This window comes from Denticeps clupeoides, chromosome 18, assembly GCF_900700375.1.
Source record: "Denticeps clupeoides chromosome 18, fDenClu1.1, whole genome shotgun sequence".
NCBI lineage: Eukaryota > Metazoa > Chordata > Actinopteri > Clupeiformes > Denticipitidae > Denticeps > Denticeps clupeoides.
Window position 1 is genome coordinate 7,607,055 of NC_041724.1, and position 144,179 is coordinate 7,751,233.

At 42.8% G+C, this 144,179-nt stretch overlaps 5 protein-coding genes, 1 long non-coding RNA gene and 1 other non-coding gene across 29 annotated transcripts; 4 read left to right on the forward strand and 3 right to left on the reverse strand.

The window, feature by feature from the left end:
• The first annotated feature begins 605 nt into the window (after positions 1–605).
• rxfp1 (relaxin family peptide receptor 1) lies at positions 606–32,336 on the forward strand. Its single transcript, XM_028960582.1, has 18 exons — positions 606–840; positions 11,095–11,247; positions 20,092–20,175; positions 21,476–21,581; positions 22,343–22,414; positions 22,557–22,628; positions 23,021–23,092; positions 23,274–23,345; positions 23,450–23,518; positions 24,020–24,091; positions 24,762–24,833; positions 25,145–25,216; positions 25,335–25,406; positions 27,820–27,891; positions 28,087–28,316; positions 29,908–30,318; positions 30,401–30,619; positions 31,205–32,336. Exons 1-18 carry the CDS (start codon positions 798–800, stop codon positions 31,513–31,515), a joined length of 2,274 nt encoding a protein of 757 aa, XP_028816415.1. The 5' UTR covers positions 606–797; the 3' UTR covers positions 31,516–32,336.
• LOC114768356 (uncharacterized) lies at positions 6,781–10,347 on the forward strand. Its single transcript, XR_003743039.1, has 3 exons — positions 6,781–6,844; positions 9,871–9,975; positions 10,055–10,347. It is a non-coding gene; the product is annotated as an uncharacterized LOC114768356 (long non-coding RNA).
• Positions 32,337–33,665: 1,329 nt separating the features above from the next.
• Positions 33,666–41,819, forward strand: etfdh (electron transfer flavoprotein dehydrogenase). Its single transcript, XM_028960076.1, has 13 exons — positions 33,666–33,859; positions 35,305–35,460; positions 35,591–35,820; positions 36,937–37,018; positions 37,228–37,346; positions 37,452–37,529; positions 37,908–38,054; positions 38,197–38,337; positions 38,999–39,142; positions 39,244–39,412; positions 40,381–40,563; positions 40,647–40,868; positions 41,255–41,819. Exons 1-13 carry the CDS (start codon positions 33,829–33,831, stop codon positions 41,416–41,418), a joined length of 1,866 nt encoding a protein of 621 aa, XP_028815909.1. The 5' UTR covers positions 33,666–33,828; the 3' UTR covers positions 41,419–41,819.
• Positions 41,820–41,971: 152 nt separating this feature from the next.
• Positions 41,972–45,415, reverse strand: ppid (peptidylprolyl isomerase D). The gene is made up of 10 exons (XM_028960077.1): positions 45,236–45,415; positions 44,762–44,902; positions 44,138–44,244; positions 43,846–44,034; positions 43,648–43,770; positions 43,460–43,566; positions 43,200–43,344; positions 42,884–42,970; positions 42,751–42,793; positions 41,972–42,675 (listed from the first exon to the last, which is right to left on the reverse strand). The coding sequence occupies exons 1-10, from the start codon at positions 45,318–45,320 to the stop codon at positions 42,587–42,589; spliced, it is 1,116 nt and encodes a 371-aa protein (XP_028815910.1). The 5' UTR covers positions 45,321–45,415; the 3' UTR covers positions 41,972–42,586.
• A 3,751-nt stretch (positions 45,416–49,166) lies between these two features.
• cenpu (centromere protein U) lies at positions 49,167–52,779 on the reverse strand. Its single transcript, XM_028960753.1, has 10 exons — positions 52,555–52,779; positions 51,809–51,914; positions 51,549–51,705; positions 51,340–51,460; positions 50,623–50,710; positions 50,433–50,541; positions 50,141–50,219; positions 50,014–50,061; positions 49,886–49,947; positions 49,167–49,650 (listed from the first exon to the last, which is right to left on the reverse strand). Exons 1-10 carry the CDS (start codon positions 52,591–52,593, stop codon positions 49,518–49,520), a joined length of 942 nt encoding a protein of 313 aa, XP_028816586.1. The 5' UTR covers positions 52,594–52,779; the 3' UTR covers positions 49,167–49,517.
• Positions 51,062–51,225, reverse strand: LOC114768657 (U1 spliceosomal RNA). Its single transcript, XR_003743101.1, has one exon. It is a non-coding gene; the product is annotated as a U1 spliceosomal RNA (small nuclear RNA).
• A 1,533-nt stretch (positions 52,780–54,312) lies between the features above and the next one.
• Positions 54,313–121,056, forward strand: rapgef2b (Rap guanine nucleotide exchange factor 2b). 23 transcript variants are annotated; one of them, XM_028959880.1, is made up of 31 exons: positions 54,313–55,043; positions 73,102–73,172; positions 73,890–73,946; positions 79,687–79,770; positions 85,715–85,790; positions 86,922–87,089; positions 90,426–90,446; positions 100,814–100,945; positions 105,144–105,336; positions 105,954–106,090; positions 106,913–107,071; positions 107,354–107,506; positions 108,412–108,576; positions 108,864–108,971; positions 109,059–109,262; positions 110,020–110,128; positions 110,447–110,723; positions 110,906–111,063; positions 111,778–112,018; positions 112,353–112,736; positions 112,824–113,035; positions 114,201–114,324; positions 114,942–114,965; positions 115,636–115,859; positions 115,952–116,122; positions 116,403–116,552; positions 116,956–117,024; positions 117,590–117,788; positions 117,874–118,322; positions 119,115–119,504; positions 120,707–121,056. In XM_028959880.1, exons 1-30 carry the CDS (start codon positions 54,975–54,977, stop codon positions 119,468–119,470), a joined length of 4,944 nt encoding a protein of 1,647 aa, XP_028815713.1. In that variant the 5' UTR covers positions 54,313–54,974; the 3' UTR covers positions 119,471–119,504; positions 120,707–121,056. The 23 variants fall into 23 exon arrangements, with proteins under 23 accessions (XP_028815713.1, XP_028815714.1, XP_028815715.1 ...); XM_028959881.1 differs by having other exon boundaries at positions 120,710–121,056; XM_028959882.1 differs by having other exon boundaries at positions 119,115–119,500.
• Positions 121,057–144,179: the final 23,123 nt, after the last annotated feature.

The window sequence follows — 144,179 nt, forward strand, 5'->3', positions numbered from 1 at the left end:
TTGCAGACTGCAGAGTGTCCTCTGCTTTTAACCATCACTCTTGGTGAGCAGTGGGCAGCCATGAAAGAGCAGTGTGTAGGGACAGTGTTTTGCTCGTCGGTGTGGGATTTGAACCGGCAACCTTCTGATGACGTTTTCTTACCCGCTAGGCCACCACTGCCTTAGGCCCCTTGTTCTAACAGGAGTCATGATCAATCAAAGTATTTTAGGTGAATTAAAAAGGAACCAATTGTAAAGGAAGTTGCACAGAATTGGTGTTCGATAACGAAGTGCTGCATATGGTGAAATATCCCTGGATGATTTAAAGAAAACTGTATTATGCCAGCTGCCTGCACGTTTACAGGAGGCCATTATTCCACACTTCAGTGTCCTGAGATTATCTCGAATAGCGTTTTCACGTCAGTGTCATCGTAGTTAGGAAGCGAAAGTTATAAAACAGTGTGCATGAAGTTATGGATAAAAGAAATAACTGTCACCCTGTAACCGGGAGGTTTAAAGAATCTCACCGCCCCCACCCCCTCTTCTAACCGGTGTCGCTTCAACGTCCCCAACATTTCACGCGCCGTCGTGACAGCCGGCGCGTCGTCCTGCCCCTGCGCGCCACGTTGGTGCCACGGCGGTCCTTCGTCTCCAAAAGACGCGTTCACGCGCGCGCCGGTTCCCTGACACGGAGGTGTCGGGCTCATCCTCCTCCCCTCCCCACGGACGCCGGGGAACTCCGGACCTCTTCTCCCGCGGTGAAGCGGCTCGGCTGGGCGGAAAGAGCGCACGGAGAACGTCTCCAGCGGCGGTGCGTCATGCGGCTCCACGTCGTCACCATTTTAACGTGCGCAGCGTCCGGTAAGTTCACGGGGCATTTCAATTCCGCCTTAAAAAAAAAAATTGCAAAGTACTACAGAATAGCAAATTGTAAAATGAGTTAAGAGTTTAAACTGATCGGCATTGCGATGACTTGATGCCACAGTTGCGTTGCATATTTTTTTTTTTAATGGGAAGGGTTGACAAATGATTAGTGTCATGGGGATGAACTGAAAAGTCACCAAATTCATCAGACATCACTATTCGTTTTTCTCCATGTACACTTGCTTCGATCTTGGTTCGAACATCGTCATGGACAAGCAAAATGAAGCAAGTCGCTGTCTGTGGTGCTGATCATTGGTGCTTAGGGAACTTGTGCTTGATAATTATTATCATAATAAAATTAACAATTAGATTTAAATATTGTCGTAATACTAGTGTGACACTGTGTGTGTGTGTGTGTTTATGTGTGTTTGTAAACCTACCAATATGTGGACATTGACCTGACTGCACACCAATAAGGTGGGGACGTGTGTCATCGTGGGGACCAAAAACCAAGTCCCCACAAAGTTAACTACGCTAGCATGTATATTTCATCAAAATAAGCCTACCCCTTTAATATCTCCAAAGTCCCCAAGATGGACATTTTCTTGAAAAACATTGTGTATGTGTGTGCCTGGAATTGCTCACAGTGTGTACACGCCAACTAGGGTTGAAGAGGGTAATTGCAATTGCAGATACACACAGTAACATGTGGTACAGCAATGCTGAACTCTTATTGGCTCGTCTTGATGACGTCACGGACCATCAGAAACCAATGAGAGAGCTAATTGTTAATAAGTGCCTCAGTTAGCAAGACTGAGTTTGCTGAGCTATAGCACCATCCAGATCTATGTAAGCTAACTTTAACTGCAAGAAAAAAATCATTTAAAGATTCATACTTTTATGATACACATTGTGTTAGGGGTAAATAATATTTCTTTCAATAGTAAAGTGTTTTAGTAAGAAAAGCTATGACAATGCTAGCTAGTTAAATGGTACTAGCTTAGTTAGCACATGCTAGTTTCTGTTATTTATGGATATTTAAAATTACAATTATTACTATATCTTCCATAGACGTTTTCACTAAGCAGTAAGAGAAATAATGTGCTAAGAAAAATGGCTCGGAGGCGACAAAGCCCAATAAACAATGCCATTTTTCACATCACCACCTGCCGTGATAAAGCAGGGCTTGATGTTAAATACATCAATTTCTATAAAGGTGAGCAAAGCAGATATATTATCTTAAACTAATTACTATGAGGGAAAGTAGGTATGAATGTGGGTTGTGATTCACAAATTAGGCAGGGGAGTGTTTGCCGAGTCAGATATTTTCAAAGGAGATTTCATACTGGAGTACAGAGGAGACCTTATCGATCCAGAAGAAAGTAAACGAAGACGGCGAATTTACCACAACTCCCTAAAAGGATTTATGTTCGATTTCATCTGGCATGGAAAATTCTGGACGTGAGTACAAATGGATTTATATATTTTCCTTTGTTTTGATGTATAACTGTATTAAATATTTAAAAAATATATTTGAAAACTCGCTGCTAAAACTAGTATTAGTTTTTTATTAGTATTCTAGTTTTGTTGCCACATGTGGGAACTCGTGTCTTGTGTGGAGTTGCACAGCATGGGGAGCATTTAGATCATTTATCATCGCTAAACCGCCCATAACAGCTTTAAATGTGTATTATTAATTTTTTCAAGTCAGATGTGGAGTCAAAATGGGTTACATAACGTCGCTCAGACACACAGGGATTGTGGGTAATATGGTTGTTTTCTTCTGATGGAACAGAATGATTTCATCATTTGTCTGTCAGCATTTAAGGTACTTATTGTAAACATGCCATACTATATTGACTTATTTACAGTTGGCTTCTAATAGTTAAGATAGCAGCTCATGCATGGTTCCTGCTCAGGTCTGAATATTTTCCAGAAATACAAAAAAAAAATGTTTATTTGTTCAGCTATTTGAAGTAGATTTATAATGTCTGCATATATCAGTTGTGTCATCACAAGATCACAAAAAATTGTTTAACAATTTATATATTATATTGTTAATATAAAATTAAGTAATACAAACTAACAATAGTATAATTTTGCATTTAATAACTATTCTCTTTATTCAAATTCAGTATTGATGCTGCAAGGGATGATGGCACCCTTGGAAGACTGGTTAATGATGATCACATTAACCCCAACTGCAAAATGAAAAGAATCATGGTGGAAGGAAAGCCTCATTTGTGCCTTTTTGCCTTAAAAGACATAACACCTGGAGACGAGATTAGATATAATTATGGCGATGCTGATTGTCCTTGGAGGAATCAGGTAAGAATTGTAAAAGATATTTTGAAATCTGATATTTATATAAATTAAGATTTTAGTATTAATTAATTGTAATATTATGTTTGTTCATAAAGTTTTAACAATCAGAATAATTCACACATGCTCGCATCCATTTTACTGTTATTGGTTTACTGGGCTTTTCATATGTTTGCAGCCCTGGTCCTGCATTCGAATTCTGTAACAAATATTGAATCTAGAGAATTGTGGTTGTTTTGTTTATTTCACTGAAGATGCATCATCACTATACCTACTTAAGCATATTCTCTGCATCTGTATTTATTTAAAAATGCTTTTGCAACCTGACACTGTTCAGCTTTTTTATCTTTTACCAGTATTTGGGGACTTATTGGGGATTCCTTTGATAATTTCAGGAAGAAAGAAGTGGAATGGAAGGAGCCAGTAACTGTCCCAGGTCAGAAAACGCCTCTGAAAAGGATCTACATTACACCCAAAGTTCATTGGATAACTGCACCCTCAACAATCAGGTATAAAACTGCTGTTTAATTACCCGATATTATCCATACTTTTAGAATGAGAGTGTGCATTTTAAAGTTATGCAAACATAACTTTCATATTTGGTCTAATTGTTGGCTGTTTTGTTCATTCCAGGAGACAATAAGTGGTGTAGACAGAGCTAATATCTTCCCCAAATCAGATGGTACCTCTGAAGACATTCAGCATTCCACAGACTGTTCACAGGTTGAGACTTTCCACATTCAGGTATGATACTTCTTTTTAAAATGTAATTTTAATATAATATACGTTAAGTCCCCACACTGTGCAATGTGCATGATATATGTGAAGTCCCCATGAACTATTGTGTATCACAAATCTTTTTGAAAGATTCACAAGACTCAGGATGAGAAGTGCTGCACCTCCCCCACTATGTCCCCACATTGTCTTCTAAAATTAAATCTCTATACTAAGTCCACACACTACACCTATTTTGATCTATTAGGATTTTGTAACACATGTACAACTCTTAGTACATTTAAACATTGAAAATATGTAGTGTGATTGTAGAATGGCAACGTATCTTTTATGTTTGGTTTAATGGCTGACTGTTTTGTTCATTTTAGGAGACAATAAGTGGTACGAACCAAGCCAGTAACTGCCCCAAATCAGATGGTGCCTCTGAAGACAATCAGCATTGCACAGACAGTTCACAGCATGACAGTATCTTCCACATTCAGGTATGAAACTGCTCTTTTTTTATGTATTTTAATTACCATATACGTTAAGTCCCCACAATGTGCAATGTGCATGATATATGTGAAGTCCCCATGACGTATTGTGTATCACAAATGTTTATGAAAGATTCACAAGACTCAGGATGAGAAGTGCTGCACCTCCCCACTATGTCCCCACATTGTCTTCTAAAAAAAAATTTCTACACTAAGTCCACACACTACACCTATTTTGATCTATTAGGATTTTGTAACAAAATTAATTATTTTAATGACATGTATAACTGTTAGTACATTTAAACATTGAACATATGTAGTGTGGTTGTAGAATGGCAACATATCTTTTATGTTTGGTCTAATGGCTGACTGTTTTGTTCATTATAGGAGACAATAAAGGGTATGAACCAAGCCAGTAACTGCCCCAAATCAGATGGTGCCTCTGAAGACAATCAGCATTGCACAGACAGTCCACAGCATGACAGTATCTTCCACATTCAGGTATGAAACTGCTCTTTTTTATGTATTTTAATTACAATATACGTTAAGTCCCCACAATGTGCAATGTGCATGATATATGTGAAGTCCCCATAAAGTATTGTGTATCACAAATGTTTATGAAAGATTCACAAGACTCAGGATGAGAAGTGCTGCACCTCCCCCACAATGTCCCCACATTGTCTTCTAAAAAAAAATCTCTACACTAAGTCCACACACTACACCTATTTTGATCTATTAGGATTTTGTAACAAAATTAATTATTTTAATGACATGTATAACTGTTAGTACATTTAAAACATTGAAAATATGTAGTGTGGTTGTAGAATGGCAACATATCTTTTATGTTTGGTCTAATGGCTGACTGTTTTGTTCATTATAGGAGACAATAAAGGGTATGAACCAAGCCAGTAACTGCCCCAAATCAGATGGTGCCTCTGAAGACAATCAGCATTGCACAGACAGTCCACAGCATGACAGTATCTTCCACATTCAGGTATGAAACTGCTCTTTTTTATGTATTTTAATTACAATATACGTTAAGTCCCCACAATGTGCAATGTGCAAGATATATGTGAAGTCCCCATAAAGTATTGTGTATCACAAATGTTTATGAAAGATTCACAAGACTCAGGATGAGAAGTGCTGCACCTCCCCCACAATGTCCCCACATTGTCTTCTAAAAAAAAATCTCTACACTAAGTCCACACACTACACCTATTTTGATCTATTAGGATTTTGTAACAAAATAAATTATTTTAATGACATGTATAACTGTTAGTACATTTAAAACATTGAAAATATGTAGTGTGGTTGTAGAATGGCAACATATCTTTTATGTTTGGTCTAATGGCTGACTGTTTTGTTCATTATAGGAGACAATAAAGGGTATGAACCAAGCCAGTAACTGCCCCAAATCAGATGGTGCCTCTGAAGACAATCAGCATTGCACAGACAGTTCACAGCATGACAGTATCTTCCACATTCAGGTATGAAACTGCTCTTTTTTATGTATTTTAATTACAATATACGTTAAGTCCCCACAATGTGCAATGTGCATGATATATGTGAAGTCCCCATAAAGTATTGTGTATCACAAATGTTTATGAAAGATTCACAAGACTCAGGATGAGAGTGCTGCACCTCCCCCACTATGTCCCCGCATTGTCTTCTAAAAAAAAATCTCTACACTAAGTCCACACACTACACCTATTTTGATCTATTAGGATTTTGTAACAAAATTAATTATTTTAATGACATGTATAACTGTTAGTACGTTTAAACATTGAAAATATGTAGTGTGGTTGTAGAATGGCAACGTATCTTTTATGTTTGGTCTAATGGCTGACTGTTTTGTTCATTATAGGAGACAATAAAGGGTACGAACCAAGCCAGTAACTGCCCCAAATCAGATGGTGCCTCTGAAGACAATCAGCATTGCACAGACAGTTCACAGCATGACAGTATCTTCCACATTCAGGTATGAAACTGCTCTTTTTTTATGTATTTTAATTACCATATACGTTAAGTCCCCACAATGTGCACTGTGCATGATATATGTGAAGTCCCCATGACGTATTGTGTATCACAAATGTTTATGAAAGATTCACAAGACTCAGGATGAGAAGTGCTGCACCTCCCCCACTATGTCCCCACATTGTCTTCTAAAAAAACATTTCTACACTAAGTCCACACACTACACCTATTTTGATCTATTAGGATTTTGTAACAAAATTAATTATTTTAATGACATGTATAACTGTTAGTACATTTAAACATTGAAAATATGTAGTGTGGTTGTAGAATGGCAACATATCTTTTATGTTTGGTCTAATGGCTGACTGTTTTGTTCATTATAGGAGACAATAAAGGGTATGAACCAAGCCAGTAACTGCCCCAAATCAGATGGTGCCTCTGAAGACAATCAGCATTGCACAGACCGTCCACAGCATGACAGTATCTTCCACATTCAGGTATGAAACTGCTCTTTTTTATGTATTTTAATTACAATATACGTTAAGTCCCCACAATGTGCAATGTGCATGATATATGTGAAGTCCCCATAAAGTATTGTGTATCACAAATGTTTATGAAAGATTCACAAGACTCAGGATGAGAGTGCTGCACCTCCCCCACTATGTCCCCACATTGTCTTCTAAAAAAATCTCTACACTAAGTCCACACACTACACCTATTTTGATCTATTAGGATTTTGTAGCAAAATTAATTATTTTAATGACATGTATAACTGTTAGTACGTTTAAACATTGAAAATATGTAGTGTGGTTGTAGAATGGCAACGTATCTTTTATGTTTGGTCTAATGGCTGACTGTTTTGTTCATTATAGGAGACAATAAAGGGTACGAACCAAGCCAGTAACTGCCCCAAATCAGATGGTGCCTCTGAAGACAATCAGCATTGCACAGACAGTTCACAGCATGACAGTATCTTCCACATTCAGGTATGAAACTGCTCTTTTTTTATGTATTTTAATTACCATATACGTTAAGTCCCCACAATGTGCACTGTGCATGATATATGTGAAGTCCCCATGACGTATTGTGTATCACAAATGTTTATGAAAGATTCACAAGACTCAGGATGAGAAGTGCTGCACCTCCCCCACTATGTCCCCACATTGTCTTCTAAAAAAACATTTCTACACTAAGTCCACACACTACACCTATTTTGATCTATTAGGATTTTGTAACAAAATTAATTATTTTAATGACATGTATAACTGTTAGTACATTTAAACATTGAAAATATGTAGTGTGGTTGTAGAATGGCAACATATCTTTTATGTTTGGTCTAATGGCTGACTGTTTTGTTCATTATAGGAGACAATAAAGGGTACGAACCAAGCCAGTAACTGCCCCAAATCAGATGGTGCCTCTGAAGACAATCAGCATTGCACAGACCGTCCACAGCATGACAGTATCTTCCACATTCAGGTATGAAACTGCTCTTTTTTATGTATTTTAATTACAATATACGTTAAGTCCCCACAATGTGCAATGTGCATGATATATGTGAAGTCCCCATAAAGTATTGTGTATCACAAATGTTTATGAAAGATTCACAAGACTCAGGATGAGAGTGCTGCACCTCCCCCACTATGTCCCCACATTGTCTTCTAAAAAAATCTCTACACTAAGTCCACACACTACACCTATTTTGATAATGACATGTATAACTGTTAGTACATTTAAATTTTGAAATTATGTAGTGTGCTTGCAGAATGCAAACATTACTTTTACATTTGGTCAAATTGCAATCAGACAGTCAGAATTGCACTGCCAGTTCACAGGTTGAGAGTATCTTCCACATTCAGGTATGAAACTGTTCTTTTCAATGTATTTTTATCATAATATCGAATCTCGAATTCCGATCCGCCAAGGTGCAACTGAGCAAAGCACTGTCCCCACACACTTCTCCCCAGGCGCCTTTCATGGCTGCCTACTGCTCACCAAGGGTGATGGGTTAAAAGCAAAGGACACATTTAGTTGTGTGCACATGTGCTGTGTTGCAGTGTATCACAATGACAATCACTTCTCTTTTACTTAATAAACATTAAGTCCCTTCAATGTAAATATATGTGACATCCCTACAAAGTAGAATGTGCTTCACCACTATTGTTGAAAGGTTAATAAGACTCAACAAGTTTTGTGTACGTGCCTCAGCAGGTACCCATGTTGTCTTCTAAAATGAAGGCTTTAGTGAAATAGCTAAGAGACTCCATGGTAGCATGAAATGGAGTCTACAACTGACATAAGTGGCTCAGGTAGTGCAGCTCGTTCAGGATCAAATTCAAATTTTATTTGTCACATACACAGTCATACATGATATGATATGCAGTTTTAACAAAAGTGTTTAAGTGTTAGGATATGTTAGGAAGTGTTCAAGTGTTAGGTATATCAATGCAAGCTATGGCAAGAAGGTTTGTGTAGAGTCCAGAACATGAAGGCACTACCAGGAAACAGGCCAGTACATCAGAAGACATGGAGGAGGCAGTAGAAGGGCAACCCAGCAGCAGGACCGCTACCTCCACCTTTGTGCAAGGAGGAACAGGAGGACCTCTGCCAGAGCCCTGCAAAATGACCTCCAGCAGGCCTCTCTGCTCTGCTCAAATGGTCATAAACAGACTCCACAAGGGTGGTATGAGGGCCCGATGTCCATAGATTGGGGTTTTGCTTACAGCCCAACACTGTGCAGCATGTTTGGCATTTGCCAAAGAACAACAAGATTGGCAAATTCGCCACTGGCGCCCTGTGCTCTTCACAGATGAAACCAGGTTCACACAGAGCATATGTGACATGTGACAGTCTGGAGACGCCATGGAGAACATTCTGATGCCTGCAACATCCTCCAGCATGACCAGTGTGGCAGTGGGTCAGTAGTGGTGTGGGGTGGCATTTCTTTAGGGGGGCGCACAACCCTCCATGTTCTCGCCAGATGTAGCTTGACTGCCATTAACTACCGAGATGAGATCTTCAGACCCCATGTGCACATCTGGGACATCATATCTCGCTTCATCTACCAACACCACGTTGCATCACAGACTGTGCAGGAGTTGGCGGATTCTTTAGACCAGGTCTGGGAGGAGATCCCTCAGGAGACCATCCGTCACCTAAACAGGAGCATGTCCAGTCATTGTAGGGAGGTCATAGAGGCACGTGAAGGCCTCATTACTGGGCCTCATTTTTACTTATTTTAAGGACATTACATCAGCCCATAGTTTGTTTTGCCACTTTAATTTTGAGTGTGACTCCAAATCCAGAGCTTCATGGGTTGATAAATTTGATTTTCATCGATAATTTTTGTGTGATTTTGTAGTTAGCACATTCAACTATGTAAAGAAGTATTTAATAAGAATATTTCATTCATTCAGATGTAGGATGTCTTATTTCTGTGTTCCCTTAATTTGTGAGCAGTGTATTTTCTCCAAGAAAGAATCAAATCCTTAACAATTTTGAATGCATTTGTTTTGTGTTTAAGTGGCTCTTGATGTAGAACCACCCATAGATCCTTCTGCAAAAGAAGTCCAGAAATCTTCAATTGAACAAGCAACAGAAATAACAAGTACCACAACTACCATGAAAGGTACTGTTTGTTAAACTTCATAGAAAGCCTTTATGAACTTAAAAATCTCTGTTTTTTCTGATGTGCTTTGTTCATTCAGGTCGAAAGGTGGTAAAGAAAAAGAAATGGGACAGTGATGAAATGAATGCAGTTGAAAAGCATCTAAACAGGTTCATCAAAACTTGTACAGTGCCAGGAAAACAACAATGTGAGGCCTGTATAAATGCTGAACCTGTTGCCTTGAAAGACAGGGATTGGTTGTCTGTAAAGTTCTTTGTGAAGAACAAAATCACTACCCTTAAAAGAAGAATGTAAAGTCAGTTATTTTATTTTGTTTGGTATCTTATTTTCTGGTATTTTAGATTTCTGGTTATTACATTTGTTTTAAAAGGATCTTAGAATCTCTTTTTTTTTTTTTTTTGGAAATGGGTGCAATTCAGTAAAGTGTCTTTGAATCGAATGTAAATATGTACAGAATACTGTTCAGAATGCTACATAAAAATAGCAAAAAAAAAAAAATATTTTATTCATGTTATTAAATTTTGATCTTTTCATTCATTATAGCTGCATCCCAGCTGTTTCGTCCCCATGTTGTTCACAAGTACCTACATCTTACAGTTAACCAGACAGTTCACTATGTGTGTCTGCTGGTCCTCACAAGTGATGTCTACCAGACAAGGTCCCCAGTTTGTAGGAAAATGTCACATTGCTTTATTAATGTATTTTCTATATTTTAAAGTGACAGTCATTTTTAAAGCCTCAAATGAAACATAAATCTATCTTTAGATTTTTCATAAAGCCTTTAGAAATGCACGTCCCCACGATGTGGCATCGTGCATGTAGTCCCCAAATTGCGGCTACACAAGTATGTGTGTGTGTACATGCAGTGTAGATTTTGCACTGTATGTATTATACTGTCATTCTGAAATTAAGGGTGGCACTGCTGTACTCTCCCTTGTGGCAAAACCTGTTACTCTAAATCTTAATGTTAGGAGAGTGTGTGTCTTTAATAAAAAAAATCCATTGGTTATTTGAGTAAGTAGCATCCCTGGTGGTCTTTATGGATAAAAAAAAAAGCCATTCAGGCATTTTGTCCTTCTGAACACAGGTAGAGTGTGATTTGCATTTTGCTGTCTGCAGCTGCCCTGACTTCAGCGTTCAATGTCTCCGAGGTGAGGTCCCACTGCCCACTCGGATATTTTCCCTGCGGCAACCTGAGCACGTGCCTCCCGCAGCTTCTTCACTGCAACGGAGTGGACGACTGTGGAAACCAGGCGGACGAGGAAAACTGCGGTGAGTGTGGAGATAATGGCTTCTGAGTACTACTCTATCCGATCCAGCACTTCCTCTAATACCCAATTACTCAGAAACACGTGAACACGCATGCCTGTACAAATAAGGCTCAGTGATTGGACAAAATGCACACTTTCTACTGTAATTGCATGTGCCTCCCTTTTCACCATCCAAAAATTGACTGTTCCTAATACTTAAAGTAATTGCAGTGTTGAATGTATTGGGTAAACTTCTTGTTTTCTTGTTTGTATACTGCCAACAAATATGTAGAGGAAAGGAATGTCCTGCTGAGAATTAATGAAGATGACTGAAGAAGACATTTCCCCAGCTGAATTTGATGAAAGATTATTGACAATTTTTTTTTTAGCCTGATTAGCATGAAGAGCCCAGATTCAATAAACTGGAATAACTGAGAGCTTATGGCTTTATTTCAGTGCTTGTGCCTTGGGGTTGAGAATGAAGGGATGTTCGGGGTATCAGTCACCAGATCCTTTCTCCAGTTTGAAGAATTGTGGTTCTCTGAGCTCACATTCATCATTGTGTCACGGCAGGGATATGGAAAACAAGCACACCGTATGGCTACAGAAGAGCCGAGATAATACTGCTGCAGGTTTATTCTCTGATGAGATATGTATTCGTTTTAGTTGTTGTGGGTGTTCTAGGATTTCTGGAATATATTTAGAAACAAACTTGGTCTTGAAATCATTGACCTCTGCAAACTCATAGTGCCAAAAGCTCTGTGACTCCCACGGAGTGCAGCTCTCCCTGATGTGCTGGGTTGTGTGCATCGCTATCACGCCACTTTCACTTTCAATTAAACATTGCTTGACCATTTAAAAGCGGAGCATAGTGTGGTAAGTTAGTTGTCTGGGTGTTGTGTTGTGTTGGTGTACAGCAATGTCAAGTTCAACAAAAATTGCTAAGAGATTAATAAATGTTTTTCTTTAATTTAAAGGAAATGTTTGGTTTTTTTGGTATGGTGCTAAGGGTACGCCAGGGGAGCCAGGAGCATTAGTCACTCTGACGTTCATGGGGAAAATGATGTGGTCATTTGTGACTGTGTGTAGCAGGTTGGTGAATATTAGCAGTAGATTGGTGTAACACCCCTTCCCAGAATTGTGAATTCATGCCGGTGTTCGAATGCCCTCACCACAGCATGTGCCTGCCAAAACGAAGCCTATGTAGACAGCTTTCTGAAACATCTTGAATAACGTCAGTCTCCACTGGTGGACCTGGATGGTGTCTGTTGGCAGCTGTCCAAATGATTTATACATGAAAGCCATGGATCCCGAATTCCTCTCGATGTTTTTTGAGCACCGCGGTTCGGTAATTTTTCATGATATTGACACTATGGAAACATTGGTTTTATACCAAATAGAATATTTGTAGAGGGGATTCCGATGTGACAAATTTCTAGTTAAACATGAACTCGAATTGCTCTGTAGCAATTTTGTTCAGAACACCTTTTCTCTCTCTCTTTCTCTGTCTCCCACTCTTACTCTCCCTCTTTTTTTTTTCTTTTGTGATGCTGATGAAAGAACATGTGAGCCACTCATTGGCTTTGGTTGATGTTATGGAGGTAGCCTCTTGTCATTTTCAAGGTAACCTCTTTGAACATCAAGAGCTCGGCCAGACTTTTGTACTTGAGGTATGCTGGGCATGCTGGGTTCTGCGTGTTGCTCACCTCGCTGATCCTGTCACACTGCATTCTGCTAATTTTCAGCGTATTGGGCAGTTCCTCCACTGCAGCTAAAAAGGAATCAGACAGGAACCAGCAGGGGTGTTTTGGCTTCCATGTTGTCTCTGTAGCCCTGTGTTGAAGTTTGTGTAAATCATTAATCACTGTGGGGATTTGGACATTTGTACCATCTGCAGATGGCTGTGGAGACCATTTGTTGACATAGCTGTGCCCCAAATGGTGACAATCACAGGATTTGTCCTTTTTTATATTTGTTTATTTTTTATAGGTAATGTAGGTAAACCAAGATTAAAAAGCAGAATTTTACTTTTCTCCATTGTGCGCCATATTGAACCAAGGTCAGCAAGGTTTGTGCGAGAAAAGTTTTTGGTCATTCCTTTTCTGTCTGGTTTTTGCACAGCAGGAGAACGAAAATTGCAATCATTTTAAACAGATCAATATCATTTCATCCTTCTGCTGTGAAAGCATAAACCATTGTTGCTCTTAAATCAATAGGATGTCAGTTTAACCAATGGGCATCTCTGTATTTCTTATAGATATTCTTAGAAAGAGTTTCATGGTCCTCACTTGTAACAGAGACTTTACATTCTTTAACGTTTGTGTATTGATTTCAGATAAACTGAAGACAAATTTGGTAAAAGAACCAACATCTATTTCTTGCATTTTCCAGCAGTGTTAGCTCAACTGACTTTATCAGCCAACTTACTGCTGGCCCCACCCCCTCAAAACTGTCACCCCAGCGTGGTGTACATGGTACAAAGAAGAACGTTTTACTGGGCAAATTCAGATCAGGAAGGTAGAGTGGGTTTAGTCTATTTGTGGAGATGCGTGCTCTGGTGATGGGGCATGTATCTGTAGATCGAACATCCCTCTATAATCCATGTTGCCCTTACGTTTTAGCACATGCAGGTGCAACAAGCAACAAAATGTGTAGCATGAAACTAGACATCATTTATAAGATAAATCACCTCGGTATGACAGAACTGTGTGTATTGTAGCCCATGTTCGCCCAGGCATGCGTTACAAGGTCTTAGATGCTTAGTATTGCTGCACCAATTAACCATGAAAGAAACCTTGCCATCGCCTTCATACCAGTCATTTTCCATTAATTTGCTATTTTAAAAAAATCATAATTTCTTACGTTTTTTTTATTATGCACTTTATTGTGAGGTTTCGTTGCAAATTCATGTGAAGGTCAACCATGGCATTATATCCAATAAGCAATTAAACAGTTTATTTCCTTACAATGGCAGGATGTTTTTTTTTTTATTTTTTAAATTGACCCTGTAGTTCAAGGAGCAAGCTTAAGGAATATAGCAATGAAGAGTTTGCCAGAAGGACAGCAGAGATACAATATCTCTCATCTCATCAGTGGTACACCAGAGCTGAATGGCGGTTGGGAATGGAGAGTTGATTGCATTCAGTTGTCTGTGCGGATGATTCAAGATATCTGGTGACTTGCACATAGGTTAAAACCTCGACCCGGACACTTGTCTAAACCTGATTTGCAATTCAATATTCAATGTAGTTCTACGTGTGTCTAATATGTCCTTCAAATTGCGTTGAACTGGTTCATATTTCAGCTTTTTCTGGCTCCTATTAAGCCTCATGACTAAGCACACTTGAGCACATAACATTATTGAACTTGATGGTATTCAGGTATTCTGCAAAACATGCAACCATGGCCAGTATAACGCTCTTTTTGTTTTTATTCAGTTCACAACTCTTTAATAACTCTTTAATAACTCAGCCCAGATAACCAGGCTTTGTGAAACAGGAGACAGCAGCCAAGACTGTCTTTTATCCCTATTCCCTGTGTGAACTTTAACTGTAACCAGAGAGTTTGTTAGGAATTGTTTTCACCACATCTTTTATTATACTCCTACACACCTATTATTTGTGGTCTTACTGATGTGAGTCGCTTAGAAATAACAGGGGAAAAAGAAATTCCATTTCTTACTTTTTTTCCATGTTGTCTTATTTTACCTTCTGCATCGAGGGAGATTTGAATTGAACTGAAAGTCATGGAAGTAACTAAATATTAAGAATAATTGCACAGTATATGTAAGTGTTCACATACTTTAAATTGTTTAGTTTTTCTCTGTAATCCTTGCTGCAGATTGTTAGAGGGCACTTGAGATGATTTATGCATAAAGATATAGGTCTTGACGAGATGAGGTGAAAATCACGCGTGGGTGGCCCACTCTTCAGGGGGTCCGCATTCGTATAACCAGCTGTCAGGTATAAGTAAGGAGGCACAAGTAGCATGCTGCATGCAGCCATTCATCTAATTTGTCTCTTTGAGCGAACGCACAAATCAATCATCTCTGAAAAATGACAGGTTCATGATCTGCTTTGTTGTCACATACATTTATTTGTGCTGCATATAAAGTGATTTATTTTCTGTAGGGGTAACAGATTATTCATATACCCTACGTAAACAGTAGCACAACATACAAATGGACTAGAGTTTAAATTTGGTATAGGGTGTGAGATCACGGCCCAGTTATTTTCTTGGTCTAGGCAGTGGCTTTTTTTAATGTGTTTCTTATTAACGTGGCATTTGCAGTTGCTTTTGGCTCTGACCTGTACAACACAATGACGAGCTTTCAGTATGCACCTGATGTGACCTGACTGTGTCAGAAAAGGAATGATGTGCACTATTTTCCACTGCAATGGTCCTCCCATGCAACTTTGTGATTTTTCAAACCTGTTCAAAGCTGTGGCTGCAGGGGACAAAAAACTCAAAACAAAATGAATGGATGTCGCTAGGAAATAGGTACTCATGCAGCAACACATTTCCATGTGACGACCCTGCGGCATCGTCGTTACAAGGGTAATAAGTCATGACTGCAACATTGGTCATTTGAAGACATTATATATGAAGAGCCTAGGTCCAACTGTAAATCACATTTATTGCAGTATGACGTCTGTTAAATGTCCAACAAAATTTCCCTCATTTTTCTTTGGGTGCATTGTCCAAAGCTTACTTAGATACTTATCTGATAGGCCTAGTTGTGTAGTTAAAATGGGACTTTTTTAAAAAAAATAACTGATGTATAAATTCTGATAACCTTTGAACAAGTCAAAAATACAGTGCATAGTATTCCTAAAATTTTTAAACAAAAACATTTTTTTTGTTTTTTTTCTGTTTCAAAAGACCATAATTTGCATTTTAAGACTTTAATGAAGACCAAGACTTTAGACTTGTATGCCCTGCAGTAAAAGGAGCATCCAATACTACAAAGTACTATAGGTACAACCATTTTCTTAGGTCAATTTTGCTGTCATTAGCAAATTGCTGATGAACTTGAATATTGTGTGACTCCTGCTGGTCCAGGTCCAGTTTGTTATCTTATGTCAGCAGTAAATTATGTTCAGCACACAGGCTGGCATAGAGCCCTTCCACACATCTTTTTAAGATCCTTGAGGATCTTGTCCTTTGACAGCACAGCACTGCAGGGCATGTCACCCCATCTCCCCTCACCATAGGTACCAAACAGGAATGATTGCCCAGGACTCAACTGCAGAAGGAGGGGTATGAGGCTATCAGAGGTGAAAAATGCTTGGACCAATGGCATGAGCAAGCAGAGCCAGGATGTGTATGTCCACATTTCCTTATCGCATGGACTTCCCTCGTGATCTTGATCTTAAACTGATGATGTGCCTATGTCTGAGGTGCGTGTACATCTAGCACTTTTCTCTGCCAGAGATGTGCTGGGGAACATTTTATCTTCACACCAGGGATTTTCTACTAGAGGCATACGAAGTGAGGAAGAACAAATGTCTTACAGTCTGAGAAAAGACACCCTCTCAGCATGGTCTTACCTATTTGAGAACCATTTGACACTCAGAAAACGGTGACTTTATGTATGTGTGTTCTCTGTTGTTGTGACCCGCTATTGATTTTGCCATGGATGCCGTAGTCATGGTTTTTGCACCTTTCACTTTCTAACAACAACATTTAAAAATGTCCATCTCAACATTATTCGGCATATTAAGGTTCCAAAAATCACTACAAAACCCATAAGGATACAGCTTGGATACAAAACATTATGTCTATGTGTTTATTTGCACATATAGAGAAATACGACCACAAGTGGTCACTTGAGACACATGTGCAGACGCATTCTAAATGCAGGTGTGAAATGAGGCACTTACAGCTCTCCACTTGTCTTCAGTCCAATTCCGTTACAAAACCCATTACCATTCATGGTCATGGTCGTAGCATGGCCAAGAAAAAAAAAATCCTGCGACTCTTCCCTTGAAGAACATGACATGGATATTGTATGGGAAGAAGTGGATGAGGTTCGGTTTGGTCTAGTCTGATTCGGGGCAATATTACATTTCTCAGTGTTGGCTTAAATTTGTTCATACATGCTTAGAATGTCTTTTTCTGTGATCACCGGAAGGTATAAAGGTGTACAATTGTAAAGTAAAGATGCAACAATGTGTCTGATTAACTGATTTCAATTAGAAAGGATTGTAGCTTTTAGTTGGCTGCATGGTTGTGAGTTTGAATCCAAACCCGGAGCTTGTGTATACAGTTTGCATTGTTCTCCCCATGTTGCTGTGGGTTTCCTCTGGGTTCTCTGGTTTTCTCTCCCGTCATTTAAATGCATGTACTTTAGGTGAATTGGCTGCACAGGATCGTCCATAAGTGTAAGTGTGTAAGTGAATGGTCTGTGTTTTGGAGGTGCGAACCTTGACTAGTCTCGATTAGATTACAATTATCAATACCTCGATTATCAATGCATCCCTTACATTTCTCTACATTACTTCACATGATGTTTTCAAATACAAGAGTTAAGGACTGTCATGTGACTCCGGTTGCATTCCAGCTGAGAACACAGAAGTGGGTGATTCTCATAGCTGATAATCAGCGTTGACTACGGTTTCAACTGAAACCGTACGCAGCTTACTTCGACTCACAGTAAGAATTATCCTTGTTGTGCTCCCAGTCCTCTAGCCTTTTCTCATCACCTTCTTAAATGAGCATCAACACATGTGGTATGTATTAAAAAGCAAAAACTGCCCTGCCTCTTTGCGCCTAACTGCAATTGGGTTTATGTTTTTTTAACACAAATTTTTATACCACACCAGAAAATCACCAAGCAACATCATTATGATATAATCAATTATGTTCTGCACTGCATCAATGCAGAATCATTCATGACTGCATCACGATGCATTGATTAAAAGGTTAATTTCAACACCCCCAGTGTGTGTGCCTACAGTGGGCCCATCCTGAACCTATTGTCCCAGGATATCCCCAAATGAACAGGACTAAACGGTTATGGAAAGTGAGTGAGAGTAGCTTTAGTTAATTATTTTGGTACCTTAAATTAAAAATATTATCATGCATGCTTTGATAAAGAAACATGTTTATCCATTTAACAATTCACAGTAACATATAATTAAAGCAAAGGTGCTTAAACATTTGCATGCCAATGTATTTGCCATGAAGTTACCTTGATTACTGGGAATACTGAGAATCAGTGGAATGAAAGGTTCGAGTTCCCTGTGCAAAGATATTACTAAATTACTAACTAATTTGTCTTGTGGGTGTAACATATATAATACATTTTTGTACATCACTTGACTCTATATGACCATAAAAACATTATCTGGTTTATATTGAGTTCTGGGTGAAGCAGGGATCCTTCCTTTGACCTGCAATGTTTGTGCAGTGAAAAAGATGTTTACCAATGAATCAGAGGTTGCCTGCCCTAGTTATGCCATAGCTGGGACCTAAACATTGGGATTTTACATGGCATCAGTGGAGTGGGCAAAAAAAAAACCAACCCAAATATGCAATATGTATTCTGGATGTCTTTCCATTGCATCATGTACGATTCATTAAAAATATTCTGTGTGGGTCCCTGTTTATTAATATGACAGGAAACCCTCCCATATTAGGATGGCCAGAATAAACCCATAAGTCTGGAATCATACTGAACTAGAAAACAGGGACAATGAACATTTTAACACGTGTAGTCATGAAACATCCACAAACCACCAGTCTCTTGCATAGAAATTCCATCACTAACACATTGTAAGAGCTGGGTAAATCACCAGTTAAAGTACACCCTGAGTTCAGAGAGCAAGGCCAGTCATGAGCTAGTGATGTCCTCAAATTGCACAGAGTTAATTTATATCTGATTAAAATTGATTGGCCTGATGAGAGCTTCTCTCAGGGCCAGGCCTTCTCATCATCTACTGTCTCATTACGGTTTCAGCTGGAGATGACGTGATTTGTAAAGATTCTGCTTACAGAATGTTTTTGCCGCTGCTGACTCCATGGCTGTGCCAATTATCAATGGGGTTTTGCATGCTGTGTCTCAAAATATTATTGAGGACGTGTCTATTTTCACCCTCGGTGCTAAGGGCTGAACTCATTCTGTGTAGCCATGATACTGAACTTCAGGTCAGCTGGGCCGTTTACTGATGCAAAACAGCCTGAGCCAGTGGATGTAACCCTCAGTAGGCGTCTTGCATTAGAAACGACGGAATGTCTTCTGCTCGGGGCTTCTGTTAGATTTTGCTTAATTCATCATGATTTGCAAAGATACAAGTGCATGCAAAAATGCACCTTCAATCTAAATGGTCCATGAAAAAAAAAATTACTCATCAGTGATGTATTCATGGAGGAAGGATCCTCACTCTGTGCTTAACGAGATTACATTTTCCCCTGGGAGGCTTTGAATGTGTCTGGGTCTAAGTAATGCCATTTGCAAACTTCTAGGCAATTTTTTACAAGCAGAAAGGACACCTTCCATCAGACCATCTCAAGTGTCTACTCATGTCTGAAGTAGTACTTTTAAGTAATGATGACCACAAGGTTGTAAAATGACATGATTAGGGTGAGTTTGGTTTTAATTGGCTCAGTCTGAGACCTTACAAGAATGAGGTTCAATTAACAAAGTTTGGAGATAATTTAGTTTTGTCTTACTCGTAACTTTACAAGAGTTCTGTACAAACAATGTTATCATTTAATGTAAGGTTTTAATCATTTGTCCCTCTGTCCCTTTATGTATTCCCTTTTTTTCACTTGATTATCATCCCCTAATTAAGGAGAGTAAGACTGTACCATGTAAAATTAGACATAATTAAAAAATAATTTATTTTCCTCCTTTCACTTGCAGGGGACAACAATGGCTGGCCCCATTTATTTGACAAATACTTTGGGATGCCCAGTTATGATGTCGTAACTAAGTCCAGCATGTGCTGTGAGTATGATCTACCTTCTACTGAAATATTATCTCATCAAACCAAGGGCTCAAAAGCAGCTATAAATTGACAGAAATGTGGATTTTTTTTTTACACCAAAAAGCTAATTGTGGTCCATGGCATGACTGTTTTTTTTCAAAATCAGTTGTCACTGGTTGACAGCTGGACATTAAGTCTCATTTGAAACTGGTGCATATTGACCTACATCGCTGGTCCCAGCTGAGCAGCAGGTCCAGATTGTATTTCCATGAAAATCTCGTTAGTGGCACAGCCTACTGCTTTTGTCATGCTGCACAGCACCATAGACTTTCAAACACAAACAGTGGGGTACATTTGTTAAAGCAGATGTTTGTTGCAAACAGCCAATTAAAAGTAAGAGTTTCTCCAGCCATTCATTAATAAGATTTCTTTATTTGCTGTTTGTTGAGGGCTAACCTGGGAGTTTTAACAGCTACTGGAAAGGGGAGAATGTCCTGATGTTGTTTGCTGATTATTACAAGAGGGGGGGGGGGGGGGGGGGGGGGGGGTGGACTTGGGTTTGTTGTTTCATCTGCAGTTTTCTTACTTTGATTACCATCTTATTCAGTAACTTAGTTTTTGCTCAACTTGTTCAACATTTATAATTAAGTAGAATTATATTACTCATGTAAATTATTCAGAATTGCTCCTGAATTAATTTCATGCACACCCAGCACTGGTTCCATTAAGCCATTGGAAAATAAATGGGAACTGTCTGTGGTGCTGGAACTACTTGACATCATTGTTTAATACTTGCACTGCACTGGGGTTTGTGACAAAAGGTACCACCTTCAATAATATTTGTACTAATAGAAGTACTGTCATTTTGACCTGTATTAATGTACAATGATCTAGGTAATTTGTAACATGAATATTCTTATTATGCATCTATTGTTGACTGTCACACACTGTCAGTGAGACGGGGAAATGCACAACAAGTGAGGCAATGTTCTACACTGACGATCCTAATCATCATACTGCACTGCATTCATACTGCACTGTTCCGGGATGGGCTCGAGAAGTCTGGATTAAGTGAATGGATAGTGAGTGAGTGATATTATTTGTGAAGCTGTGATGCTACAAGGAGCTCTTGAGAACTTCTTTTCAGTGGAACCATACGACAGTTTCAGCATTACCTGAACAGAACAATGAAATGTCAGTGTTTTAGGCTGCCACGTCGCACATTTTGCCTTCTGCCAAAAGGGCAATGGTAAACATGTCAGCCTCACATGGTTGGTTTTAGTGAAGCTGTGGCTCATGTGTGACTCTTTGTCCTCCTAGTGCTTGGATCTGTCCCTGAACCGTGCTTGTGCAGAGACCTGGAACTAGACTGTGACGGTGCACACTTTAAAGATGTCCCCACGGTGTCCATTAATGTCACCATGATGTGAGTCACTGCTCCCGGTTGTCTGGAGAGGGTCTCGTCCTGTCAAGGTTTTGTTGGCATAAATTACTGAACCTCTCCCCTCTAACTCAACCTTTACTCAAAATTTCCTCAAGATTGTCTCAGAACCATCTCACCTAAGGGCACATTTCAGGCATTTTGAATGTGACATCAGAATTCGGTTCTAGATTTTGGCATGACGCCAAACCTCAAATTTACATAAACCAAAATATTAAGCAAGTTCACTCAAATGCATACAAGCATTTATATCTCCATAGCTCATAATGGAATATTAGGTAATACATTTTACAATGACCCTTGACAATTAGCAAATGTTGTGAACTTCATGGAGCAATGCAGGTGGATTGAGTTAGCCATTCATTTTGCAAGGCACAATGTAGTGCAGAAAATCGCTGTTGCATCCAGTCAGCTTCAATTTTTGCATGCCTTTCAGGTGCATACTCCTTTTAGCGCATTCTTTCTTTTTATACCAAGGCTCACCACGATCATATTTTCCACAAATAAATAACCATGAACATACTTACAGGCAGTGATGCAGAAAATTAGTTTTCATATTGTAAGAAGGAGGCTACATAATTATCCTAATTACCAGTCAAATGAATGCAATATGTATGTCATTTGAAAGAATACCCAAGAGTCCAACTAGTTTCAGACGTATCTTTTAATAAACAGGCATGGTCATGCACATCTTCAAGACATAATGGTTGACACACTCTTACTGTTGACTTATCATTGCATCACAGGTCACTGCAAAGGAACCGACTGCGGAAACTGAATGCAGATATATTCTTCAAGTACGAGAACCTTCAGAAATTGTAAGAATTGTGTGCTGAAAATCATGTCTTTCACCCAACCTTTGGATAGGTGAAGAAGAACGTTGCATGGATTTCAATATCTTGACTGTGCATGAAAGGTTACGTGAAACCAGCTTTTTGCTTTATTTACTGTAATTTTTAGGTATCTCCAGCACAACAGAATCCGTGCCGTCAATCCCAACGCTTTTCGGGGCCTTTATAATTTAACAAGACTGTGAGTCCTCAAATCCAATTTGCTTTTTTATTATGTGCTCCATGCCCATTCCCAAAATTCCTTACAGAATTTTCACAACCCTCTCTCTTTCTCTGTCTATGTCATTCAGGTTTGTTCCCATACAAATGGGTCATGACAAATACAAGAGCTAAAAGGGATTTTTCTTGGGGCTTTAAAACCCCCCTCTAATATTTTACATTGAACAATAAAATGGCATTTAATATATACAATTCTAAGTAGTAGTAGCAGTAGTAACATTAGTAGTTTTAGTATTCCCTTTTTCATTTTTCCACTGTAATATTCCTTGTTTTGAATCAAATTTGTATGTTTTTGATAGTCTTTTGATACTTTTGATTCCCATGTAGATGATACTCATTTTTGTTTACTTTCAGCTATTTAAGCTACAACAAGATTTCCATTTTGATGCCGGGAGTTTTCCAGGACCTTCATAAACTGGAGTGGCTGTATGTTGCCCACGGGAACCTCATTTTTAATATGCATGGCAAATAAATCCCTGATTAGATACCACCCAAAATGATGTGCCCTGTTATTCATATATTAATTACTGTCGTAAGGGCTCTGGACAAAGCTCTTCATGCAACTGTGTGCCTTGTGTTCTAAATCAGCCCATCCTTTCATCTGCAGCATTCTCGAAAACAACAGAATTCACCTCATTTCCTCTAAGACCTTTCTGGGCTTGAGCTCTCTGGTGCTTTTGTGAGTAACGTCTCTCATTGCTGCAGGGCTACTTTTTATGTGAGCATGGTTTGCGTAAAATGGATAACTGATGGGAACGTCATCATTTTTGTTCTCTTTTGTAGAGTTTTACTTAACAATAATCTGTCAAAGCTGGATGATATGTGTCTAGAGATGCCGAAACTGAACTGGCTGTAAGTTCCAACTTATTTATTTATTTTTTCCTCCAGAATGTTAATGATTCATGGTGAACAAATGATGATGGGCCTCTGTCATGGAGCAGGGTTAATGAATCAGGTTCTGGCTATGAAAAGCCCCTCAAACATATGCTAGATCTAAGAAGCCTACATATGCCATGCCTTTTCTTGCACCAGTTTTCTTTTACTCATTACATTGATGCATATGTGGTGCTTAACATAGTGTAGTGTGATGAACCTCTTTGTTTTTGCCTTGAACCTGCTTCATAATATTATTATTATTTGGGCTCAGGGCTTGGATCATGTGTGAGCATGTATCTGAGGGTTTAGCTCTGAATATTTGCTCTTCCCAGACCTTCATCTGGTGTGCAGTCTAGAGGATTAATTGTATTTTTAGGCCTGCTGCTGTTTTCTGCAAATATACTGTTGATGTCTGGCATAAACAGGAATGCACTTTTATGGAACGGAAATGCAACTTTATTTCTGATACGTTTGCAGAGACTTAGAGGGGAATCAGATGGAGAGAGTGGGAAATGTGACCTTCTGGTCCTGCAACATGCTGACTGTACTGTAAGTGTACCTGGTATATTTTTCCAGTTCCCAGAATAGTATAATCTGAAGGACTTCCGTGACATTGGAAGTTCAAAAATAAAAGTTTGTTTACAGGAGGGATTTCTAAAGACATCAGCAAATATCACTTCTTGTGTCCCACTGAATTTTGCACAGGGTTCTATGCTAAATCCTGAGCTCATGGTGCATTCATGGGATTAGTCAAGTTCTGACTTGATATTATTTAGTCTTTAACCATGAAATCGGCTGCCAGCATAACTCTTAAATTTAAATATGCCTAGAGAGTCTTTTTCAAGCAAACTGAAATATTGAGGTGTGCACAGACACTATGTATTAGCCCTATTTGAAACCAAATGCATCTTTACACACAAAATACACCATAAATTAATTATTTTACACCGTCTTTTCTCCTGTAAAGGCCGATAACGCAAACGGACTATATGATGCCACCATGATGTATTCTTTTAATTCTTTTCTGCATTAGCTTTTTTTAAGGAATTTATTGTTTTTTGTGAATTACGTGCAAACAAGCCGCACATACTCGCACACATTATGTGTTTGGATCCCTTATTGGGGAGCAAAAAAAACAAAAAAAAACATTACTTTTGAAAATCACTTTATACAATTTTTATTTGCTTCAAAGTGAAAATTTATTTTTCTTGATTTTCAGTGTCCTACAGCGGAACAGAATTAGTTTGATCCATGAACAGGCTTTCTCTCTCCTTCACAGACTTGGCGAGCTGTAAGAATTTTATCTATTTATTTATTTTTTTTTATTAATTTTTTTTTTTAATCTTTGTCTGTGACATTTGACCATTTTTATTACCAGATAAAATTTCCCATTAATTTTGACCTAGATTGACAACTCATCAAAATGAAAGGGCCTTGCTCCCATTAATATTATAATTAGATTTGAAGCCAGCATTTAGGATGAAAGCAAATATTCAGAAGATGAGAAGGCAATGTCATGACAAAATGGAAAAGTTTCTAAGCAGTTAAATATAGTATGTCTGTGTATGTTCAGCCTTTTAGTAAAAAATATTGTCCCCACAGAGATTTATCAAACAACAGAATCAAAGAATTCCCTCCTAATCTCTTTGTTCATCTGGGAGATTTGTTGCAGCTGTAAGTAAATTTCTTTGTACTTACCGATACGATTGGGATCTGGCATCTTGGGATCTTTTTTCCCCTTGCATTTTTGTACAGTTATGTTCATGCTGATTTTAATGTTTAATCTTTGCAGAAATATTTCATACAATCCCATCCAGGAACTACAAGAGGACCATTTTGACAACCTGCTCAAATTAAAGTCACTGTAAGTTGCAACATTTGAGTTCAAGTTGAGGTTGAGCATTATTGTAATTTCTGCTAGACAATACATAGTGAAACCTAACAACATTTCTCCGAAACCTGGTGCTACATGTAACATTTAAGCAAAGTTACTTGCTGACATAAAGTACACGTGTGCGACAGACAAACCGGCTACAGGAAGTTCAAGCATGGGACACAACAAAGAAGGCAGGCAGCACAGACAAAAAACGTGAAACTTGTAATTAAGGTGCAGAGTAACAATGTGCACATGCTGCTGTGGTAATGTTCAAATGCTGCTGTACCAGAAATATAATATGATCAGAGCATATGACGTAGAGTGTGTGTGTTTGTCAGTTCAAGTCCCTGAGTGTTCAGGTGTCTGATGGCCTGTGGGATGAAGCTGTTGCAGAGTCTGGCAGTGAGGGCCCAAATGCTTTGGTACCTTTTTCCAGATGGTAGAAGGGTGAAGAGTGCATGTGAGGAGTGTGTAGAGTCCTTCACAATGCTGGTGGCTTTCCTGATGCAGCATGTGGTAAATGTACATTATGGATAGGAGAGAGACTCTGATGATCTTCTCATCTGTCCTCATTATCCGCTGTAGGGTCTTGCGCTCCGAAGTGGTGCAGTTCCCAAACCAGTCAGTGATGCAGCTGGTCAGAATTCTATCAATTGTCCCTCTATAGAAGGTGGTGAGAATGGGTGGTGGGAGATGGGCTTTTCTCAGCCTCTGCAGGAAGTAAAGACACTGCTTGGCTTTCTTGGCTGTTGAGCTGGTGTTGAGAGCCCAGGAGAGGTTCTCATCTAGATGAACACTCAGGAACTTTGTGTTCTTGATGATCTCCACACAAGATCCGTCGATGTTCAGTGGGGAGTGGTCCCTCCATTCTCTTCTGAAATCAACAATCTCTTTCGTTTTGTCCACGTTCAGAAACAGATTGTTGGCCTTACACCAGTCTGTCAGTCATTGTACCTCCTCTCTGTATGCTGACTCATTGTTCTTGCTGATGAGACCTACCACAGTCGTGTCATCTGTGAACTTGATGATGTGGTTGGAGCTGTGCATCGCTGCACAGTTGTGGGTCAGCAGGGTAAAGTGCATTGGACTGAGCAGACAGCCCTGAGGAGCTCCAGTGCTCAGTGTGGTGGTGCTGGAGATGCTGTTCCATATCTGGACAGACTGAGGTCTCTCAGTCAGGAAGTCCAAGAGGTGTTCAGGCCCAGCAGGCTCAACTTCAACTTCAGATGCAGGGTGGTGGCGATGGCATTGTCAGTGGAGCGGTTCGGACGATTGCAGTGGGCCTAGGGTGGAGGGCAGTAGGTTCGTCATATGTTTCATGACCAGCTTCTCGAAGCACTTCATCAAAACAGATGTAAGTGCATTGGGATGGCAGTCATTGAGACATGACACTGAAAACTTCTATTCAGTGAGATGTTGAACATCTGCCAGCTGGTCTGTACATTCTCTGAGCATCTTCCAGTCACGCAGTTTTCCTCATGTCCGCCATGGTTAGACCTGATCACTGAAAGGAGGGTCGGATTTCCTCACAGTCACATTGTTCATTCAGCGCATCTGGTATGGAGGGGTCATTTTAGTCCTATAGGCACATATATGCACATGCAGCATTGAACTATGACGTACTGACACATACTCTGCATTATTTATGCAGAACAATGTATGCTTTAGACCAAAAAGCAATTATGTTTCATATCTGCTGCATATCGCTACTGTGCTCTGTGACATCCCAATAAGCCAGACTTCATTTGACTTTGTTCTCAAGTAGGTTTCAAGAGAGTGAAGCAGGGTTTGTCAATTTAGATGCATACCAGGTATTGGGTAGATTCTGTGTAGATAAATTTATTAATTTAAGACGAACCTTAAATGCTTTTAAATGTTGATTCTCAAAAACCAGCCCTTATTGTAGGGACGTTGTGATAAGTAATGCACAAAATAGAAAACAAAGCATGATCACAGAATCTGAAGTGTTAATTGTGTTAATTGAGTATCTTAGGTGTGGGGTATCACCACAAGAATTAATGGCCTCTTCCACAATATTCACATTTTGTACAAGATTCCTTTCTCAGCTACCATGTTGGGAACCATTGCATCACACAATAAGGTGCACCACATTTGTTGCATTTTGTCTGGCTGGATTAAGACTCTGGATGTAATTGGTGTGGGGTGGTTTCAGAGGGACGAAGAGCTGCAATCTTACAAAAATGCAATTTACCTGCACCTCCTTTCAGTATGCACTTACCAGCTAACCAGATTTTGTGCTTCCCACAAATCAGCACCAGAGGGAAGAAATCTCAGTCTAGGTCACACATCAAAGACACCATAAAGGACCTTTTTTCTAAAACAACATACGAGAGAGGACATAGTGAAATTCAAAAGATAAAAAGCAGTGTGTTTTCCGCAGGGTCATCGAGGGAATAGAAATCGGCAACATTCAGAGGCGCATGTTCGAGCCCCTCAAGAACCTGACACACATGTGAGAGTTTCCCTTTGCTTTAATATCAATGACAGCATGTTGTGATTAAAATGAATTTTGATGTGTTTCACTTTACTGAATGTATCTTCAGAGGATAGTTTATCAGATCCTCCTTCTCTGGCTCTACAGTCAGATGATTCTCTACGGTTCATTGCAAGGATTTGGTTAGTGTTTACTGTGTCCTTTCTTTCCCAGCTACTTCAAGAAGTTCCAGTATTGTGGCTATGCCCCACATGTGCGCAGCTGCAAGCCCAACACGGATGGCATCTCGTCCCTGGAGGACCTCCTGGCCAACATCGTGCTCCGGGTCTTCGTCTGGGTCGTCTCGGCGACCACGTGCTTTGGCAACATATTTGTCATTTGCATGCGCTCCTACATCCGCTCAGAGAACAAGCTCCATGCCATGTGCATCATCTCCCTGTGCTGTAAGTTCCATCTGGGCTCACCTGAAATGATATGTCACTGGAACAACATGAGATAAAAAAAGAGATACTTTGAAATTAATTAGATTGAGATACTTTGAACACTGACACAAAGTGTGCATTGTTGTCTGGGGAGCTGTGAAAGGGATATAAAAGCTTTTCAAAACTCACACATCTACATTTTTCTAAACGTTACTCATCTCCACCATCTCCACCTGGGGCAGTGGTGGATTAGCAGGTAAGTAAGAGGACTCATAACCGAAGAGTTGTGTCTTAAAATCCCAAAATGTTAAGGTTCCACTGAAGTCCCCTTTTGCAAAGTACCATCCCAACACACTGCTCCTCGGATGCCTTTTATGGCTGCTCACAAATTGGTGATGGGTTAAATGGGTTTTTACTGTAGTTTGCACCAAGAAATCCCAAATTGAGGTGCTTTGCCCTTAAGACATGAACGTCTCTGGTTAACGATGTACTGCAAGTAATGGGAGATGCATCGTGAAGCTTGTGGCCTGACTGGCAGCCAATATCTGATTATCGCACACAGTCTCAAGGTATGATCCTGTGACAACTCTAAATTTGGTAGACTTCTGGTGCTGCTTTTTTCATGTGGTCTGGGCCCTTCTACTGACGACACTGCCAGAATGAGGATATGTGGATTTGCAGCCAGCCATGGTCCCGCTCCCTCACAAAAAGTTCTGCTAAACATCTTGTCTCATGATGAACCCAACCCTCACCGTTTCTGTGTAGCATCAGAGATGTCCAGTCTGCCAGCTAACAGATCCGGTCTGCTGCCCATCATTATTCAGTTACTCCATTCGGATCTCTCACAGCTCAGCTTCTCAATCTTCCAAAAACATGTGCACTTGGCACAGGCAAACAATCACCACTGCCCAGTCAGGGGGCTTAGTCATCATGCTGCCCTCAGAACTAAAAGCTCCAAGCCAAATGGCAGTTCATGGGAAGAACCAGGCCTGAAACTACCCAAAATGGTCAATTCTTCCATGCATCACTTGAAACACCATGACTTATTCGGTTTCCTGTGTTTTGTCCTGTGACATGAAAGCAGCTTCTGTGATCTCGCTGATATTTATTGTCTCATGATTTCAAAGGCCCTGCAGTGGAAAGAGCATGGAAAATTAATGTAGCATATGTGCTTACTGTCTGAGAAGGAACTATGAGGGAATTGCTTAGATCCTAGTCTTTGAAGTTTACAAGCTCTGCCTAACTGAGATGTCATATTTCATTTTTTTTTCATTCTTTAAAAACTCATTTGTATCAGGACTGGTAAGAGGCACTTCTTATGAAAACATACGGAGTGGGACAAAGATGGTCACTGAACATGAGGTCATTTATAAGGAGAAGCAGCATTTATATTCCACCAGCAAATATACAAGCATCTGTTCCTGCTTCAATGTTTTTACATATTGTTTGGCTTCATAAAATTAGCAATAAAATTATTCTTGCTTAGTTTTAAATTCATTATTTTTATACAATGATTTTGCTGTAAAGGGTATTTTTTGATTTAAACATACATTTATACATTTCCAGAGAACTTGTCAACTTGTCCAAACTTTATCCTGTAATCTTGTCCTAGGTGCTGATGGTTTAATGGGTGTCTACCTGTTCATGATCGGCACTTATGACCTCAAATTCCGCGGCGAGTACAACCGACACGCTCAGGCATGGATGGACAGCGTGCCCTGCCAGGTGGTGGGTTCCCTGGCCATGCTCTCCACCGAGGTCTCGGTGCTCCTGCTCACATACCTGACCCTGGAAAAGTACATTTGCATCGTCTACCCATTCCGCTACCTCACTCCTGGCCGACAGCGCACCGTCAGCATCCTGGTGGCCATCTGGTTGCTGGGCTTTATTATTGCTTTCCTCCCTCTCTTGTGCAAGGGAGTGTTCCGGAATTTCTATGGGACCAATGGTGTGTGTTTTCCCCTGCATTCGGAGCAACGAGAGACCCGGGGAGCCCAAATATACTCTATTGTCATCTTCTTAGGTAATAACAATGCTTACTTTGTGTTATAAGATCTCCAGAAATCATTCATAGAGATAATAGTAGCCTTATTAATTTTTTACAGGATTGAACCTTGTGGCTTTTCTCATAATTGTGCTGTCTTATGGAAGCATGTTCTACAACATTCAAAGGACAGGCACCCAGACCACAAAGTACAGCAAACACATCAAGAAGGAGGTGACCATTGCCAAGCGCTTCTTCTCCATCGTCATCACCGATTCACTGTGCTGGATACCCATTTTTATCCTCAAGATTTTATCTCTCATGAAGGTGGAAATTCCAGGTGAATGTTCCTGAGAGAGAACCTTGACTTTTTGTCACGGAAAATTGCTTTACTGAATGCATTTTATTTTGCTCTTACCTCAATATAGCATATCAACACATTAGACTCAAAACTAACACTAATTGATTTTTACATGCATTTAAAAATCAGTGTGAGCAACAGTAAAAAAAAAAAAACGTAATGTGTTTGAGGGATTATTTATACTAAATTAACATTTACTCAAAGATGAATTTGCTGATGAAAGTTCATGGACATTGTGACCTCAAATCTTTCTGGACCTCATCAGAAGCACATTTAATTTAATTTTTGATGGGCAAAGGTCTAGGTTGTCTACAGTGTGGAGTGGTATCTGAACACACACTAAAGGTTCAATATGGCCCTTTCAACATGAAACTTAAGGTGACTGCTTTGTTTACAATGATTAAACACGTTTTATGCTTTTTTCAGTAGCACAGCTCCATTGAGAAAGTTGCACAAAATGGTTCTTCTCTTTTTTGTGCTCTGCCTTGCTCAACAAATCCCCTTGTGGAGGTTGGGGGGGCTACATAACCAATGGTTATATCAGATTTTTTTTTCTCCGAACAGGATCAATCAGTTCCTGGGTGGTCATCTTCATCCTGCCCATTAACAGCGCGCTGAACCCCATTCTGTACACACTGACAACACGGCCCTTTAAAGAAACCCTCCTGCAGTTGTGGGCCAACTACAGACAGCGAAAGCCTCTGCTGGGCAGCCACCCTGCTCACCTGCCACCTTTCACATGGCGGGAGATGTGGCCCGCTCAGGACAACGGCCAGACTCTCACTCCGCCGCAGTACCTGGCCCATCCGTTGGAAATGTCCTGCCTGTCGGGCATGTCTCAGCTCCTGCCTACAGAACCCACCAATGGCTTGTGAGCCTCACGCTTCAACTGCCATCAGTCATTAGTCCACAGACTGTGGATTTCCCATAGATTTCCAGTGTTTGTATTTTTTTTGACAAATGTGTTACACAATGTGCAGTGTGTGAGTTACTGGTAAAGCCATTAGTTCCGTTTCCAGATTGCGGACCAGTTTTATTAACCATCTGATTTTTTTTCTGTCTGCAATTACTTTTTTACTTTTTGGACATCATCCTCACATGCATGCAATTTTCCTTCATTATTCTCTGTCAAATCATTAGCATATGACATGGACAAGTGATATTTCATCTGGTATTGAGTGCATATTAAAATAGAAGGAAAATTGCTTTGTCCAAGAGTGTTTTACATTTGATCATTTATTTCAAGGATCTTGATTATGGCAGACGAATGATGGAGGCGTTTAGCTCTGCAAAAGCCTCAAGTGTCTTCATTTTGAACACTTTCTTTTGTGCATATGTGGTGCAAAACACCATGGCGTTTGCTTGGTCTGCTTTTTGATCCTACAGACAGTGAAATTTACTGATATCAAAACTGAGCATTGCATGCTTTTGAGTAATTAATGAAGGAGAGTTTGGACAAAATAATAGATATGTGATTCCCATAGGTTTCTGTAGAGCATCACTTGTATAAATTCATCACCCTCTTTCTATAACCCAGTTAAAATGAGACTTAATTTCTCCAATCAGATGCAAGGTAGAAGTCAGGTAATTGCATGTAAATTTGCAGACGTGCATAGAAGGATATCCATCTTCAGTGTAAACCTGCCAATTTTATGTGATCATTTCTGATGTAATTGTTGTAATCTGTTTTGTCATATCCAATATCAATGGGTAATTTTTGTCAGAATTTAGATCAATTTTGTTCATACAGACAAACACATAGTTTTATATGTGAATTAATATTATTAATAACATTGTCAGTAAATTGCTGTGATATGTCAGCGTTCAATGTACAACCACTCTTGATATGCTACAATATGTTTTCTATGATTCACAGACATCAACCTTTGAATAAAGTTTTGTTGAATTATCATGTTCTTTTTTTGCACACATGAGGAGGTTAAATGCCATGGATATGCTGTTAGAGACAGATAAATGTGGAGATGTACTCTACACTGAGTAAAGTGTGTGCGCATTCACGGCAAAAAAAAAAGATATTTTAATCTTGTCAGGGTGTGAATGAGAGGGTGTGAAAATAGGTTGTTCTTTGCATAAAAAAAAAAAACGTTTGCATTTTGCAACCTAGTTACATCTGGTTTGCCTGACAGCATTCAATTTGTATACCAATAATCATGCACACAGGAAGCATCACATTAATGCGGCTCATCATTCTCACCATTGCTTCAAGGCATTAGCAGGCCAACTGCGGTGATGGAAGATTTCTTAGATCATTGCATTTTAATTACTGTGAAATGAGCTTATAAACGCTCTGTTTGTTCTGTATATGGAAAGTGAGTGGGCCTATCCATCCACAAGATACTGCAATGCTGTAAAATTGTTACTTGTGCAGGTACCCTCAGGCTTCACATCGAAAACTGTTGCCCCTGTGGGGTCCGATTTACAAAAATAAAAGTGCTTCTTGCCCTCTATTTCCACATATCCACTTCAGTGTCACGATGCACTTACAGTGAAGAGGTGGAAGGCAATATAATTATAATTATCACAATGTCAAAATGTAATAAATAGTCCATGTTACGTCAGCGTTAGCCTTGGATAAATTGACATTTATTTTTTAAATTAAAAAAAAAATTAACAGGGTAGCCATATGCTGTCATGCTGTTAAAAATATACACATGCACTTATGCGTGTGCACTATGTCTTTAAGTAATAATTCTCATGAGAATAATTAAGACAAAAAGATAAGGGAAATGTAACAAAAAGCCGTTATTTTAAAATGTTTTAATGTTTTATACTCAGTATTTTACGTCATTTCACGGACCATCATGTTTATCAGTCAGTGTCTGCGCATTTATGTTAAACGTAAAGCCCATCTACTTGTATGCTGGTTAAATCCATTGCGCATTGCGTCACAAGTCATCACTGACGTTGCCAAGTCCGTATTTTATACGCGAAACTGGTAACTCAACTCGAGCCTCTGACAAAATCCGCGAGTGAGCCGCGGATCTGGCAACACCACAGACTCCTCTCGCGAGATTTTCGTTCCTGCGTAGATGGCGTAACGAGGATACGTGTTCAACACTCGGGATCCACGGTGCGAAATCTGTCAACCTTTCCGAGGGTCGCTACCAACTTGCCTAATCCGCACTGTTTTGATTTTGGAATAAAGAGTAGAGTGAAACCGACCGAGGATGTTTCCGGCCGGTAGAGGGTCATTGCAAGGTAACCGTGGCTGCATACGTATGATGACAATTGGGAGCGGAATTCCACACACACGCTTGTCTGACAGTGTCCGCCTGGTTTAAAGTGTTTATTAATGTTAATATTGACCTGTCACGTCACGCTGTTCCTCCATTGAACAGAAACTGTGCAATAACGTCCTTAGAAAGCAGGGCTCCTGGACTGTAGCGGAAGTAGGGTAAAGGTCACGCCAGATATGGGTCACATCCATGTCCTTGTTGTGGGAGAAACTTGGGGGGGGGGGGGGGGGGGGGGGGGGGGGGAGGAGGAATTCCAAAAGCACGATCCGCGGAAAGTGTAGAATTGAAGGTAAAAGATTTGGCCCGTTGCGCAGACTGGACGATGCCTGCAGCATCCGTCCTTCCGTCTTTCCATCTGGCGGGCTGGTGGAAATGGGAGGATGTCTCCGTTCATCCCATATCCTTTTTAAACAGCCTTGGAATCACCGAGGGAGAGAAAAGCTTTGCATTTTTGTCAAAAAAGGCTGCATATTCTTAATGCCAAAGAAAGAAAATGTAATTAAATAAATAGTTAATACATCTACTCTATTGTCAATGTTATGTCGTGATGTTTACCACGTGGTTGCTCCTCTTCTCCATGTGTGTGTCTGTGTCTGTCCTTCTATGACCCTGGCTCTGAAAGGTTACTTAAACGATTTGGCACCGTTAATCAGGCTAGAGTGTGTGGTTGTGTTTGTCTGTGGGCTATAAATGGTCTACGAGCAGCCTTTACAGCCCCTTGGCATTCTTAGTGCTAATTAGTTTTATCAGTGATTCAAGATTTGTCAGTACAACAGTATACACACTATACAGTGTAATGAAATATTGTTTCACACAGACCCCCCCATAGTGCTCTCTCTCTCTCTTTCTCTGTGTGTGTGTGTGTGTGTGTGTGTATATATATATATATCACACACACACACACACACACACACACTGAGGCACCAGTAGTTAAAATAATAATTTGAATCCAAATTCCTGCTGTACCTGCTTTTATTACACTGGTCACCAGTAAAGATTAATCATGTCTATATTGCCAATGCACTTTATGTCAATAGTAATCTGGAAATCATTCAAAGGATAATTTCAAACCTGCATGTCATTTTTGTATTGAGCACATCCGTCACAAGATCATGATTTATGTTGGGAAGGGTGTTTCTCCATTAGTTTGTTCTCTTTTTATGTCCTCGGTTAAACCGGATTACTCAGATGGTTTGGGTGTCCGATGCATGAAGTCTTTAGACAAGGTACTTATGGTTTTAGTCTTCTGGCAAATTGAGAAGAAATTGTTTTTGTGGGATACCCAATAATGACAGAGAGATGGCTTCAGTTTCTTTTTCAGTTTCTTGATTTTGACCTGGACACGTAGGGTGTATTAACATGTGATTGGATGTTTTTGAAATACTTGAACTGGTTTGTAACTTGCAGCACGGTGGTGCGTGCAAGCACTGAAAACGCTTCAGAATCGATCCCATCTGCCACCGCAAGTAAATGCAGTAAGATGGAGCTCCTCTGATGCCCCTGTACCTCGAATTACGACACACTACACAGTACACCCAAGGGACAAAGACCTGCGATGGGAGGGTATGTGTCTTATCCCTTTGTGTGTAACATTACCATAAACCTTATAACATCATTAAACAGTTACAATGGTACAAATAGGAAGCAAATTAGAACATCGTAATGCATTTGCCTGGTTTCTTATTTCTTTTAGGAGTTGAAATGGAACGCTTTGCCGATGAGGCAGACGTGGTAATCGTGGGTGGAGGTCCTGCCGGATTGTCGGCAGCCATCCGGTTGAAGCAGCTAGCCAATGCACAGGAGAAGGAGCTGCGTGTGTGTCTGGTGGAGAAGGCATCTCAGATCGGAGCCCACACACTTTCAGGGGCCTGTTTGGAGCCCAGTGCCCTCAATGAACTGATTCCTGACTGGAAGGAGAAGGGGGTAAGTTCAATTACAGTCAGTTGTCTTATGTCATGTTTCACTTCACATTGAGAACTCAAACCAAGTAGCACATAATGCTGTAGACAACAGGGATGAGCATTGGTGGCATTTTTACTAGGATAGGGTGGGGGTAGCCTAGTGGGTAACACACTCACCTATGAAACAGAAGACCCAGGTACCATTGTGTCCCTGAGCAAGACAGGGGCAGTGGTGGCCTAGCGGTTAAGGAAGCGGCCCCGTAATCAAAAGGTTTCCGGTTCGAATCCCGATCCGCCAAGGTGCCACTGAGGTGCCACTGAGCAAAGCAACCCGGGCGCCTGTCATGGCTGCCCTCTGCTCACTCAGGGTTATGGGTTAAATGCAGAAGACAAATTTCACTGTGTGCATCGTGTGCTGTGCTGCTGTGTATCACATGTGACAATCACTTCACTTTAAACTTTAACCCTAAGTTGCTCCAGGGGGGGACTGTCCCTGTAACTACTGATCACTCTGGATAATGGCGTCTGATAAATGCTGTAAATGTAATTTTTTTTCAAGGTGCTTGTATATATAGATTTTTTTGTTCGATGTTTGTCCTCATTTACTAAAGAAAAACAAACATTTTAATTCCATTTACTTGATCAAATCATCTGTCATTTTTTATATCATTGCATATGCATTTAATTTATCAAAAATTATCTGGGAGGACAAAGCATGAGAAAATGGAGGTAACCTTTCCCCTTATGACGACATAAGGGGACAAATTCTAGATCCGACCGTCTGAGCTGCCACTCTCTGAACGGCGAAGCAGAATGGCCAAAGCATTCATTACCCCTATCGCCATTTATAGCCACTGCAAGACCATAGACAGGCTAGGGGAATGAACCCACTGTTAATTTAATAGTGAAATTTTCATAAAAGGGGACCTTTAGGTGTCTTGCTCAGGGACACAATGATAGAGATAGTAGATGTCTAAGGCTTTTACTTTTACACACAGCACATGCAATTTTAGCCAAGCCTTCAATCCACAGCATGTTTACTCTCAGCATTTGATGTTATTATGAACTTATGCTATTCGTTCTGTGTGCTCAGCGCTTGCACAGAAGGTAAATATGAATATCTGCTTGTCTCTTTCAGGCCCCCCTCAACACTCCTGTGACAGAGGACAGGTTTGCAATTTTGACTGAGAAGTACAGAATCCCTGTACCTATACTTCCAGGTGCAGTTGTGTGACCGTTACATAACACGTGAACTATGCCGCTATTACACAACATGAATGGGCTGTGCATGAGCACCATTAGTCTGGTCGTGGTCAATTTCTGCGATAAAAGCTCCAACAGAGACCCCCAGACAGACACTTTTATTCTACGTTTATTTGCTCTCAACATGCTCTCTTTGATGTCAATTTTTTTCCTGTTCTGTCCAAAGGTCTACCGATGAACAACCATGGCAACTACATAGTGCGCCTGGGCCACTTTGTGCGATGGCTGGGGGAGCAGGCCGAGGAACTGGGGGTGGAAATGTACCCAGGCTATGCTGCCTCAGAGGTGTTTCATTGAAATAAACGTCTTTGCTTTGGGGTACCTATGTATATTTATATTTCAATATTTTATATTTCAATATTTAGTTGTTTTGTTTGTTTTATACCTTAGGTTTTGTTTCATGAGGACGGAAGCGTTAAAGGGATAGCAACAAATGATGTTGGCATTGCAAAAGACGGCTCACCAAAGGTACAAAAAAATTAGTTTTTGGAAAATGTAGGATTGGTTTCACACGCCAGTGTCACACCTGTAAGAAATATAATTTCTTGCTTAATTTTCAGTCATTGGCTATAAATATGCAACTGAGTTTTTTTTTTTTTTTTTTTTTTCATGTAACTGAAGCCAATCAAAGGCAATATAAGGTTCAGTCAGTCATCCTATTTCCTGTTTCTCAAAACTAATATAAAATGAAAAAAAAACACAAATCTTTTTTAAAACATTTAGCCATACAAAAATTTGCTGTCTATGGGGCAGTCATTTAAAAAAAAAAAAAATTGTATACCCACCCACTGGCTGATTTCCTGGCCCTTCCTTTTAAAATGATAAGGATTTTTTTCTTACTTGAAGGATGTATTTGAACGTGGGATGGAACTTCATGCCAAGGTCACTATCTTTGGAGAGGGCTGTCACGGGCATTTAGCAAAGCAGTTGTACAAACACTTCAACCTGAGAGAAAACTGTCAGCCGCAGACTTATGCCATCGGGCTTAAAGAGGTGCTGTATTTTCTCAATTTTTTTATCTCTATCTAGCTGTCTTATTGGATCAAAATCCATCTTAATGCATTCATTAGTATTGCTTCATATATTTATTTGAGTGTTTTTTTGGCTGAGTGTTGCTGAAATGCTCTTTTTGTAGCTGTGGGTGATCGATGAGAAGAAGTGGAAGCCTGGACGAGTGGACCACTCAGTGGGATGGCCTCTGAACAGGAACACGTATGGGGGTTCCTTCCTTTATCACCTCAATGAGGGCGAGCCTATGGTCGCCCTAGGCCTTGTGGTGGGTGGCTTGGTTATTTATCTCATTCAGTTTTCTGGCCTCTGTATTCAAATGGAAATGTTATTTGTCCATGTTCTTTGAAAATCCATTTTGCAGTTCAGTTAACCTGTTCAAAATGACAATCCAGTTTGCATTTCATTTTGAATTACTTTGATTGATCTTCAATTCTAAATTTAATCTGTTCCATTTCTGTAGTTTCTTTGTCCTTTTTTATGTGAATGGTTACACAATGATTAAATTGAAATCCAGTGCACAATTACTGGACCAGCGTAACTCAGAACTACAGAAACAGCATTACACACATCACAGCTATGGCGCCTAGTCATGTTCAAAAGGCACCGATTCCTGCATCCTGCAGTGTGTTGGCACTCCGCCCTGATTGGGATTATGAATAGTGAGTGGGTGAGTGAGCCAATCCAAAATAATGAAATAAAATGCAATTCAGTATTCGACCCACTTTTTAATCCTCCAAGCCAATTAAACCTGACTTGAGGATTGCATTGTCATTTTGTATATGGAATGGCATTTCCATTTGAAATTAGATGCCAAACAACTTGCGTATGTAAGTGCTTAAAGTTTTCTCATTGCATCTCTTCTTTTACAGATTATTTATTGAATAATTATTGTTAGATATATACTTATCTTGATCACTTTGTCTTAGGTTGGATTAGACTACTCAAACCCATACCTGAGTCCATTCAGGGAGTTCCAGCGCTGGAAGCACCACCCATCTGTTGCCCCCACGTTAGAGGGAGGTAGCCGAATAGCCTATGGAGCCAGAGCACTCAATGAGGGAGGCTTCCAGGTATGAAGAGGTTTTTTTTTTTTATGTAAATCTGTGAAGTAACCCCATGATGCTCCATTTTCTGTCCATAACCTGATGCCGTCCCCTCTCTCCCTAACCAGTCCCTACCAAAACTGACCTTTCCAGGAGGCTTGTTGATTGGCTGCAGCCCTGGCTTCATGAACGTCCCAAAGATCAAAGGAACCCACACAGCCATGAAGAGCGGCATGCTGGCAGCCGAGGCCATCTTTGCCAAAGTCACTGATGAGAGCCTGCAGTCAGAGACAGCGGGTATGGGCAGACCGGCCCACCCACCACTTCCTACCGCTGTGCTCGAGTCACACAATACAGTTTTTAATCTGTGTCTACCAGTCGCGTTTAAAGCATTGAGCCACGAGTGCCAGGCATAATAATGTTTTATAAAAGGATACGTTAAAAAATAACAGGCAGTGGTGGCCTAGCAGGTAAAGAAGCGGACTCGTAGCTGAAAGGTTGCAGGTTCAAATCTCAAACCGCCAAGGTGCCACTGAGGTCCCCTTGAGCAAGGTATTGTCCAAGGTATCGGGTGGTAGTATCCTAGTGGGTAACACACTTGCCTATGAACCAGAAGACCCAGGTTCAAACGCCACCTATTACCATTGTGACCCTGAGCAAGACACTTAACCTTGAGTGTCTCCAGGGGGACTGTCCCCACACACTGCGCCTTTCATGCTCCCAGGCTGCCCACTGCTCACTAAGGTGATTGGATAAATGGGATGCGTTTCATTGTGTGCACCCTGTGCTGTTCTTTCTGAGTGTCCCAATGACAAAAACAACGACTTTCACTCAATTAGACGGGCAGTGGTGGCCTAGCGGTTAAGGAAGCGGCCCCGTAATCAGAAGGTTGACTGTTCGAATCCCAATCTGCCAAGGTGCCACTGAGGTGCCACTGAGTAAAGCACCGTCCCCACACACTGCTCCCCGGGCGTCTGTCATGCCTGCCCACTGCTCACCAAGGGTGATGGGTTAAATACAGAGGACAAATTTCACTGTGTGCACCGTGTGCTGTGCTGCTATCACAAGTGACAATCACTTCACACATACTATCTCTTTTACAATGCATGCCATTCCTGACACAACCCTCCTCATTTACCCAGGCTTGGGACCAGAACCAAGAATTGCACATGGCTGGAATTGTTATAAATTTAGACTAAAATAGGAAAGTTTGACCAGCTAACACCCAACTCATGATGACAATAGTTGGCTATTTATCTGTTCAGGAGTACATGTCCCTGAATATGAGCAGAGCCTGAAGAAATCATGGATCTGGAAAGAGCTGTATGCCGTGAGGAACATCAGACCGTCTTTTCACAATTACTTCGGACTGTATGGAGGAATGTTTTACACTGGGGTATTCTACTGGATATTCAGAGGAAAGGAGCCCTGGACTTTGAAGCATTCAGGTATAACATAAAAAAACATGATGTTTGTCCTGAATTCTCTTATTTTGAAAAATCTTAGTCTGTACTCAAACCCATGCGTGTAGGTAAAGATGCCGACCAGCTAAAGCCAGCAAAGGACTGCACCCCGATTGAGTACCCAAAGCCCGACGGCAAGATCAGCTTCGACCTGCTCTCTTCTGTAGCTCTGAGTGGGACCAATCATGAGGGTGACCAGCCACCCCACCTCACCCTGATGGATGACAGCATTCCTGTAGCCAAAAACCTTGCTATTTACGATGGACCAGAGCAACGGTTCTGTCCTGCAGGTAGTTAAATTATGGAATGGAAGTATGGAATTCATTACCCAGCTCGCATTTCACAGAACAGACACTGTAGCTTTGCATATATCGTAAAGTGTTGCCAGAAATGATTATTTCAGCCCAAATTTGCCTTGAAATATGCCAAAGCACCCTCTGATGAATATTCAGTTGCCATGACTTGTTACTGAAACGTACTTCAGTTTGAACTGCGTTTCAGTTTTTCATGAAACACCAAATTTCAAAACCACCCCATCTGGCAACTGCACACAATAGGTTATTAGGTCACATTGGATAAAGTGCAGAAATAACTTTTCAGAAAGTCATCTCTTCTACTGCATATTCATGAGAAAGTTATCTCTCTGCTGCATATTTATGCTTCTTCTCCTGGGCAGGTGTGTATGAGTATGTTCCCTTGGAGACCGGCGAGGGCATGAGGCTGCAGATCAATGCACAAAACTGTGTGCACTGCAAGACCTGCGACATCAAGGACCCGAGCCAGAATATCAACTGGGTCGTGCCAGAGGGCAGTGGTGGCCCTGCATACAATGGGATGTGATTTGCCATTTTTAGGTCCTGGCATCGGGGGCCTTGGAAAAAGTAAACGTGAACAGATTTTCAGGGTTAGGACCTTTTTCTATTTTTTTTTTATTGGTCCACGTTTGATTTGATTTCTCTGTGCCTCAAAATGATACTGAATGTTTGAGCATTAAGGGGATTTTATTTCTGTGAACCTGAGGCTTGGGGAGGAGGAGGGGGGAAACTGAGAGCAGGTTTCTAAATGTTAAACCAAGCGAAATACTATGGAAATGGCACGGTTGAACCCTTCCTTATCTGAGGGGTTTGGTGTACAGTATTACCATCCTGTAATAATAGTTGTCTGTGTGTCTGAAGGAGCTGTTGCTGTATATAGCAAGTGAGCAGAAATGTGGTGAATAAAGTTATTTTTAAACAACAAAATTATGCTGTTTTATCAGATGGACAAATCCACACATTTGGTCTTAAAACCTTTTTTATGATATATGCATTAAAATTATAATAATTTAAATATGTGAGTCCAATATATATATATATACCTAAGGTGTTTTTATACAGAGGTTGTACACATGAGATTTCAGTGTGAAAATGTGTATTTTACAAATGCGGACCGTCTCTATATAGCAAACACATTTTCAAGTAAAGAAAGATGTCCAAACAAATTAAACACAAAACAGACACACAGTACAGCGGGCTCACTCTTACAGCAGCTCCCATTTCCAGAACCGTTTAAAACATTTTCTACTTCATCCCATAGTACGGTTCCCTTTTTGAGCCCGTTCAGATATCAACTGCTCTGTTCGTACATTAGGATTTGCAATCATCAGCTTGCTGTAGTTTCAGAAAGAAAGAAAAGTAGTTTTAAGTAGTAAAGTATTACACAGAAAAAGCACTGTGAAATGCAAATATGACTGTTTGCAATGCAAACAACAACGCATGTTTTAATTTGAATAAACCTAAACCTATTATAAGCAGAAAAATCATCGCTAAAGCCCTGAAAAGAGATGCTCTACATGCTTTACACCGTAACTCAATTAAAGGTGACTTCTGGCATGGAACTCATGTTTGCTTATATATCATACGATCTCAGACTAACAGACTCATGTCTGTGCAATGTGACACTCTAAAAGTTTCGGACATCATGTTCAAACACAAGACAGGTAGATAAGTGCATTTCGACCTCCTGCAGCTCAAGCAAACATTTTAGAGTAGATCTTCTTCTCCTTCTCTTTCTCCTCCTTCACTTTCTGCTTAACTCGTACCATCTCGTTCGCAACAGCTATATGAAAAAAGGGCAAAAAAAATGAGGTAGATCACAACGGGACATTTGTAATGACACTAAAAACATACTTACCCTTGTCATTAGGCGCAATTTCTTGAGCTTTTTTCAGATCATCCTAAAAAGAAAAAAAAGCATTGACTGTTTGAATCTCTTTATTTTAAATGTGAGAAAATTGGTAGACAATACATTCTGGGCTTTTCTTTACCATGGCCTTGTTGAACTCTTTAAGCCCTTGCCAGGCCTGTGCCCTCCTGAAAAGAGCTTTAGTGTTGGACTGGTTCAGTTCCAGAGCCTACGTGGGACATACAAAAATCATACTAAACGATTATCGCAGAAAACATTTGACATTGTGACTAAGATTTATAAAAATGTCCTCGCCCTACCACATGTAAGAGTTTGCATAATAGTGCACCCAGCTGACATTTCAGTTCTTGACAGTCAGATACTTATTTTATCTGCTGGCCTACATGGCCTAAGAGAGGACACCAGGGTGTTCTAAGGTTCCATCTTGGCTCCTTCACCTCATCACAGCTGTCAATGGCCTCCTGCCACAGTTGCAATTTGAGCTTGCAGGCAGCCGTATTGAGAATGCAGCTCAGGGCGGTGGGCTCCAGCTTCTTCTGGCCCTCTTCATCATCCAGGGTGTCACCACACACCTCCAGGTACCTTAAGAGAGATTTGTAGAGAGACATTTAGACTGATTCATGAAGCACCATCTCAGTATTTATACAGGATTTAATTTGGGCCATACAATGAAGCAAACACAGTATCATAAAGCTACCTCAGAGCTTTAGAGTACTTCTTCACGGCCATCTGCCAGTTCTGGTTTTTAAAGAAGTCGTTCCCAATATTTTTAACATCTTCAGCAGCTGACAAGACTTTGTTGACCTAAGTGGGGGAAAAAAATATCAATGTAAATGTATCCAATGTGTAAAAGCTAGACATTGATACAAAGATGAAGAATCATACATCTTTAAAGTCCATGTCAGAGTCCTCTGGAAAGTCTGGATGGGCGTCCCCAGAACCGTCACTGGGTGCAACTCCCCAATCGTCCCCTGCCTTGTGCTCGCCACAGTCAGCAATAACACAAGGCTTCAAGAGAGATCAGGATAGAAAGTCAAAGAATGTAATCAAGACCTCTACAAACAAATGAATCACTTATGATACCTTCACAGGGGTGTCCTCATTTGTGTCCACACCTTCCAGGATTTTGACCACGCCAAGTCCCTTTATCACCTGCCCAAAAACAACATGCTTCCCGTCCAGATGAGGTGTAGGGACAGTGGTGATGAAGAACTGGGAGCCGTTGGTGTTGGGTCCAGCGTTGGCCATGCTGAGCAGTCCCTCTCGGTCATGCTGGAGCAGGAATCGGACAAAGGCCACCATTTCACTCGATATATTTTTGCTAACTGTAGACTAAATACTAAAACCGGTGGCAAGAATATCCAAAACTTCTCACCTTGTAATGGAAATTTTCGTCTTCAAACTTGTCTCCGTAAATGCTCTCGCCCCCTGTGCCATTTTGATTGGAGAAATCTCCTCCCTGGATCATGAACTTCTTTATGACTAGGGAAATGCACAAAAATTGCTGTCTAAAAATTACCCAGGCTAGCAAAAATATATATAAATCTATACACATAATATACAGTACTGTCCAAATTCTGCAAGGAATTCTTTTAACATAAAACATTAAAATGCTGAGCGGATATAAATTGACCTAAACCGTGAATTTCCTTATTTCTATCAAGCAATGACTTTATGTGCAGAAAGAAACATATCCTATTGTTCTTTGAGTAGCGATGCATGGAAATTCCATTTTCTATTATTTATTACTTTAGAGAGTTGGGAGAGACCTCAACCTCTTCACTTTTTAATGATTTCTGCTTTTTTTATTTAAATACTTCCTTCCTGAACAAAATGTCCATTTTAGGTGCTGAAATGCAAATTTCCCATTCATCAAACTAACAAAAGATAATCTTATCTTAAAATGAGAGTAGTTCCAGAAAAAAAAGGTCCTGATTTAAGCCAGGCACTTCTCAGCCAGATTTTGATTATGATTAATGCATTAAAAAACTGAACTTACTTCTGTGAAAAGGGCATCCTTTGAAATGAAGCGGCTTGCCGGTGCTCTTCCCGACTCCCCGCTCGCCGGTGCACAGCGCTCGGAAATTTTCGGCCGTCTTCGGAACAACATCGGCGAAGACCTCGAACACTATGCGACCAACTGAGGAGAAAGCGTGGCGTCAAAACGATACAAGACACATTTTCACCGAAGGAAACGTCTCGGATGCCCGCTGCAACCAGAAAGCATAAGCAAAAAAATATATAAAAAAAATAAAATAGCCTTCAACCGTTCGCTAACATTTATAGATCCGTTCAACAACGTGCACAATTGTACATTCACAATTTCCCAAAAAGCAGCGTGTAACCTCGCGAAAAATGACACCTTTTAAGGTTATTGCACGGTCAAATTGCATAATTTAGCCATCTTTTGGGCCGTGTGTAAGCAGTTGATTCATAAGGACCTTCATTATGAAAGAGAGAAAAAAATCCTAACCTCTTTCACCACCAATATCAACATCAAAGAATACCCGAGGGTTGTCGGGATTCCCGGGCTTGTTCTCGGATGTTGGGTTGGACATTATCAAAATAATACCACAAATATGACAATAACACCTCGCGAAGGCGGTCTCGAAAAGGCGAGGAGAAAGGGAACCGCTTCCAACGGTCTGCTACTTTGGTAATTTCTAGAACTTCGGCTGCAACGGCAAAGAACAGCGCCCCTGGTGTTCCGGAGTAAATACGCCCAGTGTCATTGTTCAGCGTTGCCCAAACTTGGAAGTATAATTGTAATAAAAACAATAACAGTGGTTGGGGTTTTCCGAGGCTGACAGGATAGATACTTTATCATCATGTTCATCTTGTATTCATAACACTGACGTATTTATATCTTATATCACGGTGCAGTGGTGGCCTAGCGGTTAAGGAAGCGGCCCCGTAATCAGAAAGTTGCCGGTTCTAATCTTGATCCACCAAGGTACCACTGAGGTGCCACTGAGCAAAGCACCGTCCCCACACACTGCTCCCCGGGCGCCTGTCATGGCTGCCCACTGCTCACTCAGGGTGATGGGTTAAATGCAGAGGACAAATTTCACTGTGTGCACCGTGTGCTGTGCTGCTGTGTATCACAAGTGACTTTCACTTCACTTTACTTGAAGAGGGAGAACCAAGCTGCACCACAGGATACCACTTTGTGGTGAACTGTACATGACCTTGACCGCTCATGTACCAAAAGTGACGAGTAGTCCCATCATTTCAATCCTGTGTTATTCCTGCAACGCGGCGCTATAAAAACTGACCAAGTGCTCCTTACAGTGCCTGCTGATTTCTCCCACATTCCACAGATTTCTGAAATGGTTCTAATATACAGTACAACAGTGTGCAAAAGATTTTTAGGCATCTTTATTAAAGGTTTTTCATCTTCTGAAAAATTTGACAACCTCTCTTTGAGGTTGACTTTGTGGGAGGAGTTGAGTCCTGCCGGCTCCACCTACAATCTGCCTTTTGGCCACGCCCACCTATATAAAAAGACTTCAGCTGGTGCTCGGGAGCTCTGTTGGGGATCTCATTCGTGCGTGTTTGTTCTTTGTGTGATAGACCCTTGTTGTTAGCCTGTTAGCTTTGTGTGTGTTTATGTGCCCTTTTTGCTAACTTTAGTGCATGCTTGACTCATCCCCTCTGAACCTTTCTCTCTTTTCCTCATATTCAGCTGCTGGAAAGGGAAGAACTTACAATGAAAACCATTAGGTTTCAGCCTAATGAACGAACATGTTTTCAGCAAGGGATCTCTTTGTCAGAAAAGCCTCTTACATGCAGAAATGCTGTGGAAAGGACACACACACAAGAAAGACAAAAACATTTTTTAATGATCTTCAGTGTTCAGGCCAGCTTGCAGAAGACCTGTCTTGTAAAACCGCTGTGATAGTGAATTACTGTAACACCAGGTCTGAATGATAAAAAAGTAACACTGCCCTGGTGGTAGAGTCCTAACTCCCGTCAGTCACCTTGGGAGTGAATGGATCTGGTGACGTACCGCTCTTATTACGAAAAGGTGTCAGGCACCAATACATATCAACATAAAAAAGGCAGGAGAACGGCTTGCTACTCTAAGAAAGAAAAGGAAAGGAGCGGGTTGAACGTCGCGCGTTCAGATGCGTGTTATATGGAGGTTGAACACTGTTTAGTGAAGAACCGTCTCCATTGCGTAGTGCCAGAGAGTAAGAGCATCCACGTTATAAACTAGTCAGTAAAAATTAAAAAAAAATAATTTAAAAAATGGGCGTGTTGTAATGTTGACTTCGGCTACCAGCTCTTATTCATTTCCTTTTTTTTCAGATTACTTGAACAGTTTTCCCACACCCCAGACATTGCTTTCGTGGCCGGGTCAGCCGAAACATTACTGCTAGAGGACAGAGTCCGTCGCATCACCTCAGCTCGGCGTAAAAACCCATCAGGTCCGGCCGAAGATCTTCAGCTCCATCATCCATCGTGGAACGCCTGGCATTAGGAGAGCAGTCGCAATTCTATTCCAGTCTTCAGCGGGCCGGATTCAAACCCACCAACGTGATGGATGGTCCTTCCCAGAAGAATTTTACAGTTGCTGTTGGGAAGACGAGTAGCCACATCGTTGCGTACATTCACTTCCAAATCATACACATTTCTTCTTGGATTTGTACTCGTCTATCGTTTGCCTCCAGTGATGTCTGAGAAGCCTTCTTCGCCGCTCACGTCTGTGCTATATACATTTTGTTTCTGGAAGTACAGACAGGGGGGAAATAATAAAAAGTCAGATACCCCCGCCTCTCCAAAATTTTCAAATAAATATAACATTGCTCACAAGGCGGCGCACTGACACCTCACCCTGCCGAGAAGAGGGTTCTCGTTTCCCTGCGTGTAACGATCAAACAGGCAGTTTGTCCAGGAGAACCTGCCTGGGGCTCTCATTGGTTGCCTGTCCACGTCCCGGGGCGGCAGGTGCCTGTGTAACCCGAGGCCATGAATTATAAATGCTGGCTGCTCAGACCTACCTCCATCGATACCTCCAATGAAAGCAGGTCACCTGCAGCCGCAGCAAGGAGGGGAATGCAAGACTTTCAACGTCACCCACCTTGGATTTCGCTGCATGGTTTGGTCGCCCTGGGCGCAGTGATGTCCAGCGAGCTAATAAAGGCAGAGAGCAAATTGTATTCTACTTTATTCTTTTTGTGAGCGTTTCAATTCAAGTAATCTGTGAGCAAAAAAAAACTGAGGTTGTAAAAGAGAAGACATAGACAAAATAAATAAATCTTTATATGAACTGAAGATCAACCCTCCAAATTATGTAATAAAAAGACATCCATTAATATTCTCTATAAATGTATATTCTGTGCATGTTCCATTAAATTCACGTGCATTTAGTTAGTTGCATTTACGCATTCTACTTTATTTCTGTTGCTATGATTTTTTTTAATCTATACTGGACTGTACTTTGACAAAAATTTGTATTTTTAATTATCTTCAAAAACCTAGAATTATGTTAATGCAATTGACAATTAAGATTTAATCTAAGAATCATATAACATCTCCACATCTGTAGTATAAATGACCTTAATTTGTTTCCCACTCAGCAGAGTTCCTCTGTTGAGGTAATTGCCGTACTCCACACCCCATCCCACACCTCCGACACTCTGCTCCTTCGGCTTTAGTGGAGGTGCGTGCTGCGCAGGCCGCCACAAGTAACTCAGATCACCGGTGGCCTCGGGAGACAGGGAACCGAGTCCAACAAACGGAGGGAAATCGCTCCGTTTCGTCCTGTAATCGCAAACTGCATCCGGACCTGAGGAAGGACGTGCTGATCTTCAGCAAAGGACGACACGGTAAATACAGATGCCACAGAAAAACCTCACCTGTGAAAAGCATTCTTTGTCCACACCCGGGACGTCCTTTTTCATTAGTGGAATGTGGACATTTGTTCTGAAGGTCCCTGGCCATTGCCTACACTTGAAACCTCTAACTAGGTCCAGCACACACGCATGTGCCTGTCAAGCGGTGGCCAACGGTGTGGGGTCATGCATAATGGACAAGGAGCAGCCCCCCGTTCAGATAAGATGAATTACATGTTTGTGATGCACAGTGCAAAGCCTTTCAAAAGACATCTACTTTGCTAAAGGTTAACTGTCCTCAACAAATATTATGAAAAAAAAATCATTGTTCCTTTGGTGCATGTGCAAAAGCCATCAGAGATTAGCACAAACTCAAAAATATGTCTTTCGTTTTGAGGGTTGAAAAGATTTCAAACAAAAAATTTCAGCAGCAACGCAGGAAATTTGTATGCAAGATGAAGTACAGAAATACTTAAAAACAGAGCAGAGTAACATTTTCGCAGTGCATTTACTCTGCGGATAAAATGAAAACACAGGACAAGACTTGAGTCAAAGGCAAGCCACCAGTTTATTAATGTGTTACAACATAAAATAAAAGAATACTGCCACCTGTTGGACAGACTGTTGAACTGTTATCTTAGTTATTTTCAAGGGGGAAAGAAACAAAAGGGGTTCAGCACAAAGAAAACTATGTACACTTATGTTGCAGAAAATAACATACACATTTTGAACAAGCATTGCACAGCTTCTCACTGTGTCCATCAAGCAGGGTACTTCCATCGAGACAGAAAACCCCAAGGATGGAGCACGCTCTGACAGGACAAGAAGTGACAAGAAATATGAAACACCTAATGTTTAAGCAAGTTTAGAGTGGAGTTATTTCGTCTAGCCTGATCCTTGCCGCTCCATGTGACGAGGTTAGCGGCATTTGCGGGATTCCTTGTGAAGATTACCCAGGTCTCGGAGAAAGCTCATGCCCTTTGTCATGTCATCCAATCTCTGGCTCATTTCTTTGTGCTCCTTCTGCAGCCTTTTCATCCTCATCTCACATCTGGAATAGCACAAAAGACTCGCTGGCACTCTACCCGATTGAAAAGATGTTCACAGATACCTTGCATTCATCCAAAATGGCACAGATTTCACATCTACAAATGTAAAGTTAGAGTCAAGCAATGTAGATGCTTTCGCCATTACTGGAAACTCTAAATGCTGCAGGAGCATCAGAGCCAAGAAATGAGTAGAGGTGAGTTGATTCGTTCCAGTTCTTGATGTGATCTGCTACTTACTCTCGTAATTTGTTGTTGGCCTCATGCAGCCGGGCTGTCTTCTTTTTAATGTCAGTGTTCAGCTATGCAAAACAAGACATCAGCATGGGTAAATGAGTAATGCAACACAAAATCCATCTGTGTATTACCTTTCTCTTAGTCTTTTCAATGTTGCTCCAATCCCTCTGCGCGGTTATCTGAGATGGAAAAAAAATGGAAAGAGATGGAAAGCGCTATCACATAAAAATCTCTAGAGTATAATAAAACACAACTTACTCTCTCTGTGACTTGATCAGTAAAAGACTGTAAAACAGCATCTATATCTCGATTAATAGACAGGGAATCCACGGTTTCTCTGAAACACACACAATTAAACATTACACATACAATCTGATATCATTATGAAGCATGTTGTTCACATTCTATGATAATTGCTTGGCAAGTTAACAACATTGGTTTGTTCCTTTGCTCCACTTGCTACAGGTTTGGTCCGCTTTAAACACTGGATCTGAAAACTTGTGGGTCAGCACACTGATATCCCCCGGCTCTCCATAGTTCTCATACTCACTTGTACTCTGAAACAACGTCCTGAAATAGCTCTAACACCACATCAAGGTCAGTCAGATTTTTCGCACTGCCTGTTGCTTTGCGCTTCTTGGGAGGAGCGCTGCTTTCGGCTAAGGGGGAACACATCATAACATGTGATTATGGGTGTCAGTTCAGAGAAAGTAAAGCAAATCAAAAGTAATAATTGTGACCTGATGAGCTTGATGACGACTTCCTCTTCTGTTTCCCACCTGCAGATGCCCGTGGCTTCCGTGGTTGCCTTGCTTTCTGACCTGTAGGCTTTAGGAACATACCTTTATAAATATCCACGATCAGCAAACAGGGATTATACTTAGAATCCAGTTAAGTATTCTTTAATTTTTTTTATTATGTATGGCATACATGACTAAATATTTGAAAGTGAAGTGAAAGTGAAGTGATTGTCATTGTGATACACAGAAGAGCACACGGTAACACAACGAAATGTGTCCTCTGATTTTAACCCATCACCCTTGGTGAGCAGCCATGACAGGCGCCTGGGGAGCAGTGTGTGACGGTGCTTTGCTCAGTGGCGGATCGGAATTCGAACCGGCAACCTTCTGATTACGGGGCCACTTCCTTAACCGCTAGGCCACCACTACCCGGAAATATCAGGGGAGAGTGCGAACGCAGTCCCCCACTACCAGAAATTATGCGGTCGAGATTCCCACATTTGGGGAATTTGCCGGGGTCAGCACAGCCAAAGTGTAATGGCTGAGCCTTGCCCTGGGTGAACCGCCTTCTTGATCACGGTATCTCCCCTGCCAGGTAAGAAATCCTTACGGTGCCGCTTCCTTAACTGCTAGGCCACCTATGCCTCAATAATATGATGCAACTGACAAAATCGGCAGATTAGTGTGTTAGTGAAACATGAAAAGATAGCAGTGTACCTTGTGTGCTGCATTCCTCTCCTCGGGTGCTGGTTGTGAGGAGAACTGGGAGACCGAGGTGTCAGGTTCAGCCTCTTCCAGAGCGTTCACCTCACTGCTCTCAGTGATTCGTGGCAAAGCACTGACAGGACAGTCAAAATGGAAAGTAAAGAATTTATAATCATTCCTCCGGCATCTAAAAAGAAGAAACATCATCCAGCACACCATACCCAGCATTGCAAGAGCTCTTCGATGACTTTGCATGTCTGGGATCAGTGGTTCTCGGGGTGTTCGTCACACCATCTCCGCCACTGCTTTCTGTATTTTCACTCGGCCGTTGCACACTGATGCTGCTGTCCTCGATGGTTGTACTGTGAAGCGGTGTGCCTGAAGCAAAAAAAAAAAATATATATATATATATGGGTAAAGCGACTTACCCTAATATTCTGAAAATTGGAACAGGCATTTTCCAAGAACACAGAACTTGTACCATGACAGGGACCCTGCTCCCCCTGAAAAATGCCGTCCTTCTCAATAGCAGAGATATCTGGAGATGGTACAGCATGGTGCTGATTTGCCAAGCCTGGTTTCCCAGCCTAAGGTGAGAAATGGGCAAAACTTGAAAAATCACCAAGAAAATGGTTTTGTATGATATTTGCCATTGATAATTTGGCTTTCCTAATTACTCTGTAAAAGATGAGAAGAGAAAAAAACCCTCCCCCGCTCATGGTATCAGATGACAAATCCCAAGCACAGACTACATATGTACTATTAAGTCCATAATTGAAGGGCAATAAATATCTGTAATTTAAAGACACACACTTTAAATGCTATATACAGCTGATCAGGAAGGGACAGTCAAAAAAGTGTCAAAAGCACAAATAATAATGATTAAAAAAAGTGGCAGTCATTTGATGATGTGCTACACGATCACGATCTTGATACAAGTAAAAACCCAGTGACGGAAAACAATGTTGTTTTACTGCTCAGAGACGCACGAAACAATTCTGCAATAAACGGTTTATACACTAAACCAATAGTCAATGACACGGGGGTCTCTGCTGGATTCACATAATCTTAAGAACGGCGTTTCTCTGTTCCCTGGTTTGTACCTGTAGCTGTAAAACGCTGCGGGCAGACGTGTTCACGTTTCTCAACGCGTCCGCCCGCTACGCCGCTCCGCGAACGGCAGTGAGTCGCGTTAGAGAAAAAGAAATCGGCCGCCATGGCACCGACCCGTTTCAGGCTCATCAAAAGTCTCGTCATTCGACTCATTTCAGGACTAGAAGAGGTGGCGTCGGCTCAGCGGCTCCGCTCCTCCAAGCGTGGCAGGGGGAATTAATGGCATCCAAAGAGACGGTCAATAACCACGATGTACCAGTTGTTTTAAACTATAACGAAAATAAATATATATATTTATATTTCTTCCCGCAAAATCATTCAAAGCGAGCTCTTCTTCGGTGGTAGGGTCGAGCGCGGTCTTTCTACGTTGCACTCTACCGCCACCTTTAGCTTGCAGTCGGTTCTACACGTTTTTCGGTTCGAGGTGGACAAAAAAACTACACGTAAAAAGACATAAGCCACTTCGCAGTGGATTTATTATACATCCAGGGATCCTAGATAGCCTATGTAATTGTAATGCTGAAAAAAAAACGCGTACAGACCAGGGGTGAACATTCCCGTGGCGTTTTAAAGCAATTAAGATATTAATCGTCTTGGATCGGCTGTTTTGGAGTAATGTTATTTAGAGCTGCAAATCTGCGCCCGAACTCGACCTTATGGGTTTCACGACCAGAAGTTCTCAGAAACTTCTGAGCAAATGTGGAAAACAAATCAAAAAAAGAAAAAGTTGTTAAACTAAACGTATGACAACCCTCCAAGACGTACAGGACTTCACCACGTAAAGCCAGCAAAGATACTACAGAGCCGCGCTAGTTTTAAACCTTCTAGTTGTAAACATAGAATAAACGTTTCTTACGCAGCATTCCGGGAACTCCACGTACTCCACGTTCATGTGTCAATCAGATTTTTTTTTAAACCAGAACTTTATATGTTTTATTTCGTAAAATTCCATTTTCAAATTCCACGGCTTTTCAGGTTTTTAATGAACGTAGGAACCCTGTGCTCAATGGCAATTTCTTAAGTGCAATACGTACAAATATATCAACTCTGTACATATACACACAGTACGGGCCAAAACTTTACACACACTTTCTCATTCAATGTGTTTTCTTTATTTTTTGGACCATTTACATTGGTAGATTTTCACTAAAGGCAACAAAACATTCAATGAACATAGGTGGATTTTTTTATGACAAAATAAAGAAAAAAAGCACACATTTGTATAATGTGTTTCAATGTTATTGTCTGCTGTTATATCACTTACCTGGATTAACACTGACATCTGCTGGACAAAAGCATCTTCTGCACCTGGTGATGCTTCTAGCAAATTACCACGGACGTTGGAATAGTGATGCTTGTGATCATATGCACAGTGGTAAATATCTTATTGATGCTTATTGTGTAAACCACTTTATTTGAGTTAGCTGATATCCACCATTGATAGCTACAACCTATTCAAAGTGTCTGGTACGCATGCAACGGTGCCACTGCGGGTTATCATGAAATCCATGCCAGGGAGAAATTTGACAAAACAGGCTTTATTGATGACCTGGTTAAAGAAATTATTATTTATCAGTATTTCGAGAACCTCATGGTTCTCGAAATCTGTCCGGTAAGCCCCGGTCAGAATTTTTGACATATTATTGTTGCATGCAGTATATTATGTGATGTGAATAAAAGCTACATTTCAGGCTGTAACTTTGCTTTACTGCAATTTCACCAACTTCTTGGGCAGCTGATTCGGAGCTGCACCGCGCACACGTGTCCTCGCGGTGTCGCTGTTTGCCAGTCGCCCGCGCAGTTCCCTCGTCCGCCGCCAGGTGGCGCCGGAGACAGTCCACTCGGCTCATTGTTCCGAGGTCCATTATTAAAACTGAATGGACTCGCCCATGAGCCTCCTCTCCTCTGTGTCAGTAGTCACCATGGTGGCACACAACAGAGAGCCGCGGCGGCGCGACCTTTCCTACTTTTAAAAGCCGTCAAATGGTCGGTAAGGGCAGGCGGGCCGATCGCGAGTGGACGGGCGACGCACGCAGGTCAGACGGACACTCGCCGAGGGCTGGAATTCGTCTGTTTTCCCCTTAACATGGATCGGGAATAGCCGGAGAAGCGGCAGAATGCTGAAGAATGCCGTTTTTTTCCCCTTGACTCCGCATAAATAAAACACACGAAGATCATTCGCAACAAGATCGCAAAGAGAATCGGGCGTTTTTGGTCTCCACCCGGAACACACAGGAGGCGAGATCGAGCGAGCCGTGGACGTCTTGTGGGATCGGATCGGGGACGCGAAGAAACCCCGGGGCTTAAGCCTGTGGCCTTGGAACTAAGCCTGCCTTCCCGTGCGGCCAGAAGTGGACCCAGAAGCCGCAGAGTTCCGGCCTGCTTTCCTCTCCGCCTCCCTCGCATTTCTAATTTATTCGTATTTCGGGGACTTTGCGGACAGACGGACCGCCGGTTCCGCGAGTCTTCCCCCTAAAAGAAACTAAAGAAAGAAAAGAAGAAGAAGGAGGAGAACAAAAAAACGACACAACACAATGGCCTCCTACGTGGACAACCGCTTTCGCCAGGCAGTGATCAAGAACCCGGCCGAGAGGACGCAACAGGTCAGCGGCCGCCGCTTCTTTCTGTCGCGGGCCTGTCGCCTGTCGCGACGTCGTGCGCGTCCCCGTTACTCCGTGTCCTCTCTGCCGAGATAATCTATCAATCGGCTTATTTATACCCGGTCCCTGTCAAACCAACAAAAACTAAGTAACTTGATGCATATCTGTCTGTTTGTCCTTCTTTCTAATATATCTGTCTTTCTTTCTAATATATCTGTCTTTCTTTCTATATGTCTGTCTGTTTTTCTTAAACCTATCTATCTCTGTTATTCTATATATCTGTCTGTTTTTCTAATCTATCTATCTATCTTTCTGTATGTCTGTTTTTTTTTCTATCTATATATCTATCTGTCTGTCTTTCTTTCTATATGTCTGTCTGTTTTTCTTATCTATCTATCTATCTATCTATCTATCTATCTATCTATCTATCTATCTATCTATCTATCTATCTGTATGTCTGGTTTTTTTTTTCTATCTACATATCTATCTATCTGCCTGTCTTTCTATCTATTTATGTGTATAATAATTGTTATTAGGCACATATATGAGCCCCGTATATTCCAGCAGTTTTATTTCGTTTTATTTCGCCTGTTGTAGTTAAGTTTGTTTCTTCGTACTTTAATGTACGTGGTATGCCGGATGGTATCTCGAACCCGGGGGGGTTTACGCGCCAGCCTCTGCCTTCCCAGGTTTAGCTTAATTGGGGGATCCGCACCACAGTAGCGGAGCGGAGTCAATACCAATTACCCTGGGCGCGGTGAAAACGCTGCCTTGACCTTTGTTGGCCGGTGTCGTTGGATTAAAAAAAAAAAAAAAATTGATGATGGTAACAGGAGAGGGTGGGGAGAAGCAGTGGGTTCGGAAGAATGGCAGTTTTGATGCTACCGGGGGGCGGGTTCCACCTTGGCCGGCATCTACGTGATAAATAGATTGCGTTTGAGCCATTTGGCCTGCCAGCCCTGCCTTTATTTGCGAAGAACCAGCAGAAATGAGCCTGAGGCGACAAAGGAAACCTTGAGGGGAACCAGGCTCGTGGCGAGAGCCCATCTGCCTGTGGCGCTCCGTGCCAGATTATCCGGTGGTTCCGTCCCCAACCGGCCGCTTCCGATCGTAGAGCATTTTCTATTTGAGGTGTGGATTTGACTTGTGGTCATGTATTGATCCGTGTGGTTTGATCCTCGCGATCCACCGTCCTGCCACCCTCCAGTTGTACGGCTTTGACGAACAAAAAATGAGGACTCAGTGTCCCTGTAATTTACACACACACAGATCTATAAACCGAATCCTTTTCAGTAGTAATGTATTTCTTTGAGTGTATTTCGGGTTGTATTTTGCTGTAGATGTGGGCGTTGCTCTTGCTGCGATAAGAATAATTTACATTTCTTTAAATTGCCGTGCAAGCGTCTTTTTTTTTTTTTTTTTTTAAAAAGGACTGCGCGTGGAACAGTCGTTTGCCAGTGACTGTCCCCCCCCCCCACCGAGTGACAGAACCTCTAAATCCCCGTTCAGAGCCACTGTGCCTTGGCTGCGGCTCAGCAGTTCCGGTAAGTAGGTCCTAACCCGGTTGGTTTGGCCGCGGTTATTCATAGCACGTCGCCACCCATAAGGCGGCCGGGTCAAACCCGGGGTCCACCGCGGCGGAGTAATCACCGCTGATCCAAGCCTGATAGGCGTCTGCCCCGCAGGTGGCTTTTGGAGACCGCTCCGAACGTGTCGATGGCAGTTGATCTTATTGGAGTTGCGGGAAATGGAGAATTAATTTATTTTAATGACGATGATGATGAGTGTGCGATCTTCGCAAGATTTTCGCAGACCTGTGGACATACCTTGGGGGCGGGGGGAGGAAGTGGAGCGCGCCGCCAGGGGAAGGTGCTTCTGTTGTTTCCTTTCTGGCTTGAGCAGGAAAGGGAAGTACATCTGAGGCTTCCTAGAGAAAAGTCTCGAAAAAGTCATGGAAATACAGCAATACCCTAAAAGACTGGCAGCTGTAATATCAGCAAAAGGTGGTTCTACAGAGTATCGCCTCTGGGGGGCTGAATAATTACGCACACCCCACTTTTCAGTTATTAATTTGTAAAAAATGTTTGGAACCATGTATGGTTTTCATTCCACGAAAGTGTGCACCACTTTGTAATGATCTTTCACGTAGAATTCCAAAAGAAATAGATGTTTGTGACTGTAATGTGACAAAAGTTCAAGGGGGCCAAAAACTTTTGCAACACACTGTATATTGGGGTCACGGTGATGTAACAACAAAGTGCACAGAGTGAATTCCAGCCCTCTTACTACTGAAATTTTGGTGATTATTTTATTGATTTATGTTGCTCGTTCCTTTCACCAGACAGTACACATAGTAGGTTATGGAAAAAAATATGAACCACAGGATTCATAACCTTTTTGGGGTTATGAAATATTGTCTAAGGGACAAATGGGCCAGTGGTGGCCTAGCGGTTAAGGACGCGGCCCCGTAATCAGAAGGTTGCCGGTTCGAATCCCGATCCGCCAAGGTGCCACTGAGCACCGTCCCCACACACTGCTCCCTGTGATGGCTGCCCACTGCTCACTCAGGGTGATGGGTCAAATGCAGAGGACACATTTCACTGTGTGCACCATGTGCTGTGCACAATCACTTCACTTTAAATGAAAACAGTCCTGAATTCAGCAGCCCTGTTACAGTGAAAAAGACTCTTTGGGCTCAAGGGGCGCACATTTCGGCCCGATGAAGGCCACTTTGGATGAAACATGTAGGCATCTTTCACCTGAATAGCCAGGTGATGAGGGAGACGCGTCTTTTCTGCAAGACTTGTTGTATTCTTCTTCTTTTTTTTTTTATAAAAAAAATTGTCAGCATCCCTGAATAGAACAAGATGAGGGGGAAACCTCGGCCACGCCCTGTATACCCTTCATAGTACAAATCGAAAAACGAATATTCTTAAGATTAAATCAATTATTTTCTAAACATTTTTTTTTTTACATTTTCACATTTTCAGCAGGCTGTGGACCTAAATCTTTTCTGCTGTTTTTTTTCTTTCTCTCCCCTCGGCTGCGGCAGCGGCAGCATCCTTGCCGTGTCCCTTTGTCCATTCCGCCTGCTGCACCCGTAACATCGTAAGTGGAGTCACATGTTGTTTCAGTACGAAAAGTGGCGAGTCAGCTGTGACGGGAGTGGCTGTGCAGTCAGCATTTGCGCCGATACGGCCGCCCAGCCCGGGAAACGCGTGGCCGCGGGCGCTTGGCGGCTCCTGGGGAGGCGTGGACCAGAGCTTTGGGCCTCCGTTACAGGAGAAAATCTGTCTCTGCCTTGGACAGAGCAGCTTACGTTCAAAGCCGTTCAGGATTTTTGACACTCTGACAAATGTCTTTGAATATTATGCCCCCTTACTACGTTGTTTTTACAGTTGTAATGTCATTTGATGCCGGTTCTTGCCAGAATGAGAGGGAGATTCCCAAATTGGTCTGAATGTGATGCAATCTTTTTGTGATCCAGGTAAAAAATGCAATGCGGCCCAATGGTTAAAAAAAAAAAAAAGAAAACTACATTATTTCATAATTAGGATCTAAAGCTATGATTTGTATCACACCGTACTGGCCTGAACATAAGAATCTTGGCCAGGATGGTATTTTCGTCCCCCACTTCTCTGTGCCGGAATCTGACAGTGTCGCATCTCCCCCCTCGTGTATTACTGCTTAATTAAATGAAGTGCGACGGCACCAGCGGTTTGAAAAGATGCAGAAACGTGTCCTGGTCTGCGTCGCAGAGCCATTACAGGCCCTTTGTACAGTGAGTCAGTAGGGGGATCTGATTATGAAAGTGAGGTGACTGTCATTGGGATACACTGCAGCGCAGCACACGGTGACACAATGAAATGTGTCCTCTGCATTTAACCCATCACCCTTGGCGAGCAGTGGGCGGCCATGACGGGCGCCCGGGGAGCAGCGTGTGGGGACGGTGCTTTGCTCGGCGGCACCTTGGCGGACCGGGATTCGAACCGGCAACCCTCTGATTACGGGGCCGCTTCCTTAACCGCTAGGCCACCACTGAAAGCTGATGAAGTTTTTTTTCTTCATGTTCGAAAGCGGCCCAAGATGGGAGTTTTTTTTAATGATTCTTTTTTCCTTCCTTTCTCCCCAGATCCTTGTGCACCTTCTTTTTGTTTTGGTCAAAATTCACTAAAAGGGAAGAACAGGAGTTCTTGTTTGTTCCCGTTTTTATTTGCCGTGCGACGTTTTTAATTTTTTAGTTAGCTCTTCTCTCTGGAGAAGTCCTTTTATTTAGAGTTAAACACAGAAGACCAACATACCAGGACTTGAGCTATTTCTGGCAATATTACTTTTGCAGAGTCATTTATTTATATTAGTGCGGTCAGAGGCAGTGCATTTGGACTGTTACTTTTTTACCCCCTGGCCAGTTCCCCCTGAATTTCACGAATTTTGGGTGATTCTTGCGACCAATACATTTTTAGATTTTTTTTTTTGGTAAACCCCATCCAAGGTCTACATGGCAATAGTAAGGCACTAAATGAGATGAAACTGACAGGCTGAGCGATATCTTCCATGAATCGAATTCCTCGTTCCTTCGGTGTTCTAGAACAGTTTTGACTTCACACAAAGGATTTTTTTGGGTAATGTTCAGGTAAATTATGCGAAACTATGTGCAAACTTTGTGCTGGATTTGATTGCGAAACATTTGAGGGACTGACTTGTTTATTGAGAAACGAGTGTGGAGGCGGGAAAGAATGGCGGTCTATTACTGTGTTATAAAATGTTATAACCACACTCACGACCAACGTAATACGATGTATTTACTCTGTACTGGAGAGATTGCTGTCCCCGCCGCCGTCCAGAAAGCACATTCACATACAGGGGAAGTGGTGACGTAGCGGGTGAGGAAGCAAACCCGTAATCAGAAGGTTGCCGGTTCGAATCCCCGAACGCTGAGCAAAGCACCGTCCCCACACGCTGCTCCCCGGGCGCCTGTCATGGCTGCCCACTGCTCACCAAGGGTGGTGGTTAAATGCAGAGGACACATTTCATTGTGTCACCGCATAACAATCACTTCACTTTCACATACTGCCATTATAAAAGGTAATATTGTGATTAACTAGCTGTTATTTTTGTGAGATGGCACTGGAAATCTCGTTTTTTTTTTTTTTTTTTTGGCGACGGGCCCTCGATGCTGGAAGCAGCCTCGTCCTTCACTGCTGAATGGCTTTTGTGTTTTAAGCGAGGTGCAACAATGCTTACCCAGCACTGTGGTGTCCACGGGTGCCTGGGAAAACAAAGCATCCTGCGGTATCACTGGCACGGATAAAAAAAAAAAAAATCTCTGAATTAACTATGGCCAATTAAAACCGCGGCCATCCCGATCTTCGCAAAAATCACCACAGCGTTCACCAATTCTTCCTGTGCGTGAACCCTTAGACTCCTGGTGGATCAAACCGTGAGCTGATTAATTATGCGATTAAGAGGTCCGTAAGTCCCTCTGTGGAGGGCTGATGCGTATTTATAAAGGCCTCGTTGTCCTGATTTATTTAGGCCAGAGCCTCAACAACAAGAACTTTTTTTACTGCAGTGCAACATGCTGTTGTCATTATGATATTATGATCTGATGATAATGATTATTATTACTCATTTTTGTGCAAAGTGTTGATTTGTCCACTGCTGGCAAGGTGCTGTGGATAAAATGTACTCCTTGCTGACACGCACAAATGACTGGGACTGGTGCAAAGCATGCAGTGGGGCTGCAGGTGACATCATAAGCCTGCTCGGATTTGAGTTAAGAAGGTACCTTTGCGATTCCTGACCAGGACCTTAGAGCCAAACTCCAACTTCTAGGAAGTGCAGTGGAGTGTCATTTCTGGAGACAAGCTTGCACCAAGCACCTTTTAGTTCAGTGATTTGCTGCGTCTGTAAAGACCTTCCAGAAGACATCAGTTTCTCTTTGTGGTTTCCTGTGACTTGCTTGCCTGGTTGTGGGTGTTTGGTGACCAGGTTGGAACTTTATCGGTGTAACAGCTCCTCTGCGGGACAGGCTGAGCTATGACTGGTCACGTGTATGGACCTTTGGCTTGTTCGGTGCCACGTGAAGAAGAAGAGAAAAAAAAAGCTCTTTCCTGTGGCCCTGATGTTCATTTTGGATTCGTTTTATCAGTCTTGGGTCGTTTTATCAGTCTTTCCAAGGAGGGTCATTGTGTTTTCAGGTGAACCCACCGACTGGTGTCTGAGACGCAGTCTCCCCAGATTAACTGACCGCTCTTCCCTTTTGGGATCCGGTAAGCTTTCCCCTCGGCTCACTGATGGGATTTTGCCAAAGTTCCTCCTCCTGGCTTGGCTCATTAGCTGACGCCGTTCCGTACGTCAGGCGGCCTGGCGTGTTGGAAATGTCACTGTCCTGGATAATGATGACATCAAAGCAGCATTGGGATCCCAGGGCACCTACCAGCCTGGAGATAAAAAAAAAATCCAACCCGTGTTAAGGCGACGGTTAGAAATTGGAAATAATTTGTCGTTTGGAAATGATTGATTCCTTACTTTTACCACAGTTCTATAAACAGTTTGCATAGCCTGCTCTTATGGCAACATTTGCTCGCTTTCTTCAGTTTCTGCTTGATGTTCTCCAGCTATGCAATCGTTCTGAGGTTGAAGAAGTTGTGATGGGCCACGCAATTTGCATCATCATCCTCCACGATCGTGTGTTGTCAGCTTGATTTGCCCACTAAACTCAAGTCAATCAAGTCTATTATAGTGCTAAAGCCGGGGTGGCACCTACATTAATAAGACTCTATATGACTTGAAAAGGATCTTTCTGTTTGGCTACGTTATAGGTAATGTGCTCCTTCAGTAATCAGAAATGTCCAAATTCATAATTTCATTATTGAAATGAACTCCAATTTCCCTTTGGTCTTATTGGGTTTGAAGTCATATAATATATACACATATTTTGGGAGGAGGGACATTTTTGCCGATTTTTATTGCTGTTGATCCCTTTGGAAACCAGGGCTCAGGTCCTAAAGGAAAAACCTTGACTCTTGTCACGTCAGCTGCCACTGGGAGTGGCTTATGAATTTTTTTTTTTTTTTTTTTTACGAGTCACCTTGTGGATGAGCAAACGCTGATCACCATAACTAAAAAGCCCTTGCAGCGTCTCTCTGGTTTGACTGAACTATGCCAAGGGCCCGTGTTCGCTTTTAAGCTTTGCCTTGTCACATTAAGTGGTTTTGTGACTATTTTAGGCCTAATCCAATGTGTCCAATAAAACCAATTAGCTAAAGCAAGTGTATGCTGGCTTTTTATTTCTCTGGTGAATGGATTGGAGGTGGTGGAGCAGAGCCGTGTGCTTTGTATTAAAGGCAGGCCGTGTTCTTGTAACCCAGATCGCATTGCAGTGTCAGTTGCATCAGGCTTTCTGGAGGCAAAATTATATTTAAAGTCTGAGTTAGTTTTAATCAACAGCTGACTCGAAAAAAAAAAAAAAAAAATCTTTTGGGATCTCTTTTGCGCTGACTGAATGCAGCTCAGCAAAAAAAAGAGAAATAATTGAAATAAATAACTGTTGCCCGTCGTGGCTGTTAGTCATTGATATTTTCACTTAACATCAGCATTCTCAGCCATGTAGATTCGGCCTCAGATGTTCTCGGCCTCCCTTCTTCTGCAGCATCCTCACAATCAACGGCGAGGCCCTGTTCATGGCTTCCATTGTCTGGAGGAGAAAGTGGTATCGGTTCAGTACAGTGTTAATCGAAGCGGCTCCTAATTGTAGTTGAGGGGAAAAGAGGGCGGCTATTCAGCCGGAGACCCCGTCCACAAAAGCGCCTCTCAAGCTACGAGTCGGGGGACGGAGATTAGGTCCTGCACAATGCCTCCCTGTTGAAGTCGGCTGTGGTTTGTCGTGAATAATCATCGTCCCCATTTTCGTTTTCTATAATTTATTAGCACAGCTCCTGTAGTTCTTTGAAAGTACAAGTTCTGCACGATCATCCAATCTGCATTTCTTATGTTAAAATGACCGTGCTTGTAGAGCAGTGAACCTCAAAATCCACAAGTTTATTAGTCAGTGCGTATTTGTATTCATGTCATTAAAATGTTGTTAGGATGCATCATGACTTATTGGATGCGAATAGCACCGTGGCCGTTGTGGTCTGTCAAATCCCGGGGGGGATTGATTTTCCATTGGCGTGACTGCGTACGGCAGCAACAGCTGTTCGGTACGCGGTTATGGACAGAAACATACGATTTGCTGGAACTATTAGCAAAAGGCATGAAATAAAGATCATGGGTGTGAAGTAGATTACATGACCAAAGCAGTGTGTTGTTATGTAATAATGACCACAGATCTCGTGTTGTTTTTCGTTTTAAAGATGGACAACGGGTTGATAACCGAGCAGCTGTAAAAAGTCCCATCTGACAGCCCCTTTCTCCCCCATCACTCCTTGGATAAAGCCGCGAGGGAAGCAGTTTCGATTGAAGAACAACATCCCGAGGAAGCGTCCTGAAATAGTGTTATTCCAACCCACCGGACTACGCCGTAAACAGGACGTTTTCATTCAGACTCCTAGAGCAGGGGCTCAGACTGCTGGGCTGTCGGTGCACCCAACAGATATTACAATTTTACACGCATGTTCAGCAAAACAAAAAGAATTCAAGCAAAGCGGGCAAGAAATATGTTTTTAATAAACCGCAGCATTTTTCACCCACCTTTCTCTGGAAGGATCATTTGACTGAAAACAGGCTTTGACCTCTGCACCTCAGGCTCTTTTTTTTTTTTTTTTTTTATTTTTTTTATTGAAACCCTTTAATCCATTTAGCAGTGGAACAAATGTTCCACAGAGATGCCGAACAAAGCTGCAGTGTTGCATGGGAAACATGTTACCAGAGGGGGACTATTGTGTTTTTAAGATGATGAATACGGCAGGGCTCATAATGTGGTGATCACACTATGTGTACATAATAGGTACATACACAAACAGACACACACACCTGTTCTGATGTAGTTATGAAGTTAAGCTATATCTTTCTAGGCTTATATACTCCTTCATATATTCCTAAGTTCATTTTTGTTTTATAGGTTTTTCATAAATTATTTTTTCAAAATAATGCATGTATAGCAAGGAAAACAGTGTAACATCACACAGAGTGAAGACGCAAGGTTTTAATCTTGCTGGACTATAAGCTGTGAAGTAAAGCAATAAACATTTTTATAGGTTTCATTTAAAAAGCAGTATTTTTTTAATGTGTTACCTGGAGTAAAATTGTAAAACTTTTTTTTTTTTTTTTTATTGTCTACATCTACAGTAGCACTATGCAGTGTAACATAACGAGTCACAGTCCTTCTAAGGCCATTGAACCTGGGTGCTCTGGCATAATGAAGCTAAAGTGACCTAATCTCCTACCGTGGCCTGGTATGGGGAGGGAGGTTTACACTCTTCCTTTCCACTGTTAGTGAGATCTGGTTTGCATCTGGTTTCTAAGGTCAGTGACCTTTCCTTTATGTTTGCGTGTACTTGACCCACTGTTCTTTGGTCATTCATTGGCCAGTAATGATTATTGTCCTAGTTTGCTGCGGTTGAGATATATATTCTGTGTTGGTTTTCTAGCAACCAGGCTTTGCAACTAGGGAATCACACTGGACCAAAAAAACAGCCTTCTTCAGATGTCCCATACATGTGAAAATTAAGTGATTGTGATTGTAAAACACTGCCTTACAGCACTCGGTGCACACAACGTAGTGTGTCCTTGGCCTTTAACCCATCACCTTAGTGAGCAGTGGGCAGCCACGAAAGGCGGAATTTGAACCGGCAGCCTTTCGATTACGAGTCTGTTTCCTTATCTGCCAGGCATCCACCGCCCCCTTTGGTTAGGCCAAAGATAGAAGGCGCCTTTTCAGGATTTTTGAGGGCAAAGGCAGTGGCATCGAGGTAATGGCTTTTGAAAAGGCACAACTTTGCATGTGCCTTCAGGCATTTTGTCTGAGACGTGAGCCGGTGATGGCTTAGCATTCGCCACGTCATCGGAACACCGTAGATCGGTGGGTGTCGCTTCTGTCTGTCTCAGCACAGATGATTGTTCATGTAATTTAATTAACCTGGATGGATATACCTTGTGTTGTGTCATTTATTAAAGTGTGAACCATTCGGTGTTTTTTGGGGGGCAATTTTTAGATGGGTTTGGTCCAAGGTGAGGTTTGAATACAATTAGAAGGGGAAAAATTCCATGACTATATATACACTACACCACAAACGGTTGGTTGATTTATAAATGTCCTTGTTTTTGAGGGGAAAAAAGATAAATGACAACAAAATTAATGAGGTGACTGTGGTGTCTGGATATGATTGTAAATGAATGCAATATTTGCATAAATGTACAGAGACCCATTGTCAGTTACAATTAGTCCAATGGAATGTTTTGTTCACTAATGCAAGTCTGTCAATTAATTAAGGTTAATTAATCTGAATATTTTTTCGTAATATTTTATTTTCAAACTTACTTCATGTTTTTTTTTAATGACCCTGAACTTTTGGGTGGTAGTGGAATATTTTATGTTTGAATCTACTATGCAGCACCAAGCTTTCCTTTTTCGCCAGAAGTGAGTGCATTTGAGTGCAGCAGGCAGTCATGATTACAGTAAATACAGCATTACATCTTTTAGCTGGGCCAGATACGGCTCAGCAGTCCAGTCTGAGTTGTACAGACCACTCCCAGTGTTTCAGCCTTTTGGGATGATACAAGCTGTTCCAGTGTCTTGAAACCGACGTTCTGAAGGCACATTTCCTTATTGTGAGCGTTAGCTCATTCTTAATATATCATCCCCGCAGCTAAAGACACCAACGTCCCATTAATCAGGTCACACCTCCTTTCAAACGTGTCTCAACAGACATATCATCTTTTATACATCCCTCTGGTTCTCTCCTCTTGTATGTGAGTAAAATTGAACAACATGTAATCTAAAGGACACTTATAAAGTAAGTACCTTCATTCCAGAGACAAGGTTCTCTATCCATTGTCAGATCTAGTTATGTTGTTGCCCTGGTTCTATATATATGGTTTCCTTCCCTCTGTGAAGAACAGCTGGCACAGACCGTCTCTTCTGAGAAATTCTCCAAAGTCATGGTGTTCATTGTGTTGGAGAAATGAATGTGCGTACAGCATAGAATGAGACATCTGGTATAGATATTTCTTTTTTTGTTGAGTAGTCAAAATTCTATGAATATTGCTATTATTTATATACAATTAAAATTCTTTGAATATTAACTTTACTAATTAAGTTACAATATTTATAAAATTTTCTCTTAATTGCATATAGCTAGACCAGTGGCCCAACCCTGGTCCTGGAGCAACATCTGCCAGCAAGCTTTTGTTCCAGCCCACGTATCTTCACAATCCACTCCATTCATTATTATTAGGACATTAAGTAACACATGAGCTTAATGCCGGACAGACTTTTTGGCAGATGTTCCTCCAGGACAACGGTTGGGAAACGCTTTTGTATTTTCTTGGTATATGTATCCAAGAAAAGCATACCCAAATATATCCATAAAGTTTTTTGCTGATTATCAGAATTTATTCACACAGCAACCTGTATCACAGTGATATGGCTTGAAACGTTTTTTAAATTCCTTTTTAATGCAAGAAAATGTATTTCTTTTTTTTCTTAGGTCTTAAGTTCAATTTCCTCTGTCTGAGAATGACTGAGAATATCATCAGGTGCATTAAGTGGCTATAACTGGCTGCAACAGAACATTGCGGTTTGCCCGGGTCGCAGTTGTCGACCTCCTCCATTTGTCCTCTGAGCCTCTTGGGCTTCATTGACTGGTGCGGCCGATGTGCTGTTAGTTTTCCTTTCGGCGGCTTGATGGTGGTGCTACCGCTCAGATCCACCACCTCGCGTAAGGATCTCAAGTGGTGCATTTACTGGCGCGCCTGTCTCAACCCATTAAACCCCCAGTGATGTCATACACTTCACTGTATGACATCACTGTCAGATTCATGAGCGATGTGTTTGTACTCTTACTTCACCTTCATATAACACTGTAAGGACAAAATGATGAGTTACTGTACTGATTACGTTTGATCAGTATTTTTCAAGATGATCCAGATAAAGGATGTCCCTGGCAGGTATTTGGAACCTATGAAGAATGAGAATCAACTCTTGACCTGCTGAATTTTCTTCCTGAGTTCGATAATCCTGGAGGAACGGTAACGTAGATAAGATGTCTTTAGCAGGAATGGCTGCCGAGTGGGTCCTCCGGCCGCCTTTGCCTGCATGCGCCGTTTGGTTGTTAGCAGAGAAGTTGAGCTCTGAATTATTCACCGGTATTCGCAGCATGAATAATGTAGGACGCTGGAACTGGCAAGTAGCGCGCAGTTTTGGTTGGTTGGACGAACCAAAAAAATAAATAAATGCGTGTTCACTTCAGGTAGCCCGCAGCAGTTCTGGCCTCCTCCCTGCCGAAATCGGAATGGTCATTTCATGCAGCATCTGCCTTCTCTCCGCTTACGAGAGCGAATGATAATGGCAGAGGTTGCTGGATACGAACGGGGCCGCGTGGGAGGACGCAGGAATAGATTAGTGCGGCAGGCGCACAAAGGGCTGCTCGTGCATATACGCCTGGACTCGGGCCTATTGTTGTGCTGCCTTCCCAGCTGGAAAAGCCTGTTCCTCTCACCTCCGTGGCAGGAAAATAGCTCGCGGGCGACCGGCGGCCCGTTTTCTCGGCCCGAAGTGCCACTAGCCTCGTCTCCTTATCGCCTCAGTCAGACGGCCCGCGACAATGAGCTGTTCATTCCAGCCGCCCCCTCGGAAGGACCCTCGAGGGGTCGCTACGCGACAGTCCCCCCTTTTCTCCGTAGCTCGGCTGGCCGCGCGTAAATATTCATGAGCGGCGGTGACATTGCCATGACCAGGTGGCGCTCCGATTGCTTCGTCTTCCGCCGAGCCGGAAAACGCCACCGGCCTGGCGAGCCGGGGGGGCCCGAGGTGCTTTTTTTTCACGTGTGCTATGATCCTCTGCCCCACATGCCGCATGGCTTTAAAACGATGCGGCGTTTATGAGCAGGAAATCGGTGCTTTGGCAGCACTTTACAAGCTGAACAGTTTAACCTTGGAGCCGGCCCGTGGCGCGGCATGATAAAGGGCCGTCGGTGCATTGTGCAGGACGCCACATGCCTTTTGGTACCTTTAACTATGTGGTCGCGTGACCTTGCTTTTACGCACGCAGGGTCCACCTGCTGCAGCTTGCTGGACAAACGGGTAAAAATATCCCGAAGGCCCTCAGTCTTGCCGTCAGAAGAGATCCAAGGACATACTGCCTGCCTAAACTGTTGAAACGGCTCCGTTAATGAGCCTCAGATTTTTTTGGCTATTTAGGCTAAATGCTAAGCTAACATTCTTCGCGCCGTTGTCACTTTTTTTGCTATCACTGCAAGTTCGTGTGCCTGCGAGTTCGATCTATTATTTGATTTTGTTCCTGCCTTGGGAACCGGATCGGTCCGTGAGTCACGAGTCGTAACGCTAGCCTCACGTTCCGCGTTTTCTTCCCAACGCTCCAGCCGCCCCCTCTGCCGTCGTGAGGGACGCGCCGTCATTGCCGGCCTCCTCCGGACAAATCGCAATTGCGATGATTGATTGATGCCGGACCCTGCTGAGATAACCGGATTACCGTGTCTCTCCGGAGCCATGTCTCGCTGGGTTGGAGGGAGCAGCTGGGTGATGGCGGCCCCCCGACCTACTGTCGTGTTCAAACCGGTCCTCAGATGCTATCCGGAGGGTGTTGTCCCAACTGTCCAGGCTTTTTTTTTTTTTTTTTTTTTTTTACCCACGCATTCCTCGGCTACTATTAAAAGGAAAAAGATACAGGGTGCACTTGGAAAGGTCACGGCTGAGAGCGGCTGCTGGGCGTGGCAGGCATTTGTCCCGCTCCCCCGGTGGTCTGCTGCACCGCGGGGTGATGAACCGGCTCTAATTGCCCGGGAGTAAATGGGCAGAAGATGCAGAATTGCATCACTGGCGTCTGACAACCCGGCGATTGTGCGAATCTGGGTCGCCGCCCTCTCTCCCATTCCCTCTGTTCCGGGCTTTAGTTCGAGCGGTTCCTCTCCTTGTCGCGTTTCAATCGCTCGACTCCGGGATTGTGTTAGTGATCCATTTTTGCAACTCTGCTGAAGTTTGAGGACCAAATACGCCGAGGCCGGCGTGATGCCGCGGCTGTATGTTCAAAGTGTGTTAATTAGTGGATCTCGCCGTCACGGCGGGAGGTTCCGCGGTCCTGCATGTCTTAGTTACAGCACCAACCGGCTGTTAACTGTAAGGAACCGTCGTTTTGTTGGCCTCCGTATTAAAATCGATAAAATAGTGCAGCTTTTATAGATTTGCCAGTGGAATGATAAATTTCCTTCACGTCAGGCAAGAGGTTGATATAGGGAGGCAGGCCGTGGAGGAGCTGTGGAGGAGGCTTTATTGCATGTGGTACAAATCCATTAGTCATCCTGTCAGCCCGCGCTCTGCACGTCCTGAACCTTCTCCCAGGTTCTAGTAGCTGGGAAAGGTGGTGGGCACCTAAGAGCATTAGTGTGACAATAAAATGTCAAATAACACTCCATTTGGATGTACAGCACCTGTTTGTTCTGCAAGCACCTCAGATATTAGCACAGGAGAGGCCAGCAACGAAAGGTGTAGAGAAGACGGTGGCAGTGACATATGTGTTAAAGGATGCATGGGGAGTTTGAATTCCGGCAGGAGAGTGGGGACAAGTCCCGAAACTTGACTCCTGTTATTGCTGACTGTCACAAGAGAAGAATGACTGAAATGACTCTCATTGTTGCTGCCTTGAGTCTATCTTTTGCGTGCATGTGGAAACTGTTACACTCGGGTTTCAGATTGAATCACAGAATAATATGGGTTTAGACATTGCAATATCAAGAATGCGAGGCACCATCAGATGGACAAACTCTCAAGGACAGTGGAGTGAACCTCCACTGCAAACCAAACGGATGTCCTCAGCTAATGAGACTGTGGGTTCGAACCGTGCCCGGGGCGAGGTCTGCTGCGCATGATCGCTGCGTCAGCTGCTTCTCTGCACCCGGTGTCAGTCCGTGCCCCTCGGCCAAGAAAACGAACACTTATGATTTTTGTTTGTAAGCTGATGGGGTTTCAAGGGGGTGGTTGCCATAGCTACAGCACCCCAAGTGCTTCCAGTGTGCCATTTGACCCCCTGTATGATTGTCATTGTGGTAAGGAGCGGAGCTGAAGATACACCATTAGTATTGATTCGGCTACTGTATGCAATGTATCTGCAATGCCACGTTTTTATAAAGCACGTAAGATAAGCTCCTCATCTACAACCAGCGCTCAGATCGCCTGATTTGGCATGTTGTCCAGGAACTCGGCTTCACTTCTTACCTGTAGTCTTTGTAGTCATACGTAAGTGATGACAGGTGTGCTCCAGAGATGCACGCGGTGCAAGAATTCTGCAAAACCAGTGATACAGGGCCGTGGGCCATGTCTACCTTGGCTTTGGTCTAATTGGCCCAATTGGCTGTCTTCCCTAACAAAGCCTTCCCTGGCTTTTGAAGGCTTTGGCCACGTTGCTATGGCGACTCCTGCAACTGCTGTTCCCACTGGGACTTGCATAATGGAGTAGAGAATGGGAGTAGGGCTCTGGTCACCTTGTGCTGGACCAATCAGAAAGCTCAATGCCAGCTTTGAGACAGCGGCTCAAGGGAGGAAGTGGCCACAATGGAGACTGAATGTGAGACATAGGTGTGTGGCTGGTCTAAAATGGCACTCGGACACCGTAGTCGTAAGCAATCTGAAGTGTTCGGCGACATTCCTGAGAGGCCACGGTGTTGCACAAGTGTGGTGGCAGGGAATGGAATGAGAGCGAGGCTCCAGTCATGCCACAGTCTTTTATTTGGTTTATTTGGGTTCGCTTGGCCAATACTGGGCCCCAGCGTTCTGGGAGAGCAAGCTTCGGGCCGAAGTGTGGCTTTTGGCAGAGATGTAAAAACACGCTGCGATCCTTTGTGTTTGATCCCTGGCTGGGATCCCAGCCTGATCCCTGTGATGTGTGCATGTCTTTTGCTGGCCTGTTAGTTTTCTTCCGGCTCAACATGTGCTCACTGCAACCAGATCTCTCACCTTGTCATTGCAAATATGAACCTTAATCAAGGTCAAGTCTTATGCAGCCTTATTCTAAAGCAACAACAACAGTGAGAAAGGAGGTTCAAATATTTTGTCATGTTTCATTTGAGGGTTTCGACATAGATAAAAGAAAATCAAATATTTGACTGTTTAATTTCTCCTCCTTATTTTACAATCTTAAGACCAGTAGGCACACTGGTCTCGACTAAATTGGCTTCTTTGCATTCTTTCCGTGTTGAATTTAGCAGCAATATTTGGAAGGGGGGTCGTTTGTACCAGTTATAGTTAGTCATCATTCCTGCCAATAGGGGCGCTGTGGGACTCTTTGCTCAGATGAATGGAGGCACAAAAAGAAAATCCAAAACCAGACTGACATCTAGTGGCCTGTTTTTTTTTTTTTTTTTTTTCAATTTGGTGGTCGTTTTGTGCATTATGTTGTGTAGTGGAGATAATAATCTCACAATCTCAAGGTTGTTGACATCTTAATTGAGGCAAAATTATTCTACATTTCTCATAGACTGTAGAAACTGATTTCTGAGTTCAAAGTCAAAATGAACTTTATTGTAATTTATTGAGTGGTAATTTGATCTTATTATAAGGACCTAGTCTGTGTTTTTATTGCTTGCAGCCATTTTATTATTGTGGTTTTGAGTTTTTCAGCGATTCCTTCTGGTCCCTGCGGTAAAAGCAAGTAAGCAAGAAATGGCACCCATAGAGGGCGTCCAAAACCAACATTTTACACAGTAACTGCTCACTCAGCAGGTTGAAGCGACTGTTTCTTCATGTTACAGACTTTAACCTTCCCTTTGGTCTTTTCACCTGTGTAATAGCCTCACATCCAGCAGGTTTCATCTACAGAATGAATTATTAATCCTCTTTTCTTCTTGTGAATCACTTATGTCAGCCCAGGCAGGGTTTTTTCTGACATGGTCTGATGACTTATCCTTAAAAAATGGAATTCGGTCCACATGAATCATCCAGCTCCTTCCTCTGAAGCCATGAACAATGCTGAGCTGAGCTGTCAAACGTGCCAGTCATGCTTTTGAAGGCAAACATTTAAAGAACCCCTCTCGGTGACGTGTGCCGTTGGTCTGTCTGGGTGCTGCGTCACGTGGTGGGGTCGGCCCCGGTGAAGGGGGTCTGTGTCCGAGGACAAGCTCTCCTCTGTGTCCCACCACTTTCCTGGTATGAAGTGGACAATGGAAGCCCAGTCTTTTGCTGCCTGGCGTCTACGCTCAGAGAGAGCAGACGTGGCTCGATTAGCATCTGTGTGGGTGTGGTCCCCCTGTGCTCTTACAGTTGTGTTGTGGGGGATTTTCATAAAAATATGCATTTTTGTTCGCAGTGATTTGTGTTGTTGCAGTTCAAGTCAATTAAAAGTACCACACGTTACAAACCCAGCTACCAGTTGATATGTTATGTTGACCATACTACACCTTCAAAGCAGTGATTTTAGGCTAATATCAAATAATAAAAAAAAATCTGTGTAAAATATTCAGTTGTACAATATGGACCAGAGTTATCCAGATTGTTTTTTTTTTTTTTTTAAGCCGAGAACTCACGGCCCACTTTCCTGTCGCAGCATGTTTTTCAGCAAAGAACCCTGAAATAGAACCGCTCGGGCTGAACTCGTTCTGCCTTTGAACCCTTGCCCAGTTCTCTCCGTCCCACTGATTGAGCAAAGGGGGCTGAAACTCAGTCAGTAGGAGGCACATGGCGCGTAAATGTCTCCTGACGGATGAGGTTAATATCATCTTGCTGCACCTCTAACGGCGCGTTCTCGCCCACTCGTCCGGGCCAAATGTCATTAGTGTCCAATCTCGACCTGAACGTAGCGGTGTTCACTTGATGGGCAAAAGGATGTGGTTTAATAAAGAGACTCAAACGTTAATGCTTTTTATTCTCTCTCTTCGTCTTTGCTCACAGGACTTGGAGATTGTGTATTCATATCTTCATGGAATGGAAGCGCTGTCAAATCTGAGGGAGCACCAACTGAGGTAACATATTTGTTGAACATATTCGTGAGTTTGATCCATAAATGTCAGTCGAGTTGGATTCATTCATCAATATGTTTTTTTTAATGGAATACAAATGGTCTTAAGGCCATCTGAGGTGACAACACTTCTCAGGTCTGCTGAGGGTTTTAGGTCCGACCCGATGCACATTTGGATTAGTCTGGCGGAACAGTCCTGAAGCATATGATTTGAGCCTTTTAGCACATTCCAGGGCCCGGCGTCATGAGGGTCTCCCCTGTGCTCCAAAGGCATGATTGGAAAGTCCTATGTGGGAAATGCTACTAGGTGCCAACCCACACTGACTCTCAGTGAAAATTTCCCCCTCCTCCCCCTTTTAAATTAATTCCTTTTATTGTGACTATACGCAATATAGTGCAGTGAGATTAAAAGCAACTGCACTAGTGCAGACGTAACACAAATAACACTAGATAAAGTGTGTAACTTCATTCAGAAGAATTGGGATTTTGAAAATCAGCCAAATAAACAGAGGAAGTTAATTAGATGCATTACACATAATTTGATGATTTCAAACAAGATGTCTTTAGAAAGTGAGCTTTGGGCTGTTTTTTTTTTTTTTTTTTTTTTTTCTCTTTTTCTTCTCTCATTTCAGTAAAGAATCCCACTGAGAAGAAATGATCCAGAATAACTGCGATATTCCTGTGTGCTTTACCTTTGTATTCCCTTTTTGTGTGTGCGCAGGATGATGTGTGAGACTGTGCGCTACGAGAGACATGAAGCCAACGAAGTGCTGTACTAGTGAGTACACCCTCATCTGCATTATGCCTTACATGCTCATGTGTGACCAGACTTGAAATATCCACGAACGTCCTTTAGATGCAGCTAAGGGCGTCGTTCTGCCTGCTGAGCTGCAGAAAGGACGTGTTGATGGGGTGGTCATGCAAATGAGTAAAACCTTCACCTAAACTCGTTATAAATCACATGACTTGGTTAAAGTGTGTGTGTCTTGTGTATTATATCTGGCTCTTTGGGGCATAAGAGAAGCATTTGTAGTCTTTGTAGTCTTTGCATCAAGCTGTCATTTTAGTCTCACTCATGTCCATACTCATTTTCATCTAGTCACGTTTCAGTCTACTAAAAGTCTGAGCATTTTAGTCATATTTTAGTCAGATTTATCCATGAAAATTTTAGTCTAGTTTTTGTCAATGAAATTTGTATTTCGTCAATTTTTTTTTATGCAATTCTATTTCAATTCAAATCAAATTCAAATTAAAATTTTATTTGTCACATACACAGTCATACACGGTATGATGTGCAGTGAAATGCTTTTTGCAACTGCTACAGACCACAGTATTGCAAATGTTGCAAGTAAACAATGAACCAATATGCAAATATTGCAAACGTAACCAAATATTACACTTTTACGTCTTTAACATAAAATATGTGTAACTGGTAGGGTGAAGGTGTTTTTTTTTACAATGTTTAAAGAAAGGAGAAAAAGAGCCATAAAAAAAAAAAAAAAAAAAAAAAAGAGCAGTAAGGTAAAAAGCGCAGTCATTTTGTGCAAAGTGGTTTTGTGCAAAGTGATTTTGTGCAAACCAGTCAATATAGTACAAGAACCTAGTATAACAGAAAAAAAACATTTTCTTCTAGTCAAACCCATTTCAAAATTAAAACAAGGTTATCTTATTATTATATTATTGTTAACTCATAGACTTAATAATACACTACATCCCTTCCAGACATGGAAGACTCTTTGATTTGTTCCATGTTCTTTGACAACACATTCTGTTTTCTTTCCCACTTCATTGTAAAGAAAGTGCGTCCAAAGGCCCCTTTGTCATTTTCTCCCACCCATCTGGGAGGCCACCACAAGTATCCTGAAATCTAATTAATGTGCGAACGGTAATTAAGAAAGTGATGTCATCTGTGCTACCAAATGGGAGTCGCAGGAAACAGAAATATTATATGATAATGATGTGATTAAACGACAGGAAATAACGTCTCGTCACATTTTCGTCAACAAAAATGAAGAGACATTTCAGTCTAGGTGTTATTTGTCAGCAATATTACATGATATATTTTGTTTTAGTTATTTTCATCCGGCTTCACGTTGAGGTACTACCCGGTTTCACACACGTTCCCAAGAGTGTCCCCCCCCAGCCCCCACCATTGGACCCTCCCATCTAATTTCACACTCCACCCCCCGTGTCTCTGTCTGATCCTCTTTCTCTCAGTAAGATTCACATTTACGTTTATGGCATTTAGCAGACGCCCTTATCCAGCGTGACTTACAATCAGTAGTCACAGGGACGGTCCCCGTGGAGACACTCAGGGTTAAGTGTCTTGCTCAGGGACACGATGGTAGTAAGTGGGGCTTAAACCTGTGACTCTTTTGGATCATAGGGAAGTGTGTTACACGCTAGGCTGCTACCACCCCAAGATGTACTATATGCAGGTCCCTTGGGCACAGGCCTCTTTTTAGGCACTTATAGCCCTGGAACCATCTGTTGTGGACATCTATTGCTTGACAAGCGCTCAAGCTGTTGCAGCCGTTTCTTAAACTATCAGCGTCTCTGCAGAATGCCGGAGAATATTGATGTCTTAATTAGTGTCACTGCAGTGATGGGTGAGAAATTAAGACAAAAACACTAAAGACCCATTTTGAGTGGTCAGTATTATTGATTGAATTGGGTTCAACATTTTGTTAATGCTGTTTTCTTAATTAATGTCTAAACCTCAAGTTATGCAAATATAATAATTTTTTTTTTTCCAATTTTTTTTTAGTTAAATTGTTATGCTTATTGCTAGACTTTGTGATTATATCCTTTCATATTCCTGACTGTGTGTGGGTCTGATTTGAGTGGGATTAGCAGTCTCATTAGGAAGACGATTAGACAAAGGGAATGCAGATTAGCCGTCTCACACTTGTTTCAGAATGCTGCTGATTGGCTGTGGCAAGAGCATACCCACAATTCTTAGTGTCTGTGCGTGGTGGATGAGGACAGAGGGGGGCGGGTTCTGCTGTCTGGTGCCCCCTCAGCTGCCTCCAGGGGGTAGACGTGACACAGAAACAGCCTCCCTCGCACTGTACTCTGAATTCTTATCCATGTGTGTTGGCCTGTATGAGGGGAAGATTCCACTGGCCTTTTACCCTTTTCAATACCCCATTATACACCATGTTTACTGCTTATTCTTATGCACTGCACTGCTCAGTATATTTATACTTTATTACACAGTGCAATTGTATAATGCCACTACCGCTACTGTATAAGTCTGTCAATAATTTGAAGGTGTCACATTACTTTCCCAGTCAGGACTACCAGTTAAATTCTGAATAAATGTTTGTAATTTGCTGAAAGGACCAACCGATTTTGCTCTCTAACCTACTTCATCTTTCATTTGAATTGAAATCAACATTTGTTCTGTTTTTTTTTTTTATTTGCACATGTGTTGAGTCATGAAGATATCTTGTTTTTAAATTTCCGAGTTTAAGGCTACTGCTGCTGCAGATCTGCACTGTTATGTTTGACAGTGGTTTGAAGATTCGTATGCTAGAGATTATCATCACACACCCCCACCCACATATTTACTTGCTCTGGAGTGGGGCAGCAGCAGTGCATGACTTGATAGTGTTCCCTAATAATAGTCTTCCAGCTCCTTGTGCTGTTTTAGGGAGCTGATTTCCCTCAGGAGTTACAGCCCAGTGGCGACTTGAGGCTGTTTTGCAGCACAGACGAAACAACTCGCTCGCAACCAGAAACCAGTAGTTATCTGGCCAGTAGGGGTGTTCGAAATGATCGATATAGCAATATATCGCGATATTTTACGTGGTGATATTGTATCGAGCCAGGGACATCTTATATTGATATTTTATATACAGATTTAGTCCACCGGGTGGTTTGGACAGATCAGCCGAGATGAGAATCAGGGTCCGACTACAAGCTCCACTCCTGTAGATGGCGCTGTACTACTGGGTACTTTGAATTACTGCTTGGCAATTCAGGCCGAGTGAAATCGCAAAACATGACAGACCGATCACAGTATATTGCGTTTTTAGATTTTCAGTGAACTATCGCCGTATGTACAGTACTACGATATATATCGTGATATAATCGTATTGTGACCTGTGTATTGTGATACATATCGTATCGTGAGATTCTTCCCAATACACACCCCTACTGGCAGGTAAACGTGTTACAACTAAAGCCATAATCAATAGGAGATTGAGGGCTTGAAGTAGTCATAGGCTTGTAGTGAACGAGGTTATTGTAGGAGACAAAGTTAGTCTGTTCCTAGATCAGTTTAAATACCAGTGCTACATACCAGTGTACAGCTAGTCTCACCTTTTCATGCACGGGGAAGAAAATTCTCTGTCCTCCATCAAGTTTAAAGATGGATATTGAAATTAACAGTACCAAGCAGAATTAAATTTTCATCTCGTTTGGAAAAACTATAAGGAATATTAGGAATTTCTTATTTAATCAGTAATTGCACAGCCCTCATCTGTCAGAACTGATCCCGCTGTCACAGTTTCCGGCTGGAAGTTGGGTAACCTTGGCTGATGTTTAACTAGCTGGTCCCTTGATTACATTGGCACGTTGGGACTGGATTCTCTGAAGCTCCGCAGAGCGCGTCGAGTGGGACCTGCTGAGTCTGTACAAACGGCAGCATCCCTGCTTGGCACGGTGCTGAGTGGCGTAAGAAGCAATCCATCATCGCAGCTCACCTACCGCCGTGCACCTGAATTAGCTTCGCACTTTATCCAGCCGGCCAATCGGGTTCCCCAGATGCTCCCGCACTCCCACTGGGGATTCTGTCTACTGGGAACCAGTACAAGGGCGTCGTCATGCCCCCTTCGTTCAACGCACAGGGTTCCTGTTATGACTTGTGATTTGCAGACGCATAAAATTGTTCACGTGGCATTTTAGGCCGTTCGCCCGAGGACACGCCCTGCAGCATCTTCCCTCCCGACAAAAAAGCCACGCCCGGGTGACTGGGGGTCGACGCTCTGCGTTTGTAGGGCGTTTGATGAGCATTACTGGGGCGTTTGCATGACCCAGTTCAGTCACGGCGGTGGCGGTGATGGTGCTGAAGATGCTCCTTCTCCCCCACCTCTTCTCCTCGTCTCCTCTCTGCTTTCAGGCCATTAATAATTGAGGATTTTGTTTCTGCCCATCGCGAGCAGGAGAGCGATTAAAGGAGGGAGCGGAAACTGAGGCGGCAGAGATGAGATGAAGAAGGGATGAGGCGGAGGTGTGTGTGTGTGTGTGTGTGTGTGTGTGTGTGTGTGTGTGTGTGTAAAAGGTTCATGCTGCGTCAGTGGGTGTGCGGCTGGAGCTGCCTCATTATACCCATACTGGCCGGGTGTGTGTGCGTGTGAGCTGTGTGTTTTATGTAGAACCGATCTTGTTAGTCTACTGCTCCATACCATGTCAATTTGTTTACTGTTAATAATTATGTGTTTCCATGATCCTTGGAACTGTAGCGGTGGGCTCTGATCCGTTTCATCTTTATGAACTCGTGTAGGCCGCGCTCTCAGATGCTTTACTGGTCCACAGCCAGTGTGATTTACTTTGCTCCGCTCTAGGTCGTCAGAATAAGAGAGCACAGTTGATGGGCCCATCAACATGCACATTTCAGATCATCACACCAATATGTTCAGCGCTGTGCATTTCTAGTTTTGCAGTTTGTGGCATGAAAAAAAGTAGCTGAGTGTACAGTGGTTCTAAGCAGTCCTGGTCCTGGAGGACCGCCTGCCAGAATGTTTTACAGCGAGACTCTGCTGTGTCTGAATAGTCTAATAATGACAGTCACTGCTTGTAAACACCGTTGGGATGCAGTGCAGGTTTGATCTGGATTGAGAAACGTTTTAATTGTGCTACACGTTGAAAATGGCCGTACTGTTATTGAATAGAAGAGCTGATTGAAGGTAAATGGCTTGTAACGTAATGATGCTGTCGTCGTTTTTTTTTTTTTTTTTGGCGAGGCCTGTGACCAGGAGCCATTTCCATCTTTGTCGGGCTGAAATGTGCATGGACTCCTCTCAGATTGGGCCCCTGTTTTAATGGCTATTGGTGGTTCTGAAGCGACTCCAGTAGCCATCATGGCCCAATCAATCACGAGACTGGCGCAGACCCAGAGCGGCTCACCAGTAAAACAGCCGCGAAAGTGCTCCTGGTTATTGAGCTGTTGGAGGAGCCCCTTTTTGCTGTATGTGTCTAACCGACTGACCTTTTTTTTTTTAATAGAGCTTAGTCTTGTTCGACAAGTGAGCTCATTCTCTGAAAAATGAGCACTGGAATGCTGAAATGAGGTGTTTTTCAGTACATGGTGGGAGTGTGTGTTTGTGTGTGCGTTATCAGTTTGGCTCTGTTATGAATAAGGCAACATGAAAGTGCTTGTTGGGAGTAGTACTGGTCAGTTTTTCTCCAAGTAAATTTGATGGAACATTTTCCCATTTGATGCCATTGTACGCTGCTGATCTCTTCTTCCTTTTGTTAAAATTAATCTTTTCCTCTCAAATTGTTTTTTCCAGTCCTGATGACATTGGAAGCTGCTGGTACATCCTGCTCTCAGGATCCGTCTTCATCAAAGAGTCCATGTTTCTTCCCAGAAGCAGGTACAGCAACTCACACTGCACACTTTCAAAAACATATAAGAGTAAAACCACTTCTGAAAGTGAGAAAGCTGCTTGTTTAGACATGCTGCATTGGACTTTTATTTACATCACTGTTTCATTCTGTGCTATGAATCTCAACAACATTCATACTTCATCTCCAAAATTGCAAAAATACTGTGATTATTTTTTTTTATGATTTATAACGGTCTGCTTGACGGAAAGTTTACTCCCAGTATGCAGACAAATGTTGTGTGGCACAAAAGGTGACATTCTTACTGAAATTAGTTAAATTTTTACGGTATAAATATTATGCAGAGAAAAGTCACATGGACTGCATGCATGACCATAATACAGACCAATCACTAAAGCTCAACATTGTAATGTGTTAAAATTTTCTGCCATTACCTGAATGTGAATTATTTAATGACGGGACATCAGGCAAATAGTGTCTCGTTTTTTGTATCTATTTCATGAAAATAAGCAATACTAATTTTACCGCAGTAACACAGAAATGCATTATACTGGCATCTTTCAAGTGCATTTAGACCTGAATGTAAAAACGTCTGAGACAAAGAAAAAAAAATCATAAAAAAAGTTCTATTACTATAAAGAAAAAAATGTAATATATAAGTGCAATTAAACGTTTCTGTTATCTGTTAACTTTTCAATATAAATCCTGTATAAATCCTGTATAAACTTTGGTAAAGTAAAGCTGGGCAGAGTTTCACTGGATCCAAGTCCATGTTGATGGACCCTCTTACATGTAATTGAAAAGACCTCGGCCAGCCACCTCAGCCCTGGCTACTGATCTTGCCACCGCCGATTAGATGTTCAGCCAGTAGAGGTCAGGACGTTACAAATCGTATTACTCGTTGTGAGACCTTGCTCGCAGGCCAGCTGCAGGAAGGACGCGCATTGACTCTGGAATTGGACTCAAAGTGAGGCCGTTCCAGGTGGCACCCGCTTTTTCGCCCCGGCCCATCAGGGATATGGGAGCTTTTAATGCGAGAGACCTCCGTTTCAGAGCCACCCGCCTTTTCCTCAGTAGATTCCCTGTTTCTGTTCTGGTGGTGACATGGCTTCAGATGATGTAGCCGTGTCTCAAGGGGTCTCACTCTACCTCATTGAAAGAAGCAGCTCTGAGTGTCTATGGATGGATGCAAGCCACTGCTGAGTCATGGCAAGTGGACTTTCTTTCTTTAATGTAGAGATTCTGTAATGTTTCATTCTGCATCCATAAAATGTCCCTCCAACTTCAATCTGAGGGAAGTTGGTTTGTAACCACAAATTTGTCCTCCAGGTTGGTTTCACCTCACTCCTGCCTTGAATAGGCTCATTAAGTGAAACAAAGGGGGGGTAGATGTGACAGCCCCGTCCTTCTGCCCCCATTAAGCGGGTCGTTAAATGTGGCCAACCTGGTGGATGTGTGAATTGGGCCTGGTTTTTTGGGGGCTGGATGAAAGGGCAGCATTATAGGTTGGAGATAGGTTGTGTCTGAGGCCTCCACCTCTGTTGAGTGAGGGTATGTTGATTTGCACATGCAAAGATTCCCTCACTCCTCTCTCGAACCACCTATCTTCTCTTTCAGACAAATTCACCTGAAAGACTGAGAATCTTCACAGCCAAGCCACTGCTGTGCTTCTATATAGAAAATGGATAATTATATTTGACAGATTTTATAGAAAATGTCTGGTAAAAGCAGCACACAGTAAAGATAAATAAGCACCATTACCTTTATCATATTGGCTAAAATCTAAGATTTTTTTCTCTCTAAAAAAGAAAAAATGTTACATCATCTTACTTCAGTGATCTACACAAAAAAAATAAATGGCAAATATCATTTTACATGATAGTCTTTTAATTAATTCACCAGGATGCAAATTGGTGCATTAATAAAGTGGTCCTTCACTCCCTATCGTTCCGGTTCCTTGTTATAAAGGATAGTGAGTAAGACTCTGATCTCACGCCCTCACACCCCCTCAAGGCTTTAGTCACCCACCGAGCCTCACCAGACCTCCATCTCACCTGGATCCAAGCTCTGTGATCCGTCCGCATGGCCTCCGCACTAATTCCTCGAAACGCAGCGAGCGCTTGGACAGCCGTGGCATACGGTTAAACCTACAGCGTCATTCGGGGCTCGACTTGGCTCGTGGCCTGTAGCTCAACCGCACTGGTCACTTCCTCAAACTCCAGTTCCCACAGTTAACAAAGCATCCGTGGGACTAGTCCTAAACGTAAAACCTGGATTCAGTGCAAGCAATGCAAGAGAGCAGGTGTGTGTGTGTGTGTGTGTGTGTGCAGGATCATTGTTATTTATGCTGTGTGTGTGTGGCCAGCAAAACCTTTGTGGCCTGTTGCATTGTGAGTGTGTATTGTGACAACGCGCTTGGGGTGGTAGTAGCCTAGTGGGTAACACACTCGCCTATGAACCAGAAGACCCAGGTTCAAATCCCACTTACTACCAGCGTGTCCCTGAGCAAGACACTTAACCCTAAGTTGGTCCTGGGGGGGACTGTCCCCTGTAACTACTGATTGTAATTCGCTCTGGATAAGGGCGTCTGATAAATGCTGTAAATGTAAATGTAAAAAATGTATCTGTGTGCGTGTGTGTGTGTTTGTGTGTGTGTGTGTGAACAGACAACAGCAGGGTCATGTGTACATTCTTCAGGGGTCAGCCCCTCCCCCTCCTGCCTGGCAGGAAGTGAGCCGCTGTCTGGAATGTTGGCTTCATTCCGCCATCAGTAACTCACTCCTTCTCTCAGTCGCTCACACACACACACACACACACACACATATACACATACCAGAGCAGGAGGGTGTGAGTAGCGGACAGCGCCTTCAGCATGGAGCTCTCTCTGCTGGGCTAGGAGGACTTTACTCTGGACGGATTCATGTGAATTTCTGGGGGCGTCCTGTTTATGAAGTTTAGACCTCGTGGTGAGTGTGTGTGTGTGAGTGAGTGTGTGTGTGTGTGTGTATGAGTGTGTGTGTCAGGTCTCCAGATCTTTTGTGACACGTGCTGGAGTGACTGTTCGCAGTGGCATGTTTGTACAGAAACCTGCAAACTGGTTTTAACGGTTTAAAATCAACGTCCTGATTTCTGTGGGAGGTCAACGCTCACTTTGTAAAACTTGAGATGTGAAGTTTTTGACTGAGTTAACTTTGTAAAGTTACAGGTTGGGTTTGTGACCAGAATTTATCTCAAAAGGCCTCAGGAATAAACTGGTCACACACAGTGTCACCTGCTAATAAAACCCCGCTGCGTCCTGTTCCTGGACAGCATGGCTGTTGTCACTATTGGCTGGAACAGCGTGTCTCTGCTGTACGTTTCTGACCCCGGGCAAACCTGTGAATCAGCGGAAGCCTTTTGCGAGTCGCCAGTGCTTATTCTACGCTAGAGTCAGACTCACCGACTTAATAATAATACTTATTATTCACGGCAATTTGTACATTTTACATTTGCATGTGATAAATTTTCATTATTGAGTAAATAAATTGTTAGCTGGGGTACAACCGCCCTGAAGGTTGCTTAACTAAGTTTGCAAGCTAATTAAAATTTGTGGTCCATATTTGTTACAGATTTTATTGTGTCTTCTTATTAAATTATGTGTTACTTGCTGAAGGAACAGTTCATCAGATCGCATTAATGCACCATATTAATTGCACATTATACCATGTTGTACTGTCACAGGAAAAAGTGGCTGGAATCTGCTACCTACCCAACTGCTCACTGAATGGCGTTGCTTAGCAACATCAACAGCTGATCACCGAGGGAACTCATTTTGATGATGGAAGCTAAATCTTAGGCATTTTCATTATTATTAGACTCAATCATGCTGGCAATTAGAGTAACAGCATTTCAACTGTGCAAGAATATAAATATATATTCATGGCTTGATGATTGTTATGTGAACGCTATGTACTGAGTCCTATTTTAAGGCTTGACTTGACTTTGGAGAGCCAGTGTGCTATGAGTGTGCATGTTGTCGGGCACACAGAATAGCATTCCAGACGCCCAGGACTGTTGCATAACCGGGAATGTGCGGAACACTTGGGCAGGGGAGCTGCCCGTCAGCGAATAGCACGTCAAAGGTCCCCGGCCAAATATGCACTGCTGCTGCCACCGCTGTTGTAGCTGGCTTTAAATAATGCGAGCGGAGCGCGGCTGTACCCTGCCCCCCCCCATTCTCAGGAATAATGCAGGACGCGGAGAAGGTTCGGTGGCCAGGGGAGACCCCCATATGACCCAGTACTGCAGACTGTGCTAAATGCTGATAACGAAATTCCTTATTTATTCTGATTCCCTCATTAAAGCTTTCATGATTGGTGTAATGGGAGGGGGAGCGGTTATTGAATTTATTTCATTAATTGAATTTACAGTCTCATTTTTAATTAATCTCATGCGAGGACTTCTGGGATAGTTGTGGTTTAATAATGAGGTGCAGCCTGAGCTTATTTAAAGCAATTACATCGTTGTTAAGCAATACTATGTTGAAATCATGCGTGGTGTTCATCAGTATTTGCTTGAGTTCACGGGTTCGTAGAGAAGCGAATGGGCGGAGTCCCAGTTCTTCCAATGTGTGTTACTGGAAGGGTTCGATATCAGAGTCATGGGGACAGAGTTGGCCCAGGGTCTCCTGTTTGCTGTGTGGGCACGGCTTCTGAGGGTCTGAAATATTTGAGAAATGCGAGAAATGAGGCTCCCACCTGTCCAGCCTGCCTCCTGTGCACTGTCAGGCTACTTCACTGCATCTTTACCTTTATTCGCTTTGTCTGTCGAAAATGAAGGCTGTGGCAGTATAACAGAGCTGTACACTGGAGTAAAGTTCAGGTGGAAAAGCTGAAGTGTACCGGCTTGTGTACCGATGATGTTCCCCTTTGCAGAATGACAAAAAAAAAAAAAGAGGAATTGTGCAGAGGATCATTAGCGACTTGAAATGCATGAACATAACGCCTACACTGTCAGCTAACCTCGGCACTCAGTCGGCGGTAAACCCCAGATCAGCCGTGCTGTTATGCTCTCATATGATTTGAAGGCAAGCATGGAAAACAAAAGCTCTATTTTAACATCTGGCTCCATGCTCCTTGTAGCCTATTTTCCAGTTGATGAAAACCAAATGCAATACTTTAAAACAGAAAATTTATATGCATTACATAATAGAATATAAGCGCTAGGTTTTATGTAATTCCATATGCCAAGCAGTGTCATATAACCAGCTGTTGCCTGGATGACACTGGCTAGGAACAGCTGGATCAGAGATGCACTATGACCTTTTAAGACATTACTTGATCCTGAGTGTCTCCAAGGGGACTGTCCCTTTAACTACTGATTGTAAGGCGTGTCTGATAAATTCCATGAATGTACATGTAAATGTACAGCAATAGTATAGCATAACATGGCTAACAATTTCATGTAGCAAGTGTTTTAAATAAGTCTTGAAGAACAAGGGAGTCATGTTATATTTAGTTTCTGCGCCAGACCTGTCGAATATGATACTGTCACCTAGTGTGAAACATTTTGTTTTCCTAACCATGTCTAATCCCATGTTTAAATAGACCGGGTTGTGACGGGTTTGGTATGTGTGCGGGTTTGTCCCCGGTCGGGGCTGAAGTTGAATAGAGGCTGTGTTCTGAGTCTGGGGTTTTAACCCCGCCCCTCGGTTTCCGCGCTCACTCCATTTAGTACGCTGCTCCCTTCCAGGCTCTTTGGATGCCGTTCAGGTTATGAACGTGATGTCACACATCCAATTTTTCCAGCCCGCTGTAGTTTTAATCCCTGCAGAATGGAGGAGGAACAGTTGGGAGACCGGACCGAGAGCAAATTAATTAATTCATTAATTCATTAATTCATTCATCTATTCCCTCGGACTCTTGTTACAGGCGACTGTAATTATTCCAGATGTTTCTCATACCGGAACGTTTATGGTTATTTCCCTCTCTGCAGTTTTGGCAAACGTTCTGCTGGAAGTCTGAGGCGTGGATGTGAGTGCATTGTTCTAGAACCTTCCGAGATGATTGTGGTAAGTTCCTCTTTACACACGCACACACCCCCACCCAACACACACTCACACAGTTATGATACTATGAGTGCAGGTTCATTTAGAAGAAAAGACCAGACCTCATGTGAAATGGGAGTAAAAATGACAGTGTCCCCAGTGTGACCCCGGCCCCCCCATCAACACGCAGCAACTATTTACCCTTGGAAATGGGTGTCAGTCCGGTTAACCACTCGCTCGTAGTGCATTAATGTGGCATGAAGTCCCCACCGACTCAGTTCAGTGTTCGTCACACACACTGTGGTTAATGTCACCTGCCGCACACACCATCTCATAACCCCCTCGCCGACTCCCTACCATTTCCCCCTCCATTATTAACCCGGCCCAGAAGCCCTGTAATTACACCCACGGAGTGGCGATACATACACTGGCGCTCGCGCCGTCCCCGTGCATCCCCCTGCACCCTCCGCTCCCGTGCAGTTGCCATAGCAGCGGTTGGTACGGCGGCGAGAGATTTGATGTGTAATCCTGTAGGCAGCGAGGGTGTGAAATGTGAATCCGCAGCAACAAACAAGCAAATAAATAAATAAATATGAAGGAAAGAGAGGGTTTGTAATATTTCAGACGTGTCCCTTTACCACTGGGTTGTGGCGGCGACGGTGGCGGCCCTCGCCGCCGACGCTCGCTGCTGCGGCTTTATTCCTGCCGGCCCCGTTTCTTCTGTTCCCTTTGTTGTTTTTCGCACTCTACCCTCTTAACTCGCTTTCTTTTTCTGTTTCTTATTTATTTATTTTGCACGAAGTGCCATTTTTAGCCATTGCGTTACATGGGCGCATGAAACAAGCTTTCACACACACAAACACACACACACTTCAGTGCAATTACAGTCAAAGGGCCGAGTCTGCCTGCGTTTTGCCCCTCCCTCCTCCTCCTGTGCCTGGTCTTGTGGAGTTGTGAGCCCTCTTTGACGTCGGCATATAAGACTCTGCCCACACAAACACACACACACACACGCACACACACAGTCTCAACTGCTATTTTTACGCAGTGAGAGAGGCGGAAGGGGGGTGAGGAGACGACTCCACCTCCCCCTCCCGCTCCCTTTCCCTCCCGCTCTCTCACGCCTCCTGCCTTTTTTTTTTTTTTTTTTCTCAGGTGGACTATATGGATGAGAATGAAGAGTACTTCCAGCGGCAGGCGTCACACAGACAGTCCCGCCGGAGGTTTCGCAAGATCAACCAGAAGGGCGAGCGGCAGACCATCATCGACACGGTGGACCCCTACCCTACGGGAAAGCCGCCGGTAGCGCGGGGGTATCACACGGTAAGCCGTAAAATTTTACCTTTTTCCCTGACCTGCTTTTTACTTTTCTACATTTTTTTCCTACCCGTCTGTTCATCTGTCTGTCAGTGGAGTGATGTCTTCGTAGCCATGCAACTTTTCTCACATCGCTGCTAATATATATATATATACACACACACACATCATTTTACGCTGTCAGTTTATTCATGATGCTCCATGATGAGTGATCACCAAGGAGCACAACCACCTTTAGCACATGAAACATGTCAAATCTTCCGTATACCGCAGAAAATGTGCTCACATGAGACGATAATTCAGTCGATTTTGCATTCATGTCATACGACTCCCAGAAGTCTGTAATATGTGGTCGTTCCCACATACTTTCCATAATAATTTCTTGTGAATAACTTGTGCTAGTTGAGCTCTAACTGCCCCACTTTAAACTTCTTGGACTTCTTACAGTTCTTCTTTACTCCCAGCTCTTCCTTGTCCCCCTGTTTTTTTTGTGTTCTGCATCCTACATGCTGTCTTCTCCTCATGGCCCATGTTCTCTGCCCCACTCATTATTTCTCAATGTCACCCGTCATTCCTGTGTCCAGGTTTCCCATGTTTTGCTGCTGTTGTTTTTTTTTTATGCAATATCTATTGCTATTCTGGCCTCCTGTATATAGGTCCAGCTCTTGTATGTACATTTTTATCATGTAAGGTTTCAGCATCATACCCTCGCAGCTTCATACCCTGTGACCAGCGCCGCTATGGCTGCTGTCTTGTCTATGCTGGTCTTCCTCCATCTTCCCATTTCTCTCCCCTAAACTTGTAGTCTAGAGAAGCCCTAGTAAGTATTTCAGTCAGATTTTTATATGGAGAACAGTGGGGTGCTGGACCAGGACCTTCTCAGGTTGCTTCTTGCTTAGAAGAAGGAATTATTGCTTGCATTACTGACACATGCGGGCAAAGCTGCTATTGGCCAAAAAAGACTCTCTTTTCCATGTTAAATTACCATTGTAGGCCTGCATGCTGATGATGCAAAATAATAAATCATCTGCGTTATGAATCACCGTTGCACCGTCTTCTAAAAACAAAAAATGCAAAGTCTGCGATAGCGGCTCTTTACCGTCTGCCCTGCTGTTTCCTCTCTTCCTGCTTACGCCCACTGCGACGCCCGACTCGCTGGCGGGCATATTGGATGTGATCCTGCCAGGCCAACACTGAGACGTTCTGTGTTGAGAGGAAAATGTATTTTTCCAAGTGGTTTTAACAGGCTCCTTTCACATCAGCCTCATGCCCAATGTAGGCTTTTTGGGGGGTGGAGGTTTTTTTTTTTTTTTTTTTTTTTGAGCTCCTTTCCTTTTTTGGGATTCCCAGCATGAACATGACCGAGACATGGAATAGAAGTGGAAAATGGAGGCGACTGGGACGTCATTTAGAATGGTTTAGAATTGTAGTAGCCTAGTAGTCCGTGATAAGCAAGCTAATCCTGTTGCTACCACTGTCCCACTGCTCAACACACAACTCATATTCACCCCCCCATCCTCTGTTCTCCGCTTTCATTCCTCATTCCTGCCATTCCACTAATGCCCAAGGGAAGCATACAGGCCTCCTTTTGCTGTTTTTGGAATGCTGCTCCACTCACGTTCGCAGTGGGACGTCGTAAAAAGCAAAACTGAGCATCGCTGTGCCCTTAATTTAGGCCTTCACAACGCTTCTCATATGGTGAACTCTCTCATGGCCCCTTACGACAGCGCTGCTGCTCCTGGTGGCCGTATTCAGGGTCACCAGTAGCATTTCCACAATGCAGTGTGTCACCAAGCTCTGGTTAGGCTAAGCGCTAGGCTGATTCCTAATTCCTAGCCAAACTTTCCAAGATCATTGTTACTGTTTATTTTTTGGGATAAAATGAAGTCTGCAGTTTTGAGACCAGGATGTCTGTGTGGTCCTTGCAAAACTAGATGAGTAGAATTTAGCATTTTTTCCATACTGTAGCCTATACAACATTTACATTACATTTACAGCATTTATCAGACGCCCTTATCCAGAGCGACTTACAATCAGTAGTTACAGGGACAGTCCCCCTGGAGCAACTTGGGGTTAAGTGTCTTGCTCAGGGACACAATGGTAGTAAGTGGGATTTGAACCTGGGTCTTCTGGTTCACAGGCGAGCGTCTTAACCACTAGGCTACTACCACTACCACAACTCAGATTAAAATAATTATGATATGGTGTGCTAATTTATCTCCAGGCTAATTCGTTCAAAATTCGTTTAAGAATAATATTTGTGCGCTAATAGATATTTAAGAGTCCCAATTCCAGGGGTATTACAGTACTGTGACAATTCTGCAGTGACACTGGGTCATTACAGGTTTATTAAGTTCGTTTGATGGCCCCAAATATTCCCACATCATTCTGCACGTTTGCATTTCCGCCTGACCACCTCTTCGTGATCATTGACCATGTCACCAAGTGACCATGTCACCATGTCACCTTGTCCTTTGGAACAGGAGAGACAAATATTTTCGAAAGCACAGGAAAACAAAGTGAGATGCTGAGGTTGGATTTCTCCCGTAGAATCGTAAGGCAGCGCCGCCAGCCGAGCCTCCAAAACGGGAAAAAACAAAAACAGAGCCGGCCTTGTTCCGGCTCCAGAATGGACTCCATTTTTGTCTCTCCCTTCAGCTTCCCTGGAAAGAGCGAATGAGTGGCTCCTCTCTTTCGGGGAGATGTGCACCAGCAGCTGCTTGTTAATTGGAGCATTTCTGCCACTGGCTAAATAAAAGCGGCCCAGTGTTGCCCCCCCGCTCCCACCGCTCCGCTCCAAACATCTACAAGAGACGATCAGTGTTAATTGTTCATTAAGGGAAGAAGGTCCCCTCGGGATAAAACGTAAAACATTTTCTAGAACATTTGAGAAACTTAGCAATTTTAAATTGTCTTTTGCACCTGGTTGTCCAGTGGTTTTATTTTTTATGTGTTATTTTATAATTTTTTTTTTTTTATTGACATCTTAATTTAATAAATGTTTTTATTCTTTGTTTTAATGTTTCATTTTTATGTCATGACTGGATTTGTATGAATGATGTGCTTCTCACTATACTTGCTGATGATAATTTTGTTCTTCTCTGGCTTATGAGAAGAAAAGGAAAGTGAGTTTCCGTGCTTCATTCTCACATTTTAATTCTGCTCTGATGCAGAATGGGCCCTTTTTTTTATCTCACCCCACTGGTGTGACTCGCCCACAGTGGGCTTACGGCGGAGTGCTGTGGGTCCTTCTGTCTGTTCGATGTGCTCTGTGTGTGAGATAACACTCGTCTTCTCTGCTTCCCTTCTCTGCTCGCATTTCTGTTCGGGGGCCTTCTTCAGGAATGCACTAAAGCACAGCAGGTATTGTACCTATACATTGTCTGTATGTGTGTGTGTGTGTGTGTGTGTGTGTGTTTGTGTCGCTTGTGTTTAAATTGTCCAGCTTAACCTTAGTTTTCCAGGATGAAGAGCTGTTAGGTGACCACTGAAGATCTGATCATGCGTTCTTTTTTTTTATTGTTGATGTTGTTACTGCGTGTAGCATGTACAGCGAAGCTGACCCGTTTCCGAATGCCGCGTAGTGAGCGAAGCTGATCCGTTTCCTGGCGCTCGTGCAGCGAGCCCGTTTCTATCCGTCAGGCATCATGATCGCAGGGACCCGCCGCGGGCTGCGTCTCTATTGGACCGTGTCTCTCGATGCCCCTGTAGAAATTGTCTGTAGCGCTGGCCGAGGTGAGACAAAGCAAGACGATGTGGGGCGTGTGTGGTGCGAGGACCTGTCAGGTGCTGTGAAGAGGCAGCAGGGCTATTTTTAGAGTTGTCCTCCCCAATGGCCGGCACAGCAGCGCCTGGCAACGCCACTGCCAACAAACGAAAGCACTGCGTTTGAACTGTTTCGTGCACACTTGCGCTGCACGCACGTTCACACACACAAAAATGTAGTGCATGGGCAGAAGATTAACTTTAATGATGTTTGTGATAAATTACATTTTTAAATGGGTGGAGCCTACTGCAATGACTGACAGCTCTCACTCACCCTGCTTCTTTATTATTGACTGTCTGTCTGAAAGTGAAAGTCATGCAGAGCACAGCACAGCACACAGAAACATGTCCTCTGCTTTTAACCCATCACCCTTAGTGAGCAGTTGGCAGCTATGAAAGGCGCCCGGGCAGCAGTGTGTGGGGACGGTACGTGGTTCAAGGGGACCTCAGTGGCACATTGACAGTTTGGGATGTGAACCCGCAACCCTTCACTTACGAGTCCACTTCCTTACCCGCCGAGCCACCATTGCCTAATTTGACCACTGGACTTAAGTGAGCATTATCTTTCATGAGCTGCCTTTAGAAAAGTCATGCAAGGTCCATTATAACTAAACATTAGTGTAGTCTCATGTCCTCTCCCTCCTCAGTTTTCATCCGTTTACTTTGCTTATAATATCTGTTCGTCATGGCACCATTAGCACACATCACATGCATGAACGACGCTTTAATCCAAGCATTCTGATTGGCAAACTCTCCAAACATGCTAACTCTAGGGAGATTTGCCGTTAAGAAAAACAGTTTCCTAGTTTGCTTTTATATCTGTTGAAATGGAATGTTTCACCAGTCCACGCAATTTCTATATATACATAAATTGAGTGGCCTGATATATTAAATGCATGCACACACACACCACATAAACACACCCACTTTAAATGCATCTCTGAACCCAATCGGCCAAATCTGTCTCAGATCTGCTCAGTGTTTTGGCTTCAGTGATGGTTCCTTCATCATCTTTAAAGCGAACCCAACCTTTTGATTAAGCACCAGCGGCCCCGTTGTTAAATTGCAGATTGTGCTTTCAACTGCATCCTGTTTGTTGTAGTTTGGCCAGCTTGTGATGATTGGACTGGCGGTTTTGAAGTGCAAAAAAAAAAAGTCTTGCCATGGCTCTGAAGAGTCTGAATAGCCAATGGGAGAATGTCAAGAGGCATCAAAAGTAGAGGCATCCCTTCTGGAATAGGCAGTCCTCATTGACCTCTCATGTAAACTGTGTGTCATATAAGCATATAAACGCTAATGCATAGATAAAAAGGGGTGGAGTCAGCTGAGGGGGTCAGAATGCTCTGATGCTGTATAAAATTGACGCATAATCCTAGCTGTTTACATCCTGTTTTTTGTGAGCTACATTTGAAGCAAGGTCCTTCTTCTACACACTGTTTATGGGGATCTTGCGTGTGTAAAGGTAATAGGAGGCTCATTAGTCCCATTGTTTCGGGTCGGCCTGCCCTTTCTCCCCATTTTACTTAATGATCCCACTGCTGCCTCCCTTTGGCTGGTAAGGAAATCCTCTTCCTGTCCCTGGGGTGGAGCAGGAAGTGGCGTTTTTGCCGTGCACGCCCAGGGTGGCTGCTCTATTGCACTATGTTAGTGATCAGCGCATGACTTTCATGCGTTGTGACCCTAAATGACGGTTTGCCTACTGTTTAATTTCCTAGAACTTATACTTCATGGGCAATGTTTGGGTCCCTGAGCTGCTGTCTGCATGAACTTATTTGGAGGAGTTTAGCTGAGCTGCTAATCCTCACTTCGAGCGGCTGCTTCAGCACAGGCGTCCGTGAGCAACTCTGTCATTTTTGCTGTTTTCAGCAGTGTGTGGATGAACGCTAACTTTGTACCAGCATGCTCATCCTTTCCTTTAAGGATTGTCATGTCTTCCTATATGCTGGCGATGCCTTTCCTAAAAAAACAAAATGGATTGTTTATAGCATCCGTTTCTCTTGCCTTCCGGTCTGTGTGTTCTGATTTTATGTACAATTTTTTGGAGCTGACTCTTAATGGCCACAGTTTTTTTTTCTTACTCTTGGGCCATCCATACACATTGTCTTGTATAATGTTAAATCAGTTTGTATCATATACACACACACACACACACACACACACACACATATATATACACACATATATATGATAGATAGATAGATGGTGTGAACTCACACTCTCTCTCTCAAACACACTCACACCCCCATATATGTGATGTGTCTGTGTGTGTGTGTTTGAAAGAGAGAGTGTGAGTGAGTTCATGCCATCCCTGCTGTAATAACAAGCCCTGATGACCTCATGTTGCACCTCAGAGATCGTGTAAGTGGTCATGTGACCTGCCATCATGGAAAGAACCAGGCTAACATGCACTTGAGATGGTGCTGGGAAGCTCTCATTGGTCAAGACCTCACTAGTAGTCCATTGACTACCATCATGCATAATAATGGCCATGTGATGAGCAGCCGTGCCATTTAGCATTTGCCTAATTTAAGCGGCAAAATGTTCTGCTGGAGTAACGCTGTCAGCGTTAATTCCCTCCCGCGCCGCTCCCCGGCCATCAGCAGCGGCTGAACGATGATGATTTGGTTAGTGCCATAATGGGGTTTGTTGTTGCTGAAAAGCAGATACTGACTACTGGCGCCTCTCCCTCAACGCCGACCCGTTACCGCGGTGATGTAATGACAGTGGATGGCCCCTGGCGATTGGTGCATGCTCTAATGACTGGTCTCGGCAGCACCTGAGCTTTGTGTGTGTGTGTGTGTGTGTGCACATTACATCATTGTTCTGGCTGAGGGGATGATGTCATCGTTGGGGTTTCTAGTCCCACTGGGTTATTGGAAAAAAAAAAAAAAAAAAAGCCATAAATCAGTCTGTGGAGACCTGCTCCCATCATGACAACAAAAACAGCTGTTGGCAGGGAGTCATGTGATCTATTTGGTGGTGTCTCGTGTTGATGATGCTTTTGTTTTTCGGGCAAATTATTGTATGTACACGGCACTTGGGGGCGTTGGCCCATGGCCCAAGGTTGCCGTAACCCATAATGCTTTGTTCATGATAAAAAGAGGATCTGGTACGTGGTGCGGTATGGGTCTCCTTTTCCAAACACAAAGTCCCTTGAGACAGATGAGCTTTCATTTGGCCATATGCGTGTGTCTACGTGTGTGTTTGCAGCTTTGTTGAGTGTGTGTGTGTGTGTTTGTCCTTATGGGAAGTGTGTACTTGACCGTGAATCCACCATTTGCAAGATTTTCAGCTTGTTTTTTGTCTGTGATGGGATACCGTGTCAGGAAGCCCCCCCACAGCTCAGTGTTTCCTCTCTGGCGCTCTGGTCGACACATATCTGGGGGGTGGGGGGTCACGTATGGCCAGGACGCATGTACTGCCTGAGGGAGTCAAGAGAACAGGAGGGAGATGTTTGGGGGCTGGACTACCGATCTCGTCGTCATAGCGACCACCGCTGAAGCGGACTGGAGGAAGAGTGGAAGTGTGTCACATGCGCAGCTGCCTGCGCCGCCACGGTCCCCTCTGCTGCCGCTCTGTCGCATATTTCTGTCTCCCTTTTTTCCACCCCTCCCTCCTCGCTTCTCTCCATCCTTGCAGCCCAGGAAGTGTCTCTCCTCCGTGGTTGCCATGCCAACTGCCTTCAGCCCTGGTCTGGCGCTGAAGGGAGCATGATAATGACATTATTCTCGCTGGGGTTGCTTCTGTTCATCCCTCCTTGTCTCTCTCTCTCTCTCTCTCTCTCTCTCTACCCTCTGTTTCTCGTTTTTTCTCTCATCGCCTCCTCTCGTTCTACCATTCTCTCTCCCTCTTTTCTCGTGTGAACGAAAGACCTGCCACCAGCTCTAGCAGCATCAGAGCGTGCTCGAGAGAGAGAGGAGGTTCCTATTCAAATCCCCCCCTCTCTCTTCCTCCAGTCACTCCTCCCCCTTACACACACACACACACACGCACACACACCATCTCACACACTCACAGCCCTCAGCGTTGGCCACAAATGAACTGGGACTATTTAACAAAGCCTGTCTGGATGGAGGAGTCAGCGTCCCTGGTCTCCGCCTGATCTAATGGTGCGTAATGCTGTGAGAGGTGGCTGGTGTGTGTGTGTGTGTGTGTGTGCATCAGAGAGAGGGGGGGGGGGGACTGTGAGTGAAAGTGCTGTCAGCCATTTTAGCAGTCTTATTTTAATTTTTTTTGTTTGTTTATCATTTTAAACCCGGCTACATCCGGCTTGGTTGTGTTCTGTTGTCTGGTGGTTGACAGACGAGACTTACCTGCCCCCCCCCGTTTTTTTATTCCCCCCTTCTGTCATTTTTTCCCCCGGTTTTCCCTCGTTTGATTTCCCTGCGTTACCCGTGCTGCTCGCACTCGACTCGGCCATCGTTTCAGGCTCCAGGGGGGCATTTGTGGATATCCCCCTCTGGGCAGCATCTTCCTTTCCCCTGCTGGAGAGAGGAGAAGAAAAAAAAAACGAGAAGAGGAGTGGAAAGGGAGGAAGGCGCTCTCCAGAGGGGTGCGGGCGAGAGGAGGGGTAGGATTTTAAGAGCGGGCTTGAGCAGGATGCTGAATTTGTGCTCGCCGTGCCGCTCCTCACCATCATGAAACCGTTGGCAGCCGCTGGCGGCCATGGAGTCACGAGCCAGAATGAGAAAGCGGTAAGTGCGGAGCGATTTGAGGATTTAAATTTTCATTATTTTATTTTTTTTTAAGGCTGTCTTGCGAGCGCCATCAGGGCGGGATGGATTCGTTCACGCCGACAGACCAGAAACAGCTGCCACTCCACCGATGCACGGGTGGGCGTGTGCCAGTTTTAATGCAATTCTGCCTGCGATTTAATGTGTGTCAGTGTGTGAGGCTGGCCATGTGTTTGCCGCTGACACACGCTCTCCCCTCCCCGGTACAGTGGCCTTTATGCCCAGACGTTGTTTGATCTCATTAAGGATCACGGTGGGTTTCGGTACGTCGAGCAGGTACTTTAGCCGCTAGGCTAAGCTAAGCCCCCCACTGCTACAGGAGGCGGCGGTGGCGGCGTTTCCTGCCCATAGGCTGGCAGAGGCATCGCCGGACGGGCATCAGCGCTGATCTCCTGAGCTGTAAAGAAATTGATCTCCTGTCAGTGTTGATGCCGGCCGTCAGGGGGGAGGCAGCCTTGCTCTCTCGGAAGGTCAGGTGTCCGTTGGTTACTTGTTCCTGTTTGGGGAATATATATGGCTTGTGCATAATCCCCTTCAAGGTGATGTCGGGTTAAGGCCTTTTGTCTTACAGTACTGTGTAACCGAGGTGCATGAAGCTTAAATTATGTTATGTTACAGCTATGCATGGTATAGTGCTTTGTATAAATCATGTTTCGTAGTTAAAATCAACTCGATACAAATGGTTAATATAATATATAATATAACATAAATGGTTAACAATATATTATATCCTAATGCATTTTGGTTATGTATATACCATGTTGGATAATACATGCATGACATATGACATGTTGATTTCAGATGGAGGTGTCATATTTTCGAAATATACACTCCTTAATTCCATTTTTATAGAAAGTAGTTCATTCATATAGTAAGTAGCACATTCGTATTGGTGGGACACAGCGCTCTGGCAGTTATTGGTTTTGAGATTTGGGCAGTGACAGTCCTGAATGTCACTCAGTGGATGATTGATTGTAGCTGGGCTACAGCATGGCTTTACTGTGTATGTGTGTGTATGGATTTTGCAGCATGTGTAATCCACAGGGCGATATGAAATGGCGTTTATATGCAGTATAAAAGAAATGATTTACCGTGACCCGCCTTCGTGCTCAAAGATGGGTGTGAATAAGAAATCCTGAGGGGACCAGATTTTGGGAGTGTGTAACTAAGGGGCACGGTTTCATCGTAGCTGTAATGCCAATGTGATGGAGAGCGCCGGCGGCATTTAATCAGATAAGGGCAGTATTTACAGCCCATTCAGGAATTATGCAGTCATATACACAAGTGATGCATTGGGTTCATGCCACTGGACCTACAGGGTTTTACTGCAGTAAAACCCAATGTATCTCCTTTGCACGTTTTTTTCACGGCTAATATAACTTGGTTTTATATGGAGAATTGCATGTGATTATAATGTAATACTGCCATTTACAGCATGTACATGGTTTAAAATATTATTTTATAAATCCTTCTACAAATCTGCAATAGTGATTTAGTTACATATTTTTGAAGAGTATATGTGATTTTCTTTTTCTATTTTGATTTTTGTTATTGCAGGTATAACACAGCCTCTGTTTAATGTGACTGGTAGGATTAATTCCTGCTAACACTACTCTTTGCTACGATCCACTTCATATTTACTAAAACATTCTAATCTGGCAGATGTAACCCCCATTCTGGTGGTTGGGCGGTGCCAGTAGTGCTTGATGTAGGAAATGTCCATGTGCTGTTGGTGGTGCATGTTGGGTCTATGAGAGAATTCCAGTGCAGTTTAATCTGCACCCATTTAATCTCTTGATCCGCTGAGCTCAGAGCAGTGGGGTGCTCCCGGAGGAGTATGGGGGTTTATGGCATAGGTTGCCATAGCACTACTGTACAAGATAGACCAGCCTTTTTACACTTTACACATATAACCATACAGTACAAAATTCTTGAACATGTGCACATGCTTTGTATGCCGCTAATACAAAGTGACAGCTATACTGGAATAAATACACATTATTGTCCTAATTATTGTCACCATTATCATTATTATGCGGACTTTTACAGGCTGAATGGGGTTGCATTTCATTTTTACTACCCTTCCGCTGTGGCCACGGTGCAGTAATGTAGGTCATGAGGTCTGCAGCATAATTTTTGGGCTGCTTGATCTGCTTATGTCAGGAGGACAGCACTCGCTGGCAGGGTAACCAAGACTCATTTGTTTGTGCATCCCGCTTTGTGTTTGCTGCCATACTGTCTAACGCGAACATGGGTGTACTTTGGGACCAGCTCTCTTCTGCAGCTTTCTGCTGTTTCAGCTTGCGATTGTCCAGAATCATATGTGACTAAAAGCCCTTTGGGTTGATTGAGGCCCTGACCTGAATTGTGAAGTGAGAGAATGAAGTCTTTATAATGCGTCACAATGGCCCACAGAGGTGTGAAAAGGGCGCCGGGGCCCGGGGTTAGTTAGGGACCCTGACTGAATTGTGTTATTGACGTGCCGCCACTGCCCGTGGGTGCACTTGAACTGCATCTCATTGCTTTTCTATAGTCTATGTCTGTTGGCTGTGTGATAGAGCTGATAAGGTAAATGTCAGTTTTGGATGAGGGAAAGGAATCATAATGTCAGCACTATGTTTTTTTCCCCTCTCTTTTTTGGGGCACATTTGCCTTTTATTAAATTTATTTCCTCCAGTATGTATATGTGTAGGATGTGATCCCGCAGCTCGGTGTTGATGTATTTAGGACGGGAAGAGAGTTGTAAAATCACTCCAGGAGAGGCCATTTCCTCCACTGCTTGATTGACACGTTCACAGAGTTTCTGACGTCTGCCCCTCATTGCCCGGGGCCTCCATTGTGCTCCATTTGTTGTGGTCAATGAGATGTGATTGGAACTTTCATGTAGCATTACTGACATCACAGAAGAAAAAATGTGATGTGTTTCTCTAGATATGTGTTAGTGGGTTGACTCATGCTTTTTAACACATATAAAGAATCAAATTGCTTTAAGTGATTTAACCCACAGCAAACTCTATAATTCACACAACAGTCACTGTGGGTTGTTAATTCCTGTAGATTCACTTGAAATTGATTTAATTGCAGCCATTGATCATATTCTAGGCTAATACTCCAATGGAAGGTGTATATCAGAGCCAGATTAGGAGTCTAAATCTGTAATTATGTAGCAATCTTTAAAATGCTAATGTTCTAAAATCTGATTGGCTGAGCCACGTTCTGCGTGATTTACATTTTTGATATGCATTTATGAGACAAATGGCCTTAATTATACATTCATTTACTGAGAAAATTTGTATAGCTTTCGTTAGTTGCTATCTGTCGCTAGGTAACGGTAGTCCATTAATGAACTTTATTATCAGCTTATTGCTTATTATGGAAATGAAATGCAAATGGAATGAGATATTTGTGTATTTAATATCTTGAAAAACTTGACAGTGAATTTTACACACAGACACCTGTCCTGTGGGTGCTGGCTGGTGGTAGTAGCCTAGCGGGTAAGACACTCGCCTATGAACCAGAAGACCCAGGTTCAAATACAATTGAATCAGAAAACTTTATTAATCCCAAAGGAAAAAGACATACAGCAAGTGCATAGAGACACCGACGTACATTTATGAGTAAAAATAAAAATAAATTGTGTCCCTGAGCAAGACACTTAACCAGGGGGACTGTCCCTCTAACTATTGATTGTAAGTCACTCTGGATAAGGGCGTCTGATAAAGGCCGTAAATGTAAATGATTCAACAACTGTATCTATGGTACTTTACATTTTGTGTTAGCATCCAACAGTGACTGCTAGCATAATGAGGCCAGCGTTTTGAACAGGGCGCTATATCATGTGCCATTTAAGGCAACTTTGTGCCGCTGAGCTCTGAAACCGAAGTTGAAGCTGCTGCGCCCGACTCACTCGGTGTTAATGAACCCTGCGGTCGGACTCCCTTTTAACACGCAGACAAGCTGTTCGCTCCTTGCTCCGTCAACGTAGACGAGGCGCGAGGAACAGAGGTGAGAAGAGAGGAGTGGTTTTCACACGTATCTTTTTTTCTATGCTAACTTGCCTGCTTAAATATTCATGAGCCGGCAGGACTGCAGGTGGGAACAAATAGCTCTCCTTCCTCTCAGCATCCGGGGAATTTTCATGCTAAGGCCTCCTGCTGGTGCCACACGTTCAGCATTTTCCCCTGCGAACGTGCCCTAATCTTCTTGCGCCAGGTCGAAGAAAATTATGTCACATTCATTTTACATGAGCTCACATACTCACAAGTCCACCAAATCCACGGACCCTGGACTGTGGGAGTGTGGTGGTGCTGCTCCTGATATTCATTCTCTGACGTATCTTGGTAGATGGCTGTCAAAATAGCTGAAGCTCTCAGAGAGACATGTACACAGAAAGCAGGCAGCAACAAATTCAAAGTGAAATGAAGGTGAAGAAATGCGCCATATCGATTTAGAAAAAAAATCGATAATTTTCTTTTGATTTAATAGAGACCTGAATTCAGAGACATGTTTATTATGCATATTTAGAGTTCATTAATTCTGATAATGAGATATGAATAGGTAAATGTATGGTAAGTTTGATGGGGTGGTTGTTGGTTGCTGTGCTTGGTGTGGATGTGACGATCTGAGCTGCTTTCCCTTCGTTTATAAGGGCTTGATGAACTGTTTGGTGGCGGTTCTGGGTGGAGGGGCGGAGTCTCCTGTACTGTAGAGGCAATTTAAAACACTTCCCTTCCTGTATTAACCCAGAGCAAACACTATATTTCAGAAAACAGTCACTGTAGGTTGTTAATTCCTGTAGATTCACTTGAAATTGATTTAATTGCAGCTATTTATATCATAGTCTGGGCTCATAGTCCAATAGAAGGTGTATACCAGAGCCGGAGGATGTGAAGGTGAGGCGGCTGCTCATGGGATCATGATTTGCTTATGGTCTTTAGAATTTTTTTAGTTGTTACAGTCTCCGTGATAGTTTGCACAGAATTATGGTATTGCTTCTTTCAATGTGTCTTCTGTAATGAATAATCATCCAAGAAACATTTTGGAAAACATTTAGGGGCAGCAAAATGACAAGGATTTAACCCACTAATGTAGGTTAGGTGGTTATTTATGCACTATATTTAAATTACATTTCCCCTTGCTCAACGCAGTGTTAAAAGTCTTGGTAGAAATGAAAACATTCACCCGGATATGCAATGTGCGCTGTGGTGACCGTCGGCGTGTTTCTCCACGCAGCTCCCTGCGGACTTCAGCAGACTGCACCTGGCGGACGGGCTCCACCCACAGGTGACGCACGTGTCCTCCAGCCACTCAGGATGTAGCATCACCAGCGACTCCGGGAGCAGTAGCCTGTCTGATATCTATCAGGTGAGTGCTGCACGACAGGCTGCGAAGACGTGTGAGCAGCGCTAATTAATGTGAAAACCATGGAAATATCAAAGTATCTATTTATGTTTATGACATAAATAGATATCAACGTCTAGAGTAGACATTATTTGGGTTCCCCACAGCACCATATAAAAATGAGCACAGGTTTTAGAAAAAAAAAATCATACATACAATTGCCTGATGTCCAGTCATTTTAAATATGGATTTATTCACATTTTTTTATTTGTCTGAGTAACTGCAGCTCTTTCATTCTGCTCTTTTACTGACCTCTATCTCGCAAAGTCTGCAATTGAATCTGCTCAAGAGACACTGGCTTCCTTCAGGCCAGTTCTCCAATGCCTGCTTCATTCAGGATGTGTATGTGTGTGTGTGTGTGTGTGTGTGTGTCTGTCTGTGCTGTTAGGCTGGGCGATATCCTGAAATTTCGAATAGTTTCCTCAAACGTTCCTCAAGCGTGTAATCACATGCTTCTGTCCAGCAGCCATGTCTCCTGAATAGGATGGCTAGAATTATCCATATGTCTAAGTGTTTTGCGTATTATTGTGTGTAATTAAGTAGACATTAATTCCTTCTTTTTGTATTCCATCCAGTCTTCTTTGTGGTTTTATGTTACATTATCTTGTAATAGTCTAGTTTGTGTGAGTAGATATTAATCATGAATTAATCTATTTTGCATGTTTTAAGTGCTATTTTATTATAAGTTTTTATATGGACTGGCAGTTTTAGTGCGGCACTGATTTCTTGGGTCAGGATTTGTGTTCTTCGGTCTGCCACTCTATTTAAAATCTGTGTTTGAGCCCGCGCACATGTGCATGTGTAATACGTATCAGCTCGAAGATAAGGAGTTGCGTTGTGCGTGATGAAATGGATGAAATCTCCCCGTCCCGGACAGCCGCGACCTCTCTCTCTGATCCTGATCTCCAGGCCATCTGTTGTCTCTCCGTCAGCAGATGTGCGGCTACAGTGCGGTCGGAGGAGCCCGGTCTGACCCCGGCTGCACCCCACTCTCGCTAATACCACGCACTGGTCCGGGCGCGCGACCAGCACTGTGGCACACTTACCGCTGTGCATGATATGCAGTTGGTGCGGGAGACCCCGGTTCAGTCCAGGACACCTACAGAGCTTTTGTGCACATTGGTATTGGGAATTGACGGACATGGTTTTAGTTTTGCTTTTGTAGTATAATTACTGCAGAAATGCAGATCTCCCGTCAGCCCCTCATCTGTCTCTGGGCGGTTTTCAGTGCATCGCAGTGTCTTAATGAGCGTATAATACGCTTAGGATTTAGAAGTCCTGGGGCTATCACCACTGAAATCTCATCCTTATATTACGTTCTGGGGGTTTAGCCTTCGGTTTGCTGTTTACATACATTCTGTCAAAGTAATTAGTGAAGTAAAATCGAACTTTACTCTCAGGGCAGCCATATGCTGTTTATAACTGTACACTGACAAGAAACGCCATGCAAAAGTTCGGGCACCGTGGTAACTCAAATTTTTACCCAGGTCTTGTTCACAGTCATTGTTAAGCGAGGCAAGGGGAGCTGCTCATTGATAATTTTACAAACACTTGGAATGGTGGAACATTGTCTGAACTTTTTGGGCACAATGCTTTTGAGGTTGTTGCAGTCAGTTGCACTAGGAACATTTCATTGGTAGAGACAAGAATGGATGTTATAAATTCTAGAAGCACACATATAATATGTAAAGCATTTAATGATAAAAGGAGGGTTGGTAATTCTGCAACAAGATAATGATCTGAAACGCCTTAAAATCTGCTGCTGTGGAATTCCTCAAGAGGTTAAAGTTCAACGTTTCCCCATGGCCCTCACAGTCCTCCCACCTATGTCATTTAAAACCTGCGGCAAGATCTCAATAGAGCAGTGCATGCAAGAAGGCCCAACAATCTTGCATTTGAGGCGCCCAGACTTTTGTTTAGCTGGTGTTTTGTTTCCATATCTGCAAATTATGGAAATAAAATATACTGTTGCTTAAAATATTAAACAAATGTGTCATCTTTAACTTTGTGACAGTTAAAAGATCAGAGGGCATAGACATATATTTTAACCAAGGGCGCCTAGACTTTTGCATGCCACTGTTTGATCTAGTAAGTCTTCATGTGGTTTGAAACGAGCTGATGATGACTCATCCCTTGTCCAGCAGTCTGTGATTGAGATCTCCCATGATGCATTATCGTTGCCCACCCTCCCCTACAGTCTCTGCCAACATGGATGCCTGTTTTTGGGGTCTGAATAAATCATGACACAGGTTCTTCAGAAAGGCTTTAAAGCATTGATCCAAGAATAGCCCTGCTGAAAAATTAATGCTGCCCCCCCCCTTCGCACTCATCACAGCGCTCACCGCGCCGTCATGGATAATCCGGTCCGCCGCAGTTTCAAAAAATAGGCCGGCCTTCGGTCGGGGAACACTGCTGTCTGTGCAGCTGGGTTTTTAGTGTTTAGTTCAGGATGCTTGGTTTAGTTGAGATGTAACTGTGTTTGTCTGGCGCAGACGTGAACACGGAAAGGCGAAAGCGGAGGTTAATGAAGATGCTCCAGTCATCATTTATAAAACATCAGAGTGTGGGAAGCTGCCTAGAGGACATCGTAAATGAATGCATAGTAAATTTTGATTAGAAGTGGTGCGCCGGCGCCGCTCTGATTAGCAATCAGGCATGTTCTTTTTGTCGCGTATTAACCGTTAAATGCTAATGTAATTGTTCAGTGAAATGCCTGTAGCTAAAGATTTGAATTTGTTTTTCTGGATGTATGATTCATTGTCAAATGTATATTTAGCGTCTGGATGTCGAGGCATGATCATGTGACCTGCCTGATTGATAAATGCTTGCAATTGTATTATGGCACCTATGCTGTTTTTTTTTTTTTTTTTTCCCCCCATTCTTGATGGCATACCCCACCCAAACATGAAATCCCCACCTTGTGCACATAGCCCCGCCCACCCCCAGGCCGTTCTGATTCCTGAGTGGCCGCTGGCGGGCAGCAGTTTGAATATTTAATGAGCGGTGCACATGTCATTTGAGGAGAAATGACATGGGTTTGTGCGAAGTCAGGACTCTGGGCTTAAAAAATTTAGAGGTGGTCTGCAGCTCGGGCTGAGACGATGCGTTTAGGACGCCGCTTCCCTGGACGCCTTGCTAAGACAACGGCGTTGTCTTTCTCTCTGAAACTGCAACGTTTCAGACCCTGTGTGCAGGTAAGATACAGGTCTCCAACGATATGTGTGTGTGTTTTTTTTGTGTATATGTCTGTGTGTGTGTGAAAGAGATGTAAAATGCTGTTGGTGCTTGTGCTTTTGTTCTGGGAAAAGATTTTCAGCAGCAGAATGCTGTGTTTTTGTACTTTTAACTTCCCTAATGTGACACTGATTAGGTCACAGTGGACTATTTATACCCTGGCAGTGGCACAGACCTGTCCTCTTTTGTTACGTCCATTCCGGTTCTAGAATTCATGAGGTGAATTTGATCATTCTAGTTGTTTTTAAATCAATTTTCCTCCAATATTTCTCACAATCGACATGATGCTCCTGAAATTGTTGAGATTGTAGAATGACATGAGGGCTTTTACAAACACTTCTGAGAATAAAGATGAGGATTTATGATGCTGTAAACAATGTTGATACTGAGGATACTGAGCAAGTTTTAGTTGGGCAGCACCTGCTGAATCCGAAGTCAGAATATAATTTTTTTTTATAGAATTATTTGCTATTATGTTGCTTTTCAGTACATTTTCGATAATCATGTCATATGTTTTATTAATTATGTTAAAAACGCTCATCAGATCTCAAAGTAGACGTATGCCTCGGTGATTGGGTTCGTTGTTATGACAGTGGGTTCAGTGGATGTCTGAATAGTGAAGGAAACGTGGCTATTTTTGGAAGAGCCACGTTTGTTTGCTTGCTGTTTGATCTCTCCCATTCTGCTCTTTTTCCTTTATCTGTATAAAGCATCAGCGATGATGTTTTTTTACCTCGTTTTATCTGTTAATGCTGGCCCCGCGTCACTCTCTGTACAGCAGGCTGAGCTGCCGTCAGCAGAATTGGCTGCTGTTTCCTCGCCGCGTTACGGTAGTTACACTGCAGCATTATTTTAATGCTGCGGCTCGGGTCGCAGGTGCTGATCTGAGGTCAGCACCCTTTTGGCTGTGTGGTTTGACTGAGCGCAGGCTTCTGCTCCTCAGGCCACAGAGAGTGAGCCGGGCGACATGGACCTGAGCGGCCTCCCCGAGACGGCCGTGGACTCGGAGGAGGACGACGATGAGGAGGACATCGAGCGTGCCTCCGATCCACTAATGAGCCGCGACATCGTCCGAGACTGCCTGGAAAAAGACCCCATGGACCGCACAGATGATGATATCGGTAAAGCTCGCACACCCACACACACACATACATGCAGCCGCGGGGTTAAAAAGTGTTACTGAACTGGAAGATCTTGGATGGAGCCATGAACAGGATCTAATGCAGCGAGGAATGATGGGAAGAGGAAGAGGAAAGAGAAATAAATAGAGAGGCAAAATGAAATCATGTCTGCAGGATTGTGATGAAGCGAGGCTACAAAGAGTCTGGAACAAAAGAAAGAAAGATGGGGATTGAGACCATACTGGACTCCGCCCGATTTGGTAGAATTTTTTTTTTTTTTCTAGGTCACCCCACTCGCCGGCATTTCCCCGTAGTGCATTAAACTTTCAGCGGCTCGCTCTCTCGCTTCACTGAGCTGCCATGCCAACCACAGGTCAGCAAGTAGCCAGACAGGCCGCAGGCGAGCGAGGGTTCCCCCGTCATTTCAGAAACCTTTATTTCCTCTGTGAGCCTTCCAAACGGCTATTCCATTTTTATTTTTATTCTGTTTGTGCTTAAAATGCAGTTTGTTTATAAATGATCTCATCGATTTTTCTGATTTATGTGGTTCAGCGTCACTGTTGCGTGTTTCTGTGCTACTCGTGGATTTTAAAGCGTTTATGTTTTTTACCCTACAGAACAATTACTGGAGTTCATGCACCAATTGCCTGCTTTCGCCAACATGACCATGTCGGTCAGAAGGGAGCTCTGCGCCGTCATGGTGTTTGCCGTGGTAGAGAGGGCAGGCACTGTTGTCCTTAATGACGGTGAAGAGGTGAGAGATGCCTTAAACACAGCGTAGCATTTACTGTAGGCCTGTATCTTATTTAGACTAGATTAAGCAGCACATCTCCAGTCAGCTCTGCACGTTTGCTCTGTTAGATGTGAATGAATTACTGACCCCGCCGCCTTCATCCTGAGATCATGAGATCCCTCAGGGGGTCAGAAAGGAGATCACTTAGTCTTATTTCTGTGAAGGTTGGGCTGAGATTACAGTCATAGTTCTTTTTCACCAATATTCAAGTGAAGGGCGCAGGCCTTAGGCCCGGCCAAATGAAAGTGGAAGTGATTAGCACTGCACCCAGTGAACACAGTGAACCGGTGGTTTCTGCTTTTAACCCATCACCTTAGTGAGCAGTGGGCAGCCATGACAGGCACCCGGGGTGCAGTGTGTTGGGACGGTGCTCTGCTCTGTTGCACCTCAGTGGTACCAAGGCAGTTCAGGAATCGAACCGGCAGCCTTCCGATTTTGGGTCTGTTTCCTTACCCGCTAGGCCACCACTGCCCCACATTTGGGGAGCAGTAGATAAATCAGTTGAGCAATGTAAAAATAATAATAAATAGATAAATAGAATAATAAATGAAATACCAGTGCTGATATGAGATGTGTATCCATTTCAGAAGTAAAATTGTCTGACCCACATTTGCATTTAAATCCTTTATTTGATCACGAATGTTTTATTTGATGATATAATATAATACCCATGCCTAATCCAGCTCATGTGATAAACAATTCCACTGAATAAATTCTGTTCTTCATAAAAACCTCCCAATACTGACCGCCATTGTTTCTCCGTCTGCGTTTCTGCACCTGTAGTTGGATTCATGGTCGGTGATTCTGAATGGTTCGGTGGAGGTCACTTACCCCGAGGGACGAACGGAGACCCTATGCATGGGCAACAGCTTTGGTGTCTCCCCCACCATGGAGAAAGAGTACATGAAAGGAGTGATGAAAACCAAGGTGGATGACTGCCAGGTGAGTCTTCTGGAGGTCACGCCCGTAGTGACTGATTTGACCAGAACTGCCTTTACTGGTGATTCTGACATTTAAGAAATGTTTAATAATTGATTGGTCGAGAAAAGGGGGTGCAATTGAAATAATTTGCTGGTGAATTGTTTAGCAGATTTTCAATATACCTTGTGCACAGAAGTGCCTATTGATGCATCTTATAATTAATTATAATAATTTAGAGGAGAGGTGCCATACAATTTGTATGGCATAATGTCACCCAACCTTCCTGTTTCCTCTTCCCCGCAGTTTGTGTGCATAGCACAGCAGGACTACTGCTGTATCCTCAACCAGGTGGAGAAGAACATGCAGAAGGTGGAGGAGGAGGGTGAGATCGTTATGGTGAAGGAGCACAGAGAGCTGGACCGCACCGGCACCAGGAAAGGACACATAGTCATCAAAGTAAGACACAAATTAGGGTGCATTGGAATAGCAAGGTGCCTTTTAATGAGGATAGGAGTTTTGTATCATGCAGTGGTCATATTTAACAATAAAATATCTTCTTTCACCAAATTGTAGGTCCCCTGACATGATCTTTTTTGCTTTTATATAGGTCTTAGTGGTCCCCGAATATTATATCTGAATTCTTTTTACAAAATTAAATCTTGGAAAAATTCAATTACAGCCACTTTGATCCAGTCCAACAATGAGATTTCCCCAGGATGCGGCATTTCGCTGTCTATTGCTTTAAATACTATTGAGGAGGAGAGAGGCGGGATTTGTAGGAGAGCTTCCTATAGAAGTTGAGGGGGCATTTGTGGAAATGACCACAATGTTTGCTGCAGACAGGAAGTTGTGTCAGTGTTTTTCCAGAAAATAAATTAAATTAACATAATCAGAAGGTTTCCGATTCGAATCCCGATCCGCCAAGGTGTCACTGAGCAAATTACCATCCCCACACTCTTGTCATGCTGCTCACTGCTCACCAAGGGTGATGGGTTAAAAGCAGAGGACCTATTTCTTTGTGCACACCGTGTGTTGTGCTGCAGTGTATCACAATGACAATCACTTCACTTTCACCTCAAATGGGAGGTAAACTAAATGATGTCGCAATTTCCAGATCCGACCGCTCTACCGCTCTCTGAATGGCCAAAGCACTATTTACACCTATTGCCATTTCAAGTCACTGCAGGACCATAGGGGAACTAGAATTAATGTTAACACTCACACAAAGTGAAAACTTTCATTATAGGGGACCTTTAAATTCCATGAATGTTGAAACTTTTGAATCTTTGACTGTTACATTGCACCACTACATTTCACTACGCTGTATAAGTGGCAAGTGTTGTTTCTCATATCTCCTCCAGGGCACCACGGAACGCTTGACCATGCACCTGGTAGAGGAACACTCGGTTGTGGACCCCACCTACATCGAGGACTTTTTGCTCACATACAGAACGTTCCTCTCCAGCCCCATGGTCGTTGGCAAGAAACTGCTGGAGTGGTTCCACGACCCAAGCCTCAGGGACAAGGTACGAGGATATTTGTTTCTGATTTTTTTAAGAATGTGCTCTGCACATCCTTACCATGAGCAACCATTAGCACAGGCTAAACCTAATCAGCGTAATTTAGACGTTGTGACCTCTAAAACAAAGGTGCTTTGCTGGGATGGAATCCAAATGTTTATCATGTTGGATACCTTAGAAAGTCTTTCAGCCAAACACAATGCAAGCTTGAATATTTGTCCTGGTCTCTTAAGTGTTGTTCCTTGTCTCAGTACTAAATAAGGTATCATGTGTATGTGTGTGTATATCCTCAGGTTACACGAGTAGTCTTGCTGTGGGTGAACAATCACTTCAATGATTTTGAAGGAGACCCTGCTATGACTCACTTTCTTGAGGAGTTTGAGAACAATCTGGAGAGAGAGGTTTGTGTCTTTATCTGTGCTTTATCAGTCGATTCGACTCTGGACTCTGTAACTCGGTTCATTTATATATTTGTTTACTCGTGGCAGAAAATGTTCGGGCACTTACGACTGTTAAACATTGCCTGTGCGGCCAAAGCCAAGCTGAGGGTTGTGACTCTCACCAAGCCATCGCGGGAGGCACCGCTGGCCTTCACCCTGCTGGGTGGCTCGGAGAAGGGCTTCCGGATCTTCATCGACAGCGTGGAGGCAGGCAGCAAAGCTGCGGAAGCTGGCCTTAAACGGGGAGATCAGGTACCGCTCAACGGATTTTTGAACCTCTCTACCCTGAAATGTCACACAAAGTCACGGGGCTCGGGGTTAATATGGCAACGGCAGGCAGACATGCATTCACATCTGGAGTTTTCAAAGTAATAATAATGGTAGTAGTGTAATAGTGCCGTTTGTGACAACTGCGGCGTATTTAGCTGAGGAATTGCAGGGCAGGCTTCTGCCAAACATCCTGCCAGCTGTTGCCCAGAGGAAGCTGGTAACACGATATCCTGGGAAGCATTTCATCTATCAGTTGCTTGATTCTTGTCACGGGAAATGGGGCCAGGTCAGTTCATTTCTTGTCCTTACTCCACTTGCCCAGATGAATTTTTCCCCCTTTCTGCTGTAAGTGGTGACACATTAACCCACGGTTTTCAAGTCCAGAGAAACAAACATGCAGTAATGCATACAATTTATTGCTCTGGGACTTGTGGGATTCAGTAGCAGTAGTTTCTGTAACGTACTGTAATTGAATTTATAATGTTTTAAACATGGTATGCACATTCTACTTCCTTTGTTTATGGATATGGAGGAAGTGTCAGGGTCAGAAAGCTTTCTTCCCGTTTTCCACTCAAGTTAAATAAGGGAGCTGTTCTGGGTTTGGTAATTGTTGGTTTCTCTGTAATATTACCCCTTTGGTCATTGAGTGCTGACTGACTATAAATGGACCAGGTTACAGTGTAATGGAGGCTGCAGCATGTTGTTTGTCTTGTGAACTGTTACCTTGGTGTGCCCTCAGATACTGGAAGTGAACGGACAGAACTTTGAGAACGTCCAGCTGTCCAAAGCCAATGAGATTCTGAGGAACAACACCCACCTGTCCATTACTGTGAAAACCAACCTCCTAGGTAGTTTTATAATACCATTCCACTTCAAGGATCTTTTTCACAAATAAATAAAGAGATCAGCACACATGAGCACAGTAATACCACTGTGAAAAATATCCTATTTTATTACATATTCTTTTAGTAACTTATTTTAGAAATATTTTTTGGTGTTATATCCTGATATTCATTAACATTAAAGTTCAAAGTATCATGTCAGTTCATTTTTTTGTGATGCATCTTTGAAAACTGCTACTGAAAATGACAATGATTCATATTATTACTGTCAAATAATTTAAAATGATCTTGTACATCTTTATATTCTCATTCTTGTTGCCTCAGTGTTCAAAGAGCTGCTAGCTCGACCGGAACAGGACCACGAGCAGGACCACGATGACGAACTCGACCGCAAGAATGGTGCCCCGCACATCCCCAAGATCGGGGACATAAAGAAGGCAAGCCGCTATTCTATCCCAGATCTGGCCGTGGACGTGGAGCAGGTGATGGGACTAGAGAAAGCCAGCAAAAAAGCCAAAGCCAACACTGTGGGAGGCAGGAACAAACTGAAGAAGATCTTCGACAAGACGCTGACCAGTATTTTACCCCCAAAGCCATACAAGTAGGTCAAGTGGATTATCTGATCTACTGGACGAGTGGTTTTATTCTTAAAGAATGAGTGTATACAATAAGTATTTATTTTTTTGTCATCATCATTGCAAGTAGAGATAATTTGTGTTACTAATCATGTAGCTGTAATATGGACATGAGTGACATGGACCTGACACACTGCTGTCCCCACAGTGACGTCGGAGTCGGGCAGTCACAGGATGACAGCATTGTGGGCATGAAGCAGTCTAAACAGATCCCACCAGCACTGCCCGTCAGCGGCAACCTCTCCTCCAGCAACCCCGACCTGCTGCAGTCCCACCACCGGATCCTGGACTTCAACAACCAGCCAGGTGAGGGCGCCCTCCAAGCTCAGTTTCTGCTTGTGCCTACATCTTGTTGACAGTGTAGCAGCATGGCTGATCCTGTGTCCTCTGCATGGTTTACACCTTTTTGTGCTTTTTTTCAGAGCCACTTCAGCTGAGTGAGTATTTAACCCTTGTGCGCTCTGCTGAACTGCTGGCTCCTCTTCTGTTTTATTAAAATCAGATCATGTCATACAATGTGATCAGAGCTCTTTGGACCGATTTGGACCGATTTTGTGTCATTACTGGTTGCTGCCATGTAATTAAAAAACGGCAAATCACTGAAGATCCACTTGTGTAAACAAGTGTTTGCCTGATAAACTCTGTCTAGTGTAGGTCAGTCTTTCTGTGTAGAAAAGTGGATACAGTGCAAATTAGATTTCATTACAGAGAGGTGTTAGAAGACCATGTACAGTAGAAGACCATGTACAGTATACATCTATATTAATGGGCCACAATATGTTCTATAGCTGCTTTTGATATGACATGCAGTTCTATAATGCAATAAGATAGTTATTTATTTTACACTTTCTTTGACATAGCCATGCATTTGCCGTTAAACCATCCGAGACATTTATGTTGATATGTAGACCCCAGGATCAACTTAGGACTGTGATCTCTGTAGAAGAGTGTCTTTACCTTTTGTTGCTGCAGACTGCATTTTGTCGATGGCCGGTCCCTCAATCTTTTGGCTTTTCTCAGACATGTCCGACCAGGTGCTGCGGGTGTTTAAGGCTGACCAGCAGAGTCGTTACATCATGATCGGGAAGGACACCACGGCTAAAGAGGTGGTTGCCCAGGCCATCCGTGAGTTCGCCCTGACTGCCACGCCAGAGGCGTACTCTCTCTGCGAGGTGTCCGTCACACCCGAGGGTGTCATCAAACAACGCCGGCTGCCGGAGCAGCTCTCCAAGCTGGCCGACAGGATCCAGCTGAGTGGCAGGTATCTACCGCCTCACACACATTACGAGTCACACACTTGGCACGTGGGTCTGTATCTTACTACTGAAATCAATTTGAATTGGAATGTTAAATTGAGCCAACAAGCTTCAGCCAATGAGAACACTGGGTGAATGAAACCAGAAGAACCAGGATCAAACCCCACTTACTAACATTGTGTCCCTGAGCAAGACCCTTAACCCTGAGTCTGCAGGGGGATTGTCCCTGTCACTACTGATTGTAAGTCCCTTTGGATAAGGGCGTCTGGTAAATGCCAAAAGTGTAAATGTCTTTTTTTTTTTTTTTTTTTAATATCTGTGTGCTGATGTTCTTTGAAGGTACTACTTGAAGAGCAACATGGAGACGGAGACGCTGTGCTCAGACGAGGACGCGCAGGAGCTGCTGCGGGAGAGTCAGATCAGCCTGCTGCAGCTCAGCACAGTGGAGGTGGCCACGCAGCTGTCCATGCGTGCCTTCGAGCTCTTCTGCGCTATAGAGCCCACCGAGTACATCGACGACCTGTTCAAGCTGCGCTCGCGCAGCGGCGCCTCCAGCCTCAAGCGCTTCGAGGAGGCCATCAACCGCGAGACCTTCTGGGTGGCGTCGGAGGTGGTGCGTGAGCCCAACCAGCTCAAGCGCATGAAGATCGTCAAGCACTTTATCAAGATTGCGCTTCACTGCCGCGAGTGTAAAAACTTCAACTCCATGTTTGCCATCATCAGGTCAGCCACAGATCTAACTGAAATGTTAGTTCTACATTTTTTCCCCCTCACTTTACCTCACTTTTATTTTTTTACATTATTTGACAGTGGCCTCAACCTGGCACCAGTGTCTCGGCTCAGAGGCACATGGGAAAAGCTGCCCAGTAAGTATGAGAAACTCTTCAGCGACCTGCAGGACCTTTTCGACCCGTCAAGGAACATGGCCAAGTATCGGAACGTTCTCAACAGCCAGAATTTGCAGCCTCCCATCATCCCCCTGTTCCCTGTCATCAAGAAAGACCTCACTTTCCTACATGAGGGTAAACAAACTTTACATGGCTGCGCCAGGCTGAATATTGAGTTAAAATTGGATCTGTTCGGTTAAATCCTCTGTAATTGTTTTGTTTACAAGTGTCATTAGTGTTATTTCCATATGGATGCTAGTTTCTAGGGGTGGGTCAAAAAATTGCTGCAGCACTGCAATACATTATAGTATATTTATATAGTATATTTCTTTATTAAGATAACAGTAATCTTATAAATAATATTATATGTAAATTTATTTCTCCACAGTTTCAAATATGTGGAAATATATTACAACAATTATTTTTAAATTTGGAAATTTTTATTTTTTATGATTGCAATGCTCTATATTGAATATTGTCATATTGTCATAATCACAGACAACGAATACAATATGTTATCGATTATCTCTGATTGGTGCCTGAATTATGTTCTTTAACATCCACCCATTTCATGTACACTACCAATCAAAACTCTGGACACACCTACTCATTTATAAGTCTTGCATTTTTGACATTATAGAACAAAACTGAAGACACATATCAATGAAATAACACACATGAGGCTATGCAATTACCTCCAAATCAGGGAGCTTTTGCTGTAATGGAGTTCACACTTCTCTTCTCTTCATCACATTAAGTTGTACAACTGGGATCATTATCAGCAGTCCTGAAGGTTTATGCTGAACACTTTCTTATCATTCAATCATGTTAATGAGCATCTCATGAAGCACCTTTTGATGATTACAATAGTGAACAAAGCAGCTTTGTTGGTACAAAGAGGCAACTCTGGGGAAAAAACAGATTCAACAAATACTTTTCGCATCGGATTATTTAAAATGGTGCCATCTTAGTCTCCATAACAGCCACAGAGTAGGAACATCCAAAATTTTGACTGGTAGTGTACGTTCCATATACAGTATAATAATCTTGTCTTGTTGAGTGATTTTTTTTTTTTAATTTGTATCCGTGATACTCTGATTGTAGAATTTGCTTTTGTGGCTTATTAATTTGTTAAATGGTCTTCTCCTATTCTAAAACCGACTTTCCTGAAACACGTGACCACATATTATTTTAATTTTAGTGATTTTGCTGTTTAGTTAATAGCCTACTAGAACCATAAAGATCAGATTTATAGTCAGATTCACAACATATTAAAATACTTTTCTATTTTTCATCTCAGGAAATGATTCAAAGGTGGACGGTCTGGTGAACTTCGAGAAGCTGAGGATGATCGCAAAAGAGATTAGGCACGTGGGCCGGATGGCAGCAGTCAACATGGACCCCGCCCTTATGTTCCGAACCAGGTACCCCTCCAAATTCCTCTACCCAATTGTTCATTCACCTGACATACAGACTCCCGGATCACTGTGAACGGCTGCGAACGACTCAGATCACTGGTCACCGTTAAATGACTAACACTTCTCCTCTGGGCAGGACTCTTCTGCAGCTGTTCTATTCGTGGCTGTGCTTTCCTGCTGTGTAGAACATTTCTTACATCTGTGTGAGTGTGTGTATGAGAGATACTGTGGGCTTTGATTTCACAATACTAAAGCCAGGGCACATAAAACACGTCTTCTTCGTGTTTGAAAATAGGCACACAAGAGGTACAAGGAGCTGTGATGCTAGTTAGGTAGTTTTTATTTGTCATGCAGACAATGCTTGGGGTTATTATTTAGTGGTCTTATTGGTATTAAAATTAATCTGTGTGTGTTTGCTTAGGAGGGTATCGTATAAGGAATCTTAAGTGTCTGTGGGCCTCTGGGTACTGCTTATCATTGGTGCTCTTGGTCTTTTCCCATCTAAGCGTGTCTCCCTCTGTTTCCTCTCCCTTTCCACATCTCTCTCTTTATCTCTGTCCCTCCACACTCTGCCCCTCCCCAACCCTTCCCCTTGCTTCACTGTTCATGGCTCTCACTTACAGGAAGAAGAAATGGAGGAGTTTAGGGTAAGTCTGGAGACCTCTGACCCACGCCTTGCTCCCCGACTGCGTGCTCTACCTCCCTGCTTTCCCTTCGTATTTTCATTCATTTCTTTTCTTCCTCCTGTTTTTTTGCATTGATTAACTCTTCTGCTCTGGCTCCAAGGTTCAAGAGTGCGATTGCGATCACTTTTGCTAGTTGAGGTCATCAAAACCAGCACTCTAATTGTACTAGTGCAGAACAGTCCTTTATTAGAAACCTTTAAAAAACATCATTACTCATTAATTAGCAAAAGTGATCTGTGTAACTAGACCTATTACTATGTTACTTACAGCATGCTTTTATAATTTTTTTTTTTTACAGTTTGGACTGTTAGGAAAGAGTGTGTGTTTTTACTATTTCATTTCATTTCAACTAATAAAACAAAAGAAAACACACATTCCCCTTCTGGCAGGATGCCCCCTGATAGGCCTGTGCAAAAATATGCTCCCATCCCAATAATTATCCAGTTTTAAGTTCAAGAAACCCACCCTACACCACCCCGTCGCCTGGCTGGCTGACATCGGGAATGCATGGAATGTTCTAGAGCTGGGAGGAATGCGACCCCCTGCATGTCAACAAAACCACCCACCATGTTTTTTTTTCTTCTTTCTTTCTAAAGCAGACTATTTTCAGTAAGTGTGTGTGTGTGTTCAGGTCTTTGAGCCAGGGTAGTGCCAACGCAGCCGTCCTTGACGTCACACAGACAGGCGGACACAAGAAGCGAGTGAGGCGGAGCTCGTTCCTGAATGCTAAGAAGCTGTATGAAGATGCTCAGATGGCGCGGAAGGTGAAGCAGTACCTGTCCAACCTCACACTGGAAACAAACGAGGAGAGTCTGCAGACGCTGTCACTGCAGTGTGAACCCAGCATAAACACATGTGAGTTTACACGCTCACACACACACACACACACACACACACCTGCACTGAACATCCAATGATGCGTCCGCTCTCTTGTCTCCTGGCAACAGTGCCAAAGGGCTCCGGTGACAGGAAGAGGCCGGACACGTCGCCAGTTGTGTCACGGGCAGCCTCCCACCAGCGCCCACAGCCGCAGAAAGGCAACCAAGCGCTCCAAGTGCCCGCTGTCGCCCTCTACCCTTCCCGCAAGAAAGTACCCGTCAAAGACCTGCCTCCCTTTGGTGAGGAATAGCTTTTGGCACGTTTATATACATTTTTATATAAATTATTTTGTTTTGAGTCATATTGAGATTATTAGTGACCATTAATATATATATATATATATTTAATTAGTGATCAGTAGTTTCCAACCACAGACCGTACACAGTGCTAATTGCTTTCAATTTGTACCATACTTTGCATTTGTATTGCATTATATCTTAGGGTTTAGCAATGGCCTTGTGGCCCTTTAGATGTGTCCTCATTGACTTTGTTGCTGATTTTGCACTGTGCCCACATTAGGCACCAGTTCACCTCAGTCACTGAAGAAGATCCTGTCTCTGTCGGAGGAGGGCAGCGAGAGACACAGGAGGCAAACGGAGGACACGGCTTCCAACGCCTCATCGCAGCTGTCCTCTCCCCCAACGTCTCCACACAGTTCACCCAAAAAAGGTACACACACATATACACATGCGCATATGTGCAGACACTGTGCTGTAGTGTGAGTGGCATCGTACAACAAAATCACACTCAAATACCCTCCTGCATCTACTTATTCTTTTTAGAAAAAGTAAGTTGTCTTTTCGTCTTTGAAAATCTACACACTCATCACATGCATGATCTGCTGGTGCCTGTATCAGTCACACATGCTCATAAACGTCAACGAATGCTTATGCGCACGAATAACGGTCTTATATTGATTACTGCCCTCTAGTGGTGAAGCAGTGCTTCGCAACATCTCACACACACAAAGCCAGGTATTGCTACTAAGCAGCTCCCTACTACAGATACTGCCATTCTGTCAAATGTTCATTACCCTGCTAAATCACTGCATGCCTTTTTCATTTGCATGCAGCAGCTTCACTGTCTCAGAGAAGCCACAGTGTCAGGAGTTTTACCTCACACTGTAAAACAATCGCCACAGGTAACTGGCTGGCCTGACCTGACGGACAGGACACTTCACCCCAGTTCCAAAACAAGCGCTTCACTCCAGTTTCATATCACTGAGGCCAATATTTATCCTCCTATAATTCAGCTCTAGTGGTCCTGATGATATTGCAACAAATCGTTGTGAAGTTGGAGTGAAACTGAAGTCCTCTAGCACAGTAGATCTCACTCCCATTCCTGAAGGACCCACAGGAGGTTTATTTCCCAACTTTTTTTAAGTTAGTGATCAATGACAACAAGGGTTACTGCGGGAACTGGAACTGAGAACCTTAGCTCTAGCAAAACAAAGGATTGTCGCATTTAGTTGCTTTCATAGATACAATAGAGCGGTTTCATGCTGGGTTAGGGTGTGTGTGTGTGTGTGTGTGTGTGTGGGTGAGTAGAATGTCGAATGCTGTCTTTTCATGGTCTTTCAGGTCTTTTCATAATGATGAATATTTTAAAATCATTTTTAGAACAATTTTAATTTCAGTTTTGAGTTTCAGTTTTATTCATCTGGTGCTTGGGACAACATAAAACTTTCTGCCTGTGTCCGTCTCCAGGTTACAGCCGGGCGGGGGATAACCTGTCGGACTCTGGACACAGTGAGATCTCCTCACGATCCAGTCTGGTCAGCACCTCCTCTCTGGACATGACTCACGATGAGCGGAGACTCCGGTATGGAGGGGTCATGGAGGGTCACAGTGGGGGTCCAAGACTAGAGCGCAGAGCCACGGCAGACCCAGACCAGTATAGCCTTGGGTAAGGTTCATTAAGATGATGCCTTAACCTCACAGTTTCATTTCATGTAATTAATAACACACCAATTTACATTTCCTGCCTCTAGTTCCTACTCGTCCATTCAGGATTGTCGAGCACTGTACACAGGAGCAACTGTCCTCTCCTCACCCAGCTCTGAAGAGCTGACCCAGGACCAGGGGGACCGCGTCTCTCTGGATGCTGCCGACAGTGGCCGTGGCAGCTGGACGTCCTGCTCCAGTGGCTCCCATGACAACATCCAGACCATGCAGCAGGGAAGGAGTTGGGAGGCACTAGCAGAAGGGGCAGGGTTGTGGGCAGGGAGAGGCAGCTGGGCGTCAGCCTCTTCCTCGTCTTCGGCAGCTTGTTGGGGTGAAGACTCAGAGGGAGACACGGGGACCATTAAACGGCGCGGGGGAAAGGACGTCAGCGCTGACCCCGAGACCAGCAGCATCACCTCCACCGGCTCCGAGGAGTCCAAACAGCACAGCCGCCGGCCTTCGCCCATCACGGCTGGCAATGCCAAGGGTGCCATTAGTAGGTGCCTCTGTTAGCAACATCAAAATGCTCATAATTAGCAAATCTGGAAACACAGAAATCAGTTTTGTGTTACCAGATGTGCATCTGGCAACAAAAATTAGAACATCAATTTCATGAATTAAATGAATTATGTTCTCGATCATGTTTTAGTTGCAGGGTTCCTTCGATCATTAAAAACCTGGAAAAGTCATGGAATTTGAAAAGAGAATGTTCCACGCCTTGCTAAGTTTTGGAATACGTAATAAACATATAAAGTTATGGAAATTGAAATCTGATTGACACATGAATGAACATGGAGAACATAGTTCCCGTAAAACAGCGTGAGAAACTATACAAGCTCTGGTGCTGCGTGTGTTGCTTCCATATTCCAGCAACTTCTAAAAGTTATGTAACATGATGGCTCCATTTTACTTGGAGTAACATGTTTTTTTTACTGTGAACTGGGAGGAAGAAACACTTTTAGGGTTTTTTTTAGGGTTGTCATATGTTTACCTTAACAATTTTCTGGTAAATTTTTACTTTTTGTGATTTATTGTTTCACATATGCACAGAAATTTCAGTGAATATCTGGTCATGAAAATTTGCTTTAGAATAATTGAAAAGTCATGGAAAGCCTTTGTAAAAATGTGTAAGAACCCTGTAGTTGGGCAAGTCAGTCATTTTGAGATAATTTTTGATGATTACTTATCTGTTTGTTTGTTTAATGCGTAGGTTTTTAATGGAATACTGACATATTTTTAAGCGGAACGAACTGACACAGAATGACACGTGTTATTTGCATGTTTTCAGCACGGAAGGACGGGAGGTATCGTGACCCCCCGCCAACCCCTCCAGGCTACACAGCCCTCACCATCTCTGACTTTGCTGAAGGGCAGCCGCACTCTGGCCGCCGGCCCCCAGACTACACCACTGCCCTTCAGCGCTCTCGCCTCGTGACGCACTCTCCAGACTCCCAGCTTCCCCAGTCCGGCAAGCCTGCTGGCGCCACCGCAGACGGCCGCCTGCGGCACGCTCACTCCCGTGGGGACGAGGACGAGCATGAGGCGGAAGGAGAGGAGGAGGAGGAGGAGGGTGAGTCCATGTCTCCCAAACTCAGAGCTCAGAGGGAGGCAGCACACACATCTGTGTCAACCAGGCCAGTCTGAGTGAGTTACACACAGCAGGCCCCAAACCAGGCAGGTAAACAAACCCACCCTCCAAATATCCACCGTGGTGAACCCCGTCACTAAAACAAATCAACAAAAACGCCTTTCTCTTTTGCCAAAAAGTCCTGCATGCCCCGCCAGGCACACGGCACCATTTCACGGCATCTCACGCATGCACATGACACGCGCACTGTTCCTACGGCAACATCATCTGTCATCACCTGCTCTCATCACTGCTGCGAGGGCACCCTTCCTTGTTGCCACCTTGCCACCTTGGGTGTGTAGCCTCTAAGGAGCCTTTAACCAAAGGGAAGGTAACGGGTGACAGTTTCCCTACAGCGATAGATTTTAAGCAGTGTCACCATAAACCCTTCTACTGACCACAAAAGCTGGAAGATGCATGATTTCTAAATATGCTGCTGGCATTTATTAATGTTCACATGATGTCAATGTTTTATGTTAATCTTGTATTGTTCTGAAATTGAAAGGAAGTTTTTCACACTCTGGAAAAGTACAGATGGATGGCAAATGATGGGGAAAAACCTGAATAAATGGGTGGAGCCCATGTGTGCAGACTGACCCCTTGGGTGCAAACTGAGGGGGGTACATGCCTGGTGGTTCCGCCACGCCCCAGTCCAAAGGATTCAAATACCAATATAAAACACAACTGTGAGATTTTAGAGCAATGTGCATCATCACAACATCATATGAGGGACATCAGTGACACGTTACTCTGGTTTTTCCTTAAATTTGTCATCAATCTGAACAGCATTTTTAAGACTGGTTCAGACTATGCGATGTTAAACCTGGTAGGTGGTACATCGGCGATTGATCATAAGTTGCAAGGGATTGGTCAACTTCAACCAGATATTTAGCGTGCCAATGGCCAATGAGAGCACAGGACATGGGATGATGGATCTACAACTCTCTGTAATGATCATTTCAGAAAGAACTCCTAGTGCTTGTTTTTCCCGGTCATCCATTCGTTAAAACTCCGCATCATGTCACCCAAATCAGAATACAAATCCGAAAGTCATTAAATTTGAACTTTGAAAGTCATCCAGTCTGAACTCTGGCTTAATAAATGTTCAAACTAAATGTGAAAGAATTAGCAGAAGTCTGTTGATTGTCGCATTTTTGCCTATATTGGAGGCACTGTGCGGTTTGGCCAGCACTGTACGTGAGCTGGCATCAATATTTTCTGGTTTTAACGGCGCTTTTCTCTCCTGTCCCCAAAAGATGAACAGGTGTCGGCCGTTTGAGGAGCAGCGCTGTGACGTTGGGCTCTCTCTGCAGTCACTTGGTTTTCTCCGGGCGTCTCAAGACTTAACAGACTTTTACAGATGTATCCGCTGCCCAGTGGCGCTGCCGGTCTCCCCAAGCGGTGGATTCATCTCCCTTCTCTGCCTTAAAAGCATCATGGGTGCTTGCGTTGCCCACCGTGCAAAATACTGTGAAGAAGGAGGATTTTTAAAGAATCAAGAGAGATGGCGAGAACTGAATCTTAAATGCCTGGCACTTTGGAAATTTTTGACGAGAAGAAGAAAAAAAAAAAAAAAAAAATCACACACACAGCGGCGCGACATTCACGTGTTTAAAAAACAGACTGCTAGCCTCCGTTGTCTTGACAGAAACAGGACTGAAAGCCCTCTTCCACCCGCATTCAGTCACAATGCGACGAGTCCAGTGTCTCTCAACTGCACTTTCTAATTATTTTCTACAACCTGAACCATGAAACATGGACGATAAAAGAATAAATAAATTGTGGGAGGGGGGGTTTCATGCACTCGGGGTAGGGTTTGTGAGGATTGTAGTGTGTCTGGCTGATCTAGTATCATTCAGTGTTTTTTTTTTTTTTTTTTTTTTCCCCAAAATCATCGTCGAGAAAAAAAAAAAAAGAACCCTTCTGTGTTCTCAAGTACAGTATTATTTACTTCTGTGGCCCGACAACACAACATTTCCTCGTCCGGTGGCAGCCTGCGATGGTCCAGGTGCTCGGTCCAGCTGCAGGGACTGGTCAGAGGTCAGAGGTCGCGGCTGAGGTTATATCCCCACAGAGCTGCTCTGAAGACCAGATCATGCCTTGATCGCATGCCAGGTCAAGTCTTACTGCCTATTGTTCCTAGAACCTCAGTGTAACGGAGCAGCTCAGGGCTTGATGGGCGAGCGCTGATGAAATCAAATGCAGCACCTTTTTTTTTTTTTTTTTTTGGAATCAGCGGTTTGTGCTGATATCTCATGCTGTGACCCCTGGGCCACTGAGGGCACTGTTGAGCGAGGGGGTCCTGTCCTGTGGAAGGTTCAGCCCGTCGGGGTCCTCGATTTGTTACGAAGCATATCTCTGTGCCCTCTGACTTCTGAAGTACGCTGCGTTCTCGGGTCCACACAGAACAAACTGTTGATAACTGCTGCTCAATATAGTCACGACTGACTGAAGCGATCGTCGCCGAGACTCCGGTGGGGAAGGTGAGAAGAAAATATAAAAAAACGAATAAAGTTATTTAAAGTACAAATAAATAAAAACACCTGAAGGCTGCCAATGTGAGTCCCACTCAACAGTGTGAACGAGTCACTTTTACCTTTTTATTTTATCACTAAGTTAAGCTGATCACATTGATCAGTAGTTAGAAGAGATAGACTTTAAGAGGAAAAAAAGAGAAAATGATTGCAGTGTTTTCCACTGTATTCTTTATCTTCTGTAACATCACTACTTTCTTTTTGTTTATTGTAATGGTTCTAAATTGAATTGGTCGGTAACATCTTTGTAAAGTCCATGGTCACCTTCAGAACATTTCTCTGGAGATAAAGTGCGTATTTGGCAGACAGTGTCCAATTTTGAAGAAAAAATAAATAAAAATAATAAGTTGCACAAAAAATGTACAAGCATACGGTAAAAATTGTAGTAGGTAGCGCTGCTACTTTGTTTGATGTGTGATGTCATGTGAGAAATGTACATTTAGCTGGTGAAGATTTCATTCTCATTCATGCTACTTAACCTGTACGTCTTTTAAAAAGACAATTGGTGGAGTATGTATTGGTTGGTTCTTTTTCTTTTTTTTTTTCCCTTTTCTTTTGTTTTTTTCTTTTTGTCCTATTGCTTTTTCTTTTTTGTATTTTTAATACAATAATTGTAAATATTGGTTATATTTTTGTTGAATTGTAGAAATGTACTATTTCATCCTCAACATCCAGTTTATATGAAGCTGGGGATCAATAAATGCAACTCCTAAATTAACATTTCACCCGCTTTCTCTTTATAAATATTTGATCATGTTATTAGATGCTCACACAAATGGGATTTTAATAATGCATGTGCTGCAAATATCTGCTATAAGTAGTAACCAAAATACAATTACATTTTAGACTGTAAGATAGGTCATTATTCATGCTAAAAACAATAGCTCAATATTAGAGATAACAATAAGCAATATGTTTGTTACAATACAGGTAGAAAATACCTCATTTTATCTGATGCATGTTTTTTCTTCCCAAAGTTTCTTTTTAGTAATTGGTGTTGTTCCTGACATGTCCATCAGGGGGCAGTTCAGGCAGCTTTTAGTTCACACCGATCCAAACTGATTATTGTGAGGAAATGCATTGCAAATACAGGGTGCAATTATCAGACTCTCAGCTTTAATGACAGCGAGATCCACAGCAGGGTCACTGGTGCCTGAGCTGGGACCCGACTTGGGCACACACCAGTATGGCAAGTTGTGAGTCCCCAATTCAGCTAGCGTGCATGACTCTGGACCGCATGATTCTCACTGAAGGCATCAAAACTATGAATGATCACATGTGGAGTTATGTACTTAACAAAAAAAAAGGTGAAATAACTGAAAACATGTTTTATATTCTAGTTTCTTTGCTCTGATTACTGCTTTGTACACTCTTGGCATTCTCTCGATGAGCTTCAAGAGGTCGTCACCTGAAATTCTTTTCCAACAGTCTTGAAGGAGTTCCCAGAGGTGTTTAGCACTTGTTGGCCCCTTTACCTTCACTCTGCGGTCCAGCTCACCCCAAACCATCTCGATTGGGTTCAGGTCCGGTGACTGTGGAGGTCAGGTCTCCACTTTTTGTTAAGTAAATAACTCCACATGTGTTCATTCATAGTTTTGATTGGCTTCAGTGAGAATCTACCAACGTAAATGGTCATGAAAATAAAACACACTGAATGAGAAGGTGTGTCCAAAATTTTGAACTATACTGTATATTCCTTAAAAAGGGTTCAGCAAGTCAACTTTAGGAGGAGCACTGAATGTTTTAGCAAACCCCTTTGTGAATTTAAGCAATCTTTTAGGTACCTGAGGACCTGATACCCCTCCTTTAAAGTCTGCAGTCTACTGTCCTGGTGTCCTTTTTGAAGGTGAAGCCCATGGGGTCACAGCCATGGTATTGATGTTCCGGCAGCAGCAACATCACGCATCCCCTCCAGTCTTTCATGCCAATTGTCTCCTTAGTCTCTGTAGCCATTGCAAATAACTGGTGTGTGTTGTGTGTGTTTGATAGGGTCTGAGAACATTAATGAAAGTCAAATGCTCACACGCTGTTATTCCGATTGTCGCTTAGCTGCTATTGATTTCTGCTCACTGTGTTCCAGAGGTGCTAACCGCAATGACACTAAAGTTTTATGGGTCGGGGTTCTTTCACAGCTGGACCCCTATGGACAGACACTCCCAGTCGGATTTGATTGATATCACAGTTGTAGTATGTCACATTTCAATTAAGTTATCAATCATAAAAAAGTGACCCAATTACAGGGACAGCGTCCCTTGGAGCTTATCCGAGTTAAGAGTCTTTCAGGGAGACACACTGCACCCCACCCAATATAATGACACTGTTGCATTTAATAAATTATTACTTATCTTGCATTAATAAGTAAAGTGAAGTGATACACTGCAGCACAGTGCACACAAGGAAAAGTGTCCTCTGCTTTTGGTGAGCAGTGGGCTGCCATGACAGGCTTTACTCAGTGGCACTTTGGTGGCTCAGGATTCGAACCAGCAACCTTCTGATTACGGGGACGCTTCCTTAACTGCTAGGCCACCACTGCCCCCCACTCTGGGATTTGAAGCCGGGACCTCTTGCACCCAAAGCGATAATCATACCCCTGGACCAACACACTCACTTATGAACCAGTCCCACTTACTACCATTGTGTCCCTGAGCAAGACACTCCAGGGGGGGACTGTCCCAGTAACTACTGATTGCAAGTCGCTCTGGATAAGGGCGTCTGATAAATGCTGTAAATATGATCAATGCTCCCATAAGTGATGTAGAGGTGGAACAGAGGTTGAAGTGCTTTCTTCAGTGGAATGGCCCAAATTTTGCTTGCTGGGGGAGGGAGGACTGATGAATAAAAGAGCCTCATTAAGAAGCCGAGACAAGCCAATATGGCCGCAGTGTGTAATATCATCTACAGGAAACACAGAGCGGTAATTCACTCTGTCTTCAACCCCCACACACCCCTTCTTATCGGCAGGGCTGTGGCAAGAGTGCAGGGGCTTTAATTCAAAAGGGAATTAGATGGACAAGCAAACTCTGTGTGTGTTGCAGTGCATGAAATGTTTGGCATCCTAGCTGCTGCATGGCTGGCAGCACTTGAGAGGCGTGTGTGTGGTCTCTATTCCTACAGTAAAAGAAATCATCCGATGATATGAGGAAAAGGGTGTTGATGGGTTGAGGGGGTATTTCTCTGCAGTCTCTCACGCAGTGAGTGCAGTAAGAAGTGAGCTGTAAGAGGCATGACTGACACAGGTTAAAATGGCTATCACGCTACCCTCCCTAAATGACGAAATAAATTCGAACCGGCAACCTTCTGATTATGGGGCCGCTTCCTTAACCGCTAGTTCACCACTGCCCTACCTAGTAGCGTAGTGGGTAAGACACTCGCCTACTGTGAGTGCGGAAAGTATTCAGACCCCCTTAAAAATTTCACTCTTGCTTATATTGCAGCCATTTTCTAAAATCAAGTAAAATTTTGGCCTCATTAATGTACATACAGCACCCCATATTGACAGAAAAACACAGAATTCTTGACATTTTTGCAGATTTATTAACAAAGAAAAACTAATCAATTATTTCTCATTTGCTCTGACATGCACTGTTTTTCTTTGTTAATAAACCTGCAAAAATGTCAATTGATTTTAAATGTCAAAAATGATTTAAGCAAATGGCTGCAATATGACAAAGATTTTAAGGGTCTGAATACTTTCTGTACCCACTGTATGTCTTACAAAGTCACAGGTTCAAACCCCACTACCATTGTGTCCATGAGCAAGACCCTTAACCCTGAGTGGATAAGGGCGTCTGACATGCTGTAAATGTAAATATCCCAGTTGGCCAACATTCCATATCTACTCTGTGTGGGATTTTCTGATCGTCTTGATTGTTGAAGACATTTGATGATGAAACACATGACTACTAGGGGTGGGGCAAAATATTTCAATGGCAACGAATCACGATTCTTCCTTTTGTGATACCCACCAATGAACTCACCATCCATAACCGCTTAGTCTCAGCTGCCAGATCCCATCCCAGGGTGTAGGGTACAAGGTCTGTGCACCACACAAACACGCACCATCGACTCGCACACTTAGAGTGACCAATTCTAGTGTACATGCTTTTGGATGGCAGAAGGAAACTGGACCACCAGAAAGAAACCCGGGCAAGACATGCAAACGTGCACACACAAGGTCCGAGCCAGGATTTGAACTCGGGACTTTGGAGGCCACATGGCGTGAGCACACATTGCTCACTACTACACCAACGCACAGCTCCTTTTGGGTGTACATTATCTGTAAAGGCTGCTGAATGCAGGACAGGGGGACTGATTTCCCAGAAAGCAACAAATTGTGGCAGTAGTTGGCCTAGGGGGTTAGGACACGGACCCATAACTGGAATCCCGAACCGCCAAGGTGCCACTGAGGTGCCACTGAGGGGAATGGGTTAAAAGTGTGCACTGTGTGCTGTGCTTGACAATGACAATCACTTCACTTTCTCACTTCAAGGTTGCAATTTCAAATCCCGAACCGCCAAGGTTCCTCGGGGGGTACGTGCCACTGAGCAAAGTATGGGCCCCCCACACACTGCTCCTCTTTCATGGCTGCCCTCTGCTCAATAAGGTGACTGGTTAAATGCAGAGGACAGTGTTTCACAATCATTTTACCTTTTACCAATCATTTATCTCAGTTTATTTCATCTTCAGGTGCCAAAATATTGAAGATATCATTGTCATATCATAGACAATGGTCCTGATCTATAGAGCATCGCAGGATTAACACTATTCACCTAATAAATCAAATGGTTGAGGCAAAATTAATATTTTAATGTTAACATTTTATAATATTTTACAAATCTCCATAAGGTGGTTTCAAAATGATGTTTGAATGTTGTATAAAATAACATTTTAGGCCTCTTCTCATGTACAGTTAAATCAAAACTCTATCAAAAACACAAAATTGATGTCAAAGCACACATGCACCTTTTTAGTGATCTTCCACCTGCAAAATTGGAGAGACACTTTAAACTCAGCGAGAACATGTCGCTGGGTGCTATTTTTCAAGCTCATCAAACCACTTTGGCTGAAAGAGGGCAGCTTCAAGGGCAATAAAAGATCCAGAAAGAAAATGTGGATTAATGGATTTTAAAAAGGGAAGGGAGCAGAAAGGTTCCAGTGTCAGGAAGGGAGAGAAACATTATCTTCTGCTGTCTGGGCAAGGATCCCTCCTAATGAAATTCTGCCTTTCCGTTCATCCCTCCACGCTTTTAGGACTGACTGGAGAGTTTTTCAGGCAGCCGTTGATGTGGGTTAATGCCCGAATCACGAGCTAAATGGTACCATAATCCAATCCGCATCCCATGGATATCTGAAGCTCTTGGCTTCCTGCTCTCTGATGAGCAGTGGCCTGAGCACAGATTCCTTATGAAAAAGAGAGAGAAGACACAGAAAAGTGAATGAAGGGGGGTTTGAACAGCCACCCCTCCTGTGCAGCTTTGAGGCCATTCAGAAAGACTTCTTCTACCTGCTATGGGAAATAGAACTAGAATAGAATCATATACACTCACGCTCGCTCTGCTCCGGCATGTTCTAATGGCTTCAAACTGCTTTCTCAAGGATAAACACATAAAAAAAAGGCATACGCAGCTCAATGCATGGCAAGGGAGATGCCAGAGGAGATTGAAATGTTCCCCCACAATGCAGCGTTTGCAGGCTCTCTGACCTTGGACCTGTGCTGATGGAGATGCGCAAGTGTGTATCGCTCACCTGCACACAACCTCTGCACATCAACCGGCGTGCAAGCAAGCTGTTAATAATTTGTAATGTACGCTATAGCCAGGAAGCTCCATGTCAGTTGCCCAGGCAACGCTGAAGACCTGTGGCTTGAGTTTTTCTTTAATAAAAGGTCCACTGCGCGACCCTCCATTCCACGGGCCATTCATTAAAAGTGTATAATTAGCTCTAATGTCCTCTTCCAAAGCGGCCACGAGTGCCATTTAGAAATGCAGAAATAAAACATCCGTACCTGAACGAGCCCACATTATTAAAAGCACATGCAGCAAAATGCGCTCATCAAAACAGGTTCAATGACACTTGATGTGACAAGGCGCAGGAACGCTTTCAAAGTAAATATCTTTTTTGGGCGGACTGCCAGCTGACGTCAGGCAGCTCGGAACGATATGATTGCTTTGGAGGCTGATATAATTGCATTGCTTTGTGAACAAATTTCACAATGCTTTTAGCCTCTGTCTTTCCGTTTATTAATTTTTACTGCAGTTTCTGCTTTGTACCATGTGGGGGCAGTCAATTCCACACAAAAAAACAAATCTGAACCACAATGGGTTGTGATTTTCCAAATAATCATCTCCTTCAAAGGACTATGATGGGAGTAAATAAATATTCAATACAAACAACTTTTATACTTTTCATCTTATTTGATCTTTTTATCTTATAGTTGGCCTGGCAGGTAAGGAAACGGCCCCCGTAATTAGAAGGTTGCCGTTCGACCTCCGAACCGCCAAGGTGCCACTGAGGTGCCACTGAGCAAAGTGCTCACACACTGCTCCCTGGGCGCCTGTCATGTCTGCCCACTGAGTTAAAATGGGTTAAAAGCAGAGAAGTCATTTCGTTTTGTGCACAGCGTGTTGGGCATTGTTTCACAACCATTTCACTTCATGTTACATTTATGAACCCGCAGTACATTTGTTTGCAGCAGGCTGGCTCACAGGTGTCACTGGACCCTGACAGCAAGGTCACTATCCGAGATCTGTGCTGGTGAGAAGGGGGTTCGAACTCTGTTGCAGGGTGCTGTAACATCTTCAGCCTGCCTCAGTAAAATTAAACCTACGCTGCTGTGCCTCATTGTTGTCTGATGGAAAATCCATCAGTGCCTAAAATTAGTAACATCAAGTGCACACAACTAAATGCATTCCAATAGATAGGAAAAAGAAATTACTATTAATTGCGCTGTTACGCTGGGGCCTAGCAGTTACGCCAAGCAGTTAAGGAAGCGACCCCGTAATCAGAAGGTTGCTGGTTCGAATCCCAAACCGCCAAGGTGCCAGTGAGGTGCCACTGAGTAAAGCACCGTCCCCACACACTGCTCCCTGGGCGCCTGTCATGGCTGCCCACTGCTCACCAAGGGTGAAGGGTTAAATGCAGAGGTCACATTTCACTGTGTGCAAAGTGTGCTGTGCTGCTGTGTATCACAAAGTCCTCCATACAAAGTAATCAGCTTTCTTAAGATCAACTGCCTCTAATGCAATTAAACTGTAATAAATTTGTTGTTTTCTTAAATTTACTGCATGTCTCTAAAGTAATTATGCATCATATTAGTGTACACTTCATCACTACAATTAGACTTTGTTTTAATGTTTTATAGAATGTTTTTTTTTTTTAAAGACCATAATGGCATAAATTCCTCATACTATACTTTGCTAATTTTGTTGTACACTTCCATTACACTTCCATAACACAGGACAATTGCAGAAAAAAGTGTGATGCCTTTTCGTCTCACAGGTCTGGTTTTCATATACTGTATCTAAACCATCTCACTGTTTCTTTACATATAGAATGTAGATTCAACATTGAAGGTATGCAGAAGGTATGGAAAACTGCCCATTGGTTGAAAAACCTTTTATTCTCACCTAGACGGTGTGACTGACTGGGGGATTTTTTTAAAACTTGAGTTAACTGATTATGTAACAACATTTTTCTCACTATGCAAAGGAATGAATGTGGGTGCAGACCACAGTCGCAGGACACTGAAACACATTCACCGATGTTGTGCAGCAGTAGATTAATACTGATGTAATTTACTGGATGTAAATGACCAACAGTCACAAGTCACAGGTTCAAATCCCCCTTTATACCGTTTTGTCCCTGAATAAGACGTCCCTATAACTACTGATTGTAAGTCTCTCCGGATGAGGGCTGATAAATGCCGTGAATGTAAATGTTTGAAGAGCACCCATGCCAAATGAATGTTCATTTACCACCGACTCCCCCAGCCTTACCGCCCACCGCCTCTGCACCTGCCTGTTAATGGCCAACAGAGAGCACTGTCTTTCCAGGAGGACCTCAGCGGAGGAACACTGGCCTTCTCTCCTCTCCTCTCCCCACTCTTATCGTGGGCAAACAGATGGGCATGTTGCTGTGATGTGTACAGCATGCATTTATACACTATAAACTCACTGCTACCACCAGCCAACTTTTACAGTCCTCTCAGCAATGCCGTGTGTTCCTTCAAGAAATGCCGGAAAAGAAAGGTGCAATGAGATATGGGGAGGAAAGAGAGATGTCTATTATAGATGGACAGGAGGTTGGGAATTAAATGCCGGACATGCATCATGGACAATGCTTCAGATATAAAGATGCATGTAAACGTCATTTTAGACATATAATTTAAGGGTGCGACAGTACAGGTATACCACGATACGGTCCATACCTCGGTTTTCAGGCTACGGTTTAAGTTTTCGGCACACATTTTATGGGTAAAGAGACCAATATGTGTCTTGTGTCTTATCTGAAGTGTAGCAAAATTATCAACCTGCACTTGTGTGATTTACTTTAGTTGAGTTATAAGCCGTGCTGGGACTGGACGGAACTGAACAGAACACTAAAGAACATTTGTAACATGTCTGAATTTGACCATGGCAAAAAAAAAGCTAAAAATGGAACAACTTATTCCTATTCATATCAAAACAACTAAGAACATGATGTTTAAAAAAATGTCAGTAAGCTTTACTAAAATCACTGTGATTACACTGTTGAGTGTAACTGTTGAATGCAGAGTACAAAGTGGGGGAGGGGCTTTTTGTTGAATTCAAATAGAATTCCAAAAATCCCACAATGCACAATAATTTTATTCCTTCGTTTTTTTACGAGGTTATTTTAAGATATTTCATTAGCACAACAAGGTGCAGATCTCTTTTTTTCATCTGGCTGCGCATACATATTTGGCTTGTTTATGTGCAGTCCTCTCTCATGCCTCTAACAGCCAATCAATGCATGATGTAACACATAGGTGTCAAACTCATATAATAATAGATCCCACAATGCACTGCTTCAGCTACCTTGATGAACATGATCCCATAATGCAGTGTTTATATTGCCTTGCTGAATGTGATACCATAGGTTTTGGCACCTTGTAGTGGTGATGCACAAAGTAAACAATGATGAGTGGTTTAAGCGTGGATTTGCATGGCGGAGTTGCACTTATGGAAGAAGCAAAGCGTAAGCATGCACAGCATTGCCATCAGACTTACAGAAATGAATTGGAGTAATACCTCCTTTTCACAGGGTGGTTAAAAACTGTAGATTGTACTAACACTAAAGGTTCAGAGTTAGAGATGTCTGGCTGATCCCAAAAAACAATTAATTATAGAATGTAATGAAAATTACAGATGTAATGAAACCATGAATCACTGTTTCCAGATTTTGTTTGAAAGGTGAAAAAAAGCACAATTTCACAATATTGTTAGGTGGTAATGGCCTAGTGGGTAACACACTCGCCTATGAACCAGATGACCCAGGTTCAAATCCCACTTACTACCATTGTGTCCCTGAGCAAGACACTAAGTTGCTCCAGGGGGGGACTGTCCCTGGAACTATTAATTGTAAGTCGCTCTGGAAAAAGGGGCGTCTGGTAAATGGTGTAAATGTTAATGTAAACGCGTGTATCCATTTTCAGAGGTGAGTCCATTTTAACACCTAGGTTTGTAATTAATGATTTTTCACAAGGGGCTAGGGAAGCAATGTCAATGTCAAGGGTCACCACTACCAAAAAGCATACATTCAGTCTTACTCTCATTTAGGTCCAGGAAATTTAAGGCAATCCACCCCTTAACATCAGTCAGTCGAGGAGAGGTTGGATGGAGCATCGCTTGTTATACTTAAGGGGAAAGTATACCTGACAGTCATCTGCATAGAAAGGAAAAGAAACATTGTGTTTTCAAAAAATGGATCCAAGAGGAAGTAAGTACAATGAGAAAAAAAGAGGACCCAGAATGGAGCCCTGTGGTACCCCCCACGGAAGCGCCGTTGAAGATGAGAAGGAGTCCTTTATAGAGACGCAGAGGGTTCTATCACACAGATATGAACCATTTGAGGGCTGGACCCTGAATACCCACCCGATGCTCCAGCCTTGAAGCAAGAAAAACTCTGTGATGTGATTTAAACCCAGACTGAAAAACTTCAAAAAGCGCTGTAGCTGGACAACCTTTTCAAGAAAAATATAGAAATAAAAGGTGACTTTGAAATCGGCCTAAAGCTTGATAATGCAGTGGTGTCGAGACCTGTTTTTTATAACAGGGGTTGAACAACAGCATGCTTAAATCTTTTAGGCACCACACCAGAGATGAGGCTACTGTTCATGATGGAGAGGATAAAATGCCTCTTTTAAAAGAGGAATAACGTCTAAGGGGGAACCCAAGGGTTTCATTTCAGAAATAAGTTGCTCTACACATGAGAGAGCGACGGGAACAAAATTAGCATGATCTGGGCCCTAATGCGTTCCACTTTTTCCATTAAAAAATGCTTCAAATTTTCACCGGATTCAGCAGAGGCCTTTAACGGCTCAGGTTCCTGTGAGTTAAGAATGGAATTTAGTGCGTTAAAAAGTAGGCGGGGCTTATGGGAATTGCTACATATTAGATTCAAATAGAATTTATTTCTAGCCACTTTCACCACCCTCTGATAATGATGCTAGTGCTGTCGAACCGTTTCAAGGGAAACCTGCATGCGACCTTTTTTCAATTTTCGCTCACTTGTTCATGGCACAGACATCACAAAAAACATGATCTCAGACCCATTTTCAGAGCTTTGTGCACATTATATTTTAGATGGATGTTTGCTTCAAGACAAATGGTTATCTTTCTAAACATTCTGAGATTCTTCTGTGCTGCAGGGACAATAAATGCTTGTTCAAACTATCAAGCCAAGAAAAAAAAGACCCGAGTCTGTTCTTTGATAGTGGCGTCTCTTTTTCTCTCGTTCCTCCATGCTGAGTGAATGCAATGTGGAGAAAAGTGTGACTGAGACACGACTCATGGACAGAGGTTTAAGTAAAAGAGAGAGATGCATCATGTACAAGGTATGTTGCTTTTATCCCACTAAACACATGGCTCACGATCTTGCTTGCGTCTCCAAAAAATATATGGCAACATAAAAAAAAGGGGGGAATGAAAAGAAGAGTGAACGTGCCAGCAAACGCTGACTCTGCTATAGCGTCGGCACCATGCGGCCCACCCGTAACAGACCTTGTCTCTTTCCCCTTCTGGCCTGAGAACAAATCTGCCCCCACAGCCTCTCGCAGCTAAGTGAACTTGTCACACACAGCGGGACAGAGATTGATGCTCTTTTCCTTTGCATTATGCAACGCAGGCACGACTTGAAATGGCGCCACTCAATACTTATCTCCGCGAAGCAAATATCAAATTAACCTTGTGTCCTGCTCTTATTGTGTGGCAGTGGAATCCAGGAAGAGTCAATGAAATGTAAATTCCTGAACACGTGTAGGGTTGTGTGTCCCCGTCCAGCCTAGACGGATGTGTTGTGCGGTTGTTTTGAGATTTATGTTACGAAAATGGAAGTGTATAAAATACTGTTGTTCTGTAGGCTTGGGACTGGTAAGCTTCTTTTGCGGTTAAAACGCAGTGCCCAGAATGCAGATCTGCTGTGAAATCAAACTGATTTGAAGCAAGAAATAATTCATGATTGTCAGTGAATAAATAAATAACTCACTACCCTTAACCGCTTCATCCTTACCAAGGTCGCGGGTGCCATTGGGATTCAGCCAGGGGAGGGCGCCAGCCTACTGCGGAGCTGCCATCTTGTGCAAACAAGTTTCACGCAAATATAACAGTTTTATTTTGCCCCCATAAATGTTGTCTGATTTGAACACATATTAGTGCCTCAGCAAAACGTTGATGCATTAAGTTCTTGGATTCTCCAGACTGCCTTGGAGTTTGCACATTCTCTCTGGGTTCCTGTATGGTTTAATCAGCATGCTCCCATTTCCTCTTCCAGTTCTTGAACACGCAGGTTAGGAAAACTGGATCTAGTTAGTGTGTCTTTATCTTATGGGGAACCAGTACGCTTTCCAGGTTTTGATCAAGCTTTTTAGGCCCTTTGGAACTTTCCCTATTTCTGCATAAACTTTATCAATTTTTAACATGTCCTAGAAGCAGATAAAGAACGTCCAATTAAACAAGAGTCTGTCCTTACCAACAAGTGTTTGGGGGTGATTTCTGAGGACATCAGAAAACGCTGGTTATCAAAAAAGAACATCTCTGAAGAGGTTGAACTCTAAAAAATAGGTGGACTGCTATGCATGTAATAAATGAGTATTTACTGGCATCCATAATGATAATAACTCGCTCATGTAAAGTTTAGCAATGAAGTACTGATGTGCAGAACAATAGTCCATGCTGCAACCGAATGGATCCTTCCTTCCTTGAAGAACCTTCCCTCCTTCCTTCCTTGCTACACAGCAACACTCACCCCAGCAAAAACATACAGTTCTATTTACCTTATGGAGGGTAGCAAGTGGCTCATTTCAAATAATTTCGATTGTGCAGCAGCCCTGGCATTCCAGCCGTTTCAGACATGAAAGGTCTCCACTGACCTCGTCTGCCTGAAAATAATGCGACAAATTCAAACTGCATCTTGACATTTTCGATTAAGCAGGCGCACTCGGTGATAAAAGACTACATTTCAGTCAATAACTAGAGAAGAGGAAAAGTGAGAGGAAGTCACATCCTGAACGGCACAAAACCAAGGCAGCCTCCTCCCGACATCTCCTCCGGCTGTAATTGACCATTAGCTGCAAACCTGATACCGAGGGTCCGTGACCTTGTCTTTATCAGCGGTGACCCCTTCTCAGTCCATCACTTGCCTCTCCACGACACCACAGCGGAGTGGAGAGAGACGTTCTCCGATCTGAAACATCAAATATTTACAGCACCCTGAGCCAGGTGCTTTCATTCGGTGGCATGCGGGATGACACCCCCTTCCAAGGCTCACTTAAACACCCCCACCCCAACCCCCATTCCTCCTGTCTTCTGTGATTGACTGGCCGACTGGCTGGCCCAGGCTTATTGAAGGTCAGTCTGGCTCAGCAAGAGCGCAAAACCAATAGACCTGGCTTCGATCAGATCTGCGGGGTTTGTCGTGTGTGTGTGTGTGCGTGTGTCTGAGTGGCGTGGCGGGTGATAGCGCTTTGGGCACAATGAGGTAATGTATGATTAAACGATTTCTGATTAAAGCAAATTCCACTTTGATTCTTATTTGAGACAAAGGACTTCAGCCAAAGCTTTTTTTGGGGTAACCAGATAAATCAGATAAACCTTCATGCACACGCTGCAGTGCTGCATACAGAGGAGCTCCATTTTCTTTATCTTGGCCACAACCTGTGTCTAGACATCAATTCTCCCCCCCCCATTTTGAGCATAAAAATAAGAACATTTAACTGCAGATTGCATGTTTAACCTAAGGCACAGTGCAATTACACAACCATATCAAGGCTAAAGGATCTGCGTTGCTAAGGAACGTTGCATTGGTCTGATGCCTTAAGGGTGCAGAGCTGCCTTATGCTGCATTATTGCTGAAGACAAAAAATGCTGAAGGCCTCTTTTTCGTACAAAAGAACAGCAAACAATGCATTTGTGAGTGCGCTGTCTGCAGAGCCGATATCATGTTTTAACATTTGCTGTAAATTTAAACTTAAAAAAAAAAAAAACTACCACAGTGTGCATGTCCCAAAACTGCTTATGAAAGCTGCTATAAGAATCTGTCCCTTTTCACTTCAGTAAATAGAAGGAACAGTTCAGTTGGGTTAAAAGAACATGACAGAAGCCACATTTAGCTCTCCTAATAAGTCTCCTAATACCTAATTCCATTATGATCTGACCAGAACTAGTCTGAGCTGGAAATATCTAATGATAATGATATTAACCATGGATACTCATTCTAATGTTGTTTTTCCATACCCTGATGTAAGCTCCCACTTCAACGCAATTGTCTGGGGCTGCCTTGCAAGGGTGTTCGGCACAGTGTGCGCCCTTGAATGCACAAATGATGCACGCCCCGATGCTGTCTGCATTCCTTCTGTTTCGGCTCTGTCGGCGTGAAGTCCGCTAGCTCAAGAGCGGAGTGGTATCTGATGACATTTAAAAAATGAGCCCATCACTCAACGCAGGTCCAGGTTACAAATCTCTTGTCCTTTGCATTATGACCGTAAACTGTCTTCTGGCCACAAAGACAGACAGCATTAATTTTTTTTTTTTTTTTATGAAAGTATGTTTTAAAGTCTTATTAGGACTGAGACTAAGGGCCCAATTACTGGAAAGAGCTGAACATTTTGCTCCCCTTCACAGCTAAGTAGCAAGTCGGCACTTCTTTTCTTTTTTGATCGAACAATTCCTGTAAATCCAGGAGGTGTACATGACTGGAACATGCCTCAAACCCCAAGTCTTATTTAGCACCAGGAAAACATTGTCCCAGGTTTCCGGTTACATTAAGAAGAGGCCTTGTTCGTCTTTCTCTGCAGTCATGTTCACATTTTATCACATCACGCTGCGTGCGTTTAATTTCCAACACATCATTTGTCTCTGAAGTTCGAGAAGGTCCTTCCTTATTATGTTTTTATGTTGAATTTGGCAGAGACAAAGCACTTGCTGCTTCTCTGCTAACAGCTTCACCTACCGTAATTGCTGATCCTCTTACTTTGGATGTCTGCCTGGTTTGAAGAATCTCTCGCTCACTCAATATATCCGACTAAAATACATCTCCTAAAATAAAACTTCTCCTCTGTGTCTGACAACCACTGATCAGCAGTTACCTGCCAAGCTAAGGCTGCGCAGACAAGTATCGTAAATAGAAAGTGGAAAATGTACATTGTCACGTTCACATAGAAATTTGTGTGGATGTGTATATGGGCCATTTTAAACCCATTCCCACATGTTTCTGAATTATGGACCCCAGGTGACCCCAGTACTGACCCCATTTTGCGGATTGTTATCACTTTCAGTAACGCTATGGTCAAGGTTACCAAAGCCTATCCTGGGACATCAGGCTGAGTGGGGCGTTCTACTAATCAGGGTACTTAATATAACATTTGTGTTAGATTTGGACAAGAATCATACAACTGGGACCTACTACATGTTCTGACTACATGGTCAGCTTTGAGCTTGAGGACCACAAGTTGAACAACCCACCTCCAGCCCAAATATGTAGGTTGTTAAAGGTCCCTTATTATGATTTTTTTTTTTGCTTTAATATCAGTGTTCCCTTAATACCTGACGTCTCTTTCCAAAATTCAGCCTTGGTGCAGAATTAAAGCCACTTTTAGCAAGTCACACAATGAGATTTTCCAGGACGAGCTGTTTCTGTGTGTGTAGCTTTAAATGCTAATGAGGAGGAGAGAGGTGGGATGAAGAGCGGCCTATAGAAGTGAGCGGGCAATCACGGAAATGACGTTATCAACTCCATTCACCGAACACAGTGTTTGGCACAGACAGGATGTTGTGTCATTTTTTCCAGAAAAAGTTTTACTCAACCCACTGGTTCTTCAGAGTCTCAAGTGACCAAACTAAAAAAATACATTTTTGCTCATTTTATATCCAATCACTGAGCAATTTTGCAAATTTTTTTTTTATGGGAGGGGTGGGGAATTATCTGGGCAGACAAAGCATGAAAAAGGGGAGTTAACCTTTCACCTTATGACGAAATAAGGAGAGACATTTCAGATCTGGCTGTCTGAGCTGCCACTCTCTGAACGGCGAAGCAGAATGGCCAAAGCACTCTTTACACCTATCGCCATTTCTAGCCACTGCAGGACCATAAACAGGCTAGGGGAACTCGTATTAATGTTAAATAATCTCACAAAGTGAAATTTTCATAACAGGGGCCCATTAACGGTAGCAATAATTTTCGATAGGTTTGTTTCACGCCTCCCTGACATGCACGGCTTCAGATGGGCAGCTATGATTATGTAATTACCATCATTTGCAGAGGAACATGGGCCATTCACAAGACATTCTGTCACACAGGCAGATTTTTCTGGATTCAGTGCAGATTGTGGTGGTAGTAGCCTAGTTGGTAACACGCTCGTCTATGAACCAGAAGACCCAGGTTCAAATCCCTCTTACTACCATTGTGTCCCTGAGCAAGACACTTAACCCTAAATTGCTCCGGGGGGGGAACTGTCCCTGTAACTACTGATTTTAAGTCGTTCTGGATAAGGGCATCTGTATTTATTTTGGGATCAGGATTTTTTTTTATCAATTGTGTCCAGATTAAAACACACAAAATTTTGAACAACATTAAAAAAAATTGAACAATCAGTTTTCAATATTCAATACAATCTGTTACCTTTACAACAACTGAGCCCTGGTGTTTAGATTTTTGTTCTTACCACAATACAGCATTCCCCTTTGAAACATTTTTGCCTCTGTTGGTTTGTGTTAAGAAAATGATGCAAATAAAGCGACAGACACTTCTTTGTTTTCAGGGCGATAGAACTGTGAAATGCTGCAATTGATATCAAAAAACTGGTGATTGGGTGATTTACCCTTGCCCGTAAACATATACTGTGGGATTGGATGGTGAGGGCCACTGTGTCTGAATATTAAAAAAAAAAAAAAAAAAAATCTATAAATTATTCCCCGATGGGCACGTGTTAAAATGGCTGCTTTCTGTGCTTTGTATTTTGCAAAGCGTACACTGTGGTGTGAGTTTACCTGTCATCTCGGCAGCGTCCTCAAAAATGAAGCAAACACAGGCGCTCTGGCGGAGCCTTTGAGCCAGCGAGCGGGGAGATGGCGGGGACAGCGAGATGGTAATTGCTTAGTCTGAAACAATGGCTCCCTCCCTGCGCCGAGCGCTTCTGGAGTCAGCAGCACTGTCAGCGGTCATCATGGCCAATAACAGATGCCGCGCTTCCTCATCAGAAACCCGCCGGCTCGCCAGGAAAACGCTCGCAAGGAGCTGCTCGATGAAATTACTCGATATTAATGAGACATCACTGCGTCCAGAAGCCTGCAACCGAAACCGACATGGTGAATAAGGCTACAACTGTCAATCAACGCCAGGCTAACATGCTCATACTCAACTGATGTGGGAAATTCGGTGGGCGGACAAAGCATGACAAAGGGGAGGTAACCTTTCCCATTATGACGAAATAAGGAGAGACATTCCAGATCTGACCACACATCCTGTATGAGGAATACTGTTAGTTATTTAGTTTTTTTTTTTTTTTGCTGGTGCAAAATAGCAATCGAGACATCATGCCAATTGCCAGTCTGTGTTTGTATGGCTGAACTCATTATTTTTATTACTTATTTGCTGTGGGCTCCAGCTAAAGCTTATTGTATTATTTTAAATTGTTTTTTTTTTGTTTTTATTGTGCGAGTGGCATTCACAATTTTTATCTTTTTACATGGGATTTAAAATGTCACCCTGTGTTCATGACGTAGTCGAAGTCCCTGTGGGCATTTATACCAAAAATCTACTTTTAAACAAAAGTTATTTATTTATTGTAAACATAACTCTGTGCTTAATGTTAACACATCATTATGCACAATAACCCACTCCGAGTACTGATTTCTAAATTAGATAAATATGATTTTTCCAGGGGGTTGTGGTGGTGGGTGGATGATTTGTACATTTGCTGAAATTAAAGCAAAACTGCGCATCACGGCACAATCTAATTTGCTCGGAGAATAGCTGTTTGTGAGGATTTTTTTTGTTTGCGAGTATAACAGTTGTTAAAGTTCTGACAGTCATTATAAGTGCACAGACCCTATAATTCTATAACTCTTGTGGGGGGGGGGTGGATGACCGTGGCACTCGAATAATCAGGGGTTTGGACAAGGCAGAAACATCACAAGAAAATCTGATTGGTTTGTGAGAACCTTTTTGGGAGCCCAATATCCATTATAAACGAGGTGGTCAGGTCAACTCTCTTTGTGGCTCTTCTCGTTTCACCCCAGTTTCTTTTAGGCTCCCTTTCTGAAGTTTGGTTCCTTCTTCTTCCTTGATCTCTCCCATCTTCTCTAATTTGAACCTTCCTGTAACATTGTTACCATTTGACATATATTTTCGTGTATCAACAATAATAATCAACCAGCGTTAACCAGTACCATGGCTCTGTATGTCTAGAAAACATAGAATGTCTGTGTGTGTGCGTGTGAGAAATTTCAGTGTATATATATATATATATATATCGGGCTCATACAATGTTCTCTGTGGGACTTGATTAATGTGGTTGGGATTTGGCCATTTCCTTTCAGTGTCACATTTTATTTATCTTCCATAATGCTTCTCCCACTTCCAAATTTCCCTGCACCAATTTTGAATAAATAAAGAATTAAAATGGAGCGGGAAATCGAGTCTGTTAGCTGTCTATACCTCAGATCAGTGGAGGGATTTCAGGATTTTATTATTATTATATTTTGAAAGCTTTGCACAGCCGATGGAAGAACTCAAGAGCAGCACTTCTCAGAAATGATGGGCCCTGGGAGTCTCTAAACAATCTTGGCAGAATATTTTTTTTTGCATACTGAGAGTTTGGAGACTTTGCATTACTCTGCATTTCAAAATCATGCCCTTCTTTTTTTCCACAAAGTCCTGTTTTGGACTTTTATTTTGTATGTCAGTGTCTTGATGGTGACAATGACAAAGGTCTCATCACATACGATATGACAAGTCCGGCTCAGCTAAAACAAACAAATGTCAAAGCTCATCATCCAGGATAGAGTTAAAAGCTGTAAACACTTCATTCTTATTGGGGAATCATATAATGCACACCATCCACCATTAGATTTATGGCATTTGGAAGATGCACTTGTAAAAATGTTTGTTCTCTATCTGGATTTGGAACATCTTTTTAATGTGTGAAGAAAAGAACCTGACAGTGATATTCCAGGTATGGAGAGGCAGACTTTTAAATTAATCGACAACTGAAGGCTGTCAACAATTGGGGTGATTAGGACCCATGTGATTCGGCAGGCTATCTTTGGTTTGAAAACCGAGGGGAAGTTCAGTCCATCAGGTCTTCCTTGTGTTTTGAGAAGCAATGCATCCAGTTAAGCATATTTCCAGGATGTATTCTGAAAAAAAGTTTTAACTAACATGGTCAAACCACCAACACAAATATGGTAAGTACTTTTGGTACAATAATGTTAAAAATGAAATGATAAAATTAAATAATAAAATACTAAATTTTAAAGGCTTACTTAAAGGGAGTGAGCAGTAAGAACCAGTCAACATTAATATTAAATTTACATCATCTGCATTCATGAGATGCCCTTGTCCAGAGCAACTTACAATCAGTTGTTACAGGGACAGTCCCCCCAGGAGACACTCAGGGTTTAGTGTCTCGCTCAGGTACACAATGGTAGTAAGTGGGGTTTGAACCTGTGACTTTGTGGTCTTCTGGTTCATAGGTGAGAGGGCTAGGCTACTAACACTCTAGCTGAGTGGTATGTTGGCCAGAGGTCATACTCAACTGTTGTAACACTACAATGTCACACGGTTGTAACACTACAATGTCACACTCCTCTACTTTTCCAGAGTGTGGAACTCGCAGGCATCCAGTATATTTCTCCTATCCCGTGACATCTTTGGGGTTCCTTATCTCAAACAGATACTAATCTACCCTGGGGTGAGGAGGGGTCCTAGACACAGCTCCTCCTGTGACCTCATGACAAGCAGTCTCACTTCTGATGTTAAAAGCAGCGATCCCACCTTGTCCTGAACCCTAGTCTGTGGGGTACCAAACATTAAACTTGACCAGCACTGGAACTTGACTTGAGCCAGAGCACACGCACAGTCACACAGATTCACAGATTCACCAATTTACCTAGTCTGCATGCCTGTGGGTGGCAGGAGGAAACAGTAGAAGAGATTTCAACTCACAGCCTTGGCGATATGGGATATGGCGTACCACCATTATGTTAAATTTTAATTCAAAATCGCTTGTATTTAATATGCCTTTCTGTCGCTCAGATTCCAATGGAGGGGCTGTTGAGACCTGTCTAAAAAGAGAACTGGTGTAATATCTCATGTTTGCTTTCTTGCAGAACTCAGGAGCCCTGAGAGCATCTCAGTGCGAGCTCCAGAAGTAGAGAACTATGCTATTGATGTGCTCCGACCAACAATGAAATGAAAGAAAAATAAAAAGATTATTGTTCCTCACAATTACCACAAGAGTGTTGAAGGAGCTATGTAAATCAGAGGACCTTTGGAGAACGAATTGATTCAATTATGAATTCGTACAGTTCAGGCTCGTCTTTCCTCGTAAAATATAATTCATAGCGAAATGCAGAAAAGGTGTGACACAAAGAGCCTTCTAATAAATACCAACATATTTTGCTCCAGTAGCTTTAGACAAAGGAGTTCCCATCAAACCATGACACAACAGAAGAAAAGAGCTTTGCATTGAATCACCCAGACCTCATTGTAAAAAAGGAAACGTGTGAACAATTGGACCTGGCTTGGTCGTGACTTGTTGGCCTTGATTTAAAGTTGTAATAGGCCTGGAAATGAAAGAACTAGTTTCAAAGGATACATAACACAGCAGATGCACTGAACAGACATATTACAAATCAGGTCTAGCTTCAAGCAAAATGTCCTGACCCATGGCAGACAAATGGCTAAGCTGTTGCTCGCTGGGTCATAAAACCATGTGAGTGATTGTTCTGATATTGTCCTTGTCTGGCGAAAGAATGACAAAAAAAGATATATTTTTGCTATGTTGTTTTTGAGCTATAGTATTTCATAAGCCCTGATTCCGTTGCAAAATATACATTGAGTGATGGGATAGCAATATGTCATGTGAGGCATCACATTAAAAGGAGTAAATAAACTGTCCAACCAGAACAAGATTTGATTATGTATTTTCCCATTTTGTTCTTATTGGCTTAAAATGACAATGCACCAACATGTGCACTGCTACACCCCATGAAAAAGTGTGGCAAGAAAACAAGCAACGTGCTTGGCACACATTGCAAAGCGAGGTGGAAACAAATGTCTTAGCGCTGCAAAATAGAATGTTTTGCTGAAAAAACTGTAGTGTTGCAGTGCATCGCTGGAAACAGAACAGGTATTCACCACTGTGACCCTGAGTGAACTGGGCATCATCCCATTCGTCACTGCTCCTGGATTTGGATCAAACCAAGACAAACTCCTCTAAGTGGTCTTGGTGCTTTTGTGTTAGTCCAAACTGTGATGTCCAGTGTGCCCAGATGAATCACACCATGAGGGAAAGTGAACCAGAATTCCATTTAAATGGAAGGAACTGTACTAACGTGCGAATACCCCAAAGCCAAATAGAAACAGGGTCATGCGCTTTCAGAGCCGAAGCTCTGAAAACATTTAGAAGGAAAGGGAGCTAATGAATAATGAAATGCATGAACTTCATCCATTAATGACCAGCCTGGCAGTGCAATCGGCGCAGTTGAAGGTATGAATGTGGTATCATTTGGCCCTCCGCTTCCATTAACACTGATGCTGTGCGTACCAGACATTCAGGGATATGAAATTACACTGTGACCCTCCAACCTTTCCAAATGAGTTTCAAAATGAGATTTATCATAAGCCCTTTTCACTTGACCACACTAAGCAGGAATTATATTTTCTGCATGGCTTTCATTCGGCCCCCCCTGAATGGACATTTCCAACACGTGTCTGCGGGGCTGTTTTTATGAGTGAGGATGTAAACCGTGCATTTTCCGTAATTAGTCCGGTCTGGGAGCTGCACAGTCGTGCGGTCTCTTTCAAAAGTCTGCATCTGTCGCGAGCTGATAACATTGATGAGCCGTTACCTTGGCCCGGCGCGTCATGCACGCTGCTTCAGAGCAGACAATGGTGTGAGAGATAGAGCGAGAGAGGAGAAAAGACGGGAGGAGAGGAGGAGGGACTTTTCCCAAAGGAGGGAAAAGAAAAGATGGAGAAACTGAAAGGCTGACCTTCACTCATTAGAGATGTGACCCTGTGTGATTGATCAGACGCTTTTCAATCGATGCCTCCAGTCAGCATGTCAGTTTCAATGCTTTGGCTATTCCAAGTTGTTTAACAACCACAATACATGAACAAATGCTTAAATGAATTGACTAAATACGTCAGATTAATATTCACATTGACACTGAGCAAATTTGAATACTAAAAGTGATATATGCTTGTCAATATGAAGCAATGAGAAGCTATATATGTC

What these genes read in the sequence shown, in the direction of transcription:
- rxfp1 (XM_028960582.1), top strand. Translation starts at nt 798, where the DNA reads ATGCGGCTCCACGTCGTCACCATTTTAACGTGCGCAGCGTCCG. An exon ending in AACTAAGTCCAGCATGTGCT is followed by an intron (nt 20,176 to 21,475) that starts GTGAGTATGATC and finishes TTGTCCTCCTAG; the next exon opens with TGCTTGGATCTGTCCCTGAA. An exon ending in TACGAGAACCTTCAGAAATT is followed by an intron (nt 22,415 to 22,556) that starts GTAAGAATTGTG and finishes TGTAATTTTTAG; the next exon opens with GTATCTCCAGCACAACAGAA.
- etfdh (XM_028960076.1), top strand. Translation starts at nt 33,829, where the DNA reads ATGTTTCCGGCCGGTAGAGGGTCATTGCAAG. An exon ending in CGGTAGAGGGTCATTGCAAG is followed by an intron (nt 33,860 to 35,304) that starts GTAACCGTGGCT and finishes TGTAACTTGCAG; the next exon opens with CACGGTGGTGCGTGCAAGCA. An exon ending in CCCTGTACCTATACTTCCAG is followed by an intron (nt 37,019 to 37,227) that starts GTGCAGTTGTGT and finishes TTCTGTCCAAAG; the next exon opens with GTCTACCGATGAACAACCAT.
- ppid (XM_028960077.1), bottom strand. Translation starts at nt 45,320, where the DNA reads ATGTCCAACCCAACATCCGAGAACAAGCCCGGGAATCCCGACAACCCT. An exon ending in ATGAGGACACCCCTGTGAAG is followed by an intron (nt 43,771 to 43,845) that starts GTATCATAAGTG and finishes TCTCTCTTGAAG; the next exon opens with CCTTGTGTTATTGCTGACTG. An exon ending in AATTGCGCCTAATGACAAGG is followed by an intron (nt 42,676 to 42,750) that starts GTAAGTATGTTT and finishes TTTTTCATATAG; the next exon opens with CTGTTGCGAACGAGATGGTA.
- cenpu (XM_028960753.1), bottom strand. Translation starts at nt 52,593, where the DNA reads ATGAGTCGAATGACGAGACTTTTGATGAGCCTGAAACGG. An exon ending in GGAGCAGGGTCCCTGTCATG is followed by an intron (nt 51,706 to 51,808) that starts GTACAAGTTCTG and finishes TTTTTGCTTCAG; the next exon opens with GCACACCGCTTCACAGTACA. An exon ending in AAGAGCTCTTGCAATGCTGG is followed by an intron (nt 51,461 to 51,548) that starts GTATGGTGTGCT and finishes CTGTCCTGTCAG; the next exon opens with TGCTTTGCCACGAATCACTG.
- rapgef2b (XM_028959879.1), top strand. Translation starts at nt 54,975, where the DNA reads ATGGCCTCCTACGTGGACAACCGCTTTCGCCAGGCAGTGATCAAGAAC. An exon ending in CTGAGGGAGCACCAACTGAG is followed by an intron (nt 73,173 to 73,889) that starts GTAACATATTTG and finishes GTGTGTGCGCAG; the next exon opens with GATGATGTGTGAGACTGTGC. An exon ending in AATGCACTAAAGCACAGCAG is followed by an intron (nt 90,447 to 100,813) that starts GTATTGTACCTA and finishes TTCTCCACGCAG; the next exon opens with CTCCCTGCGGACTTCAGCAG.